The sequence below is a fragment of the Gopherus flavomarginatus genome, chromosome 5, assembly GCF_025201925.1.
Source record: "Gopherus flavomarginatus isolate rGopFla2 chromosome 5, rGopFla2.mat.asm, whole genome shotgun sequence".
Taxonomy (NCBI): Eukaryota; Metazoa; Chordata; order Testudines; family Testudinidae; genus Gopherus; species Gopherus flavomarginatus.
The window spans coordinates 97,513,091-97,657,269 of NC_066621.1; the positions used below are offsets into that span (position 1 = coordinate 97,513,091).

Genomic DNA, 144,179 nt, shown 5'->3' on the forward strand with positions numbered 1-144,179 from the left:
CCAGTTGAAGTCAATGGGTACAGATTTTGGTCCTAGAGGTCTGTCATAAACAGATAGCTAAGGGTTAATGTCTCTTTCACCTGGAAAGGAGTAACCTGAAACACCTGACCAGAGGACCAATCAGGAAACAAGACTTTTTCAAATCTGGGTGGAGGGAAGTTTTGGGTGTGAGTTCTTTGTCCTTTGTCTTGTGTCTGACCCTCTCGGCTATGAGAGTGATTTTTCTATCTCCAGTTTTCTAATCTTCTGTTTCCCAGTTCTAAGGACACAAAGATAAAGCAGTGGTTTATATGTGTTTTTTTTTTTTGTATTTACATGTGTGTAGTTGCTGGAGTGTTTTGAATTGTATTCTTTTTGAATAAGGCTGTTTATTCATTTTTTTCTTTTAAGCAATTGACCCTGTATTTGTCACCTTAATACAGAGAGACCATTTTTATGTATTTTTCTTTCTTTTATATAAAGCTTTCTTTTTAAGACCTGTTGGAGTTTTTCTTTAGAGGGGGACTCCAGGGAATTGAGTCTGTAGCTCACCAGGGAATTGGTGGGAGGAAGAAGTCAGGGGGAAAATTTACTAAGATTTACTAAGCCTGATTTTGCATACCCTCTGGGTGAAGAGGGAAGTACTTGTGTTTCCAGGACTGGAAATAGGGAGGGTGGAGTCCCTCTGTTCAGATTCACGAAGCTTGCTTCTGTGTATCTCTCCAGGAACCCAGGGAGGGAACACCTGGAAGGGAGAAGGGGGGGGAAATGGTTTATTCCCCTTTGTTGTAAGACTCAAGGAATTTGGGTCTTGGGGTCCCCAGGGAACGTTGTTGGGGGGACCAGAGTGCCCCAAAACACTCTAATTTTTTGGGTGGCGGCAGCTTTACCAGGTCCAAGCTGGTAACTAAGCTTGGAGGTTTTCATGCTAACACCCATATTTTGGACGCTAAGGTCCAAATCTGGGAATATGTTATGACAAGGTCCAATACCAAGAAACTTAAAAAATTATTTCAAACTCCATCTACACCCCTTCCCCCCCAAAAAAAAGCTGATTTATCTACTCCCCTATCCCCAAAACAGCAGAAACTGGGAACTACAAACTAAAGGTAAGAACCTGATTGTCCATTCAGTTTTACGCTGGTGTAACTAGGAAGGTTTCAGTGCAGTGCAGAATAAGGCCTTGTCTCCCAGGGTACAACTGGGAGCATGCCTCCCAGCCTGGGTGCACAGACATACACTAGCTCTGCTCAAGCTAGCACACTAAAACTAGCAGTGTGAACACCATGGCACAAGCAACAGCCCAACTCTCTGGGTTTGTACTCAGGTAGCGAGCCTGTGCTGCAATGTCCAGGCTTATAGAAGCAACATAGTTCTCTGTGAACAAGGATCATCTTTCACTCTCTTCCAGTTCCTTTAGCAAATGCAAAGCACAGCTCTGCCAGCAGAAGAGCTGCACTCTGATAGGGCAGCATCAGAGGAGCTCCAAAGATTCAGGGGTTTCCTTTCCTGGCAACCCACACAGGTAGTTAGTTAGGTGTTCCTAACATGATGGATAAATATAGCAGCTCCTAAGTACACTAGATGTAGTATTAACTGCTCAACATGCAAAGGCCAACAGCCATGTTGGCCTTAATCAGAATCAGGCAATGTTAGTTCCAGAAGCAGACTGTAGAAGGTTGTCAGATCATTAGGTCAGAATCAAAATTGTGCCTGTGAGCTCTCTGCCTAGCTGGTGGGTTGGACTGTGCATCTATAGGATATTTTCTGTGCTGGCCACTTTTATTTCAAAAAATACCCTCAAAGAATCACAATGGAGGGGTTCTTAACTTTGCCATTCTTAGAAGCAGCATGGCCTTTTGGAGGACTTTCAGTGGCTGAGGAAAAGAAAGTTCTCTGTTTAGTGTTTTTGGTACAGAACTGAATTTCTCCCCTTTTGACATTTTAAGTTTATCATGACCTTGGTTTTAGGCCAAGAAGTGTCCCAAATCTGCAACACTGACAGTCACGCTGGTTGCTTGCCAGGAGACTAGGGGCTGTTTGCGTATAGATTTACATGTTTTAGTAATTCATACACACCCAATATTGCTTTTACTTTTATCCTCCTTTATATGCTGAAAAGAATGTTAAAATCTTGCAGACAATCAACTTGGTTCAGACCCTGGAGGGACAGGGTGGCTATGAGGAGCAAATTAGAATTCTACAGCTTGCATTTGCCCCTCAGGCCACAGTATGAGCATCCCTTATCTAAATCCTTTGATTGGCATTTATAATCCCACCCCTACACAATACCTCTACAAAGTGGAAAACAAGGAAAGCTGAATAAGCCTCAGCTCTAATGGCAGTTACTCCTTTTCTGTAGGTAACAACAGCTTTTCTATTTTTTTTTTACTCTCATCAATAGAAGTTGGTCCAATAAAAGATATTACCTCACTCACCTACTCTAATATCCTTGGATCAACACAGCTACACCATCAGTTACACTCATATTGCTATAGACACCTTTTCTCCTTTAGTGTTTCCAGTCTCCCCATGTAACAACATAAAAAGCAAGATTGTAAATTTGCATAATTTTTAAAGGATTTACATAAATCCAGGTGCAAGTATTAAAACCCTGGGTCTTTAACATCTTGAATACCAAGAACCTGAATTGGGACAATCTACATCATAAGAAGATTCAGGGAAATATTTTAGTGCCACTGTCTCTCACTGAACTTGCAGGCCAGCACTAGCAGATTGAGTTTTTGCCAGTAGGCTAGTGTGCTAGGCCAAAAAGCAACAGTCTACTGGGAGAAGCAGGAGACTTGGCAGGACTTCAGGGGCGTACCCAGGAGATCAGCTTTAATTAACATTCCTTTAACCTGCCGCAAATCCGACACATTGCAAAGGGAAATTCAGTCCCCTTTACTGCTCCCTGGTTCGGCTCCAAATATTCACAGATTCATGCCCAGAGGAGCAGCCCGGCTGAACTCCCAGGCGCACGAAGTGAAGCACTTGCCCAGGGAGAGATTTGCAGGCTGGCTATGGCCACAGTTGGGTATCTCCTCCCTTCCGCTGCGAGCGGGGCTCTGGCTCCATGGGAGCGCGAGGCCTCCCCGCCCAGGGCGTTCTGCCAGCCAAGCACGCTCTGGGCAGTGGCAGGGAGTGACCGCGTTGGGCTCGCGCGGGGCAGTGGAAGGAGCCAGGCACGTGCTGCAGGGCCCAGGCGGCAGGAATACGCTGCGGGGCGGGGGCAGGACATAGCCACTTGCAAGTCTCACTCGCGGGCGCACGCGCCAGCTCCCCAGCGGGCTTTGACTGACAGCCCTACGTCAGGGAGGCGGACTCCCAGCGCCATACGCTGCTTGCGGCACATATTCGGACGGCACAGCTCCATCATCCCACGTGAGCCCGCCGCCCTGCCTCGGGCGATTCTTCTCGAACGGCTTCAATATGGCGGCGGTGGGCGGAGGCAGGAGTTTTGGAAACCTCTCTAGCCCGGGGTGAAAGGGCGCGGCTGAGGGGCGGAAGTGACGAGCTCTGCGGGGCGGAAGTGCTGCGCCTGGCGGGATGGCAGGGGCGGCCTACAAGAGCAGGTTAGTGTCAGCCGGTGACTAGGGCAGGGGCTCGTCTGGGGCTGTTTCCCTCGGGGCGGCGGGGAGCTGCGTTCGCCCAGGGGGCGAAGGATGGGGCTGAGTGGGGACAGGCAGCAGGAGCAGCTCTCTCGCTCCGCACGCGGAACGTGTCCGCTCCCGGCCTGGGTCACTGGTGCGTGGGCAGCAGTAAAACCCCTCGGGGGTGTATGTGTGTCCGTCCGTCCTGCGCCCGGGAAGCGTGTGTCAGACAGAGACAGAAAGTTTCGCTTCGTTCCTTGCTAGAAACCCCCGTCTCATTCTGGAGCGTAGTGCCCTAATGCTGCCCTTTTCCTTAATTCCCTGCCGCCCCCCCGCAGATCGCAGCCAGGGGCCAGTCCTCCCCGCTGCCCCTCGCAACCTGGAGACACACGTGTGCCTAGTAACCACCAGAAACACAGTGGTTCGCAGTAATGTTGTGGTGGGAGGGTGCTGGGGGAAAGCCAGCAAAAGTCTGAGATTTAGGGTTATCCTTTCAGAAATAAATTGGAGGTGACCCACCAAGGGAAGGAAAAATTCTAACCCTCTCTCCCCACCACCACCAGGGGACCCTTTAAGGGATATAAAAGTGCTGTTGGAAATTATATAGGCACTCTCTGCTATTACTGAGAAATTGAAGATGCTTTTAAAAACCCACAGCTGGTCCCCTGCCAACTGATTCAGGCTGGTGGAGGTTCTGGCTAAGGAGCTGTTTAATTATGGTGTAGACGTTTGGGCTCAGGCTGGAGCTCAACCTAGGCTACGTCTTCACTACCCGCCGTATCGGCTGGTAGCAATCGATTGCCCGGGGATTGATATATCGCGTCTCATCTAGACGCAATATATTGATCCCCGAACGTGCTTATATCGATTCCGGAACTAACCACTAACCCCAACGGAGTTGCGGAGTTGACATGGAGAGCTGTGGACATCGGTCCCGCGCCGTGAGGATGGTGAGTAATACGATCTTAGATACTTCAACTTCAGCTACATTATTCACGTAGCTGAAGTTGCGTATCTGAGATTGATTTTCCCCCGTAGTGCAGACCAGCCCCTATAGGACCCTGCCAGGGCTCAGGGTCCCAGAGTTTGGGCTTGAGCCCAGACCACAGTTGAACAGCACCTTAGGCTACGCCTGAGTCAGCTGGCATGGGCCAGCAGTGGGTGTCTAATTACAGTGTAGACCAGGGGTAGGCAACCTATGGCATGGGTGCTGAAGGCAGCACGCGAGCTGATTTTTCAGTGGCACTCACACTGCCTGGGTCCTGGCCACTGGTCCAGGGGGCTCTGAATTTTAATTTAATTTTAAATGAAGCTTCTTAAGCATTTTAAAAACCTTATTTACTTTACATACAACAATAGTTTAGTTATATATTATAGACTTATAGAAAGAGACCTTCTGAAAACATTAAAATGTATTACTGGCGTGCGAAACCTTAAATTAGAGTGAATAAATGATGATTCGGCACACCACTTCTGAAAGGTTGCCGACCACTGGTGTAGACATACCCTGCTACTATCTTGCATGCATGTTGACCTAAAAGGGACATGTAGTAACAGATGTGGGAAATAAAGCTTGCTAGGACATATCAGTTTTGCCCTGGCTTATGAATGTATGTTGGAATGTTATTTATGTTTAGATTGACAACAAATAGTTGAAAAATGTGCACTTATCCTAAATTTTTGGTGCCACGGACAATGGTTTGAAAGCACAACAAAACATTAACCACTCTCTTCCTCCAACCAGCAGCAACCTCCAGCACATACAGTAGCAATAAATTTCACCATATGGTGAATATCACTATATAATCATAACTAACCTGTGTGTGAGTTATTTTGACAAATTATTTTTCAGACCAAGAGCCATTTACTTCTACAGGTTCTAAACTAAGCCTATTTTTATACTCTGTCTCAAAATCCTCACATAGAATGACTTGTATACCAAAACCCTGTCAATGTTGCGTACTCTGAAATAACTGCTGAGTACTTTAGTTTATTCTACTGTAATCTATTAACAGCAGATCTCTTCCTTTATTTTAACAATTGGCCCTCTGCAGTAACTTTTGAGGCTTCTGTTACCCCAAAGACCCAATCGATAGTGTAGGGGCACTAATTTTTTCTAAGGCATTCACTGTTACCTGGTCCAAATGCAGGTATTAAATATTCTGTGAACAATATAAGCCTCGTTTTTTCTCCTGCAGGTGGCCCATTCAGCAGGCCCTCTTCTAGGGTTAGACTGGTTGTAGCCCAGGATATTTGGCTACCTATACTGTTGATTACAGACTACAGTTACCAACCTCCTCTCCATATCTCATGGGGTTTTTTTTTGGTGTCAGTTACCACAGTCTGTAGGATGAAAAAAGCTTTCATGAGGGGCAATACGACATAGCACACATTGGTTTAGTAGACAGATAAATAGCTCAGTGAGTCTTTCATTGACATTGATTTAGAGCACTAAGGCTGTGACCTTCCTTGGTCTCTGCACTGCCATGAGGGAGGCCTGCCTGAGTGCAGTTCTTTGCCTCGCTCCCTTCACTCCCCCACTTCAAGCCCAGCAGGACAGGGCTGGAGATGTTGTGGAGAGAGTGTGCTCAGCCTCTGGCTGGAGGAAGCACCTTATGTTGCCCTGTAGTGATCCCTTTGTCTGATTTAGGAGCTGTGAATGAGGGGCAGGTCTCTTATGGTCCACTTTGGTGACCAAGATGGTAATCTCCATTGAAAGGAGTTAACAATGTCATATTGGGGATGGGGAAAAAAAAGAAGAGACCTTGGGGTTCAGAGACTCCTCACAGTCAGAGAGGAATTTTCCTACACTTGGGTATGGGGTGCCCTTCCTCATTTATTAGCCACATCTAAGTCAGAGCTGCTGTCTTACCACTTACAGGCCGCTTATAGTTATCCTTCTGTTCATGCTCCCACAGTATAAGTACAGTTCATCTGGCACCCAATCAGAAATCACTATGATAGGGCTCCCATCAAATCAGCAAATATTTTCAGGCAAATGTCTTAAACTGAGTCAGTACCCATCACTATAAGCGGGAGGTGAATTTAGGAGTTGTTAGAAGAAATTTTCTAATAATGGGATGCTCCAGTAATGAAGTTGTATGCTACACAAAAACCCCTTAAATCAACAACTTCCAATTGTTTTGTATCCAGTGAGAGGAGGGACAGATTGACCCACTCACTTAACAGACTTCAATGCTGATTCTGGGAAGCTTTGCAACTCTTAGAAACATATCCATTTACCATTATAATGGTAAATATTGCCTCATCATTGGGGCCCTACCAAATTCACAATCCATTTTGATCAGTTTCATGGCCAGAGGATTCTAAAATTGATCAATTTCAGATGTTTACATCTGAAATTTCAGGGTGTTGTAAGGGGGGGTCGCTTTTCTGGCAGTGGGGATTCCCAGCTAGGACCCTCCCCAGCTGGGGTGCTTCCAGCAGCAGGGGGAAATTACAAGTCTTCTCCAGCTGCAGGAACCTCTGGGTCTGCTGCCCAGCCCCACAGCTTCCTGCAGCTGGTGGAGGCACATAGAGGTGGGTCTGGTCTCCCCCTGAGAATGGTTGTGGACAGGAAGGACAAGTCCTGTTCTCCACAGCCTGGTGGGGACTTGAAGCTAGGAGCCTTGCGGTTGGGGTGCTCCCAGCAGCAAGGGGAGGTCAGATTTCACTGGGAAGGTCTTATTTCATGGTCAGGGACACCTTTTTCAGGGCTGTGAAATTGGTACAGACGTACTCATCATCTACAGCAAAGATACATAGATCTACTTTTGGTGTTAGCTATGGCTCCTACTAGCCTTACTCTCCACTCACATGCTTGGCGACCCTAATGGAAGAGACCTGGTTGGCTGACTTCAGGACCTGTAACAAAACATGGTTAAACTAGGGAAATACAACATAGATGGAGCTACTATAAGGTGGGTGCATAAGTGGTTGGAAAATCCACTTTCCAGAGAGTAGTTATCAGGGGTTCACAGTCATGCTGGAAGGGCATAACGAGTGGATCCTGCAGGGGTCAGTCCTGGGTCCGGTTCTGTTCACTATCTCCATCAATGATTTAGATAATGGCATAGAGAATACACTTATAAAGTTTGCGGATGATACCAAGCTGGGAGGAGTTGCAAGTGCTTTGGAGGATAGGATTAAAATTCAAAATGATATGGACAAACTGGAGAAATGGTCTGAAGTAAATAGGGTGAAATTCAGTAAGGACAAATGCAAAGTACTCCATTTAGGAAGGAACAATCAGTTGCACACATACAGAATAGGAAATGACTGCCTAGGAAGGAGTGCTGTGGAAAGGGATCTGGGAGCCATAGTGGATCACAAGCTAAATATGAGTCAATGGTGTAACACTGTTGCAAAAAAAAGCAAACGTCATTCTCGGATGTATTAGCAGAAGTATTGTAAGGAAGACACGAGAAGTAATTCTTCTGCTCTACTCCATGCTGATTAGGCCTCAACTGGAGTATCGTGTTCAGTTCTGGGCACCACATTTCAGGAAAGATGTGGATGAATTGGAGAAGGTCCAGAGAAGAGCAACAAAAATGATTAAAGGTCTAGAAAACATGACCTGTGAGGGAAGATTGAAACAATTGGGTTTGTTTAATCTGCAGAAGAGAAGACAAAGGGGACATAAGTTTTCAAGTACATAAAAGGTTGTTACAAGGAGGGAGGTTGTTCTTCTTTACCTCTGAGGGTAGGACAAGAAGCAATGGGCTTAAATTGCATCAAGGGCGGTTTAGGTTGGACATTAGGAAAAACTGCCTGATTGTCAGAGTGGTTAAGCATTGGAATAAGCTGCCTAGGGAGGTTATAGAATCTCCATCATTGGGGATTTTTAAAAGCAGGTTGGACACACACCTGTCAGGGATGGTCTAGATAATACTTCATCCTGCCTTGAGTGCATGGTACTGGACTAGATGACCTCTCAAAGTCCCTTCCAGTTCTATGAATCTCCTACACCTCTTCCCATCCCCCTCTCTCATATCTAGTCTAAAACACTGGTCTCCAGAATGCTTATAGACCATTACTTTCTATCAACAGTGCTGGTAGGTGTTTTTCCAACAATAATTATAATAAAAAAATGTGTATACGGACATTCCTAAATGTGACAGATAACTGTATTAAGGTTCTTCTTGTAGTGCAGATGGAGGCCTGAGTTGCAAGGCAATTGGGACCAGTCTTTAAGTCCCTGCTGCACTGGGTTTAGAGCTCCGCTAGCAGCAACATGGTTGTTGCTGACCGTGTTCTAGCATGCTTTTTCTGCCAGCTCTGAGAAGGGCTTTCTTACTCTCTGACAGCTGTGCAAACCAAACTGTACTGCAGTCCTCCCGTAGGTAGTCTGGTGAATGGTCTAGATAGAATAAAAGTATTTGGAAAAAATAATCCTGTGCACGCTACTCCTTCCACCTGCTAGCATCAAATGTATTTAAACCATTTTTGGCTCATCCACACCAAACTGGGGAAGCTGTTTACAACATGTCAGTGTCTTGACTCAGTTACAACATGGATGGAATCAGGAATGTGGGTGTTCAAGGCTTAAGCCTGGTTCCAGAACAAGGTTAAATTCTCATCCACACTATATCTCTGATATTATATTGTTACTCAGCACTCCAAGGAGCGGTAGTTACACCCATGCTGAGAGGAGTGGCTTTGGCTTGTTTCAGAACCCCCTCTCTCTTTTTCGATGTCTTCTGTGGCTGGCTTTCACCCCCCAGTGTCTGATGTTTTCCTCTGGACTGTTCTAAAGTGACTATGTGACCCCATTATTTTCAGATGGTGAGAGTAATGCACAGAATAGGCAGGTAGGCATGTTTAAATCTGAGTGTTGAAGGTGGGGCAAGGATGGAGGAATTAGTGAGGGATTTATTTGAGGGGCATCTGCAACACATTTTGATTCTAACCAGTTTGTTTCTGATACTCCAGCGTCATCATAATTTGGGCATTGATGGTCTTTGAAGTCCATTATGGTAGAGCACGAAGTCCTGGGTTTCTGAAGTCATATGGTGCTGCTTATGCATATCATAGGGAGAACCAGTCAATCAAAATGAGATTATTGCAGCCCTTGCTGTGGCAGAGAGCTCCATAAATAAACTACAAGCATGTGTGCTTGTGTCATGAAGTGAAGAAGGAAGAAGTGTCTAAATAAGTCACAAGTGTTCTTTTGCCATTGGAAGGAAGCCAGACTGTAAGGCAGCATTCTGCCTTCTCCCTTTAAAGGCAATCCAGCACCAATACATGCTCTTTTGTGATATAAAATCATGCTCTCTTTTGTTTACAAAGAAAGCCAGCCTTATTGCCTAGTATACGGCAGCCTCATTCCAGGGCCCCCAAAAACCTGCCAGCAGCCACTCATGGGACCTTTGTTGGCAGTCTCAGAGGAGCAGCTAAGGAATTTCCCTCTTGCTTCTAGAGATGGTTCTGTTGGCAGGGTGCATAGGGAAGGTCACCCCGCTGTTGCCTATGCTGTACCTGGTCTTGGCAAAAATAAAGGACACCCTTCATGCTTGCTGAATTGGCAACAGTCACAAGCATTAGGCCATTGTGTTCAAACTTTGGTGTCTAAAATTTGGCACCAAAATCCTCCTTTAGGCATCAGACAAAGGGTTCTGACAGTCAGAGGTGCTGAGCACTCACAGGTACCATTGAAGTTAATGGGATCTGAGGGTCCTCAGCACCTCTGAAAATCTACTTTATTAGGTGCCTAAAGATAGCCACTTGAATCTAAACATTTTTGCCTTACTTCTTGTCTTTCTTTCAAAATAGAGAGGTTTTAGCCTCCCCTCCAACATAATGGCTGCATTTATATGGGTCTTTGGATAAAGAACAGTGAGAGAATGGGATGGATCCATCCCTAGTCTAATGCCATTGAAGTCAATGCTGTTCTACCGGGGTGAACTATGTCCCCTATTCCAGCTATTTCCTTCTAATAGATTCAATACAGGTGATCCAAATAGAGATTATTTAGATTGTAAATATAGAGTTGTTATTTCCAATAGCATCCTTCTCCCCAAACATTAAATCCCAGGCAGAAGGCCAGTGACAGAGGGAGGGCAAAATTAAGAGGGATAATCAAGAGAGAAATCACTCTTCAGGTGAGATGGAGAGTGAAAGAGGCAGGAAGACATAGGAAAGTTGTTCCAGTTTGCAGGAGCTGCAGAGTAAATGGCTCTTGCACCAAAGGTGGACAGAGAATGGTAAGATTCTGAGAGGAGGTCAGTGCTAGATGGGTGGAGAAAGGTGATTGATTCCAAAGAGGGGATTTTATGTTTGCATCTTCTGAGTGACCTTGCATTAATTTTGATGCTGGAAGGTAGGATAAATCCAACTACACCACCTGGGGTTAATGCCTGTTGGCTAGCTGCGTTTGTTGGACTAATGGTGTTTTGCTCCCAAATGTCTCGCAGAGCAGGTATCTGCTTGTCTGGTGGCGCATTGACTGGCAGTGAAGGCAGGGTCACAGTTCATTTGCGCCATTAATGGGAAGAATGGTGGTGAGGTGAATTCAAGAGGGTGGGGTACTGCACTAAGAGTGTAGGAGAGCTGTATGTGTCAGAAGGAAACATGGGGGGTTTCTCCCCAGAATCCAAGTCTCTAATTTGTTTCCTTTATGTGCACCAGGTACCCTAAGAGTGAGACACAGCTCTAAGGCAGGCAGCAAGAGTGAGGAAGCAGAATGTTGTCAAGGCCAAAGCCTGGAGAGTCTGAAGCAGATCTGCTGCGATTTCAGAATCAGTTCCTGGCAGCAAGGGCTTCCCCGGCAGTGAAGGTCGTGAAGAAAACAGACAAGAGGCGAGGAGCTGGTGGCAGTGGAGATGAGGAGAGACCCCCACTGCAGGACAGCAGGGATGTGGTGTTACTAGATGGTAACTTTCTTTGGAGTGTCTTTACTTTATGTTAATACGGACATCTTCCCCCTTTATCTTTGGGTAATCACCCCCACCTCAGCACTTGTATGCTTTATACCTCCTTGCCCTCAACATCCATCTGCTTTTCCCCTGCATTTGTATCCTGCTTGTGGTATTCTTCATCCTTATGCTTATATCTAGGGTAAAGTCCTCCTCTTATGATCTGATTATGCTTGCACCTGTCCTCCAACAGCGTCCATCAGAGTTATCCCTGCAATACATGTCTGCCTCGAGTGCAATCCTGGCATCATACATCCATTTTCCCTGCAATATTCCATTTGCATGGACTTATATTTGTAGTAGCTACCTCAGCTGTCTCATGTGCATAGCACCAGCTGTTTTACCCTGCATTTAAACTCTGTCCTCAGTGCCTCTGTTAAATTCTCCACACAGTCCTGCCAACATCCAGCTGTTTTAGTATGCTATGTATTCCTTCCTCTAACATCCGTCAGCCTGCCACTGCACTGATAACTATAAGCAGTTCTATAGAACCTTCGATTATCGAAGTTCCAGGTGCTTTTATAACATCAATGATTTAAACCTCTCAGCCATTGGTGGGTAGGGAAATATTGTTCCCACTTTTACAGATGGAGAGACTGAGGCATTGACTTGTTCAAGGTCCCACAGAGAGTCACTGGCAGAGTTGGGACTAGAAGCTTGGTCTCTGGAATCCTCAGCCTGTGTTCTAACTGCAGAACAGTGCTTCCTCTTCGTTTCAGTATGTTGTCTTAGCATTTCTGCTTATTGCCTTTGTACCTCTAGCTTTCCCTTGTGACCTGCAATTTTGAACTCGGTGCTCTTCCCTGTGCACACAGTTCTTTAAAGCCTTTCCCCAGGAGTGATGCCTGTAAATAAATCAGCAATAAAATCTTTGAATACGTAAGTTCAAACCCTCTGCTTCCCAGAGAAGTTGAGAATTCTCAACTTGCTGCTTCATCATGTTCAATTCTTGCCAAGGTAATAGGCACCTTAAACTACCAGAGCAAGATTTCCTAGTACATATCTAATCCTTAGAAGATATGAGTAACTCCCACGCATCATAAATAGCCTCATGGAATGTGCATTGGGGTTCTTTTGTTGTTGTTTTTGCCTCTTCAGACTTTCCTGATGTGCTCCCGGCCCTAATTCCAGCACCCCCAAAGAAGTCCAAGTTCAAAAATGCCTGTGTCCGCTTTGATGATGAGGATCCAGAGGAGCGATTGGAGTGTCATGATCGACACGTCACGGCAGTCTTCAGCAAAATCATTGTGCGTTATGTGATTGTGTGTTGTAATAGTGCGTCAGGTTGCTGTGAATAGAGCACTAGGGAGGGAGTGTTATCAGATGGGAGGAAGCCCTTGCTGTCCTAGAGAGTGGTGAATCCAGTAGCTATGACACTGCAGTATCCTGGAGCACCTTGAGAAGAGCGAACAGTTTGTGTGTGCACATGCAAGAAGTAGTTTGTTTAGTTCCTTCTGTTTTTCTTGTCTACAGGAACGAGACACAAGCATGGCAGCTGTGACCATGCCAGTGCCCACTGGAGACCCGTTTCCCAGAGCATTTCACCGGTATGAAGTAAAAAATGAGGTCAGAAATGCAGCTTCACCCGAGTCTTCCCTCACTTTCTTCTTTAACTACCAGAATTTCCCGCTGTAGAGCAGAATGCCTGCCAACAGTATTGGTGCTTCTCTATGCTATAAGCAGGCAGCTCAGCGTGCTGGAGATCAGGAGCTAACTCCCATATCTACTGAATTTCCTCCTCATCACAAAAAAGAGCTGTCCTGCCAAATCAGAGTCAGGGGTTGCCTTGTATCCTACAACTAAATGAGATTGAATTCCCCTAATCTAGAAAGAGAGAGGTCCCTTCAGAGCTGTTTGCTAAGGAAGCATGGGCGAATCCAGGTCTCATCATGTACGTGGCCTGTTTTGTTCTGTTTTGTTTTTTAACCAGCGAAAACACCATATTCTATTATTAAAGAATATAAGACTTTAATGATTGGATTTATACCAGTTCCCCAGGGGGTGGTGGTACTTCACAAACCCTCTTGTCAGTTCATTTGCATTCATATCTGTTGCAGCTTTCTGGGTTTTATTTAGTTTGGCCTGAAATCTGCTAGAGAAGCTAGAGTCAGGAGCAGCAGCTTCTGTCAACCTAGTTTTGCAGTAACAGGAGGCGCAGGCTAAGAAAACAAAACTGAGTGAGAGTGGGATCCAGTTTCTGGGGCAATGACACATGATGGATGTGCTAGTTCATCTGAAAAGATGGCTTTTTAGAGGGAAGACTCTTAAAATTGAGTAGCTTCTATTAAACCATCACCTTTTTTACTATAAATATGTAAGCATATGGAAGCAACTTCTTAGGGTTTTATTTTAATGGACTCTCATTTTTTTAGGCACTGCTCTCCCATCACTGGGCAAGAGAAGTGCAGGAGTCCTGTTTCCTTAGTGTGCATGGATTGCTTTCCATAGCACAAGCAGTGCATTAATTTAGCCAGGATTATTTTAGCATCACTCGCCCACTTATTACTCTGTAAATCTTCTCACCCCGCTGCAGTCCAATAATCTTGTAAGAAGCCTGTTCCAAGCATGTGGTGAGTACAGTACAACCCCCACTTATCCTCAGAAATGCAAAGCATTCAGATAAGCAGGGTTTCAGATTAACCGGACATCGTGAGCTGTTGTGCTCATTGATATTGAGGTGTATCTGCTTTCTGATTTGCCAGAGTTCACCTATAATTAAACCCAGGTGCCTGTAATCAGCAAACAATCAGGGCAATTTTTTGCTCCTTCTGTTGTACCTTCAAACAATACAGTAGAAAACCACCATGCATGTGCAGGAGAGAGAGAGCAGACACTGGTATTTATTTCCCTCATAAATGTCCTGTTCTAAACCCTCTGTTTTGGGAACACGTTTGTAGAGTGTATACAGGGTTGTCTGTGATATGAGGGTGGGGGCATCTGGAGATGAGGTAGTGTTGATCTGGGAATTTATCTTCCTACAGGTGAAGGTGGAATCTGGAAGAAAAAGTATCTTTGCACAGAAGATAGCTGCTAAGAGAGCAGCTGAAGAGGCTGTGACAGCTCCACCTGCTGTTGAGACTAGGCATACACACAGAAGATTAGCAGTTCCAGGTGCCATCTGTTCCCCTGGATCAGCAGAGGAGGAGCCACTCCACAGCACTAAGGATAGTGAGTCATGAAGCCTCTGTCTGTCTCAACTGTCATACTGAAATGGCCGCCACTAATATAGATTGGGTTGTTCTTCTGTGTGTCTAACGTTAAATGGCTGGTGACTCTCAGATGGTCAGCTGTAGTGGTGGGAAGCCTAGGGTTTCTTCTGATAGGCCATTCTGCCCATACTTATCTCCTCTCCATCTGCCTCCTCCCGCTCCCCCCGCTCCCAAATGCTCAATACACCAGGCTTTTAGCTGCTGTGGAGACAGTACAAAACATGATTGGTACTGTTACAGAGATATTACTTAAAACTGTTTGAAGAGCAGTCCAATGCCAGCAGGATTTCCAGCTTACAGTAAAAGGGATGCTTTGGTATTGTATAGAGCAGATAGAATGTGCTGTCCTTCCAGACAAAAATAATTGAATCCTTGAGACCATGTCCTTGTGGGGTGGACCATGGACCAGTTGAAGGATCTAATTCACTATTTGATAAAATGAGAATTTTATACCACTATTAGGCTCATTCCATTTAACCCTTTCTTTAAGAAGGGAGTTAGATTGGCAGATAAAGAGAGAGCTGGGGTTTGCTCAGAGCATGATCCTTGTGCATACTTAGAGCTCTGACAATATATTTTTTTAAATTTTGGTAGGCTCTAGTGCAGAGCGTGTGTGTGTGAATGCGCATGTGCACAAAATGTGCCTCAAAAAGCAATTCCTCCTAGCTCTTTGGTGCGCATGGGCATTTTTTCCACTGCTAAGGGATCCCATGGACTGATGCAGAGTGGGACATAGCCAAGGACTTGTCGTCTTTCTTTCTGTCCCTGCCTTGTGATTTGTGCCTCAAGAGAGAGTACGAGAAAGCATTTCCTGACCCTCAAACAGGAATGCAAGAGGGTATAAGGTTCTTGTAGCATTTCTTTCTATCTGCACAAGGGCCAGATACAATATCTGACATTCAAAAAACAGTAAACAGAAAATTGTATCCATTTGGCTCATCTCAGAAGTCTGCAAACGGTGTCAAATCAATAGCTTTTCCTCTCTAAATAACTTTAACCTAAGATAGCACCATAGCAGAAGAATGAAGTCAGTCGCACTTTGGTGTGAAAATGTTCCTTGTCTATGACAACATGCCCTATTTTGGGGATCAGTTTGTCTATTTCCAGTTTGTAGTAATAGCTCAGACCCAGTTGAAAACAGTATTTTATGTTTTCAATGGTATTTTATGTTTATCACAAGCTAAGTATGAGTCAACAGTGTAACACTGTTGCAAAAAAAAGTGAACATTATTCTGGGATGTATTAGCAGCTGTGGGGTAAGCAAGACACGAGAATTAATTCTTCTGCTCTACTCCATGCTGATTAGGCCTCAGCTGGAGTATTGTGTCCAGTTCCGGGTACCACCTTTCAGGAAAGATTTGGACAAATTGGCGAAAGTCCAGGGAAGAGCTACAGAAATGATTAAAGGTCTAGAAAACATGACCAATTGAAAAAATTGGGTTCGTTTAGTCTAGAGAAGAGAAGACTGAGAGGGGACATAACAGTTTTCAAGCACATAAAAGGTTGTTACAAGGAAGTGGGAGAAAAATTGTTGTTCTTAACCTCTGAGGATAGGACAAGAAGAAATGGGCTTAAATTGAAGCAAGAACAGTTTAGATTGGACATTAGGAAAAACTTCCTAACTGTCAGGGTGGTTATATACTGGAATACATTGCCTAAGGAGGTTATGGAATCTCTATCACTGGGGATTTTTAAGAGCAGGTTGGACAAACACCTGTCAGGGATGGTCTAGATAATACTTCTTCCTGCCCTGAGTGCAGGGGACTGGACTAGATGACCTCTCGAGGTCCATTCCAGTTCTATGCTTCTATAATCAAGGAGAAGAAAATCAGTAGATTAGCAGTCCCCAACCTTTCAAGGCAAATGTGTCTGTTTAGCAGACTTTCACCTGTTAATTCATGTGCTGTTTGTTTATGTGCGCTCTAACCTGCAGGGTGGTTTGGGTAGTGCTCTATCTTTTACAATCATGAGAACAGTGTGAGTATTGGAGATTGAAAACATGGACAGGCTGGGGGCAGTGGTCTTAGCAGAGAACTAACATTAAACCTGGAGCAGGAACTTAAACGGCAGGTAACAGTGGCTGGAAAAACTGGAATAGGTTATATTCACTGTTACCTTGGATAGTAATCCGTTGTTAAGCACTGGTTTTATCTGAAACAACTGGAGAGTAGTTGATTTCTGTGCAGTGACATGTTTTTTATTTTTTTTTTCAGATTTGGATGAATTAATAATGCTGCAGACATTTGACTCACTAATGACTTCTGTTGCTGGATTTTCTAGGCAAACGTGATGATGATGTGAGCTTTCTGCGACCTCATATCATAACTGGAGAGGGTCTTGGAAACTTGGAGAGTGAGCGAGAAGCTCTGGCTATCCATGAGGAGAACCTACAGAAGTTGCACTCCATGACCCAGGAGGAAATCCTACAGGAGCAGAGGAGGCTGCTGGTTCAGCTGGGTATGAACACCAGTATCCTGCACATGAACACCTTGCTGCCTATTCCAGGCTGGAGGAGGGTGAAGGAGATATAGAGTGTACTGGGTAGGCCACAAAGGGATGGAGTAAAGCAGTTGCAGCCAGAATCTTGAGGGCACCCTTAATTCAGAGAGCTGCACTGTCCAGACCTCTGAGATGAAATTGGTCTTTATTTCTATCACTTTTAACAAGACTGTATAAAAGGAAACCTTTTCTTTCTGCACTGTGGAACTCGCCCCCAGAAGTATTAGTGAGGCAGAAGACTTAATGTGTTTCAAAAAGCATTTATTTATGGAATACAAATACCTGTAGTATCTACGTTTACGCCAAGCAGGATAAAATTACCAGGACTTTCAGTCCTCTGGCTTCAGGGAATGAAACCAGTCAGATCTGTGGGTTGAATTTTATGCCCCCAAAATAGTGAATTGTCCATGAAGAATGGCTCACATGGATGCAAATCCTAAGCCCAGGCTCCAGCCTGAGTATGTGGCCTGATGCTGGTCCGTCACAAAGGAATGGAAGAAAAGAGTCCTCACCTCCACTGCATAGGGACACTGTGAGGCTAGTGCAGCCCAGTAGCTAGGTTAGCATCTGTGTCCTTGGTGTGGAGGAGATCATAAAGCTTCATGCCCAGCTGCACTATACCCTGTATAGCCCCTTCAGATTGTAGGGATCTTTGCAGATGGACTATATTGATTCTATCACCGGAGAGACTATGCTGAGGCAGAGCATGATTTTGACCGCTGTGTCTTTGTAATCAGTGTCTTTGAATAATATTTATACATATAATTCTAGAATGATTAAGAGAACCTCTTTTTCCTTATTCTGTGCAGTGGAGTACAGGAAAGCACAAGTCTATTTGCGTTAATAGAAATAATGAGTGTTTTAAGATGGTTGGACCTGACATACACTGTTTGATCCAGCGGGATCCCTCACTGAGGGAGGTTTAGATTGAATTGTGGGATGTGAGAGAGAGAGATGGACAGGCTATGGCGGACAGGGGCAAAGGGTAGCTTGTTGTGTCCCGATTTCTTCTGTTCCTTTCTATAAAATGATTTCAAAACGTGGAGTACATTTACCAGAGTGAAATCTCCACAAGCCAATGTTAATCTAACAGTGTAGCTCTCTGCAGGGTTACAGAGAATTTCCTAATACCTTATGCCTCCTCTCCCTGAGTAGTAATCAGTGTTATTGTTGTTCTCTAATAACATTTCACTTCTGTTACCTTCTATTGGAGGATCTCTCTGCACTTGATAAACACTTAATGAACTGAATCTCACTATGCCCCCACGAGGGATGTAATTATCACTGTCCCCACTTGACAGATGTGGAACCTCTCACATAGAGAGGTTATGTGCCTGGCACAAGATTATATGATGTCAGTGGCAGAGCTAGAGGTAAAACACAGGTCAGAGGTGATCTGAGTTTTAGTCTCAAGAATATTCTCTCCCCTCCAAACACCTTCCCCTTCTAAGCACCCTTTCCCCCCAAATCATGAAGAGAGCTGCCAGTGTTTATATGTGGTATATCTTGACACTAGTAAGGTTTTTGATACTGTCTTACATGATCTTCTCATAAACAAAGTAGGAAAATACAGCTTAGATCAGAGGTTCTCAAACTGGGGGTCGGGACTCCTCAGAGGGTCGTGAGGTCATTACTTGGGGGGTCACGAGCTGTCAGCCTCCACCCGAAGCCCCACTTGCCTTCAGCATTTATAATAGTGTTAAATATATTAAAAAGGGTGCTTAATTTATTGTGGGGGGTCGCACTCAGAGGCTTATGATTTAAAAAGGGTCGCCAGTAAAAAATAGTTTGAGACCCACTGGCCTAGATGGAGTTACTGTAAGGTGGTTGAATAAGTGTTTGGAAACCCATTCCCAGAGAGTAGTTATTAATAGTTCACAGTCAAGCTGGAAGGGCATATCGAGAAGGGTTCCGCAGGGATCAGTCCTAGGTCTGGTTCTGTTCAATATCTTCGTCAATGATTTAGATAATGGCTTAGAGATTACACTTATAAAGTTTGTGGATGATATAGGGTGACCAGACAGCAAATGTGAAAAATCGGGACGGGAGTGGGGGGTAATAGTAGCCTATATAAGAAAAAGACCCCAAAATCAGGGTCATCCTAGGATGATACCAAGCTGGGAGGGGTTGCAAGTGCTTTGGAGGATAGGATTAAAATTCAAAATGATCTGGAGAAATGATCTGAAATAAATAGGATGAAATGCAATAAGGACAAATGGAAAGTGTTCCTTCCTAAGTGGAGTAATCAGTTGCACGCATACAAAATGGGAAATGACTGCCTAGGAAGGAGTACTGCAGAAAGGGATTTGGGGGTCATAGTGGAACACAAGGTAAATATGTGTCAACTGTGTAACACTGTTGCCAAAAAAAAAAGGGCAAATATTATTCTGGGATCAAGTATCAGAGGGGTAGCCATGTTAGGAATGTATTAGCAGGGGTGTTGTAAGCAAGACATGAGAAGTAATTCAGCTCTACTCTGCATTTATTAGGCCTCAACTGGAGTTTTATGTCCCATTCTGGGTGCCAGGTTTCAGAAAAGATATGAACAAATTGGAGAAAGTCCAGAGAAGACCAACCAAAATGATTAAAGGTCTAGAAAACATGCTCTGTTAGGGAAGATTGTAAAAATTGGGTTTGTTTAGTCTGGAGAAGAGAAGACTGAGAGGGGACATAAGTTTTCAAGTACATGAAAGGTTGTTACAAGGAGGAAGGAGAAAAATTGTTCTTCTTAACCTCTGAGGGTAGGACAAGAAGCAATGGGCTTAAATTGCAGCAGGGCAGTTTAGGATGGACATTAGGAAAAAATTCTCAACTGGAGAATAAAGCACTAGAATAAATTGCCTAGGAAGTTTGTGGAATCTCCATTCATTGGAGATTTTTAAGAGCAGGTTAGACAAACACCTGTCAGGGCTGGTCTAGACAATACTTAGTCTTGCCATGAGTACAGGGGACTGGACTAGATGACCTCCCGAGGTCCCTTTTGTTCCTGTGATTCTCTGGATGTGAAGTCCATGGCTGATACTAGGAATGGTGATCCAGTTCAGATGAAGAGAACTCTTCTCAACTTGTACCCAGAACTTGAACTAAAATTTTGTCGTGGTTCAATAAAACATGAATAATTCTTCTTACTAGGTTCTGTGCTTCCTATTCATGTGGAACTCAGGTTGATGTCAGTTAGAAATCCATGTATAGGGAGAGCAGAATGTCAGAACTGAGATTACCAGGTGGATCTGAGAGCAGAGTTTTCTCTGTAATTAATAGTGTGACTTGTATGTGCCTTTTTTGTAATCCGGGGGCAAACTACCTTGTTTATATTTGCAAACTGGGAGAATTCATAGAATTTTGGGTCTTTTCCCTGCCTTGTAAGACATTTATCAGATTGGTTCTTCCTGTCATTTTGACAACCAGTTGTCCCCATCTTACATGATCAAGAGGTCCTGAAGCAGTAAGTGCCTTAGAGAGGATCACCAAGAGCATTTGGCACTGGAGTAAAAAAGACTAAAACATGAATAGTAGGAGTTGGACCAAGAAGCGTTTTGATGACTCAATTTTGCTTTTCTATTTGTCTGTGATTACTTTCAGATCCCAGCTTAGTTGCTTTCTTAAAGTCGCGACGTAGTGTTGATGAAGGCCAGGAGAGACGAGAGAAGCCTGGACATCCAGAACCTGGGACTGAATCTCAGCATTATGGAGAGGAGACTGTGAAGGATTTCGCTGTAGGGGGGTCAGGCATGGAGGAGTCTGTGCGGCCTGAAAAAGATACAAGAATGGAAATCACAGGTAACAAAAACTTGTACTTGGTGGCATGCTAGACCTAATTATGTGTCAAGATTATCTGTTTGTTTCTGAATCATTCCAGTGCTGAATTCTGCAGCAATTCGTTCAATATCCAGATTAGTCTTTGCTCAGAAATTTTTGAAGAAATCAAATTTTGGATCCAAGTGGAACAACACCACTTATTTTAATTTGAGCTCCATGCATTGTAAGGCTTTTTATTTTTTTAAATACAATGTGTCCGGTAAATGGGGAGAACCCATTAATCTTTCTAACTCATTCAAAGATGCATTGAGAGGAAATTCGTTTATAGGGTGAGCCTCCTTGATCTTCTGAGTAGGAAAAGGAAAGGACAGAGCGTGGCAAAAAGAAACAAAGAGGCAGCTGCTGCTGGAATAGCTTTCTTTAAATGGCACCGCTACTTCATGAAGAGCTGCTTTCTCTGGGAATGACTGATGCCCTTTGCTCCTGATTCATTTGTAGCATGGCCCAGGGATGTCAGCAACCACTGTTGAAGCACAGTGAATCTGCACAGCTACAGGGTGGGTATTTACAGCCTTTGGGGCTTGGCTTCTGCCTTCAAGAGTTCAGCTCTCGTGGAAGGTGCAGGCCCTACTTATAAGACAAGATATTAGTGGAAATTCTGCTGTAAATAGTCTTGGTCAGGTTGGGTGACCTAGTTGGTCTTTTCTTACCTTACTTCCCATTATCTTACTGTGTGGCTTGGAGCCGAGAACCAACTGACTGGATTTCCAGCAGATACCTGCCTGGTGCTTACGCAGGGGTGGTAGTTTTCGGTAGTTCTTTGGGTGACAGAATAGTACAAAGCAGCAAGGGAGCAACCGTGCTGTAGAATTGTCATTTACAGAGTGAAACTTTCAAAGAGAATCCTACTGACTTCTCTGTGGTGTTTCCTGTGTTTTGCTTTACCAGGGCTGGTCTTTGAAGTTCAGACAGAGAGGAGGCAAAGTGTGTATGGGAGAGGGTGTGGACATGCCAGTTTCTTGTCAATGAATATCTTGGTTCCTGGGTCAGCAACAATCCCCTCAGGTCCCGTGAGTTCCCACTCAGGTGTCTCCTACCCTGGCTCAGCAGATGTTTTGCTGTCAAGTAATCAAGTATTGTTTCTGGTTTCCCTCTGAGCAGTGCTTCAGGGGCACTCTATAGTGTTCCCTTGGGTCATATTCTCCCCAATGTGCATAAAAGGGGCTGTGGCCTTCCAGGCTGGGAGGAAGGTGAGATGTTGGAAGTTACAGTGCTGCCAGTGCAGAAATAAGTGCCCACTGAATCTGGTCTTAGTCTAGCCAGAGTCCTATTCCCAGGAGAGCCACAGTGCAGATCAGATGCATGGCTACTGGATTTGCTGAGATCAGCAATCTATGTGTCCTCTGCATACTTTAATGCCTATTCCTATTTCCCTTTTTTTTTAAAGTTAAATGAATTGATGGGTCTCAGCTGAGCTGCTAGTGGTCCTCACCAAAGTACCAATGCAACTGGTGGTAATTGTTCCCTTATTTCCAGTCTCAGCAGAAAGGCCAAGGAGAGAATGGGCAGGGAGACAGAAACACCCTCCGGCTGTAGGTCCTTGTTGGGGCACTATGGGAGGGCACTGTGGGGAAGCCAGCACTGCTACTGCACCTGCTGCTGTCCCTGTCCTCTTGACAACAAAAAGACCTCTGTCTCCAGGAGTCTCACATCAGCACTGTACTCTCTTTGAGAACAGGAGTAGTTCTGCCTTAAATTTCTGTTCCCAGTCCTGCTTTCCTCCCTTTTGTTTTGTTTGTGCCTTTTCCTTTTCTCCATCTTGTTGCCCATTTCTTTCCCAACACTGTGCCTTTGTTGTTTACATCTCTCCCGCACTGGTGTACCTCTCCCCAGTTTCACATTGTTCCTTTGCTGTCTCCATCTCCCGATCCTCTCTTCTGATGTTTTCTCTGGGTCACAGTGCAGCGTGCAGGCAGCCTAATGAGATCTTTGAAATGCTCTTGGATTTCAGCAGTGTGTTTTGGGAAGATAACGATGACGTTTACCATTTCCTTAGTGAGAGAGATGCTTGTGTGTGTGTGTGGAGGTGAAGGAAAGCTGGTTTAGCATCTATTGAAGAAAATACCTCGCCCAACAATCCTTCTGCTGTTTCTTCACAACAGTTTTCTTCCTCTCTGCTTCTTTATCTCCATCAGCCTTAATATAAAGGTTATTTTTAGCTCTTCAGTTCCAGAATGATGGAGTGCACAAGCTGCATCTTAATAAGTGACACTCGCTTGCCCTACTCCATACCAGGCACCAGCACAAATTAGCTGCTCAGGAGAAGTGGTCTTTAAAGGGTGGACAGAGTTGTACTGGATCTCTTGGGAAAAGTATGTTGGTTGGGGAGATTGCTTTGCTCCCCATAGAAGCCAGTTGGAATGGGAAAAGGGGATTTTTCTATGGGAAACTTCATATTTCAAGGAGGAGAGGAGCAAGAGAGCAATTTTACAGAAAGAAGCAATTCTAAAAATAAGTGAGGCATTTCCAACTGCATAAGGTTATGCATGCAATGCACTGTGCCTGGTAGGAGATGTAATATTAATTTTCCATTAGCACTTAACGTTGGGAAGCTGCCAGTGCTGATGTCAAGGAGTATATTCATCATGAGTAAACTCGCAGAAATGGTAACCTTGAATCCCACAGGAGAAAAAACAGCCTGGTTCAACAGCACTAGGGGAGGCATTCATTCAATAATGGAAACTTCCTTTTTAATGAGAATAAAAGGCTTCGATTTTTGGTAAACGAGGTTCCAAGTCCTTTCCCCAGAGGCTGTACTCTCATCTGAGGAAAAAAAAGTGCCTACAGGTTCTAGGAAGGAGAGTGGAGAGAAAGACGTTTGGGTTTGTAACCCTTAAAGCAATGGAAGCCCTGCAAAATTCAGTACATATGTTGCATTCGGGCTACCAGCTTGTGTTTCTGTAAAGGGATTTCTCAGTAATTGAACAATCTGCTGATGCCTTGGAATATGTATCTGTCTTTTCCTGTTGACAAGATTGTAATGCAAGGGCCATCAGTAATATTAATAATCCTGTTCATGGCATGATTAAGTTAGCCCTTTCCATTTAGTGATTAATAGAGAGGGGAAAAACAACTTGTTGAATTAGAAATGTCAATAGATTTCAGTTTTCTGATGATTTTACTTCCCCTTGTTTCACACCCACCACCCACAAACATGCCACCTTCTTTCATTTCATATGCTTTTTTTCTTTAATTAAAATGTGCGCTGGGCCTTTGGCTGCAGTTCTGTGGAACAATTTTCTGCTGGGGTAGATAACTCTGCACTTGGTTCCATGCCTTATTCAATACTACACTAATCATAAGTCTATGGCTGTGTCTCAGAAATTATGGGGGCCCTTTCTGAAGATTAAAGAGCAAACAGGAGACATGAGCCAGGAAAAGGTTAGGCTTCAGGCCGGGCCAGTTATCTGCGGGGAAAGGACTGATCAGGAAAAAGGATTTATGTGTATCCATTGTTCCTTGCAAGGGTGCTTCAGTGCTCAGGATTACAGCAATAATTTAAATGTCTCCATGTCCTGCTCTTGTTTTGTTCAATCAGAAACAGGGCTGCTACTCTTCAATGCCCTCTGGTCACAACAACCAGTCCTGGTCCAGACTACCTTGAGCTAATGTTTGTGTGGTTTCCTGGGTGGAATCTGGAGATGGAAAAGACTGGTAGCTCATCCATCCTCAAGCCAGTATGGGACAGATTTCTACTGTACCTTTGCTAGTGTTTAGTTGGCTCCAGTTACATGTCCCAATCACCCCTTCCCTTTGGAGAGCAACTTGCAGCTTAATTCATCTCTCTGACAAAAAGTTCTCCATGATGTTGAGCCTAAATTTCCCTTCTCTCAATTTCTTCTAGTTTAAAGCTCTGTTTATTATGCTAAATAATTGATCTTCCTCCCTGGTGTTTACATCTTTCAAATACTTGTCAGCTGTTGTCGTGCTTCTCCACTGAGTCATGGCTCAGCCAAGTTCTCTCTCTATATACGTATTTAGCTTTGTGAAGGGTGTTCGGTTGCCTTAGGATCACCTCTTCGTGGCCAGGTATGTGGCATACCAGTGGTTTTCCCCACATGGTGCCCTCTGCTGATGGTTGCTTCAGTGGCCTCTCTTCTTGTAACTCAGTCCTCTGGCCAGGTCATGATTTCATCCACCCCTTCCAGGGTAACAAAGTCTGACCTAGAATAGCTCAGTGCCTTCACCAGAAGATCTTTTGGCCCCAACTCTAGGCTCCTGCCACTTTCCCAGGGGCTGGGAGGGGAAACCAGGCCCTCCCACTACACTGGATTCCAGCCCAGGGACCCTGTAACCAGCAACCAAGATCTGTGCACTCCCATGCGCAAGAGATGCCTCCCCAGCTGCTTACCAGCCTTCTCTAGTCAGGGTAGGATCCCAGGGTTTATCCCACCCTACTCTGACACTCTCCCTGCACACCCCTTCTGCTACAGATTTCTGCTCTTTATTCTAACCAGCCTGCTCTTGCCCAACTGGCTTCATGATCAGTTAAGTTTGGCTGTCCCTCCAGGGGCAGCCAAGTAACATAACTGGCCTCTCATGCTTACTCAGGGCCTGTGTGGGATTTGCACGCCATCGCAAGTTTTTAATCTTTTCTCAGAAGTCAATCACTTCAGCTTCTGACTAGGTAGCCAGAACTGAATACAACATTGCAGGTGTGGGTGCATCAGATCTGTATAGTGAGGGACTGTTACCTCTCTGTCCTGTAACGTGATGTCTCTAGGCAGCTCAATATTGCACTGACATTTTGTACCATAATTTACTGCAGACTAATAATTTACTGTCCGTTCTCATCTGTTTCTTTCAGCATTACTGCTTCCTAGCTTTCTACCTCTTTGTTTCAGATTATTTCCCCTAAGATGTTGTTAGCTTGCAGTTCTTAAACTTGAATGTAATTTCTTTTTCTGTCCATGTTTCTAATCTTTGTTTGTATCCTGTCTGGTGTTCAGCTCCTCTCAAATTAGCATCGTCTATGAATTTCATTACAGTGCTGTTTACTTCCTCTTCTAGAGCTTATGAAAGATTAAAACAGCAGTAAATCTTTGATGTTTATGCACCAGCTATGAGTCAATTTGAAGATTTTTTTTTGTTACTTTACATGAAAACTACACATGAAATACTCTCAAAGCCAAATATTTGGCTGTCTCTCTCTATGCCCAGGAAAGATAATGCCTCTGATGCTTTCTCTCCCTCCTCAAAGAAGTTGACCTTCCCATCAAGCCCCAGAAGGAATGGATCCACATGAACAATGTGGAGTTTGAGAAGCTGGAGTGGATAAAGGATCTGCCCCACCCCCGGCAGAGAAGAACCAAAAAGGTTTGAAAAGTAGAAACTGATTTTCTTCCTTTTCGTTTGTTGGTGGGACATGTGGTTCATGCTGGTGAAATCTTTAGAGACTGACGTTGTTGGAAAATGAGACTTCTCTTCTTCAAACTATAAATGATGCTAACAATGGCATCTCTCCAGATCTGTCCCTGTTCTCTGAGTGTGATGAGAATCCAGTTACCATGTTCATCCAGTCCTAGTCTTTTCCATAATACTATGCAGGGTAGATCTGGAATTAGAGGGGACCAGGGATTGAGATGGAAATTTAGTGGCTGAGAGATCTGGGAATTTGAAGTTTGGAAACTGGAATATATGGGGATATAGCTTTGGAAGTTAAGAAATCAGGGCAATGGAGATAAGTTCTAGAGAACTTGGGACATCGTGAGCTAAGAGCTTGAAACTGTATTGAGGAAGTAAGATATAAAAGCTGGATGGAGTGGAGTGGAAGGCAGTAAAATAACTTTTTGTTTTTTTAAATAGGGAATGCAAGCACGATTTAGTTTGAAAGGAGAATTGATTCCTCCTGATTCAGATTTACCTACTCATCTTGGTCTACACCATCATGGAGAAGAAGCAGAAGTAAGAGAGATACTAGAATAAAGTGGAAATGGAAAGAGAATACACCTTATTCTGATTTTCATGTTTAATTCTCAGATTCTTTGTGTCTGGATATCCTAGTGATGTGTACCTTAGGAATGCGTTGATGATTTTGAGTTGAAATAGGACCCAGGAGAGAAATCGGAACATACCGAACCGCTATTCCCCCCCCATCCCATTTTAAAATGTATCTGCTTGCAAAAGAATACCCCCACACAACTGGCTTACCTGTCAAGGTGAAGCCTCCCTTTAGCCAGTCTCTCACTGAAGTAGAATTTCTTCAGTCATTTGCATAAAGCAGCACCCACAACTCTTTTGCAATGCAGTTTATCCCTCGTACTAGGTAGTATTTTGTAACTACTCTAAGGATCCTGTTTTATCTTTTTTTTTTTCTTTTTTCCCCTTTCCCCTACCCCTCTGTGTAGAGGGCTGGTTATTCCCTCCAAGAGCTCTTCCACTTGTGCCGCAGTCAGATCATTCAGCAGAGGACATTGGCATTACAGGTGCTAGGCCATGTTGTCCAGAAGGTGAGTGACCTTTGTAGGAAGTTCTTTCTCCTAGTGCACACTGCTGGCAATGTCAGGGCCCAGATTCTCAATGTGATGCGTTTGCTTTGCACTGCTCAGGCAGCACAAAGTGGATGGATTCCAGCCAGAATCACCAGCAGAAAATTCCCTTTATGAAGGAGAACCCCTCACAGATGTGGACCTGGCAGAGCCAACTCCTGTATCACCTGTCCCTGCCGCCTTGGCAAAGGGGTAGGGTGTGCGCATGCACATGTCAGGTGTAGGCCTGTGTGAATCCAAGTGAAATTGTGCTATGAGAGAACTGAGCCCCAGCTATCTCAAAAGTGCTGTTCATCAGTGTCACAGAGATTGCATATTTGCTCGTTCCATGGTTTCATCTGACTAGGTCTGTCAAGCGATTAAAAAAATTAATCGCGATTAATCGCGTGATTAAACAATAGAATACCATTTGTTTAAATATTTTTGGATGTTTTCTACATTTTCAAATATACATTTCCAACACAGAATACAAAGTGTACAGTGCTCACTTTATATTTATTTTTGATTACAAGTATTTGCTCTGTAAAAAACAGAAATAGTATTTTTCAGTTCACCTAATACAAGTACTATAGTGCAATCTCTTTATCATGCAAGATTAACTTAGAAATGTAGAATTATGTACAAAAAAACCTGCATTCCTCAATAAAACAGTGTAAAATTTTAGAGCCTGCAGGTACACTCAGTCCTATTTCTTGTTAAGCCAATCGCTCAGACAAACAAGTTTGTTTACATTTGCAGGAAATAATACTGCTCGGTTCTTGTTTACAATGTCACCTGACAGTGAGAACAGGCATTCTCATGGTGCTGTTGTAGGCGGAATCGCAAGATACTTATGTGCCAGATGCACCAAAAATTCATATGTCCCTTCATGCTTCAACCACCATTCCAGGGGACATGCGTCCATGCTGCTGATGGGTTCTGCTGGATAACCATCCAAAGCAGTGCGGATGGACGCATGCTCATTTTCAATATCTGAGTCAGATGCCACTAGCACAAGGTTAATTTTCTGTTTTGGTGATTCAGGGTCTGTAAGTTCCGCATCGGAGTGTTGCTCTTTTAAGACTTCTGACAGCATGCTCCACACCTCATCCCTCGCAGATTTTGGAAGGCATTTCAGATTCTTAAACCTCGGGTCGAGTGCTGTAGCTATCTTTAGAAGTCTCACGTTGGTACCTTCTTTGTGTTTTGTGAAATCTGCAGTGAAATTCCTTAAAATGAACAATGTGCTTTGTCATCATCCGAGACTGCTATCGCATGAAATATATAGCAGAATGTGGGTAAAATGGAGCAAGGGACATACAATTCTCCCCCAACGTGTTCAGTCACAAATTTACTTAACACATTTTTTTTTAACAAACATCATCAGCATGAAAGCATGTCCTCTGGAATGGTGGCTGAAGCATGAAGGGGCGTAGAAGGAGAAACCGCCGAGATCCCTATCCACAGCAGCGTGAAGCAGGGCTGCCCCCTCAGCCCGATCATCTTCAACCTCGCCATGGAGCCGTTCCTGCGGGCGATCTCAGACCGCGCTGACGGCTTCGACCTGCACGGCGAGAGGGTGAGCGTTTTGGCCTATGCGGATGACCTGGTCCTGATCGCGGACGACCCCGAGAGGCTCCAGCACATGCTCAATACCATCGGGAGAGCTACTGACTGGACGGGTCTCCGCTTTAACGCCAAGAAGTGTGCATCCCTCCACGTCGACGGGAGCAAGAGAGACTCGGTGCAGACGATGGAGTTCCAGATCCAGGGCGAGTCCGTCGTTCCCCTGGCAGAAGGGCAGGCGTACCAACACCTCGGCACGCCGACGGGCGTCCGCTTCCGGCAGACCCCTGAGGACACCATCCGGGAGATCCTACAGGATGCTGCCAAGATCGACGCATCCCTGCTGGCACCGTGGCAGAAGATCAACGCCCTCAACACTTTCCTGATCCCCTGCATCCACTTCGTCTTGAGAGGTTCCGCCGTGGCAAAGGTGCCCCTCAACAAGGCGGACAACACCATCCGGCAGCTGGTTAAGCAGTGGCTGTCCCTGCCCCAGAGAGCCAGCAACGAGCTTATATACATTGCCCACAGGCACGGTGGTGCCAACGTCCCCCGCATGGGTGACCTCTGCGACATCGCAGTCATCACGCACGCCTTCCGCCTCCTGACATGCCCGGACGCCACGGTAAAGAATGTCACAGCGGCCGCCCTACGCACCGTCATTGAGAAGCGAATTGGCAGGCCTCCGTCCGGCCCGGATGTAGCCACTTTCCTGAGTGGCTCCCTAGACGGCGAATTCGCCCGGGATGGGGGCAACATCGCCTCGCTGTGGTCCTGCTCCCGCAACGCCACACGCCGGCTGGGAAAACGACTGGGCTGCCGCTGGGTATGGAGCGAGGAATGGCAGGAGCTGGGAGTCCTGGTGCCGCGGATCGAGACGGAGGGCAACACCATCGTCAGCCCCGGAGCCAGAGGCGTGCTGGAGAAGTCACTGAAGGCCGCTGTCCACGCGCTCTACGTGGACACCCTGAGGAAAAAACCCGACCAGGGCAAGGCCTTTGAGGTGACCAGCAAGTGGAACTCCAGCAACCACTTTCTCCCTGCGGGCAGCTTCACCCGTTTCGCCGACTGGCGGTTCATACACCGCACCCGCCTGAACTGCATCCCGCTCAACGGAGCCATCCGCCACAGGAACCGAGACAAGCGCTGCAGGAAGTGTGGGTACGCCCTGGAGACCTTGCCCCACGTCCTGTGCAGCTGCAAGCCCCACGCCAGAGCCTGGCAGCTGCGCCACAACGCCGTCCAGGACCGGCTGGTGAAGGCCATTGCCCCACACCTGAGTGAGATCGCAGTCAACCACACCATCCCCGACACCGACAGCCTGCTGCGCCGGGACATCGTCATCATGGACAAGGAACGGAAAAAGATCATCCTCGTCGACGTGACGATCCCGTTTGAGAACAAGACCCCGGCCCTCCGCGAAGCACGAGCCCGCAAACTTGAAAAATATGCCCCCTTGGCTGACACCCTGCGGGCAAAGGGCTACGAGGTTTACACTGACGCCCTGATCGTCGGGGCGCTGGGGGCCTGGGACCCCTGTAATGAACGAGTACTTAGGGCCTGTGGGGTGGGCCGTTGCTATGCATGGCTCATGAGACGTTTGATGGTCTCGGACACTATCCGGTGGTCTAGGGACATTTACACAGAGCACATCACCGGCCACCGCCAATACCAGGAGTGAGCTGGCGTGATTTCGTGCACCCACGGAGGGGGGGGGAGGAGGAGGCCTATTAACCCACCCCTACTGAACCATATCCCCTGAGCCCTAAACCCACTGAACTGGATTCCACCATGTGAAGGTCATCCTGTCCCCATTACCCAGCCCGCTTACTTATACCCATGACTGCGTGTAACCCACTGTATGAGCGATGTACCCTCACTGCTTCCTGATCCCACCCACCGTACACCCCGCATTGGGGACCTTACAGATTGTATATGTTATGTGCTAACCAATTTCCAAATACCAGCGTCCCCCTATACTCTGTATGTTGCCCCCAATGACCAATAACTGACGCTTCAAACTCTTTGTATCATCTTTATTTAAATATTCTCTAATAAACTTTTATATCTGGCATGTAAATACTCTGCAATGCTGGCTACAAAAGTGCCGTGCAGATGCCTGTTCTCACTTTCTGGTGACATTGTGAATAAGAAGAGGGCAGCATTATGTCCAGTAAATGCAAACGAACTTGTTTGTCTTAGTGATTTGCTGAGCAAGAAGTAGGACTGAGTGGACTTGTAGGCTCTGAGGTTTTACGTTGTTTTGGTTTTGAGTGCAGTTATGTAACAAAAAAATCTACATTTCTCTCTTTCAGGACAAAGATTACGCTACAATACTTGTCTGAGGTGAACTGAAAAGTACTATTTCTTTTTATAATTTTTACAGTTCAAATATTTGTAATAAAAATAATACACACTTTGATTTCAATTACAACACAGAATACAACATATATGAAAATGTAGAAAAACATCCAAAATATTTAATAAATTTCAATTGGTATTCTGTTGTTTAACAGTGCAAATAAAACTGCAATTAATCACGATTAATTTTTTTGAGTTAATTGCGTGAGTTAACTGCAATTAATCGACAGCCTTACAGCTGATGTAAGCTATTTTATTGCACTTTCTCTCCCATTGGCTGAGCTAGATCTGTGACATGCTTGTTCTTATAGCAGGTGAGAATAAACCGTCCTACTCCTAAAGCAATACACCAGCACCAGTGGCAAAGTGAATTGTCTTCCTCAGTGGAAAGCAGCACAACTTCCTACCTGGCTCACAGGGAATGTACTGCAGGGGATGTCAGCAATGAATGATGCAGAGATGACTTTATGGGATGGGGTGAGGAGCAGGAGTTTGATCCAGAATTAAAAAGTATAATCTCTGAGGTGAGGGAAGGGGAGCCATTCACATACAGAAAACAAAGGAATAGAAACCAAAGAATTGAGTCTTCCTACTCCTGCTGTACTTGCTTTTCACTCTTCCTGCCCCACACATTGATAGGGTTAGTCCAGAGGGACTAGACCACAGTGGGAGAGCATTAGTTCAGTCATAGGGATACTTTCTCATCCTTAAATAGGAAAGGAGTTGTGATCCCTCAAACTAAGTGTGAAATGTCAGCAAATGGCGGACTGGCATGAGGAATGTGGGTCTACTCCCCTCTAAGGGAGGTACAAAAGGAGTATTTTGAGAGGACTGTGGCTCATGAAGCTGCAATCAGTCTGGTGTTCATGATGTGCCATGGCAGTACGGCCTTCCTCATGGATCTCCCTGTGTTTGCAGTGTAACTGATCATGTATATTTATCCACTCGGGGCATTTTTATGACCCTCCTATGTGGAGAGGGGAGTAGAGGGGAAGGTTCAAAAGAAGCCATGGCAGGTTAGTTGGAAACATTCCCAAAGTGCACAGCATTGTGGGTATCTGAACTGAATATGACCCTACTGAATTTCTCTGCATCTTGCATGTCCATTGGAGTCCAGGATGCCTGCTGGATTCCCTTTTTAATTGATTCTAAAGTCTCCTTGTGGACAACTGCTAGGGTCATTCTGGAGTTAATTAGCTTTGGATTAAATAGTGTGAAAATGTGTAGCCACTATGTAACATTCCAGCCTTACTGTGCAGCTCCCGCTGGACAGGGTGCTCCATCGCTGTCACTGACCAAACAGCCCTCTTAGCTGCTTTACATAGGCAACAGTAAGTGTGGTGCATGTTAATACACACCTAGCTTTAATGGGGTGACCCTGTTGTTGATGCTGAGGTAGTGGATGGCATTTCTTTCAGGCCAAGGCTGGGGAGTTTGCCTCCTCCCTGAAGGGTAGTGTCCTGCGCTTGCTGCTCGATGCTGGATTCCTCTTCTTGTTGCGCTTCTCCTTGGATGATACGGTGGATAATGTCATTGCAGCATCCCTCCGGGCTCTCCATGCGCTGCTGGTGTCCCCTGAAGATGAGGTGAGAGAGTGGTACTGGGTGTAATGCCGATTAGGGTGTGGGAATCAGAAGGAAGGTGCCTATTAAGTCATTCGGACCAAGCCGTATGGTGGTCAATGTCACATTATTCTCCACAGAGCACTGTTTTCATGATTTGTTCAATCGCACTGTAAGCAGTGGGGCTTCCACCACTCCTTTTCCTTGGCCTAATTACTCTAATAAATCTGACTATTCAGAATTTGTTCCTGCTGTTCAGACTAACCCTGGCTTGCCCTAAATTCATCTCAGGGCTGCTAAACTTCTCTCCTTTTCTGGTGTTCATGTACACTGTGTTATTTCACAGCCCCATTTTCAAGCTAAATGTATCTAGTTCTTTTAATCTGACCTCTTTCGTCAATGGTTTCCAGCCCTTTATTGTGATGCCTCCCTTCCAGCCAGTGGACTGGCTGCTGGATGCTCTCCTCCTCATGCCTTAACCCAGCACAGTTGCTCCTCTCACTCCATTCATCTGTTCATTTTCTCTGGCTCCCTCTCCTGGGCCCTTTTGCTCTGTTTTCTTGGTCTTATTCTTTCCTGCCTTTGTCCCCCTTTCACCAGAAGACTACAAGGCTTTTTTTTGTGGTGTAGATATAATTGATAATCCTCTGGGGCAAAGACCCACATGCCCTCCTGGCTGGGCTTACCCTGCAGAAGGAGTATGGGTGAGCCCTGCTGCCTGAATCTGCAGCCTTTTGACCAGGAGCTGCTGCAGGACTGCCATTGAAGTAGGCAAGGAAAGCAGGTAGCTTTCAAGCAGTCCCCTGCAACTTCCTCCAATCACAGGAGCATAGTCACAGTGGGGAAGGTGAGGTGAATGGAGGGTCATGTAGCTTTTCCTGTCATAGAATCACAGAATGTCAGGGTTGGAAGGGACCTCAGGAGGTCATCTAGTCCAACCCCCTTCTCGAAGCAGGACCAATCCCCAGACAGATTTTTTGCCCCAGATCCTTAAATGGCCCCCTGAAGGATTGAGCTCACAACCCTGGGTTTAGCAGGCCAATGCTCAAACCACTGAGCTGTCCCTCCCCTCTACTGTTTTTTTCCTCTGCTCTGCCATCCCTTGGTCTGATTATGCTCTCTAGGGTGGGCCCTGCCCCCTGCATTGGAAGCAGTGCTACAAACCAATCCAACCTCTCAATGATTTTTTTTCTCAGACTCTCTTTTGAATTGTCTGCATGTTTCTGGTAACTAGGTGCCCAGAGCAAAATGTAGTAGTATGGCTTTCTGCTGCAGCCATAAAAGAAGGAATGTTGCCGCCTTGACTTTTGGTATGATGTCTTTGCATATGCAAGGCTAGAAACTCTACCAACAATTGCACTATAAAGGCATCTGTCTGTGTTACGATTTCTCCTTTTGAATATCTTCAGTGTGTCACTCATGTTATCAGGCTTCGGAGGGTGGCTCCAGACCTACGAAGAAAGGATGGTCTTGTGTGTAGAGCTCTGGACTGGGCATCTGCCATCGTGTCCTTGGCTCTGCCGCAGACCTGTGGCGTGATCTTTGACAAGTCTCACAGCCTCAGTCTGCCTGTGTCAAATCGGGGTAAACAATACTGCCTTGTCTACCAGGGATGTTTGGAGGCCTCATTTATTAATAATAGTCAAGCACTCTGAGATCATTAGCTGGAAGATAATTCACATGTGCAAAGAACTTGTTATCCAAGAGGAATGCTCCACAAATATGTCATCATTAACTTGTCTCACCTTGAGGAGTACTCCAGCTTATCCAGGTGTGCCCAGTTTCTGCCTAGTTAAGGGTCTGTTAATACATCTGTTATCTCTGTTATAATTTCAGGTCTTTATCATTCTAGCTAAATCTTCCCTTCATCCATAAATTAGGTCTTGCCTAAGGGAGGTGACTTATTTCTTATTAATTATTTGAAGACTGAAATAATCTATCTAGAGCTTTTTGACTTCTAGGTTTACAAGAGTGGATCCCAATTTCAGGGTTTCCAGCTGGAATCCCAGCCTCTTCTCTGAGCCCTTGACATCACAGTTTACCCTTCATATTGTCAGCATTGCTTTTTGTGCCTAATTATAGTTCAAAAACTTCTATAGCACCTTTCATCCAAGATTGTTCAAAAACTTTACAAACATTAACTAATTCACACCACACTGTTGTTTTACTGATTGGCAGACCAAGAGATATGAGTTTAAAGGGACTCTGTCAAGTAGTTGAAGCCTCAAATTTAGTTTTCATTAAAAAAAAAAAATTTTTTTCTGCAGTTAAAAATATTCACTGGAGGACAAGTCTGGCTGGATGGAAACATTTCTCTGATGTGGTGGAAGCTCAAATATTTACAGTCTTGTTCTAGAGCAGAAGAACCTGAATGTGAAATGGGATAGAAACAAAAGTAAAGCTGTCTAGTCTATATGTTCATTGCCCAAGCTGAGAGAGGTGCAAAAAGTAAATGAAGTTTTAATGTAGAAGAAAATGGATAACACTTATTTTAGTATACGTTTTAACTTGAATGCCTCTCTAAGTGACCCATTTGAGGTCAACAGTGAGCTAGCAGTAGAAACCGGAATAGAACCCAAGAATCTCACCTTCCAGGTAACCACTAGATACACCATTACTACCCATCCTGCATATTTGTTTAGAATGCTTTTGTCTCAGTGGAATTTGGACCAGTCTGAGGTTGGCATTCTCCCCAGGTCCCTTTACCTTAGACTTAGGCGTTGTGAATACACCTTGGTTTCTTGTTCCCATTTTGGGCTGCACTGTCTTGTACTCAAAAGCATTTTTAAAATGCCTCCCTTTGCTATAATTTACATATGTGCTTTTCTTTTCCTTACAGGAGTATCTTGATCAGACTTTCTCATGGTACCAGGGGATGGCTGTGTTCCCCTTCACTCCCAGCAGGGAGGAGGAGGAGGAGGAGGAAGAGGAAGAGGAAGAATTGACTCTAATGGAAAAAACACAAGGGAAAAAATCAAAGGTTGAAAACAAGTCAGATCCAGATGTGGCCCGGTATGATGTCATAAAGGTAAACCCATAGCTATGTCTGGAATCTCACCAGCAAAACCATATCTGCATAAAGGCTGTATGTGCTGTTAAAGCTAGCTAGATGGACCTGTACATTGAAATTCCAGTGTGATTTCTGGAACATTGGTGACCTTGATGTCACCATCATTTATGGCATGTCACCTAAGTGAGGCCACCTAATTAATTCACCTCCCTCTTATACTTGTGTCTTGCAATTAAACCTTTATAACTTTAATGTGATTTCTCCATGCACTTCTTTTCATCCCTGTCCTACTGATATGAGACCTAGAAACAGTCATTTTTGTTATCTCAGAGCCAGCCTCCTAGGTAATGATAGTATGGCCACAAGATGTTAGCTATAACCTTAATCCAAAAATGAGCCCAAGAGAAACAGGCTGATGACATTAAAGGAAATGCTGTTTGCAATCCAACAGTTACAAAATAATAAAGTACCTGGTCTTAACAATATTTCATCAAAACTGCTCAAGAGTGGAGGTCCAGCTTTTAATTGTCTTAAAAGTTTGGGAAACCAGTCACATTCCAGATGATTGGAAAAGGGGCTGCTTCATCCTGTTTTTAAAAAAGGACAGCGATCAGTTTGTACAAAATGAGAGACAACCAGTGTGGTTTCCGTACAGGTCAATCCACGCTATATATGCTTTGTGGAATGTTATTGACAAACGACTAGAGTGACAAGAGGAAGTTCAGATTGTGTTTATAGACTCTGCGGCCTCTCTTGACTCAGTGCGTCGATCAGCAATGAGGTACTGCTATGCTAGTGTGGGATGCTGAAGGTTTTAGTGTGCCTAGTGGTGGAGTTGTATCACAGTATTTTTAGAGGTATGAGTGTCAACAGTTGTATTAGTTTGATTTTTCAGTAGAATCGGGTGTGCCAGGTGTGCGTTCGCTCCCCAGTGTTATTTACTGTTCTAATAGACTGTCTGATGACAAAGCTGGTTGAGTAGGAGGTCTGAAATTTTAAAGATTCATCTTTAGAAGATCTCATATGTGGGTGATGTTGCCTTACGTGGAGAGAGTACTGGCCAACTACAGTTAATGCTGAAAGAGCTGCGAATGGTGATAAAACCAAAGCTATGCATGCCTCCTATAAAACAGAAATGAATTACCTGCCGATACTGCAGGTAGATGGCAGTGACATTGAATGGTTGAACTGTTTTATCTATCTGAGTAGTTGATTGACAGCAGGAGGTTCTATAGCCAAAGAAGTCATACGTTTGATTGGTCTTATCAGTGACATTTTAGCATCTTCAGAGGTCTGTTTGGCTGGATGGATGTCTTTGTGACAACTAAGATAGGAGTGTTCAATATGATACTGATGACAACTCATGAGCAGAAATATGGCTGTTAAAGGAGGAAATTAACATGGCTGAGGAGAGGAAATTAAACTGTTTTTTCAGTGCCAAAAATTACGGCAGCTTCTTAACATCTGTTGATTTGATTTTGGTAACAAACTAGGAGATACTTAGACAATCCCAGCAAGTTGCAGACTTGCACTATTTGGGAACAAGACAACTGCAGTGGTAGGGTCATGTCCAATGTGCATAAGATGGTGGTATGTTTTTACAGAACATTTATAGAGCTGCGTTCACAAGAAGTAGAGCTTGAAGATGACCATGAATGAGACTGGAAGGTGCAATATTGAGAGATTTAAGAAGCCTGCATCCTCCCATACTGACTCTTACCAAAGGAAGATGATTTGCAAGGGACCTTTCAAGATACAAGTCCATTCTATGCACCTCCACGGCCATGTCATAGCCATATGAATCTGCTGCTTCTTTGAAATTCACTTCCCTCTATTTTTATTGCAAGTGCATTTTATATTAAATGCCAGAACAGATCGCCAAGATGTTACCATAAAATAGGAGTAGTAAATCCACGTGTTTTTAGAAATGCCTGCTTTCCAGGTCCAGAAATGAATAAATGTCACTTGAACTTCAGATTCTGTTCCTGCCTTTGACACTGACTCTGATCTCCCACTGTTTAACCCTAAAAAGGTCACCTAATCTTTCTGTGCCTCAGTTTTCCTACTTATAAAATGGGATTAACTGTCCATTCTCAGTTTCTGGTACTGGCCATTGCCAGAGACAGGATACTGGACTAGATGGGGATCAATGGCCAGTTTCAGCTGTGTCAAAAAAAGGTGGGAGAACCTGTACAGGCACATTATTTCATAATTGTTATGGTGGAAATGTCTTCCTACCGCCCGTCAGTCAGTAGTTGGCTTATGCGCTGAAGCATGTGGGTTTGGATCCCATATGGAAGTCCAGTTGCTCTTTCTCTTTCTCTCCCAACTTATACTTGTTTGTCTTCACACTGGCCGCTCTTAGCGGAGAGTTCTTCCTTTAAAACAAAGGATGGTTTTAAATCCTGTTCCAATAAATAGACGCCTATTTCACAGGACTTTCTCTCCAGCAGCTGTAGCATGAACATTGTGTGTAGAGTTAATGTTAGGATTGTGATGGGTTTGTTTTTGTTTTCTTTGTCTTGCAGGGGCTTCTGAAGACACAGTTTCTTCAACGGCTGAGGTACATCCTTGAGATGGTGCGACCAGTCCCTGCTGTAGTTCTGGACATCCTGGATATTCTTATCCGGGTAGCAAGGCACTCCTCTGAAGCATGCAGTCAGGTACCCACCTATGCAGAAAGTTAGAGAGAAGGGGGCGACTGGTGAGGAGGGGGAATGGTGAGGAAGAAGATGGAAAAATGGAGAGGGGATGGGGTGACTGTTGGTATTGTTGTGCTACTTGCTCCTGTTGACAATCAAACTGCCAGAGTTGCTTTCCTGCCCTGATAGTCAATGTCTCAGTTGTTTGTTTGCTTTTGTACAGCTCCTGGCCTGTCCTCGGCTGATTGAGACCATCGTTAGAGAGTTTCTCCCTGTTCAGTGGGATCCCCGGGTAGCTGAACCAGGCCACTTGCTCACCAGCCTCCATGGCGTTGCATGTGCCACCGCCATGAAGTTAATCAGAGTCCTGGCATCTGGGGGGAGGAATGCAACAGCCAGACTGGTAAGAAGTATGATTCAGCATGGCCTTTCTGCTCACAAGGGGCAGAAGTGGAAGCACTGGTTTAATATACCTTGTTTTCTAAATAAAAGGAGGGAGTTAACTAGGGATGGGTCTGAGCTGTAGAGTTGGACCCAGAGTTCATGTGGAGGGAAGGTTGGATCTGGGTTCTGATTTGGATCTATCTCTGGAATGAAGAAAAGCAGCTGGCTTCCAAACACTTAAATATTAGCAGTGTAACTCCCAGCCCCTCCATCTCTGTCTCTCAGTTGCATGCTGCAAAATGCTATGTTCTGCATAATTTGTTTGACTGTTAAGAGAGGTCTCTGAAGGTCAGACAATCCTCATAGGAGGCCAAGATTGTGTGTGTGGGCTTGTGTTGGGAGCATCTCTGTGTCCCACCCAAGAAGGTACCAGGTGCTTTCTCGAACTCCTCCTTGAGTCCATTACTTAATGAAATCACATAAAGAAGATGAAGGGGACTGGATACCCGGCAGGTAATCTGCCTTCAGAAATAGTCATTCTTCCCTTACGCTATCCCTGCCTATTAAACTGATGACCTCACTTCCAACAACCAGTCAGAAAACAAAGTCAGTTATGCAAGGCAGCATGTGAAATCAGCATGACTGGCAGGTACCCATCATAATACAGCAGGCACCTCTTGAAGTTTTCAATTCAGTATTTATAGAGGCTCCTAGTAGATTGAGATCCAAGAAACTAAATTAAAACCTGAACGTTTCCAAGAGAGCAAGAGCCCATTATCAAATAAAGCACCTGAACAGACATGTGAGACCCCATTTTGAAAGAGGAAAACCTACTGAACACCACCAAGTATCAAAAAGTAGGTCCCTCTTTTATATTAAGGTTTCATTTTAAATGGCTTGTAAAGGATTAGTAGACTTTTAATAAAAGGTTAATCGGTTGTTCTAGAATGTTAGAGTCCCACAGTGGGTTGCTTATGACATCTGTAACATGTTTGTAACATCTATTGATCATTTATTAACCCCTAATAAATGGAACCTTTAATGTAAACTAAACAGATAGCTTTGAATGTTACAGTGAGCTGTGTGATTATAAAGAGGAGTTTAGAATGGGTTGAATTAAAATTAGCATTGCACTCATTAAATGAATAAGAAACTGGCTAACTGATTGGTCTCAAAATGTAATTGTGAACGGGGAATCATCATAGAATGAGGTATTCCTAATGGGATTCCACAGGGGTTGGTTGTTGGCCCTATGCTATTTAACATTTTGATCAGTGACCTGGAAAAAAACACAAAATAATCACTGAGAATATTTGCAGATGACACACAAATTGAGGGAGTGGGAAATAATGAAGAGGACAGGCCACTGATACAGAGTGATCTACATCACTGTATGGTAACCTGGGCTCAAACAAACAATGTGTGTTTTAATATGGCTAAATGTAAATGTGTACATCCAGGAACCAAGATTGGGGGCCATCTTTACAGAATGGGGGACCTATCCCGAGAAGCAGTGACTCTGAAAAAGATTTTGAGATCATGGTGGATAATCAGCTGAATGTGAGCTCCCAGTGTGACACTGTGGCCAACAGGGACTAATGCAGTCCTTGGATATGTAAATGGGCAAATCGAGTAAGAGCAGAGAGGCTATTTTACCTTTGTATTTGACACTGGTGCATCTCCTCGAATACTGTGTCCAGTTCTGGTGCCCGCAATTCAAGGAGGATGTTGATAAATTGGAGAGGGTACAGGAGAGGCCTGAGAAAGATCAAAGGATTAGAAAACATACCTTATAGTGACAGACTCAAGGAAGTGGATCTATTTATCTTAAAGAGGAGATTAATGGGTAATTTGATTAGTCTATAAGTACGTAGGTGAGGAACAAATATTTGATGATGGGCTCTTCAGTCAAGCAGAGAAAGGTATAATGTGGTCCTGTGGCTGGAAGTTGAAGCTAGACAAATTCAGACTGGTAAGGAAGCATATATTTTTAATCATGAGAGTAATTAACCATTGGACCAGAGTGTCTTGGTAGATTCCCCATCACCAATAACTTTTAACTCAAGATTGCATGTTTTTGAAAAGGTTACTCTCATAATTATTTTGGGGAAGTTCTGTGGTTTGTGTTATATGGGACATCAGACTAGATGATCACAATAGTCCCTTATGCCCTTCGAATCTATGAATGGAGGCTGCAGCTGTCTCAGTGCATGAGGCTCTAGCGATAAGACCCAAAGACAAGACAAATCTTACTTCTTTATTTGTCTGCTTCTTCTTTCCAGCTGAATAAATTTGAGCTGAAGAGTCGACTGAGTCGGTTTATAGCTGAAGATCCCCAGGACCTGCCTCTGCGCAGGGAGGAAGCCATAAGGCTGAGCACTGAGGCTTTCCGGCTGTGGGCTGTGGCTGCTGGCTACGGTCAGTCCTGTGATCTCTACAGGTATGGCCTAAACCTGGAGAAATGGGGACTCAGTGTCTGTGTAATGAAGAAATGAGCTGCCTGTTTTAGGGCAGGTAATTGCAGGGATCTGTGGAGCCTCCCCAGGGTGCTGTAAAACCTAGCTTCCATTGATTTCTCTGTTGTGACCTCAACTTCTTCCGTCCTTTCATGGTCTCCCTCGTTTAAATGAGTATTAGCACCAGCATCGTGCTGCTCCTTCTCCACACGACAAGAAATTCCCATTCTCCCAGCAGTTTGCAACTGGATTCAGCTCTTTCGTGTAACATGGGTGGCCTGTGCATTCATTACCTCCAGGCTCAGTTGTTGCAACACACCTAGGAATGAACTCAACATCTGTAAGAAAGCTCTGAATGGTCCAACAAGCAGCAGCATGCTGCTAAATGACACGGGCCAATACAAATTGGTGCTCTACTGACTGCATTCTGCTCTCAGTCTACTAGAGGGTCAAATTGTCTGTCCTTGTACCTGACCTTCAAGGTCATTAGTGGGCTGGGTCCAGGCTACTTCAGGGATCAACTCTTCCTCATCATCTACAATCTTCTTCTGATAATTGTGCTATCCTGCAGCCCAGGGGAATGCAGTTCGTAGGAGTGGAAGACAGAGCTTTTTCAGTGGCAGGGCTTTGCTGGGGAGCTCCCTTTCAGAAGAGTTTAGGATAATAGGAAATTTCACGGTCTTCAGGCCCTGGTGGGAGACTTATTGCTTCATAATAATGCTTCCACAACATCCATCCCCCCATACTCCAAACCCACAGACTAAGATCAGGAGGTTTGGGATTATCTTAAAAAAAAAAAAACAAAAAAAAAACTTAATGCCAAGGCGGAGTGGGGAGAGAAACTGAAGAGGATTCCTTAAAGCTGCATGTCTCTACTTGTGTTACTTTGGGCAGGTGATTGAATGTTAGAGCAGTGAGTGTGGTATAAATACTTCATTATGCTAGGACACTGCCGTGTCTGTCAGGAAGAGCTTTGCATTAATTGAACATTCTCATTCTGCTGAGCTTGGAATGACATTCTCCTGGTTTTGTTCTTTTACTCATCCTCCCCATTACAAACTGCAGGGATCTCTACCCTGTGCTGGTGAAGATTCTCCAGTCCCTGCCCCACTTGCTTAGTGATTGCCAGGAAAACCCCACATTTCCACTTTCCATCCAGCGAGCTACATCTGTGATCACCCTGCTGACCCACGTGACTCAAACTGCAGGCTGCACGGCAGAGCTGCAGGCCCGGCTCGGCAGGTAGGCCTGTCATTTTCGGTCAGCTGTGGTTTTAAAAGGGACACTGTCCAGTTCTCTCCAGGGCATTGTGTGCAGTACCATCGCAGAAGCATGGATGTAGAATGGCCTACCCTCCCACTTTGTTTAACCTTCACTTTTAGATAGGTCATGTTTGGAGCCTAAACTATATGACAGTGTCCTCTTAACAGTCATGTTTTCCAGAGGTACCATCAGTGTGCAGTACACAGAAGAAAGCAGGATCCCTGTCGCAAAGATGTTACTGGGTTTTGCAGAAATTCTGCAAAAGGACACATGTTTTGAGAGTAGCTGAAGTAGGTTGTCTAATGCATTGGGTGTGACATAAGGAGGAACAGGACAGTAACTAGAGATGGGGATGTATGTGGAGATTAGAGACAGAGCTGATCTATCCTGTACCTGGTACTTCTGTGTAATGAAAGTTGTAGTCAACTGAAGTTAAAAAATGCATCATCGAAGCACTTTCCCAGGAACACTAGTTTCTCCCATTGAGGACCTGGTTATTGTCCTCCCATCACTCCACAGGTGAGAGTGCTGCTTACGCATACTGAAGGTCACCCGTGCAGGAGTAGTTAAAAGATAGGAAACAAAGGGTAGGAATAAATGGTCAGTTTTCAGAATGGGGAGAGGTAAATAGCAGTGTCCCCCCAGGGATCTGTACTGGGACCAGTCCTGTTGAACATATTCATAAATGATTTAGAAAAAAGGGGTAAAGAGTGAGGGGACAAAATTTGCAACTGATACAAAACTACTCAAGATAGTTAAATCCCAGGCAGACTGCAAAGAGCTACTAAAGGATCTCTCAAAGTGGGCAACAAAATGGCAGATGAAATTCAGTGTTGATAAATGCAAAGTAATGCATATTTGAAAACACAATCCCAACTATACATATAAAATGATAGGGTTTAAATTAGTTATTACCACTTAAGAAAGATCTTGGAGCCATTGTGGATAGTTTTCTGAAAACATCCACTCAATGTCTAGCAGCAGTCAAAAAAGCTAACAGAACGTTGAGAGTCATTTAGAAAGGGATAGATAACGAGACAGAAAATATCATATTGCCTCTATATAAATCCATTGTATGCCCACGTCTTGAATACTGTGTGCAGATGTGGTTGCCCCATCTCAAAAAAGATGTATTGGAATTGGAAAAGGTTTAGAAAAGGGTAACAAAAATGATTAGGGGTATGGAATGGCTTCCATATGAGGAGAGATTAATAAGATTGGGACTTTTCAACTTGGAAAAGAGATGACTAAGGGGGATATGATTGAGGTCTATAAAATCAAGATTGGTGTGGAGAAAGTAAATAAGGAAGTTTTATTTACTCCTTCTCATAACACAAGAACTAAAGGTCACCTAATGAAATTAATAGGCAGCAGGCTTAAAACAAACAAAAGGAAGTATTTCTTCGTACAATGCACAGTCAACCTTGAGAACTCTTTGCCAGAGGATGTTGTGAAGGCCAAGAGTATAACAGGGTTCAAGAAAGAACTAGATAAATTCCTGGAAGATAGGTGCACCAATGGCTATTAACCAGGATGGGCAAGGATGGTGTCCCCTAGCTTCTGTTTGCCAGAAGCTGGGAATGAGCGACAGGGAGTGGATCACTTGATGATGACCTGTTCATTCCCTCTGGGGCACCTGGCACTGGCCTGTCGGAAGACAGGATACTCGGCTAGATGGACCTTTTGGTCTGACCCAGTGTGGCTGTTCTTAATGTTCTTAAGTGAATTCCCATGATGGTGCTGGTCAGCTGTAGTTTTAAAAAGAAATACCAGAGGACTGGTGAGGGGAAATGGGCATCATTAATAAAGCATCGTTTGGTCCTCCATAAAATGCCACTCAAATAAACCTATTCCATGGTGGGTTTTATTTTTAATGAAAAGCAAGTTTTTTATGCCTCTTTTGGATTCCCTTTGATTTCTCCGTCTAAGGGTTGGAGATTCAGCTGCAACAGCTTGCATTAGTGTATGTGAGAACCAGGCACTTGATGAGCAGTAACAAAGTGAAACTCACCTGCCTCATTTTATTGTCCAGACCTGTGATTCTCAACTTATTTACCATTGTGGACTGCATTCACTACTATCTCTATGGCTCTGAGGATGTCACATGGGCTGCAGCTCTTTGCTGATTGGGCCACAAGGAGCCCGTGGGCCACAGGTTGAGAATCACTGGTCCAAACTGAGTGAGGTGCAGAAAGTGAATGGTGGAAAGCAAATTAAATTTTAGACATTCTTCCACCCTTCAGAATCTGAATGACAGGGATATGTGAGAAAAAGGCGTATGAATTTTAACTTGACAATGACATGAGTATTCTTGTTTGCAAATTCCATAGGGATAATAAAACACCTCATTTCAAGACCATATCAAAGTTCCTCAGGGGGAGCTAAACCTATTACTACATTCCTCACCACTGTTACTCATCTGCCTCCTGCCCATCTCAATTTTTTGCAATGAGTATTGTTCCATGAGCTGCCAATGCATTCTGCTATGTGTATTCTCCACAGCTTTCCCTTATTTGACTGAATACCAGACTATTACTGTCTATCTCCTTCCCCTTATTTCTATGAGGATGAGTGGGAGTAAATAGCTAAATTGCATAGCAGAAAAAAATTAATAATGGGTTCCCCTAGGGAATCAATATTGAGTCCAGTGTCTTATAGCAGAAGAGTAGACAGCGGAGTAGTAGAATTTCCTGAAGATGGTTGGTTGGAAGAGAGCCAGGAGCTCCAGAATGATCTATCCAAATTGAGTGATTGGGTCAGCACGGCAGATAAATTTAAAATAGATAAGTAAAAGGGAATGCTGGTAGGGGCAGTAGGATTGGGTGAAAATATTAGCACATACTGGTACGATCTGAATTAGCTGGAGCCCCTTGAGAGATCTGAAGTTGTTACTGATCATTCCACGAAGGCATCTGCTCAAGGCACACCAGCAGTTAAAAAGCTGCTAGTAAAGGGGCAGGCACACATGGCACTGTGTACATCCATGAAGCAGATTGGGCAGGTTTGTGGTGGCTCTGAGCTGGTATCTTTCCCTAGTGTCTGCCAGTCTAAGACTGCACATAACTGGAAAGTCTATTTTTAGCTGTGAGGGTTCAAGGATAAGATTCTTGCTGAGAAATTCCCCTTTGCCATCATCCTTCTGTTATGTTGCAGCAGTGGTCCAGGAGATGGAGAGCAGATTCCTCCTCCACCAGTCACCTGGAATCAGGTGTCAGGCCTGAGACCCTTCCTGGAGACCAATCTGAGGAGGTCTGTCCAGGAAATGTCCCAGCTGGAAACCTGGCAAGCTCTCCAGCCTCTTACAACAACATACATCATCTACTTGGGGGTTTACTACAGCGTTTGCAGCCAACAGGTAAGTCCTGTTAAAGAACCAGGATATCCTTCCATGTTACCTGCCTGTGTGTTTTCTTCCTAACTCCTTAATTCCAAGCGAGGCTTGAAATGAGAGCAAGTTAGAAGGAAATGTAGCTGACAGCATGTTGAGGACTATACACTAATCGCCAGTCCTCAAATCCAGGTTGGCCAGTCTTTAAACTGCAGGCAACCATTGGCTGAACTGCCATTGTCCTTCACATTCAGCAGTGCCCACAATCCTGTTTTCCCTGTGAGTGTCATCCCATCAGTATTTGGAGTATAGGTACAATGAAGATTAGTGTATTTGCTGCCCAAAGGGCATTTGAGGTAAAGTTCTGTAAAGACAGGGAGAGGAACCCAATAACTGACATGGTATATGACCATCTTTAGAGTGAATTTTCTGAAATGTGTCAAGCCTCAAAATACATCAGCCTGACATCTTACATTTATTCACAGAAAAAGTATCAGGCAACCACAGTGTAAGCATCCTCTGCAATGTCCTGCCAAAAGGCCTCAACTCTGACCTGGAAGAAATATCTCTTAAGGGTGTGGAATAATTTGGTATCTCTGGCCATTCAGTCTTTGCTGCCCCCTCCGAGAGTGCCCAAAACATGTGCACTGTAGTGCTAGTTCAAGTGGTGTGGAGACTTATCCACTAGGAAGTGGATGGAGACCTTGGAAGTTTACTTCAAATAGGCCACCAAATAGCCAAAAGATGCTAATGACTTTCAGTTGCTACAAACTTGGGGCTGGATTTGAACTGATGGCATTAGTGTTTGACATCTCCAGCACTCATTGTCAGACATTTATGCCATCCAGTCCTAGGATGTTTAAAAATCATTTTTTTTAGAATCTTGAATTCTAATTCTGGAATGCTTTTTCCTTTAGAAAGAAAGAAAATTGTGTGTAAGACCCTGCCAGTACAAAGATTACTTACCCCCAGTAATGTTCTGGTGGTTACATGAGATGAAAAAGTATGCTAAACAGTAGTTGGCTGGTACAAAAATCTGTCTGTTATTGTCACAGTTCACGGCAATTGCGCGTTTATTTTCCCCTTCTGTGGTGTAACAAGGACATCTCATCTAGCTCCCCAGACATTGCCTCTCTTGGAGGGAGACATGTCTCTTTCTCCCTTCTGACCGGGTGTTTCCAGGCTGCGCAGTCCCCTGACTATACTATGATATTCCCCCACAAAAGACAGGCTGCTTATGCAGACTTGTTTTGCCTTCTCTTTAGAGACAGTAGACCATGTAATTGCTAGTTATCAGTTACCACACAGGCTCTGTATAAGCAAGCACATTTTCTGTTAAAGTAAAAGCATTACAGAGAAAACATACAGAAAACAATAGAAGAACCTATACGCATGCTAATAAGCTTACCACAGATCACTCCAACAACAAGGCCTCTGACAGGTCAGCAGTGCTTCAAGCCCCCATGCAGGAGTTTTCCTGTAGCTTCAAGTTTGTAAGACCCTTTGCTCAGAATAAGAGCCCTCATGACTCTGAGAGTTACCCAGTTATCTGATTTGGGCCTCTGAAGACACCATGAATAGGTAATCAGCTAAACAATGGTTTTCTGCTCAAAGTGCAGCTTCACAAGGATGGATTTCAAGGTGGATCATTTGCATTCCCCGACCCCAAGTGTTTTCTAGGCAATCCACTTCACACGAATTGTCCCCAAAAGTCCTTTGAAGTCCCCAGTACTTCCCAGAAATTGCATGAATCCTGTGTTCCTCCTTAAGAAGTTCTATATAGTCCACAATAGTACAAAGATATTTGCATTTTTAATACAAAGGACTCTTCAAATACTTAATTCCGTAACGTTTGTCTGAGATATTGAAGGATATTGTCATACCTGTCTCAGTAGCAATCATACAGTGGTGACTCTCATGGCTTCCTTATGCCATGCCCACTAGAAGGCTCAGAACTGAGGTGTGCATCTCCACTTCACTGAATAATCAGCTGAGTCTCTTTCTTGAGAGGGATTTAGTTTGTTCTTTGTGGGGTGACTGCATTCTGGTGAGGTGAAGGAGAGGCAAAATTCTCTGCAATACTTCTTTAATCTCAAGTGTTCCTTACTGAGGGCAGGAGAAATGGAAAGGTCCCCTAAAGGCCCTGCGTTGGGAATGTAAAATGTTATCGTGCATTGCTCATCTAGGATGATGTTTGGCCACACTGGGAACTATTAAGCCTCTGTGGCTAAACTGATCTCCTTATATGCTGCTGATTCTCTTGAAGTCTTTGATAACACTGCACTAGAGCTACCCATCTTTTAAATAACAAGGCAGTTACATTAGCTCTTGTGTTGTAATTGCAGTCCTTCAGTCCTGAAACAGGCAACATAGTTTTGTATCGGTGTGTTTAATGGAAAGGTCAGCACATTGGGGTGTCTCATTGGTGTAGTGGGAGGCTTATCCACCTGTAGCAACTTACTGTAACTCATAGTATTATTGCTAAACAAAAATCTGTGTGTATAGGGCAAAGAGCTATTTTAAAGAAAAGGTGGGTGGTGGGGGGAGAAATCTAGCTGTCTCTTCCCCAAGAACAGTTTGTTCACTTCATTTGAATGTCTTCAGATATGCCTTTTTTTCAATGATTTCTGCAGCCATCACTCAATCCAATTGACTGCCTGGAGGAAGTGGAGCGTTTGACATCTGAGGTGCTGCTGCCTCTCTTCAGCCAGCCTGCCATGCACAGAATGTGGGATCTGCTCAGGTAAAACCACTCCAAGCCAGACTGCTGCTACAGCTTAAGAAGTTAGGTGCAGTCCCATTTCTGACCTGTTTGAGCAGCAGTGCAGGGAGAGGCGCAGTTGTGTGACTGAGAACATTTCTTATAAAAATAAAGAACCCCCCTAGCAGGTGCCTTGAATATGTGAAAACTGTAGTTTTAAGAGCGTTAAAAATTCCTACTCTGTTGAAAGTGCAGAGCTTAGCAATTCTGTGTCGTGAGTGTGCCCTTGTGATCCATTAGTTTGGAAGGTGGGTGATATGCAAACAGCCTTCTTAAACAAAATTCTACAGATGAAGATTTATTTTAAAGGGATGAGAGAATGCTGAAGCGCTCACTTCTCGCACGCCAGAGATGTGTGAGGAGGCACTCTGAAAAATCAATCATATTTTCCAATTCCTGTGTTCTAGGTAGGGCTGGCTTCCTCAGTCTTTGTGGGTAAGATTTTCTTTGGCAATCTGGGTCACGCTTACATATGGAAAAATGTTAGTCTGTTTGGGTACCTATGGCCAGTAGTTCTGAAGGCACAGCATAAGAGATGGGGTTTTGTGCTCCGTGTTTCTGGACTTTGTGAACAGTTCAGCAAAAGATTGGAATCCATTAGAACCAACATGTTACATTATTTGGTATTGCAGTACTGCCTAACAGCTCCAATTAATGCCCCATATTGCTGGGTATTGTACTTGCATGCAGTCGCTGGGATACTCCATTTGGCTCCAGTTTATTGTATGGGTGTTTCTGAGATGTGGGATTCTATCTGCAACTTACTATCAAAGCTGTCAGTGAAATGAGTACCCATGACTTGATCTCCCTGTCTCTCTTCACACAGGCCGTGCTCTGCCCTATGCAATCCCTTGTCCTGTTCCCCAGCACCAGAGTCTGTCCCCAGCATTGTGTCTTTGAGTTGCACTGGAGGGAAACCCCAGATGAGTTTAGTTGGCTCCAAGTCACCCTTCCCCTTCCTCACTGCCCTCCTCTTCCTCATCAACAACATCACCCATATCCATAAAGGGCTGGTCAGCAAGGTGAGTAGTGGCTTCTGGCTATGAATGCTGCATGAGTGATAGCCCAGCAAGGGGGTAGAAACTGTACACGTGATTCAAGGGTAATAGTATAAGGTAACTTATGCTGAACAATAGTTTCTTTTTGCTGAAGAGAAAACAAAGTAGTTAGTGGCAAGGAGTCCCCTGTCTGTTAAGATCCTGTGAGACAACACCTCAAATAGCATGTTCAGTCGTGGGATCCTCAGTACCCGAAGGACTTAGAGATGCTGGAAATAATTTAGCGAAAAAATGATCACAGCACTCAAAGGATTGATTTGTAGGAAAAGATCAGAACAGATAAACATTTGTAGTTCAGCTAAGTGATGGCTAAGGTGCAGGATATACCTGAATATTTGAATAATCTAAACACCGTGAAGTAGAGGTAGAGAATAATTGTTTAAGGTTGTCAAAGGAGATATAACTGGAGTAAGGGAAGAAATTAAAGAGACACTTAGGATGGGTATCAAGAAAACCTTTCTTCCAACTAAGCCACTACATTATGGAGTAATCTCCTTAACGAAGCAGAGGTTCATGGCCAGAGACATCTAAAAGTAACCTAAAGCACTGGAGAATATATTGTATTGAGATTTACTCTATATTAGCTCCCTGGGGATGAACTATGTGACCTAATAGGTTTCTTCTAACTCTAATTTCTGTGAATGAAAAGGTAGTGGCAGTGAGTAAATTCAGATGCATGTGAGCAGGCGATGACATCCCCCAAACCATACTCTGTACTTTGCTGGAGAGAAAATGATGATGGTACAGGCCAACCTCAAATCTACTTTCTGGTTTTCTGCTCAAGTGACTTTGCAGCTGCATCCTCCTCATATAACAACAGAAGCCATGTAAACCATTATGCTGATTTTTTTTCCCATGTGCCTTCTTTTGAAGCATTGTGGGATCTGGTACAGATGATTCTGGTGTTCATACAAGGAGGCCTAGTTGTGATTGGATGTATGCAAAGTAAAGAAGTCAAAAGACTGGGAATCTCTGAAGTAGAGCCTCTTACTGCAGTGGAGAGGAGGGAGGTTTCATCAGGACATCTGAGTGCATATGAATGCCCTTGTCTGAAGTAGCCTACAGCAGCTATTCTCTGTGGGGGACGAGGTGACAGATATGGGAGAGGATTCTCTCCGTGAACGGGGTGGTGTTGATGGTATTTCCCTCCGTTTCTGGTTCTACAGTACACCTCTGTGCTAGACTTGAAAGGTCTGAAGGACTATCTGCTCCAGAGCTGGCCCACCGGACCCCTCTCCATAACCCCTTCATCTGCCTGGATCCTGCGGCATGAATACCATCTGCAATACTTTGTGCTAGCCTTGGCTCAGAAAATGGTAACCCCCCCCCAGCACTTTAATCATTCTTACCCCGACAACTAACCTCACCCTTGGCTCCCTTACCAGCTAACATATCGGACAGGCAACTAATTATTGAATCAGCTGGTCTTTGTCTTGCCTCTGATGGCCCAACACACCTACTAGCCAAAACTATCATAATTTTACAGTTATTTATACAGAGCCTTAGATCCCAAATCACTTTGCAGACTGTAACTACAGGAATCCTTTCACCCACTGTTGAAAGACAGCTGCCTCTGGACTTGAACACAGAGGCTGTTTTATTAACGTACAGAAACACAACCTAAAGGTCTAGGACAGACCTGCACAACATACGGCCTGCGGGCAGCATGCGGCCCACGGATGCTCACTGTGCGGCCCACAGCCAGGATTCATAGGGCTCTGGGCTGCCCGCAGCCACAGGGAGCCCAGAGCCCTTTAAATCCCAGCCGCCAGGGCTGGCTTTAGGCCAATTCAACCAATTCCCCAGAATCGGGCCCCGCCCCTAAGAGGGCCCCATGCGCAAGCCCCAATACAGTGTACCAGCAAAAGCCAATGCGCTGTACAGGGGTGGCCCAGCTTCCTCAGGGGGCAATTTAAAAGGCCTGGAGCTCCCAGCAGGGGCTGGAGCCCCAGGCCCTTTAAATTGCCACCAGAGCACCACTGCTGGAGCCCTGGGGTAGGGCTGTGGAGCTCTGGAGGCTATTTAAAAAGTCCGGGGCTCCCGTCGCTTCTACCGCCCCGGCCCTTTAAATAGCCACCAGAGCCCCACTGCTTCCCCAGGGTTCCCGTGGCTACGTAAAGGGCTGGGGTGGTAGAAGAAGGGGAGCCCCGGGCCCTTTAAATACCCCCAGAGCCCTGGGGTAGCGGGGGTCTCCGGGGGCTTTTTAAAGGGCCGGGGCTCCAGCTGCCTCTGCTGCCCCGGTCCTTTAAATAGCTGCCAAAGCCACACCACTTCCCCAGGGCTCCCTCAGCTATTTAAAAGGCTGGGACGGTAGAAGCAGGGAAGCCCCGGGCTCTATAAATAGCCCCCAGAGCCCGGGGTAGCGGGGGTGGGAGGGCCTCCAGCTGTCTCTGCAGCCCTGGTCCTTTAAATAGCCCCCGGAGCCCCGCCACTTCCCCAGGGCTTCCGCAGCTATTTACAGGGCTGGGGCAGTGGAAGCAGGGGAGCCCCGAGCCCTTTTAATAGCCCCTGAGCCCCGGGCTGCTGCTGCTACCCTGGTGGGGGAGGGAGGAGGAGGGGGCACTCACCATACAGGATGGGCTGTACCCCCTGTACCTGCACCCGCTGCCCGCAGCCAACCCCTGCTGCATCCGCTGCCTGCAGCCAGCCTGTCTCCAGCCAGCCCTGCACCCCCTGCCCGGCCCGCACCAGCCCCTGTCTCCAGCCAGCCCCTCACCCCCTGCCTTGCCTCCAGCCCTGCACCAGCCCCTGTCTCCAGCCAGCCCTGCACCCCCTGCCCTGTCTCCAGCCAACCCCTGCCGCACCCCCCTGCCTGAAGCAAGCCAGTCCCGCACTCCTTTGTCTCCAGCCCTGCCAACCTATGCCGCACCCCTCCTCCCCCGTGGCCCTGCCTGAAGCCTGTCAGCCCACCCCACACCCGGTCCCCAGCCTGTCCCACACCCCTTGCCCAGCCTGCCACCAGACCCTACCTCCAGCCCCCTCCCACCTCCAGCCAGCCCCATGTCCACTTCCCAGGGAAGTAACCCTGCACACCTGCTTCAGGGAGCAGCTGGGACCGACACGTGCACCCTAGCACACCCTCAGGGAGTGGTGGAGCTCATTTCTAGTTCAGACACATCTTTTTAAAAAAGAACTTTAGGTAGGGTTAACATACATCTGTATTTTCCCAGACATGTCAGGCTTTTTGGTTCTTAAATCGCCATCCAGGAGGAAAATACAGATGTATGGTAACCCTATTGGTACAAAAAATACATACTGTGGCAGAACTTTTTATAGGGAACCGGTTGCTAAGAAATGAAAGGCTTTTTTTTACTTGTTTTTTTTTTTCAGTCCTCTCTGCCGGGGCCCCGCCGAAAATGTTCAAATTCGGCCCTGCACTTCCTAAAGCTGGCCCTGCCAGCCGTGGCCGGAATTCAAAGGCTCTAGGCTGCCCGCAGCCGCAGGGAGCCCAGAGCCCTTTAAATCTCAGCCGCGGCCGGGATTCAAAGGGCTCTGGGCTGCCCGCAGAGATTCCTGGCCGTGGCTGAGATTTAAAGGGCTCAGGGCTCCCCACGGCTGCAGGCAGCCCAGAGCCCTTTGAATCGCGGCCACGGCTCCAGCGGATGGGCTGGGGCTGGGATTTAAAGGGCTCGGGCTCCCCTCAGCGGCAGGAGCTCTGGTCCCTTTAAATCTCTGCCCCAGCCCCGCAAAGCTATGGGTTCCCCCAGCTACCGGAGCCCCGGGCCCTTTAATTTGCCCCTTAGGGCTCCCAGCCACCTCTTCAGCTGGGAGTCCCTGGTTGATTTAAAATCAAGTATCACCTCCCCACCCCCAACCTTCCTTTTTGGCCCACAGCTGTTTTGGTGGGGCGGCGCTGGGGAAGGAGGGTTTGTTTCTGCAGGGCTGGGTGGTGCTGGGGCGGGGTGTGGGGGATGTGTTTCCGCGGGGTCGGGGGGTTTCGGCCCTCAGCTGTTTTCTTTGGAGTAATGTGGCCCTTGCCGCTTTACGAGTTGTGCAGGCCTGGTCTAGGACAAAAAGGGAAGGAAAACTATCTCCATATGAAAACTGTCTGTTCCCGTGCTCTGACTCAACATCTAATTGATGTTTCACTGATGCCCCCAGGCCAGCTAACTGCCCCCTGACTCGTAACTGCCTCCTTGAGACAAGCTGCAGTGTTCTCATCTGTTGGGTTTTTGTTTCCTGTGCAGGCAGGTGTTTGTCCGGATTACACCCAGCATGCCTCGCTCCATCATTGTGTTGCCATGGCATTGTTAAGCCGTCTGTTGCCAGGGAGTGAGCATCTGGCTCATGAGCTCCTTTTGGGTCTTGCCTTTAATCCAGAATTCATTCCGTAAGCTTTGCATTTTTTTCCCTTAAGAACCTCATTCCTTGCCTGTAGTTGGGATGTGGGAAATCTCTTGGAAAAGAAGGGGGAAAAAATGGATTTTTATATTCGATCATAGTTATGATTTTCTGCCTTTATGGGTGTGACTACAGTGCAATTAAAAACCCACAGCCCATGCCAGCTGACTCTGGCTAAGGGGCTGTTGAATTGCAGTGTACACATTCAGGCTTGGGTTGGCACCCAGCCTCTAGGTGGGAAGGTCCCAGAGCTTGGGCTACAGCCCAAGCCCAAACAGCCTAAGGGCTTGTCTACATCACAAAGTTGCAGCGCTTGTGAGGGGGTTACAGCGCTGCAACTTAGGAGGTGTACACATCTGCAGGGCATCACCAGCGCTGCAACTCCCTGTTTGCAGCGCTGGCCGTACTCCCGTTTTGTCTCGGGTGTAGAGGATCCAGCGCTGGTGATCCAGCGCTGGTAATCAAGTGTAGACACTTACCAGCGCTTTTCTTGACCTCCGTGGAATAAGCAGGTATCCTAGCATACCTGAGGAAGCCTCTGGTAATCAAGCAGGTCTCCTTCCCCGGTTTGCTCTCGCGTTCCCTGAGCAAGCAGGTCTCCTTCCCTGCGGTTTGCAGGGTGGTTCGGGGAACGCGAGAGCAAACCGCGGCGAAGCTGGTCTCCTTCCCTGCGGTTTGCTCTCGCGTTCCCCGAACCCCGAGCAAGCAGGTCTCCTTCCCTGCGGTTTGCAGGGGGGTTCGGGGAACGCGAGAGCAAACCGCGGCGAAGCTGGTCTCCTTCCCCGGTTTGCTCTCGCGTTCCCAGAACCCCCGTGCAAGCAGGTCTCCTTCCCTGCGGTTTGCTCTCGCGTTCCCCGAACCCCGAGCAAGCAGGTCTCCTTCCCTGCGGTTTGCAGTGGGGTTCGGGGAACGCGAGAGCAAACCGTGGTGAAGCTGGTCTCCTTCCCCGGTTTGCTCTCGCGTTCCCCGAACCCCCCTTGAAGCCGCCCAACAGCGCTGCAGTGTGGCCACATCTAACACCACTTGCAGCGCTGGTTGCTGTAAGTGTGGCCACTCTGCAGCGCTGGCCCTATACAGCTGTACTAATACAGCTGTAACAACCAGCGCTGCAAAATTGTAGATGTAGACATACCCTTAGCCTGATCCCCACGAGCCCAGGTTGGCTGGCAGGGAGTAGCCCCGGATGTCTAATTGCAGTGTAGACATGTGTGGCCTGAGTGAAGACAGACACCGTAGTGCGTTCCTCTGCAATGGGATTTGTTGATGAAGGTTGGAGGCATTAACTTCAGGTTTCTCCCCAGCACACTGGTAATGAGAGAGACATGATGGTTTGCTTTCCCCCCTCCTCTTAGTGCCAGGTGTCCTTCTGTCCCCATCTAGTGGTCTCACCTTCCTTACAGCAGCAAGGCACCAATGCTGAGTCGAGATTTGGTAAGATCTGTGAAACAGATGGAAATCTTGCCCGCTACTGTTTTCTGCCCCCCATTGGAAGACATTTCTAAATCTCCCTTTCATCCTTAATGTTTAGCTGCCTGCACAGTTTGCTCCAGTATGGTAAAGCTGAAGGTTTAAGAGGTAACCACAGATATTTTCTACCTCAGACTAGTGAAGACTGAGCATCACAGATGTGAGGCTTTCAGTGTTTGGCAGTGGGGACACTTGGGCCTTGTATTGCTTCTGAGTGTCTCCATGTAGCTTGCCATGGAGCAATGGTACATCCCTGGAAAAGGCTGGATGAACCCACCTTAAAAATACTTCAGACTTCTCCAGTTCTTTTCATGTTCACAGTGCTTTACAAACACTATCTAATCCTCCACAACAGTCTTCCCAGTAGTCTCCAGCTAACAGTTAAGGAAGCTGTAGTTGGAATCAGTGACTGAGCTGAGATTAGACCTTGGGGGGGTTGATTTCTCTGTCCTGTAGTCTAAGCACTAGACCACATCTCTCCCTCTCAATCCCTTATCAAAGCCAGCTGCAAAACCAGCAGAGTGAGTATTGCCCTGTCAATGCAAACGGGGCTCCTGCGGTGTGTGTTTTCTCACATCAGTGCCCTGGCAGCACTGCGTAGCCAAGCATGTTATTATCTACCTAGACAGATAACACCTGCTGTCACGTCATCTGGCACTGCAGTTTCCAAAGATCATTGCTTCCCTTAAGAGTAGCAAGAACTCTACTGGTGTGTTTCTTTATGGCAATGGGCTGTGCTCTTGCCAGCTGCGAGCGCATGATCTTCCTCACAGCAGCGACCTGCCAGTGGCATCTGGGATGCCAGAAGTGTCATGTCATGCCAGCTGGGAGCCATAGATGGGTTCAGTGATGCTGGGTATTCCATTGTTCCTGACTTTGGAAAGGAAATATAGAAGCACACGGTCTGATTTTGTGTGTGCGCGGGCAGGGGTTAAGTACCAATATTTATGTTTGTCTTTTATTTTACAGAGAAGGGAAAACTGGAGGGCCAGAAGCAGCTGATTTCTCCGATATCCTACATCTGGGCACAAGCACAAAGCTGGCACAACCTGGCTCAGTGGCTGCAGGTTTCCCCAAACCCCACCGCGGTGTGTTGCTGGGAGAATCATACCAGCATCTTCCTTTCATTCGTGCCTGTTACCTCTCTCAGTTTGTTCACTTGGAGCCTGCTCTTGCCCGTTCCCAGGTAGCCTACCAAGGGCAAACTTACCTCGTCCAATCGTTGCTGCTTCCTGAAGTCAAAGGGCCCATCCTACCTTCTGACTGGCCATTCCTTCCTCTTATCAGCCTCTACAACAAAGTGACCGGTGCAGAGACGGGAGGGGCTGTACTGAACACTCTTCCTCCTGATCTAGTGAACACTGTGACCCGGAATCTGCAGTGGATCCTGCTCCTGGAAACGTGGCGTGCCGGAGTACTTCAGAACATCCCAGCTGCTGCCAAACTGGCACGGCTTATGTGTGTGTTCCTCACAGGCGGTGACCTGTTCCTGGAAGGACCTGTTCATTGCTACACAGCTGCCCTTCTCGCTCTGTATTGCCAACCCAAGGTCCTGGACTCCTTGGAATTGGATGCTCCTCTCCCTGGCTTGGCATCATTCCATGACCTCTATATAAGTGTCCTGGAGCAGTTTGAAGGAGTCTCCTTCGGTGACCCACTTTTTGGAGCCTTTGTTCTCCTCCCTTTGCAGAGGCGGTTCAACGTTCAGCTGCGGCTGGCAGTTTTCGGGGAGCATGTGAGCACCTTGAGAGCCCTGGGAGTGCCACTCAAACAGGTAACCTCTGGGCACACTACTTGGCAGTCACTTTATTCCCCAAACTGGGATATCGTCACTATCATTATTCTTCCCTTTCTGCATTGGGCAGTCTAGCTGTCTCTTTCCTGTGTGGCAGTTATACTTTTAGTTGGTAAGTTTTGTTCTTGCTGAAGAAATCCAATATGTAGAACATTAAATGTCACGTGGGCTGAAGGTGATATTCCTTCAGTTCAGGGCTATTGTAGGAGTTGTTGATGGTGCCTGCTGTAGTCAAGGTCCTCGGTACTCTCTGCCAAACTGAACCTAACCTCAAGGTGAGTGGAGGGCTGGTTCCTGGATTCTGTGGCACTCTGTTGCTGGAGTGCTGGAAATTCTGCAGTAGTCTTCAGTTAAATAACCAAATCAGAGGTTTTTATTGAATTCAGTGGGAAATTGAATAATACAACCTGCATAGAAGGTTGCATTAATTAATATAATGTAACCCGTATTAACTTCAGTGTATTTTACACTCTCTGTATATCTTCAGTATATTACGTGCCAAAGATTTTTCTATTGACAACTCCACTTCTATATTAAGTTTATTGAGGGCTACTGGAGGTTTTAGCCACTAGAGAGGGATTGTTTGGGGCTTACAGCAATGGGGAGGAGCTGGAAAGGTGTTAAGATTGTGGCCTGAGTGCACACACTGGTTCTTTTAATAAAATGATTAGGAGTGCAATAGCAATATGTTGGCATTTAAGTTGTCATCCATTTTAAATGGAGGTTTTAATTTTGGAGCACAATGCTATGGTCTGGCATGGATTCCACAGCCACAAAACTATGGAATACAGGGGCTTCTGACTAGCAAAGGTTACAGAAAAATTTCAGTTCTGATCCCTTGTTTTCACATGCTCATACATTTATGGAGTATTAAATATTTAGGTTGATATTTTCCATGCTTTGTCACTGCTTGAAAATTAATTTTGTTTTGGAAAGTTTGAACAAAATCCCTCCTTTTTTTAAGTTATAGGAGAATGATGGAAAAAATGCTTTAAACAAGGGGAAAAATTCCAGTGACACTGTTGCCACAACAAAGACTGAAGTTTGAAACTTGGCATGGACACCCTTTTGTCAGTGAGGACTGTTGCCTTTACTTGATTTAAAAAGTAATTGGAATTAATGTAACAGCGATGATCCTCCTAACCCTGCATACTTGAGGAAAATCAGCTGAAAATTATATTTTCAAAGACCCTAGGAAGTTAGGTCAAGAAGCTTTGTTAATGCTTTTTTAAGGTGGACAGTTAAGTCAGGAAATGCAAAGGTGAAGCTTCCAACAGTAGTGTAGACTCTTCCCCATTGTCTGCTTGCCCCTTTCTGCTTAGATGCATATATCAATGTATTAAACTCACTGGCTCGTTAGCGGGATACAGTGATGCTAGCGTGACTCTCCTTCATAACTTGAATGTGCTTCACCTGCCAGCTCCTCACTGTTTCAGTCACTACACCCGAGCGTAAAGGCAACCAAAATTTTGCGTCCAATAGCATATTCTTCAGTCTAGCAGGCAAAGGTATAACATGATCCAGTAGCTAGAACTTGAAGCTAATGAATTCAGGCTGGATATAAAGGATACATTTTTAACAGTGAAGGTAATTAACCACTGAAACAACTGGAATTGTGCTGGATTCTCCATCCCTGGCAATTTTTAAATCAAGACTGGATGTTTTTCTAAAAGATCTGCTCTAGGAATTATTTTGGGGAAATTCTATGGCCCGTCTTAGACACAAGGTCAGACTAAATGATCACAGTGGCCCTTTCTCTTGGAATCTGACTATTTTGGCTGTAAGCAGAGGAGGTATTTGAGGATGCTCTGCAGAGGAGCTTGTCCTGTTGGTCAGTGACACACACCCTTCGGGAAGGGTGATGGTGCTTTTTTGGCTTTATTGCAGTTTCCTGTGCCGCTGGAGCGGTACACCTTGCCTCCTGAGGACAACCTGAACCTCTTGAGACAGTATTTCCGAACACTGGTCACTGGTGCGCTGCGTCATGCCTGGTGCCCCGTTCTTTATGCTGTGGCTGTGGCTCATGTGAATAGCTTCATTTTCTCTCAGAATAGCACAACAGAGGTATGTCACGGATAATCTTGGGGTTCAGCTACAGGGTTCGGAGCTGGGCAGTCCATGCTCCTGATCCCTTGCTCTACGCACTAGATTGCTCCTCTCCATTATATAATGCATGAGGCCTGAGAGCTGAAGTACCAAGAGGCAAGAGTAGAGTTTCAGCTGTGGAAATTTGAGAGCGACCCTATTGACCCCACTGCCTCCAAAATCTTTCTCGCTTGGGGAAGAAGAGAAGGGATGGGGTGGGACCGGGTCACGGCTACTGCATATTCAGCTGTTCTGCTCTAGAACAAATTGTTGTCTGATGCAGCATAACAATAGGCAGAACTCCCTCAGGAGTGCTGCACTGTCTGAAGTGCTGCATTGAGCTGAGCATCTCTCTTTTGCTCCCAGGAGGCTGACGCTGCTCGGAAAAGCATGCTGCGGAAGACCTGGCGGTTGGTGGATGAGGTAGGCTCCTCGGCACTAGGCTCCTCGGCACCCAGCTCTTGTACTCGGAGCAGAATTATACTGGTGTTGAATCATCATAGATTCAGCTTTAGCTCTTGGACTCCCCATTTATCCACCCTTGGCAGATTAAACATGAGTCACTGCTGTCTTGAGCAAGTGAAAATTTAGTGACAGGATTTTGGCTTCTAATGCCTAAACCTGAGCTCTGACAGCACTATACTGACCCCGCTACAAATGAATGAATGGCAGAGATGCCTTTTGGGAGTGAGATGGATTTCCTGTTCTCTCATTCCATGAAACTGGCTTGAGCGCTATTCTATCTGGATACCTCGAGGTCTGGGGGGAGGTTCCATTCTAGCCCAGCCATGAGCAGGAGGCCAGCACAGGTTTTCATGGCCCACTCTCCTCTGCTTACCTTCTAAACTAGACTTATAAAATAAGTTCACATGTTCTTCCCCCTTACCAGAAGTCATCTTTTCAAAGAAACAAAACTTCTTCCTTCTCAGCCCGAATTGTCATGAAGCGCCATGCCAGTTTGTGGTGCTATATTTTGTATTACACAGATGATAAATATATACATTGTTAGTACCCATTGTCTAAGGTGGGCTCCCTGCGACTCAGTCAGACCCCATCTCTGAGTGCTGACAAGAGCAAGGACGTGGGGTGGGCATGGTGGTTGTATACAAATGGGGTAACCTCAGGCAAATAGAGCACAGAGGAAGGAAGTGAATCTTCCTCAGAGAGAGCTAACACTCCACAGATTTTTCTCTTGTGTTGGGTGTGAGGTAATAGTTAAATCTGGGCTTCTAGCTGTGGTGAGTGGGTAGAATTTTAGAATCTCACTTGCTCCCACCATACTTAATGGCTGCTTCTTTCTTCAGGTATTGAAAAAGCATCTTCTCTACTACAAAGTGCACAACCCAGAGAGTCCGATGGGCGTCGACCTTTATGAGCAGCTCCCTCCCATTCGACTGAAGTACCTGCAAATGGTGACCAAGAAAGAGCCCAAGGAGAACATGCAGATGTCAGATCCAGAGTGAAGCATCTCAGCAACAGGAGGACTGAGGGCTGGGAAAGGTCATTTTAGACAAGCTGATGAAAAAATTAAGTGAACTCCATGGGGTACAATGTTGCCTGGGCATCCTTGCCATATTGGCAAAGGGAAAGGCAAATAAACCCTCTCAACACTGTGGCACATCACATGGCTTCTAAGGATGTGGATGACCTGTACGTAGCCTAGGTATGTCTAGTGCTGGAACATCCTTTTGAATTCTGTTTGACTTGCTGCTGCTTGGGGCTGGAGATTGCGAAAGAAACATGCCTGTGTAGTGGAATGTGAGTGCAGACTGATTTAATAAAACTAAATTAAGTGAAATAAAGTTCAGTCCTTTTTGATAGAAGTCTGATTTTCTTAATGTGATTTCTATGGCCATCCCCACTTTCTGAATGCTAGCCTCTCCCTCGCTTTTCTGGATCCTGAGCTTTGCAGAGTTTTGTCTGTACGCTGGCAATATGAGGGAAGGAAGAAGCTGGTTCTGTGGAAGTGTCCTTTTCTCCAGCAGAGTCTCTCAGAAAGTGCTGCATGCACTCAGTAAGCCACACAGCTGTACTGTGTCAAACCTCTAAGGAAGCTATGCCAGAAACCTGGGCTCTGCGCAGATCCTCCTGTGGCCCTCTCTTGAATGGGCTGAGAGAAGCGTTTTCTCCCCTTACTTTTTAATCTTACTAGATTTTACAAAATTATCTCTCTGCAGGACAGGATGTTTAGCAGCTTCTACCACTCCCCATAAGAAAAAATAAGTATCTGATTGTTTGACTAGAAAGTGCATAAATCGTCTTTTGAGGAAAGAAATCTAAGGCTTAAAGTGGAAGTTACTAGGCTAAGGGATCAGTATGTTTAATAATAAAACTCCCAACCCTTGACTAGCCTCCCGGTCCTAATCCTATATTTTAACCTTAGCTACCAGGGCTAGCAGTGTCATGACAAAAATAACTGAGCCCATTGCCAGGCACAGCACTTGCTGCCATGAGCAGTCACACTGGTGTCCGTGCTTACTGCTCTGAACAAACCTCTCCCTTGCAGGCAACTAACTCATTTCATGTAGGCCACTGAGCTGCTGTGAGATGGTAAGGACTTTGTAACTTGCTGCCAGCCTGGACTGAATTTGAACTACTGACCTATACATATGCCTCTCTTCCCAGTCCCAAGTCCCCAGAAAGATAAAAATCTCAGATACTCCTGCAGCAGTTTCCCCCTCTTTTATTTCAAGCAGGATCTGGGCAGTGCTAGTGTTTCTTTTTTAATCCTTTTTCTATTCTTATCCTTTTTCGGTTTCAGTTTCTGATCTGAGGTCTTTCACAGCTGAAAATCAATAGCTCATAAAGCCAGACCTGCAAGAAGTAGCCATATTGATTTTTTTCTTTTAAAGGTGCTAGCTATGATAAAACTTTTACTGAAATCTTTTCCACTTTAAAAAAAACAACAACAAGTAGTCCTTGTGGCACCTCTAGAGACTAACACATTTGGGCATAAACTTTCCTGGGCTATAACCCACTTCATCAGATGCATAGAGTTGAAAATACAGTATGCAGGTTTAAATATACAGCACGTGAAAAGATGGGAGTTGCCTTACCAAGTGAGGGGTCAGTGCTAATGAGGTCGCTTCAACCATGGTGGATGTGGCCCATTCCCAACAGTTGACAAGAAGGTGTGAGTATCAACAGGAAAAACAATTTTTTGTAGTGACCCAGCCACTCCCAGTCTTTATTCAGGCCTAATTTGATGGTGTCAAGTTTGCAAATTAATTCCAGTTCTGCAGTTTCTCTTAGAAATCTGTTTTTGAAGGTTTTTTTTTTTTGTTGAAGAATGGCCACTTTTCAGTCTGTTATGGAGTATCCAGGGAGATGGAAGTGCTCTCCTACTGGTTTTTGAATGTTACAATTCTTGATGTTTGACTTGTGTCCACTTATTCTTTTGTGTAGAATCATAGAATATCAGGGCTGGAAGAGACCTCAGGAGGTCGAGTCCAACCCCCTGATCAAAGCAGGACCAATCCCCAGACAGATTTTTGCTCCAGGTCCCTAAATGGCCCCCTCAAGGATTGAACTCACAACCGTGGGTTTAGCAGGCCAATGCTCAAACCACTGAGCTATCTCTCCCCACATCTGGCCAATGTACATGGTAGAGGGGCATTGCTGGCACATGATGGCATATATCACATTGGTAGATGTGCAGGTGAACAAGCCCCTGATGATGTGGCTGATGTGGTTAGTCTTATGATGGTGTCCCTTGAATAGATATGCAGACAGAGTTGGCACTTTCCACTTTCTGTGTCTCACCATGACAAGAGTCCCAGCCGTACTCTTCCAGGAAAAATACGAAGAAAGATTTAAGGGCTGCTGTTGCCCATTAGATAATTGAGTTAGCTAATCACATAACTTGATGGCACAACCTCCTTTGCCAAAACCCTTCTAGTCCATTGTTCTATGCAAAGTTGAGTTTTGGAATGTACACAAATTATAAATAAACATTTATAGTTCTGTAGCTTTTTTGGAACTAAGGGGATGCTCATTCCCTCTCTTTATTTAACCTCTTACCTGGGGTTGGGTGGCCTTGTCACAGGCAGATGGTTAATTAATACATTGGGAATACCATATAATATGGGAAATGATGGTGGCCATGGAGCAACACTCTGTGGGTTCCCCTTCAAGTCAGAGGTTTGGAGTCCCCTGTGCTAGTATATGGGGCTCGCCTTGCCTACAGGTGGGAGTTTGAATCCTGGTACTCAGAAACCTGGATACTGAACCTTGGGTGCACATACAGTGGAGGGTTGTGTACATATGACTCACTGGAAGACCATGACTTATTTCTGGGAAGCACTGCTTGTTCTAACAACCTTCTCTCGCCATTCCAAGAGCCAGTAATAGTGATGTTTGTGAGAGAATAGCTGCTGGAATGTGTCATCTGTAGGTATGTCTACACTGGAGTTTGAAGGTGTAATTTCCAGCTCAAGCAGACATACCTACACTAGCTCTGATCTAGTTAGCATACTAAAAATAGAAGTGTAGCCACCATGATGGAAGCCATAGGAGGGGCTAGCCACTCTGAGTACAATCCTGTCAGAAACCATAGGAATATAATCAGTGTTGCTAGCCCAGTCTGTTGCTCACACTGTAGCTGCTACACTTCTGTTTTTAGTGCACTAGCTTGACTTTCATGCCTTTAACAACAGGCGTTTAGGTATTGAATCCAAATCACAATGTTTGCCCCACTGGAAGAGTTTTCCTCATTCACAGTGTGCAGTGAAATGATACACTGAGGTGACATGTGAATGATAGTGGAAGAGGTTGGGTGGCATATATTGGTGGCATGTATTAGTGCACTCACAAACACGCCTGAAGTCTTCCAGTGGTCCTTGTTGCAAAAAGTGGATCAGCCTATCTTTTGGCTTCCTCTGCCTCCAATGGTTCCTTAAATCACCAGTGATTGGTGCCTCTCTCCCTCCTGCCCTGCCCATCTTCATCTTTTTATGGGGATCTGGATTGCAAGTAGCAACCATGAAGTAGGAAACAGTAGATGGCTTCAGAGGCCACATTGTGTTACAGAATATGCTGACAATCTACATCTCTCCCGTAACTGTAAAAAGTTTGACCATGCCTTGGCATTGGCCATGGCACAAATGTAACAAAACTTCACAGCTTCCATTTTATAAGGCTTTGGGTAGCTGTATTCCCTCTGCAAAGCACCAGAGGGCACTGCTTAACCTACTTCAAATCCAGTCTTTCTGGGCAGCTGCATATTCTGGGTTTGGGGAAGGTGGTTTAAAATTATTTCTGCTTCTTGGGTTGCTGCAAACTTTCACTAAGTTTTCTTTAAAAGTCTTTGAAAGCTTTTGTGTTTGGTTTTAGTTTCTGAGTGGTTGCTAAGGATCAATCAATGTTTTGCCAGCAGAGAGGGAAAGAACACTTCTGAAATACCCGTTGGTACAGTAAATGGAAATTGAAATGTAAATTGACATTTTAAGCAGGGACGAAATGTGCTAGTTATGGTAATCCAGTTTAATCCTCATCAAAATAACATGTTAGAGGGGTTTGGTTATTGTGTTGGCGTCTTTCATTGGGTCAATATACAAAGTAAAAACAAACAAGTCAACCACTGGGCAAGGCTTGATATTTTAACTCCTTCTACACACACTGTTACCAGAGGTTTAAAGGTGCTCCAAAAAGAGGGTCATCTTGATGCTTCTGCTTATACATCTAAAACAAGGCTTTAATTTCAGATCACGTTTTTGGGCTTGAAGTCATTCTAACCCAAGCACTGTGTGTTGCTTGGTAATTCTGATCAGAGGACAAAGGGAAAAACTAGTGCTATCTTCTACTTTCAGGGGAGGATAAAAATACCTTCTGGCCGAGGCTGGCTGGAAGTTACTTGGGGTTGTCCCCGTGCTTATGTCTCATAAGAGCAGAAGAGCCAATCCTGGGAGTGGTGAGGTGTGGATCTTGATGTAGACAGTAACAAAGATGGTTAAAATACCTTAAATGAAGGTTGGGGGGGGGGGGGAAATGAGGCTAATGCTTATTTTTGCTTCTATATGAGATTCTAGAAAGAAGGCCGGACATTTTAAAAACTTTGTTTCCTATTAGGAAATCCTGGTTCTGGTGAGGCCAGAAGACTCATTACTGGAGAGCTAGTGAAGTGATGTCAGCAGAGGAGGTAGAAAAGACAAAGTTGAGGAGTAGGGATTTTCGTTAAACATGTAAAACTGGGGGCTTGGTTTTTATTGTTACCACCTATTTAGTTAAATTCTAAGCTTTTGAATAAAGGAAGAGCTTCTTAAAGATTCAGCACTTTTGCTCCTCCAGTTAAGATGTTAAAAAAGTTCCTAATAAACATTCCTGAGACTTTCAGTAAGTCCTGAAAAAACACAAACTGGAGAAGACCAGATTTGCTGACATTGCTAAGGTAAGACGCATGCAAAGGGTGAAGAGAAAAACAAATTTTTCAGGCTTTAATTTTTCAGCATAAAAAATGGGGAAAAATCCAGTTTTTCCAAAATTCTTTGCAGGTGACCTTTAAGAGTTTGCTTTGTAACTGACCAGCTCAGCTGACTGGGGGTAAGAGACCCTCTATAACAGGTATACAGCTGTATATCTTAAAACCCATAGGGCTGGTTGTGCAACCTTAGGGACTCAGGAGGAGTTTCTGGATAGTGAATGTTGATGTTAGCATTTCTGTAAGGGTGAAAATAACCTCTCATGCATTGGGAAAAGTCTGCTTCTCTCCTCCTTTTTTTTGTCATTACTCATCTCCTACCTCAGCAGCATGTGTGGCAGATGCTGACCTTCTCCACAGAGCACCCATTTCAGTTCCCCTGTAATTCCCCAGGGTAGAATCTACCTCAGTGAATCACAATCCTTCATTTGCATGGGTGGCAGTTCCCAGTGAGGGCAGAAGTGCCCATCTGAGCTGGTGGCAGGTCTATGCCACACGCCTGGAATTAGCATGGCAGAAAGTCATGGAGGGTTCAAAATGTGAAAAGTCTAAAAATCAGAATTTCATTGCAAGAATTTACATATTGGGCATTTTCAATGCTTATATGATGTATCTAGTGACCCATATACTGGATTGCAGCAGTTAGTTGAGAGATGCATACTGATTCTCTACAGTCACGTCATTCCAGCTTGATATATTTAATATGAAAATAGTCCAAAACACACGTTGTTTGTGAAGTGATGAAAATAACACAGGCCATGCAAGTTGGGGAAATAATTACCCTGCATATTCCTCTCCACTGTCAGATATGAAACATTTCTAGAAATAGAGCAGAGGGTCCCTTCCCCCAGTTTTTGAGAGCCCTATCCACAAATCTATCATAAAGGAAGTGCTCCAACCTCATCAATTTTTAGGGCAAAACCTGTTTCTCTTCAGCCCCACAGAAGCTCACATAAACTCTCCATTCACAGAGCTGGTCCTCCGGTACTCCTCGTGCAAATAGTGCTATGGAAATTTCTCAGCCTTTGCCCTGGTTCTCAAAAGTTGCTTTTCTTTTCCTGCACGGGACCGTGAGTTTGAACATGAGCAGCCAGTCTGCTCTGCCCCTCATGCTGCCTCTTTGCTGCTACTGTTATTTTATCTCGCTAAGTCAAAGCTAGCACATGTAGATGTACCTGAGCTACAGTTACACTTCTGACTGCAGTATAGACATATATGGTGTTTTCTCAGGGTATCTCCCCTCTAACTTGCTCTGTCAACTCTGTCTTTAAAAAATGGAGGCTACCCTTGCACCAGGAACACACCAAAGGGGGCAGCTCTAGTTTTTATCATCTTTGCTGGTCCTCTTCCACTAGCATGGATGTCAATAGTCCCCCACAGTTTCATCATGCTCAGGTCACTGGAGCCATTTGGAGAAGAGCTGACATTGTTTCCTTGCCTTCTGTTTGCTCTTAAAAGCAGTGCAGGAAAAGGGGAAGATGTGAGGGAGTGTGAAGATTGAATAGTGTGTTTGTTTAATATCTCATATATATTTAAAATATTTATACAGGGAAGCTTGGCTTGCTGACCATGCTGGCTTGCAATGAAATCTTATCAGCAACTCACGTGCTTTCAAATGGTATGTGAAGCTCAGCAAAAAAAGTTCTGAAGTAAAAGTAGGGCACCTGAGGTTGGATATTTGGCCTTGTTTGTGGTCCTAAAATAATGGGAAGGGCCCTGTCATGGGGTGGGACTCACCGATGCGGCACCTCCTACTGGTTGTCCAGGGAATTAGTTTCCAGCCTCTGGAGTGCCCTCTGCAGGCTGGTGTCCTGCTTGCCACTGGGCCTGAGTCCCTCCTGGACCCCAGTGCCCCTTTCAGGCTTGGGTGCTCCCCCTGGCAGTACCCCCCACAAATCTGGGTCTCCCCTCCCTGGGGAACCCCCATGCTCTATCCCCACCTTGCCTCAGTCTATGGTCACTGCCAGTTATCAAGTAGCCCCTGTTCCCTGGGACAGACTGCAGTGTAAGTGCCACTCATCACCAGCAAGAGGGATTTGGACCTGCTGCCTCTGCCTACCCTTGGGCTGCCCTCTACAACCCCAGTACCTTTCTCTGGCCTTTAACAAGGCCTGCAGCCTGGGGGGAAGGTTTCTAGGCTGGAGCTCCCTAGCTTTTCTGGCTTTCCCCCAGCCCTGCTTAGCTCCTAGCAGCCAGGCCCATCCCTCTCCACGTCTAGAGAGAGAGAGTGTTGCAGCCTCATCCCTCTCCCAGGGCTGATTTAAGCCTTTTAAGGCAGGAACAGGTGACCACCCCCCTACAGGCCCCCACAAGGGGGATCAGGGATGGAGAGTTTCATGCAGGGAGCACCCTTGATACCACAAGCTCCCAGAATAATAGAAATGTAGGCCTGGAAGGGACCTCAAGCGATCATCTAGTTCAGGCCCCGGCACTGAGGCAGAACCAAATATAAACCTAGACCATCCCCAAGAGATGTTTGTCCAACCTGTTCTTAAAAATGTCCAGTGCTAGGGATTCCACAACCTCCCAGTGCTTAACCATCCTTAGATTTAGATTTTCCTAATCTCTAACCCAAATCTCCCTTTCTGGAGATTAAGCCCATTGCTTCTTATCCTACCTTCAGTGACTGGAGAACAATTGATCACTGCCCTCTTTATTACAGCTCTTAACATAGTTGAATACTATTACCAGGTCCCTCCTCAGTCTTCTTTTCTCAAGACTAAACATGCCCAATTTTTTAAGTCTTTCTTCCCAGGTCAGATTTTCTAAACTTTTCATTGTTTTTATTGTTCTCCCCTGGACTCTCTCCATTCCCAAAGTGTGGTGCCCAGAATTGTACACATTATTCGAGCTGAGGCCTCCCCATGTTTGCCATGTAGACTGGGACCATTACCTCCCATGTCTTACATACGACACTCCTGTTAATACACGCCGGAAAGATATTTGCCTTTTTGCAACTGTATCACAATATTGCTCATATTCAATTTGTGATCCACTGTAAACCCAGATGCTTTTCAGCAATACTGTTGCCTAGCCAGTTATACCTCATTTTGTAGCTGTGCTTTTGAGTTTTCCTTCCAAAGTATATTACTTTGCACTTCTCTTACTGAATTTTTTTTGTCAATTTCAGACCAATTGTCCAATTTGTCAAAGTTGTTTTGAATTCTAATCCTGTCCTCCAAAGTGCTTGAGACCCCTCCCAGCTTGGTGTCATCTTCAGATTTTATAAGCACACTCTCCACACCATTATCCAAGTCATTAATGAAAATATTGAATAATGCCTGACCCAGGACTGACTCCTGTGGGAGCCCACTAGATACACCCTCCCAGTTTGACAGTGAACCACTGATAACTACTTTTTGAGTATGATCTTTCAACCAGTTGTGCACCAACCTTATAGTAATTTAAGCTAGACCACATTTCCCTAGTTTGCTTATGGGAATGTCATGTGGGACAGTGTCAGAAGCCTTACTAAAATCAAGATATATCGCATCTCCTGCTTTCCCCCCTATCCACAGGCCCGTAATTCTGTCAAAAAAGACAATTTGGTTAGTTTGGCATGATTTGTTTTCAATAAATCCATTCTGACTAGTATCCTTTAGGTACTTACATCTTAGGTGACAGGGCCTGAAGAGACCACTTGGTGGGTCATCCACTCTGATCATATGTTAGGCTCCTTGGGACTAAAACTCAGGTCAGCAGTGCCTGGGACAGCTGACATTATACAGGAGGCTATGCAGAGGCCCAGCTAAGAAGCACTGTGGAGATTAGGCACCACTAGAAGTACTACCCAAAGGGTCCAAAGTGACAGCACCCTGTGGCCCTCTGATTGGCCTATGCTCAGTCTTTAGCTAGGTAGGGTGGCTCAGGAAGTTGTTTAAGCAATGACACAGACTTTGGGTCTGCTGCGACTCCAAACTTCACCTCACCTTGCTCTCTGATCTCCAGCCTCCCACCCCAGCCGGACTCTGATCTCAACTCTTGCCTCCCTGATTCCAGCCCGGTACCACCTCTGATCTCTAGTCTCCGACCCCTGCCTGAATCTGATCCTGGCTCTTGCTTATGGAACCTAGCTCTAGCAACTACTCTGATCCTTGCTTGCTGTATACTGCTACATGGCCATCGCTGATCTGTGGACATCAGCCCAGCTGTGACCTCTAGGCCAGAATTCCTATGCCACAGTCCCTCACACCATGTGCAGTTTGCGGGGACTCCTCTGCAATCAGCACATTATTCTCACTAGTGTCTTATGAATGGTGCCTCCACCACCTCCCTTGGAGGTTGCTTTCACTGTCAAGTTGCTCTGACTGTGAAGGAACAGTTATTAATGTGGAAGCTTAATTTTTTCTTTCCTTAACTTCAAGCCATTGCGCCTTATCCTAGGGTCTTCTACAGCTGCTTGCTTTGACTGCTCCTAAGGCTGGCTGCAGATGGAAGGCATATTCAATAGGCCGTTCGAGCCAACTGCACCAAATCAGTAGCTCAATGCTCGTGCAGACACTTTCTTACTGGTTGCTGTAAGTCAGACTTTCCTGGGTGTTTTTTTGGCACATTTTCTTTGCCAGTCTTTTTAGGACCCTGTCAATTTCATTTCACTCCTTGCATGAAATCATCCTACCTGGGTTGGGTTCCCCTAGCCTGCAAAAGGAGGATGGAATTTCTATCAAAGAGTCCCATAGGAAAAAATAAATGTCCTGGTGAAGTCCAAATGTTCTAGTCCTACATACACTTTACTGAACAAGTTTCAAATTGGTAAACAGCATCTTTTTTGAATCCCTCTTGCTAAGCTACTCTTAGCTCTCCTGGCTTTCCTCTAGCCCATGTCAGATATGGCTCTATAATTTTGACAGTAAATGGACAAGAATCTGTCCTAATATTATTCTCTGTGTGGCTTGATCTTGCTCCCAGGGAAGTCAATGATAAAACTCCCATAGGCTATACCTGGAATTAGGGTGACCAGATGTTAAGGGGAAAATATTGGGACCGCTGTGGGGGGGTGTTTTTTACACTCACCCGTCTGGGAGTTTGGTGGCAATTCGACAGAGATCCCTTCAGTCGTGGACGGTCTTCAGTGGTATTTCAGCGGCGGGTAATAAACCTTGCCACCAAAGACAGAAGCACCCACCGCTGAAATACCGCTGAAGACCATCCGCGACTGAAGGACTCTCTGCTGAATTGCTGCCAAAGACCAGGAAACAAAATATTGGGACAAATAGTGTCCCGACCGTACTCTGGTTGGGACGTGGGACAAACTCCTTAAAATCGTGACAGTCCCAATTTTATTGGGATGTCTGGTCACCCTAACTGGAATGGAATTAGGTTCTCAGTATAGTGAGAGTTTAAATGGCCACGTAAGAAAGGCACATTTGAGCATTTCTCCAGTAATGAACTCCTCTCTTCATCTGACTCTCAAATAGTAAATTAAGAGAATGTATTTGTTTCTGCGGATTGTGACAGGAAAGTTTAATTTAGAATACCTGTCTCTTACTCAACTGTTAGCCAAATGAATGCTTAGGACCAGGAAAATGTGAGTAGATGGATATCCAATCTCTGCAAAGGGTTAATACTTTCAGTGATGGATGCGGATACTCTTTTGCACTTTGATTGGAGTAAAAAACTCTCTGCTTTATTTCATTGGTATTTCATGTCTTCTGTAAACCAGGCTGTGACTCTCTAGGAGATTTTATTGCTGCTTAATATCATGAGGTTCTGCACTCTCCTGCGGGTGGATTATTCCACATGCTGGGGTCTCACTTCTTCCTAGGTAGTCCAGCTAAATGATTATTCAGTCTGTCTTAAGTTATTTAGTTTTCTTCTCCCTTCCTCTTTGAATATTCTCAGGTGGGATTATTCAGTGGAAATGGCATAAACATTTTACCTTTTGAGGTTGCAGTTTCTCATTAACTGATGAGGGAAGATTGCAGTGTGGGTAAGGGTTTGTTTAGTCTGGAGAAGAGAAGACTGAGAGGGGACATAACAGTTTTCAAGTACATAAAAGGTTGTTACAAGGAGGAGGGAGAAAAATTGTTCTTCTTAACCTCTGAGGATAGGACAAGAAGTAATGGGCTTAAATTGCAGCAAGAACAGTTTAGGTTGGACAATGGGAAAAACTTCCTGTCAGGGTGGTTAAACACTGGAATAAATTGCCTAGGGAGGTTGTGGAATCTCCATCATTGGAGATTTTTAACAACAGGCTGGACAAACACCTGTCAGGGATGATCTAGATAATACTTAGTCCTGCCATGAGTGTAGGGGATGGGACTAGATGAACTCTCAAGGTCCCTTCCAGTCCTACAATTCTATGATTGTTCAGCACTCTAAATTTCAGAAATCCCAATTACTGACCCCAGTGTGGAGAAGGTTCACACAGATGTAACCATGTTGAAGTCTGTAATTCTCTTCTCCTCTATAGCACCTCAAAGCCCTTTACACATATTAAGCCTCCTAACACACCAGTGAGGAAAGCAGAGGATGTACCTATAGAGATCACTTCATCTAGTACTGAAATAGAGAGGGGTAATGTACCAGTCTACAGAAATACCATACAATACTTTAGTTCTGAAAGTAGAATATCATAGTCAGTTGATGATTTAAGTGGCTACCTAAATTGGAATGTTTCCAGGCCACTGAGGTTAACAACCCTATTTTTGCAAAAAGTGCCATGAGCTCCTTAATGATCACCAGAGGTCAGGACCTCAGTTTTATGTCTCATCTGAAAGACTTTGAATTTATAGCTGCTAACACTGTCACCACCTGATCTGGCCATCCATTTCAGAGACTGCTTTATTTGTGATGCCAGGAATATAAATGACCAGCAGGGTTCCCCCCACCCAGTACTCCTTATCTGAAGCAATTTCCCTCTGCTTCTTTTTATCCTTTCCATGGTAGGCTTGTCTGAAATACTGAGGCATATTTCCCAGTTTGTAGTAATATGTCAGTGTCATTAGCTGCTACATCCCACATAATTCTCTTATCTAGGGCTGAAAATAAATGAATTTCTGGGTTAGGTGCAGTGATTTTACAGAAGCACAAGGATTGTTGGCAACCACTGGCATATGCATCCAAATCACTCCTGGAGGCAGAAACCAAATATGCACAGATTGAGAAGGCGCTTTTAGGAATATTGTTTGCCTGTGAGAGATTCAATCAGTATATTTATAGCCAGACAGTGGAAGTTGAAATGGACCACAAGTTCCTGTTAGTGTTGTTTAGCAAAGCGCTAAATGATTGTACCTTAAGGATTCAAAGAATGGTGAGAAAGTGACAAAAGTATGATTTGGTTGTGACTTACACACCCAGTAACCTCACGTTCACCGCTGATGCACTTTCCAGAGCAGTGGGGCCCATGAAACCAGAGAAGACTTTAGAGACAGAGGCGCAAGCCTTTGTAGATCTGACTGTAAAGTCAATTCCCATAGCTAACAAGAAAGTGAAACAAATAAGAGCAGAAAAGGGGAAAGATGAATCATTGAGAATCCTTAAAGAAGTGATAATTAAAGGGCGGCCTGAAGAAATAAGCAGTTGCTGTCCAAGTATAAGAGACTATTGGAACTGCAGCCATGAACTTACTGTGACGGGGTGATTTTCAAGGGTAGTAAGGTTATAATTCCAATGCGCCTATGAAAAGAAATGCTACTGAAGATCCATGAGGGTTATTTAGGAACTGAGAAGTGCAAACAATGAGCATGAGAGGTGCTGTATTAGCCACAGATCAACCATGACATTACTAATGTAGTAGGAAACTTCTTTTCATGCTTGAAATACAAGCCATGCCAACAGGCAGAGCCACTGAGACTTCATCCAGTTCCACAAAGGCATTATGAGCAGGTCAGCACTGACTTACCTGTCAATCAAAGGTTTGTTTAATAGTCACAGATTATTACTCTCTGTATCCAGAAATTTGCACACTGACCAGTACTAATAGTAAGTCAGTGATTGCCAGCTTGAAGGGAATCTTCTCCAGACATGGAATTCCAGGTGAAGTCTTCAGTGATAATGGATTGCCATTTTCCAAAGCAGATATTAGGCAATTTGCCATAGATTGGGACTTTCATCACAAAACATCAAGTCCAAATGATCCCCACTGAAATGGATTTGTGGAAAAGTCTATATAGATGGGTAAAGAACATTATGAAAAATACTTTTATTTTTGATGGGGGTGATTTGTATACAGCATTACTAGTTCACTGAAGTACACCCCTGGAAAATGGCTCTTCTCCACCTTAGCTGTTAATGGGAAGAAGGATCGGATCTAATTTACCAATTACTGATGACTTGCTGAAATCTCATAACAAAGAAACTATACGGAAGATGAAAGAAACTCAGAAATGGAAGCAGAAATATCATTTTGACAAAAGGGCCCATGAGCTCCCGTCTCTTAACCTAGTTGATAGTGTGCCTGAGGAATCACACCTTTAATACTTGGGGCCAAAGGGGTACCATTAAAGAACAGCTGCATCCAAGGTTTTATGTAGTCCAGACAGGCCAGAGGGACACATTTTGATGTAATCGAAGGGATCTACAAGTAATTCCAGAAAGTTCCAACACATTGACAGTAGATGTGGACACTGGCATTTCCCATGTGACTAATCCTTTATCATGAACACACAAAGGAGAAACTGTTAAGGAACAAGAGACCAACTCAGACCATAATGAAAGGTTGATACTGAGAAGATCAGAGCAGGAGATTAAACATCCTGAAAGACTCATAGAGACTTGCTAACCTGCCTGGAGAAGGGGTATTTGAGGAAAGTGAGTGGTACAAACTTACTAGAGAGTGATGTGCTGGTAACTTCTCCTCTCTAGATGGCTGACACATTGGGTTTATGGAAATGTACTACATGGATTGAAAATGTAATGCATGTGTTATTAGATTGTTGTTAGCTGTTTATATATACACCTCTACCTTGATATAACCTGGTCTGCGGGAGACAAAAATCTCACCCCGTTATAGGTAAGACAGTGTTATATCAAACTTGCTTTGGCCCCCTCCTGTTCCTTGTTCCCTGGCTGCCCCCTCCATAGACCACCATCCCCAACCTCCCTGCACTCACCGGTGGCGGGAAGTGGAATAGCCCAGCCCCAGCCAGCTCCACCCTGCCAGCTCCCAGTGAGTGCGGAGGGCGTCCTTTTCCCAACCTCCCCACACTCACCGGTGGTGGGAAGCGGAGTAGCCCAGCCCCAGCCAGCTCCACTCCACCAGCTCCCAGCCGTGGCACTCCACTTCCTGCAGCGACACGGCTGGGGCCAAGGCAAGGAAAGCAGAGCAGACTGGGGCCATGTCGCTCCGCTTCCCACCGCAAGTGAATGTGGAGAGGTTGGGGAAAGGACGCCTCCCATACTCACCTGCAGCGGGAAGTGGAGCACTGCAGCTGGGAACTGGCGGAGTGGAGCGGGCTGGGGCCGGGCTGCTCCGCTTCCACCGCTGCTGGTGAGTGCGGGGGGGGATCACTTCCCTCAAACCCCCTTTTCTGAGCGACTCAGGTGGGGCCAGAGTGAGGGAAGCAGAGTGGGCTGCTCCCGGCCCCCCGCTAATCCCCTGTGCCACTCTGGGACTGTGGGGCCCCCAAAAGTGCCCTCCCACAGCTCCTGCCCCCCAGACCCTGGGGGGAGCCTCTGACTGCCCCCGAGACCCTCTGCCCCTTATCGAACCCCTTGGACCCGGATTGGCCTGGCACCCTTAACACGCTGCTCAGAGCAGCATGTCAGAGCTTTACTGCCTTGTATGAGAACCTGCCTTATATCGGGTCAAGTTATATTGGGGTAGAGATGTATATATAAGAGTTAATTTGTTTTTCTTTCAGAGAGAAGATGTCGAGATATGTTTGTAGAATATTATAATTTAGTGACATTCAGTCATAAGAGACAGTATTATGAACAAAGGAATTTGAAGATGTGCCCTGGAGGCGGGGTTGAGAACCCTGCATGGCTGTGTGCAACAGTTCACCAGAGAGTATAGTGGCCAGGAGTCTGGTTTTCTAATAGAAAGTCCAGTTGGAAAGGGGACCTGACAGTCTCTGGTCAGTACTACTGACCAGACACCAAAAGTCCAGTTACCTCAGTAACCATCTGCAGTTGGTTTCCGTTCTGCCACCTGAAGAGCAGGAAGAGCAGCTGCTGCTGGAGCTGGAGGAGCTCTCAGGAACTGCCTGGCTCCAGCAGAGAGAGGTACCAGCAGCCAGCACCCGGGGGAAGGATCCTGAAGCGCTTGGTGTTTGACTCCAGGACAGTCCTGAAGGGTTGGCAATCCTACCCAGAGCCTGGTTCTCCCTCCCTCATCCTGCCCCAGTCATCCCCCTGCCACTCCCAGAGTGTAGCTCTCCCTTCCTCGTCCTGCCCCAGTCACCCCTCCCAGTCAAATTATGCTAGTGCCCTTGCTCAGCTGATGCGGGGAGGGAGGTCGAGAGAGCAGCGATCAATAGGAAAGGGGAAAAAGAGGAGCAGGAGTCGGGGCCTTGAGGGAATAGGCGGAGCATGGAGTGGGGCCTTTGGGGAAGAGGCAGCACAAGGGGTGGGGGAGGTTCTAGTGTTCAGTGTCTGGTTTTCACAAATTAGAAAGTTAGCCACCCTATCAGAGAGGCTATCCAGTTTATTTTATTCCTTTCTCATTCACTGGTTTATTTAATGAACCCCAAGATCATTACAGTTCTAATGTCTAATCTTTTTTTCTGTAGTGCACGGAGCCAGGCATCTGCTTGACCGTTACTTAGGAAGCTCTCCCGCCAGTGCTGCGTTGTCCACACCTGCACTCACCTCGGTGTAACTTATGTCACTCTGGGGGGTAGTTTATTCACACCCCTCAGCAACGTAAATTATGCCCACATAAGCTGTAGTGTAGACATAGCCTCACACTTTTTCTGTGTTGCTTTCCTCTCTTGAATCCCTTACTCAATCACTTATGTGCTCATCTCCCCACCTGGGTCTCCTCTCACATAAGCCTCCACCCTTTTTCTTTCTCCTCTTCTCTGCCACTATCTTCACAATACTTTTCATTTGGTTTTTAATGCTGTTGTTTTTTTTCATCTTTATGATCAATCCAAATATTCACCAGAATGTAAACATTTAACCGGCAGAGCTATGGGGTCCAGAGGCTGGAGACAATAGAGGAAGGAAAATATTCTCCCTTTTCGGAGTACATAAGGAATTGGAAATGTGCCAGCTCACTCAATCAACTGATTACGATGCTTCGCTTCATCCCAAATAGGTTACTGCCGCACATCATCTGCATTTTGAACTACTTGATTCAGCAGCAACGGAAGTGAAATTGAAACCAGAAGGTCTTAATTTCAGAGATATGAAGGGCTTTTCTCTCTCAAGTCATCAAAATATTATTATTCTTAATTAGATTTCAAAGCTATTTAAGATTATCTAGTCACATGGTCAACTAGAGGCCTGTATAACGTCATCATTGACGTCCACGTGAATGGTGAATTTTAAGGTGGACATACTACTCTGTCTAAATCAAGACTGTGAAAGTCAGATGTTCTGGAAGTCCAGTCTATAGATCTAGGAACCAGGCTTTTGTTGGGTTTTGTATGACCAGTTAGTATGTTAGTGTTGAGTGGCAGATCTGGTACAGCATGAAGAATTCCTGTGCCCTGGTAGTAAAAGAGATCAAGAGATCTACCAGCTGTAATTCTAGCAATAGCCAAGTTCTAATCAGCAAAACTAAGGCCTGGTCTACACTGGGGGAGGGGGAGCAGGGGGGAATCAATCTAAGATACGCAACTTCAGCTACAAGAATAGCGTAGCTGACGTCGATGTATCTTAGATTGAATTAAAATTATTTACTTCACGTCCTCGCGGCACGCCGTGGCTCCCCCATCAGCTTTGCTTCTGCCTCTCCCCGAGCTGGAGTTCAGCAGTCGATGGTAGAGCGATCGGGGATTGATTTATCACGTCTACACTACATGCGATAAATCGATCCCCGATAGATCAATTGCTACCCGCCAATCCAGCGGGTAGTGTAGACATACCCTAAATGGTCAAGGACTTTTCAAAAAAACTGAACTGATGTGGCAAAGAATGTGAAGAGAAGACATTTTCAACTGCTTGTATATCAAGGCTAGGAGTCTTGGTAACAAGCAAAAGGAATTGGAAATTCTCATTGATGAGAAGAAATTTGACATAATTGGCATGAGTGAGACTTGGTGACGGTAACAGCAGGTTTGTTAGGCTGACATCAGTCCCAGGCAAAATAATGGAAAAGCTGATACGGGACTCAATTAATAAAGAATTAAAGGAGAGGAATATAATTGACATTGAACATGTTTTTATGGAAAATAAGTCTTATAAATCAAATCTGATTTCTTTGAGGAGATTACAACTTTGGTTGAGGAAGGTAACTGTGCAGATTTAATATATTTAGACTCTCGTAAAGTGTTTGTCATAGTACTGCATGATCTTCTGATTTAAAAAAATTAGCACTATCCAAAATTACAAAGCACACATTAAATGGATTCAAAACAGGCTAAGTGATGGTTTTCAAAAACTAATTGTCCATGTGGCATCATCATTGAATGGAAGTGTTTCTAAATATGATGCACATTTTCAACAGTGAGGGTGACTGACCATTGCAACAAACTTCCAAGGCAAGTACTGGATTTTCCGTCTCTTGTTGCCTTAAAATCAAGACCGGCTGCATGGCTGGAAGATATGCTTTAGACCAGGGATTGTCAAAATTTAGCAAACCAAAGACCCTCATTTTGATTTAAAATTTCTCATGGATCCCCAAACTGCCTGCTTAGCCCCAGACCCTTCCCCCTCTCCACCCCTTCCCCCAAGGCCCCATCCCTGCCCCAGCTCTCCCCTGTTCCTCCCCCTCCCTCACAGCACCTCCTGCATGTTGCTAAACAGCTGTTCCCTGACATGCAGGAGGCTCTGGGAGAGAGGGGGAGGAGTTGATCAGCGGGGCCCGCGGACCCCCTGGAGTCTCCTCATGGACTCCCAGGGGTCCACGAACCTCAGCTTGAGAAATGCTGCTTTAGCCAAACACAAGTTATTGGGCTCATTACAGGGGTAACTGGGTGAAATTTAATGGCCTGTGATATACAGGAGGTTAGACTAGATGATCTAACGTTCCCTTCTGGCCTTAAACACTATGAAAACTAACATTTTTATACTAGCCTTTATTAAAGCATAACAGCTGCCTGACAGCCTAATTTAAACTGGTATTCCCTGATCTTGCATGGTGCTCCAGCAACATGGACAGTTCCTCCTATGTGGCATCCCATTTAAGCCTCTGCACAGGCATGTCCCTTTGTGGGTTTGCGGACTAAGGTTGTTTTATATTTGTTTTAACTGTTGTGATGGCCTCCTGATGCCATGGCAGCAGCTCTGCATAAAAATACGTAAATATCAAGGAAGACATGGTTGCTTAATTTGGCTATAATTTATTGGATGAAAGGAATGCAGTAGACAGGGCCAGCTCCAGGCACCAGTTTATCAAGCAGGTGCTTGGGGCAGCAACTCTGGAGAGAGGCGGCACTTTCACATATTCAGCAGCAATTCAGTGGAGGGTCCCTCACTCTCGCTTGGAGCGAAGGACCTCCCGCTGAATTGCCTTTCAGCCACAAATAGAGATCGTGGCTATTTTGTTTTTTTGGCTGCTTGGGGTGGCCAAACCCCTAGAGCCAGCCCTGACAGTATATGCCATGTATTTGGATTCTATTAAAGAATTTGATACCCAATGCAAAGGGATCTTACTAAACTAGGTGATGGGGCAACTAAATGGCAGATGAAATTCAATGTTGATAAGTGCAAAGCAATGCACACTGGAAAAAATAATCCAAACTATACATACAAAATGCTGGGGTATAAATTACCTCTTACCACTCAAGAACGACATCTTGGAGTCATCATGGATAGTTCTTGGAAAACATCCTCTCAATGTACAGCAGCAGTAAAAAAAAAAAGCAAACAGAATATTAGGAACCATTAGGAAAGGGATGGATAATAAAACAGAAAATATCATAATGCCACTATACAAATCCATTGAATGCTCACACCTTGAATACTGCAGGCAGTTCTGTCACCTCATCTCAAAAAAGATATAATAGAATTGGAGACAGTACAGAGAAGGACAATAAAAATGATTGGGTATATGGAACAACTTACAGATGTGAACGAAGGCCAAGAATATGAGTTGGTTAAAAAAAGAATGAGATAAATTTCTGGAGGATGGGTCCATTAATGGCAAACTGCCGTAAGCTGGGAATGGGTGATAGGGGCTGGATCATTTGATGATTGCCCTGTTCTGTTCATTCCCTTTGAAGCATCTGGCATGGGCCACTGTCAGAGAGAGGATATCTGCTAGATGGACCATTGGTCTGATTTATTATGGCCATTCTTAATGGCCTATAAAATCATTCAAATTAGCATGGATGATAGCACGGTCACATGGACTAGAAACTGGCTGAAGGATCATGGACACAAGGAAATGATAAACAGCAATGTGCCAAGCTGAGGGGAGGCATTGTTTGGAGGAGTACAAGGCTCAATTGTGGGTCTATTTTGTTTAAGAATTTAGCTAATTATTTGGAAGAAAGCACGTGAATTAAGGTCACTGATGCTACTAGTAGGAGAGGCATTGTAGACATCAGATAAATACAAGGGGGACCAAAGGAGTCTTGAAATGAACAGAGCAGAATTCCACCTGGAACAATAACATGGGAGGAATCAATGAAATGCAGGTGCAACTGGAAAAACAATCTTGGAAAACAGTAATGATGACAAATGCACAGCTTGGAACTCACAACAGGTTGGAAGCCCGCGTAACAATTGGTACAACTGGATGGATCTTATTTTGCCTGAACGAGGGCGAGAGAGCCCCATCTCCTATCACCCCTTCATAATCGCACTTGAATTTTTTTAGCCTCTTCTTAACAGCCAGGAACAATACCTGCCTCAGCTCCAGTTTCAATTTTTGATGAGGCATCCATCACACACAGCCACAGGTGTCCCCAGCTGCCACCAAGGGAATAGCTTGCAATCCCAGATCATGTAACCCAGTGCGGTTCTTCAGTCCTAACGGGATGGCGAATACAACCTGGTGCTGCTGGCAGTGGGATTTTCAAGGGAGTGTTCTGCATACATCCCTTTGTCTTCACAGGCTTAATAAGGATACTCACCACTAAGGCTATGGCTACACTACAGACCTTACAGCGGCACAGCTGTACCACTGCAGCTGCACTGCTCTCCCGTCAGCATCATTAAACCATCACCAATGAACATCTGAGAGCCTCTCCTGCCAACATAGCACTGTCTATACTAGCGCTTTTGTCAGTGAAACTTAGCTCGGTCAGGGGGGTGTATTTTTCACACTCTGACTGACAAAAGTTTTACCGACAAAAGTGCTAGTGTAGACGAAGCCTTAGTATCTTCCAAGATCTGAACCAATAGTGGCTTTTTAATAAATAGTTTTCTCTTTGTTTGATGGGAAACAACATATTTTTTACTGAATGTCTCTGGGCCTGTTTCTTGTGATCCGATTTCCAGACACTGTCCTACACATTAGTCACACAGTCTTCCTTGGGGTTTACTGTCATCTGTGATCTGTTCTTTGAACAAGGCCCACACACATCTTTCATCTGTCAGGAGGAACCCCTCTCCCCATAATTGTTGCCATTGTTTTGTTTGACGGCATCATTGTGAGTACACTTTGTATGCTTAAGCGAGAAAAAAAATCAGTCTTCTATTTAATGAAAAGTACTACAAACAAAACTAGTTGCCCATGGCTTTAATGCCCCCTTTTCCCAGCTCGACTGCTGCTAATGAATGAGCAGCTTGTTTAGGGCTTTTAATGAGGATTAAACGGCCGGGCCCACAGCAAGGGCTGCCACTGAGGGAGGGAGGAGATAAAGAGGAGGAGGAGGGTGGTGGGGAGAAGAGCAATGCACAGTCACATTGGGGACATTATCTAGGGCTAGGCGACCAGTTTTACTTTATGTCCTCAAGCAGCCCCTCCATCATCAGCAAGGTCAGGATCCTCTGGCTCGATCAGAGAGGATGCTCTTTGACCAATGAGGCGCGAAATAACATTTGGGAAATGGCTTTATAAATATTGATTCAGAAATTGCTCTGGCCGCTGACTCCATGATTGGCCTGTTTATCCAGGAAGGGGTAGAGAAATGGAAAAAAACTGTCCATTTCCCAGATAAGGTGGCTCATGCATTTTTCATCAGTGTCCTATTTTCCCCATGCTGACTCGCTTGCACCCCCTAAGCACCCCCCGTTCTCCAAATGAACATAGCAGCTCGCTGTAGGAAGTGGGAGGCGGAGAAGAAAGTATGGAGCTCAACACAGAATGGCATTAGCTCAGCACAAAGAGCGTTTCAATACAAATTCATTTTAATGGGGTAGACTGTGGAACTCTTGATCTCATTGTGGACCCTTACTCCCACAAGTAGTCCCACTGAACCCTCAAGGAAGGGTCACCCAATCTCTGTAAGAGGAGAAATGTCTTCTAAGCACGCAGGCTTGACATCTCCCTATTAGAGAGAGATCTGAACCAAACCCTGTAATACAAATACCCCAGAATGCTGTGGGAGTTCAAACCCACACTTCAGAGCTGGTCCCTATTTTACCCACAGCACTGTTAACATGACCGCCTTGCACATAGATGGCACTTTCTGTTCCTGCTTTTCTTGTTAAATGTAAAGTTTAACACATTTTTTGTTTTTTAAAAATTATACAATATAAATCAGGCAAGATTGGCAAATGTCATAGAGTTAACATTGCTGTTGGAACTTCAATTTTAAAATGTCCTGATTGGCTGTTATTTCAAACAGTGCAACCATAATGTTGCATTGACAGGTTCTGGTTTATTTTCATTTAATATTCCTGGCTTAAAAAAATTATTTGTATTACAGTAATACCTAGAGACTCCTATTGAAATCAGGGCCCCTTCATGCCAAACAGAATAAGAGACAGTTCCTGCTCTGAAAAGCTTACAATCTAAATAGACAAGACAGAAAAGGAAATATTTTCTCTCCATTTTACGGATGAATAACAGAGGCACCCAGAGATTAAGTGACTCATCCAGGATCAATCAGGAAATCTGTGTCAGAAGGCTACCCCTTAAATTAATCTGGTGTAATTAGGCAGGCAAAAAAAAAAAAAAAGAATTTGAAGAGCAACCAAGCAAAAGGCACGAAAACTAACAGCAAAAATTGTTTTAAGTACATCAGAAGCAGGAAACCTATGCCTCCATCCTGGCCTGCAAGGAACAATTGCTACAGCGGCAGTAAGTAATTCACAGTCCATATAAACTCATGCTGTGCCATGTCCTGAACAAAGTCTGCTTAAAAACACGATGTGGTTCTCTTGTGATACAGATTGCACTCTTTTGGGGACAGAATTGAGATAACAATCTCATTTCCCCTTAAGATGTCTCGATAGATTTGAGATCTAGCCCCAGAGGTGGCATTAGTTAACCACTTTGTCACACTTCTTACTACTGCTATGGCACGTCTTCTTCTTAGCTGTTAGCATTGACAAGTTCTGTGTCCTGACCCCTGACCTTCCATTTCCTATGAAACTTGTATCTCGGCAGCATTTGCTGTGTGGCCTTTATAAGCTGCGCACACAAAATGGCAGCCCCTTCCAGTTTGCTTAGGTGGAAATAAAAATCAAGGTACATACCTGCTCTGAAAATCTGATGTTAATCCCAAACAGGCAGATGTTTATATCCAGACACTGAGTGTCCTCTCACATATAAATCTCCCTTCTTGGAGCACAACCTTCACAGACCATTGTGCAGAAATATACTGCCTTGTCTGATAACCTCCTTCAACTAGCTTGGTAATGAGTTGCTTCTGGAGAGGGAAGCCAGTTTATTATATCTGATTAGCGGGAAAGGAGGCTTCAGTGGAGAGAGATAGAGCTGTGGGAAGGAGAAAGGCACATAGAACACACACACAGATTCAAGTCTGATGGTCTGAGTTGCAAAAATGCCGGGCAAACACACGCGCCCTGAAATAACTGGGGGCTGTGTGTGTGATTTTTTTTTTGGGGGGGGGAGGTGTCAATATATTGGGAAAATCAGGCCATTAACAACAGAAAATTTGTGATACTGCACTACGTGCTAACCTATTTGAAAGAATTGTCATTGTTTTCATTGCCTTATTGCCCAGAGTTCTGTACATCAAGACTACCCTATCTGTTCTATCATTTATAGCTGGGCTTGCTGATGTAATTCATATTTAAAGAGATGCAGCCCTTTCTGATGTTAGCAGTATCCTGGTGCGTAGCAGTCCAAGTTGCAGAATTCTCAGCTGGCGCTGTTTGTGAATGCCATGCTCTGATACAGTGTGTTATGCTGGTCTCTCAGCCTGGGACATTCCTGGTACTGCTGTGCAGTGATAAACCAGAGGGGATGCAGTTGTGTTTTCAGTGCTGGAGATTCCCAAATTCTTTGTACAACGAAAGTAATGCACTCATGTCTCAGTGCCAGTGGTTCTTGGGTACCGTACAGAAGGAGTCATTTAAATAACAGTGTCTCTATACTGAAGGTTTCTGGAAGAGTGCCATGATCAGGGCCAGCTCCAGGCCACAGGGCGCCTAGCGCGTGCTCGGGGCGGCACTCCGCGGGGGGCGCTCTGCCGGCTGCTGGGAGGGTGGTAGGCGGCTCCGGTGGACCTGCCGCAGGCGTGGCTGCGGACGGTCCTCTGGTCCCACGGCTCTGGTGGACCTCCCGCAGACACGCCTGTGGCAGCTCCATCGGAGCCGCGGGACCAGCTGACCGTCCGCAGAACTGTCCACCGGAGCCGTGGGACCGGCGAGCAGCAGAGCTCCCTCCGCGGCGTGCCGCCGTGCTTGGGGTGGCGAAATTGCTAGAGCCGGCCCTGACCATGATATAGTGGTGGTGATGTTTTCAGATGTCTTTTAAGCTCTGTCTGTTGACAAGCTATTATAGTAGCAAAAAAGCACTCCTAGCCCAGGTAGAGATAATCTGCTAAGGGCTTGTCTACAACTGAAAAGTGACAGCAGCAGTTGCAGCACTAAACTGCACCGCTGTAGTGCTTCGGGGTAGACACTACTTAGGCTGACGGGAAGGGTTCTCTTGTCACTGTAGTTAATCAACCTCCCCAAGAGGCAGTACCCTGGTCAACGAAAGAATTCTTCTGTCAATCTAGTGCTGCCTACACCATGGATTAGGTTAGCTTAACTAGGTGGCTCAGGGGTCTGGATTTTTTGCACTCCTGAGCAACGTAGCTGGGTCAACTTAGCTTTTGAGCGTAGACTTGGCCTAAGAAGAGATCATTTGCTATAAAATTAGAATTAACCAAGCAGTGAATCAAGCAACTGGCTGTATGCCTATGAAGTAGGATAACCAGGCAAACGCACCCTCTCCAGATGGATTCCTCTCCTGGGGTCTTGCCCTGCTATCTCGTTATGGCTTTGCTCTCTCACCCCAGAGTAATCTCTGTGGTGAAGAACAAATGTTTGTAGCCTGGGTAAAACATGTGTGGCGTGTCCCCCACTAGCATTCATGAACATGCAAAGTCTCTTGAATTATTTGGCAATCAATTAACATGAGGTCAGAGTCTAGTGAAGGCAAAGCCAGAGGTTCTTCTCTCACATCTGACCGTGAGGATGATTTTTTCCTGGAGACTGCAGAAGTGCAGCTGGCTGGGCCACACACTAGATATTTGCAGCTGCAAAGACAGTGGTGTTTCCTATGTTTATGAACTTGAGGAGGTGGGAAGAGGAAGCCTGTGCTAAGTTCTTAATGACTTCTTGTGTTCCTAAATGTTTGTTCAGAGCTCACCAGACCATAAGCTGTTCGTGAACTTGCCACAATAGATAAACCACTGGCCTTCATACCAGGGAATTGGGCCTTTAATCAAACTTTGTTCCCAGAATCCAGCCTCCATCCTACCTCCTTTACCCAAACTTTCTCAAAGGAGGCCCATTGCATTAGGTCTAGAAGTGCATCTTGGGCAGTTTGTCATCATCTTGTTTGTAATGACCTAGGAGTTGCAATGGAAGGGAAATGAGGTGGTGGCAAGGAGTTTATGGTCTCAGTTGATCTGTACCATAAAGGATGGGATCATGTTGGAGATCAGAAAATTATCAGGGTTGTGTTGGGTCAACTTGGAGTGGAAGACCTCTCAAGAAAACACTGGTGTTTCAGAAAAGGTCATTATTGCTCTTCACTGACAGCAATGAACCAATCTCCTTCATGACAATAGGGTGCACCACATTTAGTAGGACACTTAAAACTAATCTTTTGAGCACTTGAGATGCCTAGCAGCATGTTGGTTTAGTCCACTCTGAAATTTCTGACCTCCCAAAAATTAGCCCTGCACTTGTGTACTGTGTGTGCCAACTCTGCATCCATAGTACTCATTCTTGAAATGACCTCAGCAACCCAAGTAGATTCTCCTTTGAAGTAGTTACAATGAATGGCCTGTAGCTGCTGAGATTATTCTGTTCTTAATGAACAGAAACATGAGGTTATTAGGACAGTGGGTTGGAGGTTCTGCCAAGGGATTGCTATAATAATACCTAGCACTTTTAATCATTGGCTATCATTAACCCTATTTTACAGCTAGAGAAATGAGGGGAAATGACTGGCCCAAGGTCACCCAGCAGCAAAGCCAGGATTGGAACCCACTTTTCCTATGTTCTCATCCAGGGCTTAGTCCACACTGCTATAACTTATTTCTATGGCACAATATATTGCTGAATCTTGACCATCTGGATTATGATGTGAGATGTAAACCCTCTGCCTCAGTAACAGGAAACCCGTATTATTATTAATAATTTTCAATTACAGCTGCTTTTCACCCATGAATCTCAAAAAGCTAATGACTAAACCCTCACGAGTACCTGTACAGTATTATCCTCTTCACTCTTATAGACTGGGAAACTGAGGCAGAGATGTGACATGACTTGCCAAGGTGACACGGCAAGTCAGTACCAGAGTTGAGCACATTAAGCTGTGCTCCCTCAAGCCTTGCATATATTGGTTAGAATTTAAAAGCTCATTGCTACTGAAAAACCAGGACTCAGGAATTGCTAGCAGAGAACTGCAAATGTTGTCATGATACACATGCACTCACACAATTCTGCTGGCATTTCCCCATTGCTCCCAGTGGCAGGCATTGAATGGAAGAGGTGTAGGATAGGTGGGAGAAGGCAGAAAGGAAAGGCTGAAATAGAATGAGAGAGCTAAAATATTAGCTTTAAAACATGTTTTCAATAAGGAAGAAGAGATGGGGAAGGGGAGATGGAAACAGAGGCAGAAGAACCTGACTGATCCTGATTATCTGTATCCTCTCTCTGGCAGGGGTTTTGCGCTTGCCAATAAGTGCAGCAGCTGGTTCAATCTGGACCTTTTCCTGCCTAGGGCTTTGGAGCCACTGAAGCATGTGGATGTTTGCATGCAGCCTAATTAGTACCATTAGAATTGTCATTAACTGCTTTTAATGAAGAACGGATGGTTCATTAAGGTCTCACGCGGTGAAGACCATTGACCCGTTGGTGCTAAAAGGAGGGAGGAGCCCTTCAATCTGAATCAAAGAAGTATTGCCTGTAGGTTGGAAGCATTAGATTCCGCTGTGCAACTGGTTACACAGACACTGACAGATGACTCTGTCTCTTCCAGTAAGGAGATGCAGGGAATTGTAGTATTTGTGTGTTCTCATGATGCACTGCTGTATCTGTTATCTTAGTCATGCCTGGGCCAAGATTTCCATAATAGAGAAGACAAGAAGAGGACTGGGAGGAGGCAGGGACTAATGTGATAGGACCTGTGACAGACCCAGGCCAGTGGGGTACAGGAGTCTGGTCCTATTGGCATCCAGTGGAGGTGGGCGGGCGAAACCCGCCCACTTCTAAAGGACCTCCCCCCAGCTTAAGGGGAGGACCCACAGGTCTGGGACACCAAGTAATTATGGGGGGCAATTAATGAAAAAACAGGATCGGGAGTGAGGTCATAGGGCTAAACGAAAGGAACCTGATGGGGACACTGAGCAGAGAACCCCAGAGAACGCCCACTACTCCTCAAAGGCGTCAAGGGAGCCAGTGGACACCGCCCAGAGGAACTCTGCCCGGATGCGTGAACAGATGGAGGAACTGAAATAGGCCCTACAGTCGCAGGAAATCCTGTCGGCCAACCTCCTCTCCCTGGTGTTGTAGATGGCCAGTTTGGCCAGGGTCAAGAGGAGGTTGAGAAGGAGATCCCGCGACTTTGTGGGGCCACGGATGGGGAGCCTGTAGATAAAAAGGTGAGGGGAAAAGTGCAACCAAAAACGCAAGAAAATATTTAAGAGGAGCCGGAACAGGGGCTGCAACCTGGTGCACTCCAAATAAATGTGCACCAAGGTCTCCTTCTCGCCACAGAAAAGGCAGGTGCTAGGGACAGAGGTGAACCGCGCCAAGTACACGCCTGTGCTCAAGGCCCCGTGAAGGAGACGCCAACTAATATCCCCAGCGGGCCTCAGGACAAGGGCAGAGTACAAGCTGGCCCACCGGGGCTGCTCACCCTCGAGAGGTGGCAGGAGGTCCCGCCATTTGGTATCAGGGTGGGACCCGAGGGTGAGATAGTGAAAGGTGTGGAGCACGAGCGTGTACAGATGTTTCCGTGGCGCAGTCTGCTGGCAGTGAAAGGGTGAGGGGGCCGATTGGGTCCACGGGGCAGGGGCTCGATAAAAATGTCCACGGGGCCTGGGGTGGAGGGTGGGTGGGGCGTGCCCTCTCGCAGGACCCGGTCGAGGTAAGCCTGAGCAGCAGGCAGTAAAGCGGCCTTCATCTCCTGAAGTATGAGCCGGGGAGTACAAGGTCTGGAGAGCCCCATGCGCTGAGCGAGCATCAGGGGATCCAGCCAGTCTCCCCGGTAGTAGTCCAGGAGGTCTCCGACCCTGGTGACTCCCGCCGAGACCAGCCTCTGGCGCACTGTGGGGGACTCCGCCACCTGCACATGAAGCTGGGGATTGTGTAGCAGGGGCTCCGCAAGGAGGTTGGCCCCCACGGTGGCCGCCACGGACCTGGTCGTTGAAAAGAGCTTCCAGGTCCGGAGGAGGTCTTGGTAGAAGACCGGCAGCCCGGAGAGGTCCCGCGGAAGACCTCTCGGATGGAGGTAAAAGAGCTGCCGGTCGTATCGAAGCCTTCGGAAGCGGCGGAGGAAGGCGTGTGCCAATACGCTCCACGCCGGACTATCCGCACCAAAGAGGAGCCTCTGCAGGGCCTGGAGGCGGAAGACATGGACCTGAGTGCGTAAGCACTTCAGGCCCTGTCCCCCCTCCTCCAGGGGCAGGTGGAGGACCCCCGCAGAGACCCAGTGCGTCCCTGGCCAAGAGAACTCCAGAATCGCCGTCCGGAGGTTGGCCAGGAAAAACGGGGCCGGGACCAGGGTGTTGAGCCGGTACCAGAGCATAGACAGGACCAGTTGATTAAGCACCAGTGCCCTCCCCCGAAGGGAGAGACATCGGAGTAGTCCTGTCCATTTCCGGAGCCGCTCCGTCACCCTGCCCTGCAAATCTTGGCAGTTCTCCGGCGGAGACGGATGCGTGGCAGAAAGGTAAAGGCCGAGATAGAGCAGCGGACCCGCGCTCCACCAGATGGCCTGAAGCACAAGTGGGAGGGAGTTCGCCTGCCACCCGTCCCCGACCACCAGGCCAGAGCTCTTGACCCAGTTAACCCGGGTGGAGGAGGCCACCGAGTACACAGCCTGGCAAGCCTCCACCTGCGCCAAGTCGCCTGGGTCCTGGACCACGAGGAGCACATCGTCAGCGTATGCTGACAGGACCAGCCGCAGCCCCAGCTCCCGAAGCACCAACCCCGTCAACCTCTTGTGGAGGAGACAGAGGAAGGGCTCGATCGCCAGAGCGTACAGCTGGCCCGAGAGGGGGCACCCCTGCCGCACTCCCTGCCCGAAGCTGACCGGCTCGGTCAGGGTCCAGTTGAGCCTGACCAGACACGCCGCAGAAGCGTACAGCACCTGGAGAAAACCCACAAACAGGGGTCCGAAGCCGAACGCTCGCAGAGTGCCCAGGAGATACCCGTGATCCATCCGGTCGAACGCCTTCTCCTGATCCAGGGACAAGAGGGCGAACGACAGACCATCACTACACCCTAATTCCAGAAGGTCCTGGACCAGATACAAGTTATCAAAGATGGTGCGGCCCGGGACGGTGTAGGTCTGGTCTGGATGGACCACGTCTGCCAGCACGGACCCTAGCTGCATCGAGATGGCCTTCACAATGATTTTGTAGTCCATGCTGCGGAGCGAGACGGGACGCCAATTCCGTAAGTCGCGGAGGTTCCCCCTCTTCGGCAATAAGGCCAGCACGGCTCGCCTGCACGAGAGAGGGAGGACCCCGCCCTGCAAAGACTCGGCCCAGACAGTGACCAGGTCTGGGCCGAGGACATCCCAGAACACGCAGTAGAACTCCACGGTCAGCCCGTCCAAGCCCGGGGATTTATTGGTGGGCATGTGACGGAGGGCTTCCGAGAACTCGGCCAGAGTGAGAGGCAGCTCTAGCCGGTCCCAGTCGCCCGTGCTGATCATCGGGAGACCGTCCCAGAGCACTCTACAAGCGCAAGGATCGGTCGGATCCGGCGAGAAAAGAGTGGCGTAGAAGGCCCTGGCCCTCTCGCACATCTCCGCCGGATCCGTGAGGGGGGTGCCATCCTCTGCCAGGAGGCAGGTGACGTGCTTCTTGGCCCTCCTCCTTTTCTCCAGGGCGTAGAAGAAGTGGGAGTTGTGATCCATCTCCCGAAGGAGGTGGGTGCGGGATTGAACAAAGCACCCCGGGCCCGATGGTCTTTGAGGGCCCGGAGCTCCTCCCGCTTCTCCTGGCACGCTCCGCAGAGGGATGGATTCTCAGGACTGGCGGCCAGACGCCTCTCCAGCTCCAAGACCTCCCGCTCCAACTGCCCTATCGCCGCATCCCTCCGTCGGCTGGCGCCTCGGGTGTAGTCACGGCAGAAGAGCCAGGCGCGCACCTTCCCCAGATCCCACCACCGCCGCGCCAAGGAAAAGGCGCGCCTCTGCCCTCGCCAGGCCAGCCAAAACTCCCAGAAGGACTCCACGAAGCCCGCATCCTCCAGCAAGCTATTATTAAAGTGCCAATAGGCCGGCCCCGGCCTCTCCAAGCAGAGAGAGGCCGTCACGGTGGCAAGGTGGTGATCCGAAAAGGGGGCCGGCCGAACGCTGGAGGAGTGAGCCTGTGAAAGGTGGAAACGTGACAAGTAAATATGGTCTGGCTGGGAGTGGCGCAACCGATGGGCCTCCACCCGGATGAAGGGGAACGTCAAGACACCGTCCGGGTGGTGGTCGCGCCAGACGTCCACCAGGGAGTGGCATTCGACCATCTCCCAGAGGACGTCCGCGGCGGCCGGGCACTGCTTGGTCCCCGAGTGGTCCCGTTCCTCGAGGGTGGTGTTAAAGTCCCCTCCCAGGACCAGGCACTGACGAGGATCCAGGGAGCCGAGGAAGGCGGACGCCTGCTGATAAAAACGCAACCTCTCCGGGCCTGATGTCGGGGCATAAACGTTGACGAGATTAACCACAAGCCCCTCCATGCGGACCCGGAGGTGCAGCAGGTGACCCCCAGCACCATGGGCCATAGGTCGGGGGAGAACAGGGTCGCCACTCCAGCCACGCAGACCAAGAAGTGGCTAAAGTAGGCCCCGTCCCCCTACGCCAGCCGCCAGCTAGCTTCAGCGGCCGGATCCGTATGGGTCTCCTGCTGGAAAACCACAGAGTACCTGCCCTTCCAGAGGAAAGAGAGCACCTGGCTCCTGCGGAGACCCATCGTACAGCCCCGGATATTTAAAATGGCAAAGATGATCAGTGCCATGAGGAGGGCTGGGGGGGATCCTCATCGGCAGACAAGCCCATGGCCTCTGGCAGGCCGCGCAGCAATCCGTGACCTACCCCGTAGGTGAGTAAAGAGTCACAGAAGACACGGACCCGCCTGTAGGCCTCGGCGGCCTGCTTCCCGGTCCTCTTACCCTCCCCCATGAGGGCCCTCGCGGCCCAGAGGATCAGATGGAAATCCCCCCACCGCCGGAGCGCAAGCTGGACTTTGTTACGGGAGCCACGGACATCCTCAAGGAACTCCCGCAGCTCCTCCTTCAGCGCATGGGGGGGCGGGGTCACGGATCGATGACCATCCCCCAGTGGGGCCCCCGTCACAGCCCCGTGGCCCACCGAGGCGGGCAGGCAGGGGGCAGACCCCCGACGTGGCGTCCGATGGGCCGACGCCACGGGACCCGCCCCGCTCCCCGGTGCAACAAGGGGTGGCGGAAGGAGAACAGCAGCCCCTGATGGGTCGGGACAAGGAAAAACCACTGTAGCCACTCCCTGGAGGGTATTCCCAGAGGCGGCACTGGCATCACAGGAGGTGGGGGAGACAAGGACAGAGCTAACAGGAGTAGGGCAGGGATCAGGGAGAGAATCCGGGAAGGAGGTAAAGGCAGGATCCCGAGCCTCTATAGTTGAGCCGCTGGATGGTGGCTCCTCCTGGCCAGGCTCAGGGATCTGGGAAGTGGGAAGGGGACCCGTAATGATGCCGGGCTCAGCCACTGTGGCACGGGCGGCTGCCCCAGCATCCAGAGATAAATGTTCGTCAACGGGATCCCTGCCTAGGAAGGAGGACGCCGTGCTTCCTGGTCAAGGTGGGAAAGAGGCCCCGGCCGCTGTAGATGGTAGCGGAAGCGGTGGTCGGAGGAGCAGCGGCAGGCGGGGGGCCGCCGCCACCTGGGCGTACGCACTGGGAGCTGGGGGAGGGACACCTGCAGAGCTGGTGGAGGGAATAGCAGGGAGGGATGCCGCAGCCAGTAGTGGGGCCGCGGCAGCGGGGGCAGTCTTCGCCATGGAGGGCCTGGCCTTTCTAGCGGGGCCCTTACCCTTCTTCCCACCCCGACCCTTCCCACTGGCTGGGGTGGCTCCTCCCGAATTGGAAGGGGTGAGAGACGTGGCAGCAGCGGAGGTCTCCCCAGTACTCGCCGCTGCCAGTGCCCCAGCAGGGGCGGTGGTAGATGGATCGGCAGTGGCGGTCGAGGTAGAGGCTTGGGCAGTGGACATGGGGGCAGGTGGAGGAGGGGCAGTGGGAGCATCGCGAGGGGTCTCCCTCGCCGCGTCCCCCACCATAACGAGAGCGGGAAGGGGGACAAACAGCGAGGGGAAGGGAAGGAGAGGAGGCAACCACCCCTCCCTGCTAGGCTGCAGGCAGGGGAGGAGGGTGCCAGAAAGGGAAGGCTAAAGGGGCGTTGGGAGCAACCAAGGACCTAGAAGTGAGAGGGGTTCAGGGCATCGACGCAGAGGGGAGTTCCGGCTCCTCTAGTTGCACTAGGGGATCAGGGGGGACAACGGCAGAGGGGGGTGCAGTGAACAAGGGGAAACCAAATGGGGAAGGGCACAAGCGCCTGGGAGGGGGTGTGGGTGCACGAGGGGAGGAACCAATCAGGGCTGGGGGAGCACAGGGTGTGGGGAAAGGGCGAGCTGGGAATGCGGTAGAGGGACCACAGGGACAGCTGCAGGGCTGGGGCAGGACTATCAGGGCTGCAGAAGGAAATGGGTGGGGCGGACAAATGCGGCAAAGGGCAGGGGGTCAATCCAGGAGGAGGGGGGAGGTGGTGCACCCACAGGCACTTGTGCCAAAAAGTCAGTGGTCGGCTGCTGCTGCTGCAGGCCCAAATGGTGGAAGTGGGCGTGGTGAGCCAGGCGAGCAGCTCAGACCCAGAGGCAGGAGTCCAAAGCAGAAGGAAAACAGCCAGTGGGGGTGGTGGAGGGGGCAACGATTGTGGTGGGGGCAAAGGGGGACACAGATGGACCGGGGGAAGGCTCCACGCCACACCCCCCGGTGCCCCAGCAGACACAGTCCAAACCCCCACCACAAGAGCACAGTTCGAAAAAGACTCAGTCCTGAAAAGCCCCCTCCACAGTGGTCTTCACACAGTCTCCAGCAGCAGGCGGTCCTCTTCTACTCCTCCTCCTCCTCCAGGCACCAACAGCTCCCCAGCAACAGCCACAGCAGACCCAGCAGCTCCAGGTGGTGGTGGTGGTCTGGTGTCCAGGCAGGAGGGACCCCGCTCAGAGGGTGGTGTCCTCAGCAACAAGAGCTGGGGTCCATCACTCCCTTCCTCTCTGGGAAGCAAGCCAGCAGCCCCCCCCCTCAAGGGCTGTAGGTGGAGTAACAGCAGCAACTGAGGGGGGAAGGGGATCTACCACCCAGCCAGCAACAGACAGCAGAGAAAGGGGTGGGTGGTGGTTTCTGGCTCAGCCAAAGGAGCAGCAGGAGCAGGAACAGCAGCAGAAACAGCAGCAGTGAGGGCCCAGTGCCCAGCAGGAACAGCAGCAGCAGCCCTCTCCCTCCTTCCTCTACAGCAGAGCGGTCGAAGGGAGATCTGCTACTGGCCCCTGGAGAAGCAGTTCCCTGAGGGACCAGAGCAGGGGCTGCACTAGAGTAATCCGGAACCTGCTAGAACCAATTAAGGCAGACAGGCTGATTAGAACACCTGCAGCCAATCAAGGCAGGCTAATCAAGGCACCTGGGTTTAAAAAGGAGCTCACTCCAGTCAGGCTAGGGGGAGTCAGAGGAGAGGAAGTGTGTGTGAGGAGCTGGGAGCAAGAGGGCTGGGGCTGGGGCTGGGGCTGGGGCTGGGGCTGTGGCTGTGGCTGTGCTGCTGGAAGACTAAGGAGTACAAGTGTTATCAGACACCAGGAGGAAGGTCCTGTGGTGAGGATAAAGAAGGTGTTTGGAGGAGGCCATGGGGAAGTAGCCCAGGGAGTTGTAGCTGTCATGTAGCTGTTACAAGAGGCACTATAGACAGCTTCAATCCGCAAGGCCCTGGACTGGAGCCTGGAGTAGAAGGTAGGCCTGGGTTCCCCCCAAACCTCCCAACTCTTGATCCAACATAGGAGGAGTTGATCCAGACTGTGGAGAAGATCACTGAGGTGAGCAAATCTGCCAATAAGTGCAGGACCTACCGAGGTAGAGGAGGAACTTGGTCACAGACCATATCTAAGGAAGGGGTGGTACTAGCATGCTGAGTTAAAGCTGGGGAATGAAGAGAGAGACTGAGAATAAAAACACACAGGGAGGGATTTTCAATAGTGTCTAAGGGTGGAATTCACAAGGGGGACTTAGGTATGTAATTGCCACGTTAGGCACAGTAATCCAACATCTAGATCTTCAAAACTCCTGCTCAGATGCCACAAAACCCTGTAGGCACCTAAAATTCCTAGGTGCCTAAGTTTCCACTGGTGTCATCCCCTGCTTTTCTTTGGGTGGGCTTGTGCACTGTCGCCTCAGCCCTGAGGCCCCAAACCGCTTGGTACCTATTGCATGCCTCAGCCCCAGCAGGACTCACAAAGGAGGCACTCCCTCATTAGTACAGGACCTCATGTCCATTATGTCAATCTGTTCTGTCAAGTGCTTTTTAGACTTTCAGATGTAAGAAGATACATTCTGGATCTGATCTGGGCTGATATTGGCCCAATCACAACCATCTTTATGTTGAAATTGGTACCTTTCCATTTTCTCAATAAGACAAAATAGACTTACTGTGGTGATACACCATAGGAGACTAATGGATCCCATCAGAATTATAGGAGGTAATATTGCCCAGCTGCTATAGCAGAATACTGTGAGGCCTGTAAGGACACTAAAGAATACAACTTGTACAATGGCTCATAACCGCCCCTTCTTCCCACACCACCTTCACAAGACACCCTGGTTTCCAACCAGAACCAGAGACAGCAAGAGTGGAGAGATTAGATTGTCACTGGCAAGGATCCACTGCTGAATCTACTCAGCTGCAGCACAGGACATTTTTGCAATCCTGTGCCAAATTATGACTGTGGTTAATGGTTCTTTCTATCCTCTACCCCAGCATATTTTAAGTCCCAACGAGATGCCTGATAAACCTAGATTTCCTTTACCAGCCTGCAGAGTCAAATATTTCTCATTGTGAGACCTTTTCAATTTACCTCACGATAAGACTTCCATCAGCTTCCCAGCAGTCTCTCTGGCACTGTGAAAGCAAGGGGAGAGCAGTAGGGAGCAAATGCACTCCTGTTCTGGTAGAGTTCCATCCAGCCTCACAATTGGAGGGCCTCAGAGCTCAGCTACCTGCATGCTGGATCCATGCCTCTTAAGCCCAGAAAGAACAATGGGATAGCCTGAGGCCTTTATTGGTGAAGATTATTAATACCTCTCTAGGGGAGGGTGAGTTGGTGACAACCTTTAAACATGCTGTCGGGGCATGCGCAAGGAGGGGGAAGCAGCAGCATGGGCCCTCCCAATAAGTAGGGGCACAGAACTCCTCTGGGTCAGGGTGGAGAGAATGAGCTCCTCCAGCCCTGGGCTGGGGCTTGAGATGACAGCTTCTCTGGCCCTGGGACTGCACGGGGAGGGTGGGAGAGGCAGCTCTGCTGGTGCTGTGGCTGGGAGAGACAGCCCTTCTGGTTGCTGGGAGCAGGAGAAGGCAGCTTCTCTGGCTGCAGAGGGCACAGAAAGTACCCCTCCAAAAGTGGCCAAATTTGTATTCCTGTGCATACCTCCTGGGTCCAGCCCTTGCTGAGAAAAGTCTCTTGACTGTAACAACCTCACCAGTTATCACTCTTGGCTGTCCTTTTCTGGGAAAGTTCATTTGATGAGCCAACTGTAGCAAAACACCTGGTAAAAATCATCAATACAATTACAAATAGCAATACGGGGTGGTTATTCATGTTGCTGTGGAACATGTCTGCGCAGAGCCAACTAACAGGAATACACTTGCATGCCGACAGCTGTTATTCTCACACACAAATATGTCTTCATACACTCTGAGACAAAGATGTGCACACTCACAATTGTCTCTGTCGCTCACAGTCTCCTGCGCAAATGCCCATTGTCTCATTACTGAGCAAAGTCTCTATAGTAGGGAAGCAATAGAAGATGGGGAAAACCCCAGCATTCTGTGATTGGTTAGTTTGAGCGAAAACACTTTCATAGAGATATAAGAATATAGGAACTGTCATACTGGATCAGACCAATAACACATTTAGGTTCTACCAGTTACTTTACAATAAAACCCAGCATGGGGGAAGCTTCTTCATCACCCCAGGCATTTATCATTGGGTAGTCTTGGATTAGAAAAGCCAAGGAACACTGGACCATGGAGTTGTGAGAGAACATTGGTGGATTTTCAGTCTGGAGACCTGGCCCGAGCTGTGTCCACACTGCAAAATGATAGAGTTTGGACCCATATCCCGGGTGGACTAGTGCTAGGGCCCACCCCCGTGGTGGGTTGTAGGGCCCGGGTCCTGAAGGCTTACATTCCACAGTCAGACAGATTCATGTGTGTACCGAAGGTGGGTTTGGATTCAAGCCTGAGTCTTAGCTTGGGCTTACATTGCAGTGTAGACAACCCATAGTGGCTGACTATGAAGCATGAGGGGTTTTTTTTAGGAGTCACTTAGTCTTTTCATCCTATCTAATGTAACAATTGATTTTCTTGTTAGTCACATAAATATCTAATTTTTTTTAAATCTTGCTAAACTTTAGACCCAGTGGTATCTTTTGGTGCTACTATGTGTCCTTAACGCTCATTCTAAATGTTTTAATTTCTCAGCTTTTGTCCTTTAGGTTCTCTCTAACTAAGGTCCTCATTTTTTTTTTTTTAGAAGTATTTTAAGTCCCCTGTCCTACAATTTAGAGTCAGTGCTCATTTTTTTTTGGTAATGATCCTCCCATAAGGCTATTGGCAATAGTATAAGTTCTGTATTGCAAAGTGGCTTCCCTGTAGTATTGAAGATTTCAAAATGCAGCTCATTCTGTTAAAAAGCTCAGAATTGTGGGCATCAAAGTTTGGAGATTTGTGGAGTGCACTTGAAGCTACCAAGAGAGATCATGGGGCCTCTGTTCTGACCTGCTGGACGCAGGGGCAGCTCTATGTATTTTGCCGCCCCAAGCATGGCAGTGAGGTGGCTTTCGGCGGCGCGCCTGTGGGAGGTCCTCTGGTAACATGGATTTGGTGGCATGCTCATGGTGACAGGCAGGCCGCCCCCCATGGCTTGCCGCCCCAGGCACGCGCTTGGTGCACTGGTGCCTGAAGCTGCCCCTACCTGGACGTCCCTGCCCGTGAAATTTAACTGTTTGAAGAAAATTGCATTTGCAATGCTTTCAACAGTTGGATCCACAGACCTGTGTGAACAGGTGTTTTCACACATGAAATCTGTCCTCTGTCCCTCTCAGAGCCAGTTAACAACTGATCACTCAGAAGCCTGTGTGCAGCTTAGAGTATCCAAATATGTGCCAGACGCTGGAAAACTCAGCAAGGAAAAGCAAGGGCAAGGATCACACTAAACTGACAAGATCTGCTTTTTAATTTAATTTTAAATGAAGCTTCTTAAACATTTTAAAACTTTTATTTACTTTACATACAGTAGTTTAGTTATATATTATAGACCTATAGAAAGAGACTTTCTAAAAATGTTAAAATGTATTATTGGCACGTGAAACCTTAAATTACAGTGAATAAATGAAGACGCGGCTCACCAATTCTGAAAGGTTGCCGACCCCTGTTTTAGAGCTTCTATCACACTAATCAAAGCAGCACTAGTAACTGGCTGCTTGAAATTAGCAGTCAGCCTCCCCGCTCACTTTCCCAACCAGGCAGAAGCATTTCTCCATGTGTTTCACAAATAGTATGCAGTGCACAGAGGTAGGTATGACAGATGGGATATTTTCCTTACTGAGATCAAGTTATGTCACGAAATTCTTCCACCTGCCCTTCAGCCTTCCAAAAGCACCCTCCACATTCATTCTGCCCTGCTTGGGTTATAGCTAAATAGTTCCTTCCTTTTGTCCAGCCTACAGATATATGGCTTCATCCAACAGGAAAACAAAGGGTAGGCAGTTTCACTCAAAATCACAACTGGCACAGAAACCCTACCATCTGGTAGCAATTCGGGAGTGCAAGCTTCCATGCTGCAATCACCACTAACTTCTCAAGGGAAGAAGCTAGTTTGACACACAACTCTAGGAATGGGGCCTTTTGTATTCTGAAGTTCTGGAGCCACTGCTGCTCATCCCAGATCTGCATAGCGATCGCCTCTCACCATTCAGTGCTTGTTGGATGAGCCTGAAAGTGTTACTATACCAAGTGCAGCCATCCCCCAAATAGATCAAGCAGGAGCCTTCACGTGCGAGTCAGCTTGTAAAAAGCCCACTTGCCCATGTTGTCCTTCTCAATATAATAGGATCATGTGTCCTAACAATGAAGAAGAGCACGGAGTTCCTCTGTGCATCATTCATGCTGGCAGCGAGTAATTTGGAAATGGTGCAGATGAGTGGTGAATTATTATTTTTAATTATCTGGGAATTTGTTCAAGCTAAACTTCACTAAGCCACTCTTTAATTGAAATAACAGGGGCTTGCACCAGTTTAATTTCAACTGTCATGTAGAGAAGTCCTTCCAGAGGTGAGCTTAAATCCACGTAGGCCAGTTTTAAACTGCCATGAGAGTGTCCACACACAAAGCTGCTCTGGTTTAGCATCACACCTGTAGGCCATGTCTACATTACAAAATTATGTCGACCTAACTTACATTAGTATATAGCCACCACAGTTGTTATATTGCTTGTGTGTGTTCACGCTTGGCTCCTTGTGTCAACGGTGCACATCCTCACCAGGAGTGCTTCTATTGATTGTAATGTCAGTGGGGGGCATTGTGGGATGGTTTCTGAAAACCAGTGACAGACGCTGTGAGCAATGCAGTGTCAGCACTGACACTGTGTTGGCCTAATTACATGGACCGTGACTCTACGCTGCCTGGTGAGGTGGTGTTACTAAATCAGCAGAGAGAGGCACGTATGTCGGCAGGAGCCAAATTTAAATGAAGACACTTCTACAGCTAAGTTGATGCAAGGCAGCTTACATTGACCTAACTGTGTAGCTTACAGCAGGCCTTAGTAAAACCAGTGCAGTGTGTGTGTGTGTGTGTGTGTGTGTGTGGATAAGGCATAATCCTCAACCCTCTCTTGTTGTTGTACCATTAGGGCGTGTGTGTGTGCGCGGGGGGTGGCCCTCCCAGGTCATGGGATATGCAATTATCTGCCTTACTTGATCTTTCCTGCACCATTCCCATTGGTAGCTGTAACACTGATTGCATTCATATGGTAAAATTGCTAACACTCAATAATAAACAAGACATGACCCATCCATATGAGAATATGCCAAGCCAAAAAGTTTCTAAAGGGGTTGGATTGGAACTGCCCTAAAATCTGCTGCTTGTCTGTCAACAACAACATAAGCCATCCAAAAGCAATTATATGGGTGCAAGACTGAAAAACAAAATGTAACAGGAAAAAACAATCGAGAGTGGAGTATGTTGTAATTTTCCACTAGGGGGAGCTAGAGGGTAGTCAGGCAGATTACGGGAAAAGGATCAAGCTGAATAATTGAGAGGATTGGGGAGCTCTGCACTGGAACTTTCTTTTTAAGAACTCCTAACTGGAAGCTAGAAGAAGTTGTTTCTGCTTTAATATCAGGGCCCTGTTTGTCTTCTCACACATTCTCAGTTGTTTGTGTCCATATTTTGTATATTTCAGACAAACACATACAAAGACAAGAGCTGAGTAGAGAGAGAGGTTGATCTGGTAGTTACTGGACTAGGAATGTGGCGATCTGGTTTCAATGTCTGGCTTTGTCATACACTGTCCGTGCAATCCTGGGCAAGTCACTTATCATCTTTGTGCCTCAGTTCCCCATCTGTAAAACAGGGCTAAGACATCCTTTCTCCCACCCTGTGTGTCCTGTCTCTTTACACTGCACATTCTTCAGGGCAGGCATGGTCTCTTATTGTCTGTTTTGTACAGTACTTAGCACAAAGGGGCCCTGATCTTGGCTGGAATCACTAGGCACTATTATAATGCGAGTAATAAAAGTTTCATGCATATGATGTGCCCATTGCTCTCCCCTCACCCCCAGAGCTCCTCATCAAACTCTGGACTGAACCACAATGTTATAGACAGAGTAAACTGTTTGGCTGCACACATTTAGGCAGATTGTTGTTGAGATGGTGCACTTTTGTGTCCCCAGCTCCCTCCCGGCTCCCTGTTCCACTGTCAGCCAATGAACATCCAGCCACGTCCCCATTCTGCATGTGCACATATACAACATCCCAGCTGACAACAACTCAAACTAGTGATGGACAAACCTTAAAAGCTTCCTTTTGGATAACCACCTAGAAATGAGGATGGTTATCCAGCACGTTTAGGTGTATTAATCAATGTGAAATCTCTCAGGAGCTAGGCTTTCCACCAATGGTTCAGTGCTGTAGCTTCCAGACGATGCTAGGAAGCAGAGAGGCATGAAAATAATAAAAACCAAGCCAAGTGGTAATGAGAGCTGGGCTCAATCCAGAACAGTGGATTCCAACCCGACTGAACTTTGGGAGCTTCAGTTCTGAATCTGAACAACTTCGCGACTCAGCCACAAGAAGCTAAACTTTGCCAAGTGCTTCCAGAGGTTGGGTTTGAATATCAGACAAAGGTTCAGATCAATTCTCATTTTACCCAATCAGACTCGCCCATCCCTTGTTTAAGCCCCAATTTTCAGCAGCCAAAGCTACTCCTGCAGTGGTCTGGGTTACCTATAGCTGCCCAGTATCAACCAGTTCACTCACTCTGTCACTTTTCTCTATTAGTCTTATTTCTCCTTCACCTCTCCGCTCTCCTTGTGCAGTTACCAGAAATCCAATTCCAAAAGCATTTCACACCTCTTGCCAAGCTAAACTTCCTATCAACATTCTAACTGGATTTCATTTGAGTGAGTGACTGTCAGCTCTGGGGCAGTCCCTCTGGGTCTTGCTTTGGCTGCTTGGATCATTTCCAGAGGAATGGCATCAAACTCTCTTCTTTATTCACCACAGCTCTCTCTCCAGCCAGCGTCTGTTTGCATAGCCAGCAGATGCCAGCTTGTCGTTTGTATGCGCCTATCCGATAGCTAATTGTGCAGTGCCCCTGCTGGCCCAGTATCATTGCCCTTGCTTATTTTCAGTGGTAGTGGGCAGGAGACAGAGGCAGCAGAGAAATAATTGAAATAAATGAAGCTGGATGATGCCTCATTTTGGCACATTGCTTATACGTTAAGATGTAACATTCAGCCTGGAATTTAAATCTGTTTCACAAACTATGATAGTCTCCATTTCTGGGGGAGAGAGAAGTGAGAGCAAAGAACATGAACAAGGGAATATTCTTTCTTCCTTGCTGGGTTATTGCCATTCCTGACTTTCAGAAGTTTTAACCCTCTATTGGATCTTCCTAGTTTTGGTTTTGCCATTGCCAAGTATTACCTGGAAACAATCCACTGAGAGAGACTGACCAGAGTGGCTCTGCCTATGGGTTTAAAACCTTCCAAAATGCACATGGTGGAAGGGAAAAAGTTATTCCCCGCTGTCGGCAATAGCAGAACTAGATAGGTTCAACAGATTCTACAGCTTGAGCAGACATACCTGGGCTAGCTCTGATCCAGCAAGCACGCTAAAAATGAAGTGTAGGTGCCGCAGTGTGAATGCCAGGACAGGCTAGCCATGCCAGTACAATCCCATTTGAAACCCTACATACATACTTAAGTAGCTTGCTTGCACCAAAGTGGCTACATTGCTATTTTTAGCACACTAGCTCAATCAGAGCTAGTGCAGGTGTGTCTACTCTAGCTGGAAATTACACCTCTATAGTACACATGCCCACAGGCCATGCATTTGTCCTCCCAAAGGATCTCAGTCAAACAGCTCAGTATGTGAGTTTGTTTTTACAGGCTTCTTCTCAACCCTGCTTTTCATGAGACTACTTATGGAGCCAAAACCAATACTTTGTATTTCTGTAACACCCCTAAGATGGAGGCAGGTGTTATAATGTCCATTTTACAGATAGGAAACTAAAACCCAGGGAGGGAAAGCGACTTGCCCAAGGCTGCATGCAACTAAGAATAGAATCCAAATCTTATGACTAGAAGACAAATGAAAAGACCCCCAAATTTATTATTTTAAAAAAGTTCATTAAATTTAAGCCAAACTCATGATGTGGGGAGCCTGACTTCTTTGAAGAATAAGGGTCAGTGCTTAAAACGCCAGACCAAGAACTGGGAGATTTGAGTCCCGCTTTTGGCTTTGACTCTAATTTGGCTGGTAAAACTGTAACTTTAATTTTAAAATATAACCATGTACAAGTGTGCATTCAAAAAGGCATGCTCAGCAGCATGTCTAATTTGAATTGGCCTTACAACCACAAGTGCAAAATGAGTAATTGTATGTGTGAATGACCAGTTGCACATCTGTAGTGAGGTGGAGTGGTCTCCCACTAAGCCATAGGGGGAGGATTCTCTCTGAGATACCTGGTGGTCAGAGCCAGGCTGGGCCCGCCCCTCCCACCAGAAGCTAAGGAGTGGAATGGGAAGTATAAAAGGCAGGGCTGTTAGCTCAGTTGAGCCTGATCCAGGGAAGGAAGCAGATGTCTCCAGCCTGCTGCAGAACTGAACCTGTACTGTGCTATATCCTGCCCCTAGAAGAGACTGACCCAGCTGAAGAACTTCTGGGACTGCTGCTTGCTGTATACCCCAAGGAGGCAGAGGACCCTTGGACTATGGAACCCCTCATCCAGACCATGGTAGGAAGTAGTCCAGGGAAACCAGACATTGGTCTGGTTTTGCTGTGAGAACCTGAGGCAGTGTGTTGCAGTAGGATCTCCACTGACCCAGTGGTTAGAACCCTCTGCCACTCTTATGGCCCTGGGCTGGGAATCCGTGGAATAGGGTGGGCCCAGGTCCCCCTGCTGCCAACCCAACCCCTGGGGTGGTAGCCTCCCCTACCTTAGGCAAGAGGCCTGTGTTTGTCTGCCATCTGCCTGAGCTAAGGTGACAGGTGATAGACTGCTTGGTTGCTTGCCCCGGCTGACGGCCTGCACCCCTTAAGTGACTCGTTAAGTTACCCATTAAGTGTTTGTTTGCCCTGCCCTGCCTGAGGGCCTGAACCCCCTAACACTGTTTGTTTGTTCTGCCCTGGCCTAAGGCCGGAGGGGCCCAGACCATATTCTTACTCGGCCCTGCCATGCCACCCGGGCTGCAGACCCTTCTGCTCAATTCGCTATTTCTCTGCTAGTGGGCAGCACCTCAGTGACTGTGTGAGGCACAGTAGCTTGCCACTGAGCCAGAGGGGGAGGGACAACTGCTAACCCATTACAATATCTAACTGATAACTTGCACACACAGTTACCCAGTTTGTGCGCAAAATTATGATAACTGTATGTACATTAGGAGTGTAATTGTACAACATAAGATTCTGCATACCTAATTTGGAAAATCAGTCTCTTAATCAGTCCATGCTTCATTGTTCCAATCTATAAAATAGGTATAATAATACTTGGGTGTGGTACCTTGTAGAAGTGTTGTGAGATCAGGTTTGTAAAGCACTTTGGCATTCGCAGATAGAAGGTGCTCTAGAAAGGCAAGTACTGTTATTTTCAAAAAGGTGGGTCTTTGTTTCCTCACTGCTTCATACTTACGATGACTGGTCCCAGTTTCCTTTGGGGCTTAGTTAATGGCAGTCCAGCTGGATCAGTCTTGACATCTCCAGGATCTGAATGAGTTGCTTCCAGCCTTTTACAGTTCGGGGAGTGAGTTACCAGGTTCAGGCACCAAACTGGGTTTGTTTGATTACTTGTTGGTTGTACAGGAGGTCACTGAAGCCATTCAAGCAATATCAGAACAGGAATTCTATCCACTGCAAATTTTACTCGTAGAAAAATACTGTAATGTGTGCCTCCATGCCATTAATACGTGACTGACCACTTCATGGGGGCAGAATAAGCAAAGCATGGGCCCTCGCTTAGACATGAACCACAGACTTGGTGTCAGTAACCGAGGCAGGTACTGTAGTGGACCCTGCTGCAGGGAACTGCTGTGAATGTCACAGTACGCCAGGCCCTTCTGGATGCCTGGTAGCACACTCTGAGTACCACAGACTTGGAGGCAAGCGCTGTCGGCGCTCTGAGCACTAGGGCCTAGATCCACAAAGTTACTTAGGTACCTTGCTCCCAATAAAATCAATGGGAGTTAGGTGTTTAAATGCCTTTGAGGATCAGGACATAGGATCGTCAGGCTCCAGGCCTTTGCGGGTTCCCATAAACTCTCTCCTGCTGTGCGGAACTAAAGATTTCTTTAGCAGAGCTGCCAGAAACCAAAAGGTGCAAATCCCTTAGGCTTGATGACTTTACTACTTTGATTTTCATTGTTACTGTAACAGCTCCTAATCCAGCCCTTACAGGCAGTATAATACAGCCAGGGTCTAAGGATAAGAGTCTCTTAACCCTTCCATAGTGGCTGGCCTGCCTGTGGCTGCCATCCTGTGGGTCCCCAGCAACCAAGCAATAGGGTGTGTCTGCCAAGCTCTCAGCCTTCCAGCCCCAGCACTCAGGCTATTTGCTGCCCACAACCAGCTCTCAAGCTGCTGAGTTGGGCTACTGCTCTTACTCCCATGTGGCCATCAGCTGCCTCCAGACAAGGTGCCCTCTTACCTCAGGATATTAGTTTATGTTCCTGTGCTCTGAGGATTATGGAGTCCTGTATTGGTTGGATGTTGAACTGGGTGACACAGTCCCCTCCACTGGTTAGAGCTTTTCCCTCCAGCTCAGCCAGGGCGGAGGGAACGTGCCCCGTAATGAGCCAGCAAACTCACTACAGAATTATCCATTACCGAGACAGAGTGAAAAGCCATATGTTTTCCTATGGTGTGTGAGCTTTCGGGCAGTGCCCGCAGCCAGCCTATGTTGGGAACTGTGCCAGGTTCTGTCTAATGCCAATACTGGGCTGACATTTTAGCATCCACCCTAATGGAAACCACAGCGGATCCATCTAACTCCCAAAGCCATTAATTAGAGCTTAATGACCTCTCTCCAAGCAAAGGCCTCGGAAATGAGCTTCAGAAAATTTCCTACTAGCAATGTGCACTGTGCACCAGTCTGTCCTGCTTTGGCTCAGACTTTAACTGCGTATTCTAAAGCCTGTCTGTCTGTTTACAAAGTCTGCCAGGGATGTGTCCTCTTCTTATTGCAACCTAAAGCCACACAATCTGCCCTCTGTAAAAAGATAACATCTTATACCAATAAAGGCATCTCCCATTCAGGAAGTGAAGGATTTAAACCTTGTTAACAGTCCCTGGGCTCTTGAGGAATAAAACTCCATTTACATCCAAAACTCCTCTGGGTATTAAACCTATTTACAGTGCCAGTCCCCTGCTGCATTGAACTGGGGGCAATTTCTGCCATAGCCGAGCTTTGCAGAAAAGTTGGTTGAAAAAGGGACCCATTTTTAGTGAAACATAGTTAATAAAATGTTCCTTTGTTGGTTTAAAATGTTGAATTTTGACATTTTTCAGCCAGCTCAGCTTTTGCACTTTTCACACTTCCTGTGCTCACAACAGACATAGATTGAGAGGCTTCCAATAGGCATCATGGGCAGCTGCCAGCTTTCCCTCATCTTTGATTGTCTATTTTCCCTTTTGGTTACAGTTGAAGGGTTGGGGAAAGCCTTTCCAGAAAAGTGCCTCTTAAGTGTCTGAGGCTTTAACTTTGAACAGTGCAGTTCTTACATGTATTTGTGTGCGTCTTTGGAGTATCTATCATACATGTTTGTCAATCACAAAGTGTGTGAGATGGCATTTGTGTGATGAAAGAGAGGGTAGATATATGATGATGAATGACTCTATAAGCCTATATATTTATTTAGAGTGTCTTAGCAAGTGACTGAGTGTATGCAATACCTGGGGACCTTAAACGGCTGTGTAAGGACTACCATCTCCATAATCCTTGAGGAGAGATGCCATATGTACAAACCCTGAGTCAAACAAGTGGTGTCCATAGCCGAGCAGTTCGCCGTGTGTGATACTAAAAGTTCTCCTTGCTTTTGGACATAGACTCACAAGTGAGTGTCTCAGTGGAGCTGTCATCTTTGCCCCTCTCACTCATTTCTTTTTCTTTTAAATTAATTAACCTCCCACTTTTGAGTCTCAGACCCCATAAATTTACCAGTGTGACTCACAGAATTAAATTCCCTCAGCACTTTAAGAAAAAGAAAATAGCATCCACAGCTCCAAGGCAAAAGGCTAATCGGACATGACTTCATGGTGAGTTTGACAGTACATTCTGATCATCTTTCTTCAGTGACAGTCTATCACATGGCTGACCCAGGAAGGAATTTTTAACAGCACTGATTCAATAAAGGCCTTCAATTTCAGGCTTAGAAGCGGACAAAGAGAAGAGAAATATTTACAGAACATGCAACATCCGGAGGGGAGTAGGAAAGTGAGTGCTATAGATGCTTAATATTCCTCACATGAGCATTACGAATTTACATTAAACCATTTTGGTAGCTGTGTCTTTTCTTTACAGAAGAACCACTATTTCTTAATTACTTAGGATAGTAGAACTCAAAAGGGTAAATTCTGGAATTAGAACAAAACTGATCTTTTGACATTTGAGTTGTATTTGCTTCTGGCAATGCATGAATTCTGATTTGAGATGTGTGATATGCAATATAGTATTGTATTCCCCTGGCAGTAGAAGTGTGTCCTGATCACTGGGAAAGGTCTGACTGGAATTTTCTGGCTTGCTCCCAACTTTATGTGGTACCTTCGAAGCAGGGGATGCTTTGCTTGCACAGCACAGGCTTCAATTTACCTAGAAAGACAATTTTTAAAATTCTATTTCTCTTGGGGGAGGGTTAAATTTTGTTTAAATTAAGCACAGGAGAGGCAGTTTTGTGAAACACAAAGCTTTAAATTAAATATATTGAAAGTTCTTTAGGTTTTACACAACACTGGGCCCCTCTGTCCCCTGATTTCCCCACACCCAAAAAAATGACATGTGCCATTTTGGAGGCTCCTGCATACAGCCCGCTTGATTTTGTGAAGCCCTTTAAAAATGTTTGACTCTTTAACAAAGCCTCAGGTACCTGATATTCTTCCTTCAACTGCTTGATTGCTGAATCCTGATACCTGAGATATAGGGCAAATCACCCATAAGGCAATGACCTCTGGACTCGGTGAATCACTTTGAAGTTCTAATATTACAATGGAAGACCTACAGAACTTTAGGTATTGCCAGGATGCCCACCACGACTGCAATAGTACCTAGGCTCTAATCTTGAGGTTCGCACTTCAAAGGAATGTGGCTTGCAAAGGGGTTAAAAAAAGCCTAATTCCTGGCTACCGTGGAAATGAGGAGAAGGATTTTAGGTTGCAAGCATCAAAACCCTTGTCTGTTTTCTCACTTGCCATCTTCCTTGTTATGCCCCCAAATATAAATTAGAGATCACAGATAAATTATCACAGATAAATTAGAGATCACAAATAATGTCCACCTGCCACAATTGCTAGAAATGGACCCATGCTAAGCCACCAGATCAGATTACGCTCAAACTTTGTGGAAATACGGATGCAGATCTGAACATTGTGCGCCCTGCCTTGCCTCCCTCACCACACTTCTTTTTTACAATGGGCCAAATGAAAGTAATGGATCCAAATTCCCCTGGACTGTGTGAAAGTTCTGACATGACAAATAGTTCAGATCCTTGGGCCATCTCCACTCTTCCCCCTATTCTGGGGCAGGTCTGTTAATCTTTTAGTATATTCCTCTGTGATGGGGTGTAAACCATACATTGGCACTGAAATGGTTAAGGGGAGCTGTAGAGCTTCATTCTGGCACATGGTTACTGGTGAGTCAGGCCCAATTAAAGATGAGTCCCAGCTGAGTGGTTACTATAAAGCGAGGAAGCTTGGCTGAAAGAGTTGAGTGGGGAGATTATCTGAGCCCAAGTGAGATCATGCAGGAGTCTAACAAAAGCCTATTACAGAAGGAGAATGGATATAAAGAATCAGGGGAGGTAGAGGAAAGTAGAATCAGATGATGGTGATATTGGCCAAAAAAGCAAAGCTGAGGAAGCAAATAAACCAAAACTGCTATAATAAGATTCCCTAGCCAAAGAAATAAGATTAGGTGATGTTAATGCTGTGAAAGGAGCAGATTTTTTTTTTAAAGCATAGCGATATAGTAGGAGCCAGGAAGTTGAGATGGAGATCTTTTAGTTGAATGTAAAAACAAAGAGTAGGCTGATAAACAGCTGAAAATTAAAATGCTAGGGAAAGTTAAAATAAGTTACCAGCTTCCAAAGCATTTGACTGAAATGGGGCATAATACATGGGGTGCTATTAAAACTGAGCAATTATAGAGACAACAAAAAGCATAGGAGAAGATAGTGTTAGTAATTAAGTGACTAATCAATGGAGAGGAGAAAGCAGGCCACCAACAGCAGTGCAGATTATATTTAAGGGATGATCACTATCTAACAAAAAAAGTAACACTAGGGTTTCAGATCTCTAGAACCAAGCCATATATCCCGCCTCCCCTAAGGTGCTGTAAGTGCTAATGGTAGAAGAGAAATCTTTCTTTAAGGATTTATAATCTCTCTAACCCATGTAGGAAATTAGAAAGCTTGGCATTAAAAGAAATACTGAGGAATGCTAAAATATATAGATATGTATGGTGACCTAAATAGTCATCATAAATTGTGGTGCAGTAAGACAACTGATAACAGTGGCATATACTTAGGAAAGTTCTTTGATGAAAACAGTCTAATGGTTTTAAATAATGGCACCCCAGCTAGATGTAGTGAGGCAGATGGTAGTTTTTCTTGCTTAAACCTGGGAATTATAGCAACAGATACTGCAAGTAAATGCAACTGGGAAATATATAAGGAAGAAGGAATGGGGAGTGACAATTTTGCTATGCTTATTACTTTTCAAGAGCAAGGGAAGGTTGAAGGTAATGGAAAATTGTCCACATGGAATTTTCAGAAAGCTAACTGGGAGCTCTTTACACGTAAGTGTACTGAATTTGTGACTGCTCATTGGGTGAGTGATGACAGAGAATTTCAGTGACTGTGTAATAAAGGGTTTACAGTAGCCATTTCTAAGTATTGAAATGCCACAGAACTAAAAACTCATTTCCATGGTGGAATGAGCCATGCAAAATGACAACTAAAGAAAGGAACAAAGCCTATAAAAAGGCAAAAAATAAAATACAACGAATAGTAAAGATCTAATGAAGTATAAAACAAGTAAGGCAATAGTACATGGAATTATTAAAAAAACAAAGGCAATCAGAGGAAAAACTGCACACTGATAAATGAAGATTCCAAGACATCAGAAATATACAGGCAAATTAGAAGAATGAATGGAATTCAGACTGAGGCCTGGTCTACACTACGAGTTTATACCGATTTTAGCAGTGTTAAACCGATTTAATGCTGCACCCGTCCACACAACGAGGCCCTTTATATCGATATAAAGGGCTCTTTAAACCGGTTTCTGTACTCCTCCCCGACGACAGGAGTAGCGCTGAAATCGGTATTACCATATCGTATTAGGGTTACTGTGGCTGCAAATCGATGGTATTGGCCTCCGGGCGGTATCCCACTGTGACTGCTCTGGAAAGCAATCTGAACTTGGATGCACTGGCCAGGTATACAGGAAAAGCCCCGCGAACTTTTGAATTGCATTTCCTGTTTGTCCAGCGTGAGCTCACCAGCACAGGTGACCACGCAGAGCTCACCAGCACAGGTAACAATGCAGTCTCCTGAGAATTGAAAAAGAGCTCCAGCATGGACCGCACGGGAGGTACTGGATCTGATCACTATATGGGGAGAGGATTCAGTGCTAACAGAACTCCGTTCCAAAAGATGAAATGAAAAAACATTTGAAAAAATTTCCAAGGCTATGATGGAGAGTGGCCACACCAGGGACTCAGTGCAGTGCAGAGTGAAAGTTAAGGAGCTCAGACAAGCCTACCAGAAAACCAAAGAAGCAAACGGAAGGTCCAGGGCAGGGCCGAAAACATGCCACTTCTACGCTGAGCTGCATGCAATTCTAGGGGGTTCCGCCACCACTACCCCACCCCTGTCCGTGGATTCCGAGGTGGGGGTGGTAATTTCAGCCATGGCTGAGGATTCTGCGGGCGGGGAAGATGAGGAGGAGGACGAGCTTGCAGAGAGCACACAGCACTCCGTTGTCCCCAACAACCAGGAGCTTTTTCTCACCCAGACGGAATTACCCTCCCAGCCCTCCGAAGCCAGTAGCCCAGACAATGAAGCCATGGAAGTGACCTCTGGTGAGTGTACCTTTTTGTAAATATAAAACTTGGTTTAAAAGCAAGCGTTTTTTTAATGATTGATTTGCCCTGAGGACTTGGGATGCACTTGCGGCCAGTACAGTTATTGGAAAAGTTTGTTAACATGTCTGGGGATGGAGCTGCAATCCTCCAGGGACATCTCCATGAAGCGCTCCTGGAGGTACTCCAAAAGCCTTTGCAGAAGGTTTCTGGGCAAGGCAGCTTTATTCCATCCACCATGGTAGGACACTTGACCACGCCATGCATGTAGCAAGTAATCTGGTATCATTGCATGACAAAGCCTAGCTGCGTATGGTCCTGGTGATTGCTGGCATTCAAGCAACATCAGTTCTTTATCTCGCTGTGTTATCCTCAGGAGAGTGATATCGTTCATGGTAACCTGGTTGAAATTCAGGAATTTAATTAAGGGGACAGAGATGGCCATTCCTACCGGCCTGTCTGCCTTTTGCTTAAAAGAAATCCTTCCTTGCAGGTAGCCAAGCAGGGGGAGGGAAGGGGGGCTAATGGCACTGAGCTTTTTCGCGTTTGGCTAGCAGGGATCTTCCCTGCTACCAGCCACGCGATGGGGGGGGAAAGGGGGGTGACTAGCAATGATCTTCCATGATACCAGCCACGCGGTGGGGGGAGGGGTAAAGCGATCATCCCATAGAATTGGATGAAGGGGGATGGTTGCTGCTGCTGCATGTTAACAAGAAAGAAGCAGCACTGAACAGGCTTTGCTTGGTATTTGGGAAAGGAGGGCACTGTGTATATGAAGGCTGCAGAAGCCGAAAGACAATGGCTTACCATGGCCGCATGAAAGCTGAATTCTGCTGCCTGGACCTGCGCCTGTGAGATCTCTAACACCAGAACTGCAGGCACTCAATATTAAGATGCAAAATGCAACCTTGTAGAGAAATCACATGTACTATGTAAGATGAATAGTGTTGCTCACTGTGAAAGAGTATAACCATTGTTCTGTAAAATGTATCTTTTTAAATATTTCTCTCCCTTTTTTACCTCCCTCATGCAGCTGCAAATTTTTCAAGCCTCCCTACTCCATCCCAAAGGCTATCTCAGATAAGGCGGCGGAAAAAAAAGACGCGAGACGAAATGTTCTCGGAAATCATGGAAGTAACCCACAATGAAAGAGCTCATCTGAATGAGTGGAAGGACGTGGTATCAAATTACTGGAAAGATGCCAGTGAACGTGAGGACAGGAGGGACGAACCTAATGAGAGGTGGCGGCAGGAAGATCAGAGGAGGCATGATGCAATGCTGGGGCTGCTGCGTGATCAAACTGACATCCTCCGACGTCTGGTGGAGCTTCAGGAACAGCAGCAGGGTCACAGAGTGCCGCTGCAGCCCCTGTGTAACCACCCTCACCAATCACCATATTCCATATCTTCCTCACCCAGACGTGTAAGAAAGCGTGGGGGAAGGCTTCGTGCACCCACCCACTCCACCCCTGTGGACAGCCCAACCAAAAGGCTGTCATTACTTTGAAATATTTTTAGTGGCCTTTTCCTTCCCTCCTATCCTCCTCCCAAACCACACCCGGGATACCTTGTCAGTTCTCTCCCTCTTTTTATAAAGACTTTTTAATAAAGAATACATGATTTTTAAACGATAGTGACTTTTTATTTCCTTAAGCAAGCTGTAATTGAAGAGGGAGGGTGGGTTGCTTACAGGGAATGAGTCAATCAAGGAGGGGATTCATCAAGAGGAAACAAACACAACAGTCACACCATACCCTGGCCCGTGATGAAACTCGTTTTCAAAGCTTCTCTGATGCGCACCGCTTCCTGGTGTGCTCTTCTAATCGCCCTGGTGTCTGGCTGCGCGTAATCAGCGGCCAGGTGATTTGCCTCAGCCTCCCACCCCGCCATAAAGGTCTCCCCCTTACTCTCACAGAGATTGTGGAGCACACAGCAAGCAGCAATAACAATGGGGACATTGGTTTGGCTGAGGTCTGAGCGAGTCAGTAATGTGTGCCAGAGCTCCATTAAATGGCCAAATGCACATTCTACCACCATTCTGCACTTGCTCAGCCTGTAGTTGAACAGCTCCTGACTACTGTCCAGGCTGCCTATGTATGGCTTCATGAGCCATGGCATCAAGGGGTAGGCTGGGTCCCCCAGGATAACTACAGGCATTTCAACATCCCCAACTGTTATTTTCTGGTCTGGGAAGTAATTCCCTTGCTGCAGCCATTTAGACAGAGTAGTGTTCCTGAAGACGCGAGTGTCATGAACCCTTCCTGGCCATCCCATGTGGATGTTGGTGAAACGTCCCTTGTGATCCACCAGAGCTTGCAGCACCATTGAAAAGTACCCCTTGCGGTTTACGTACTGGGTGCCCTGGTGCTCCGGTGCCAAGATAGGGATATGGGTTCCATCTATCGCCCCCCCACAGTTAGGGAATTCCATTTCAGCAAAGCCATCCACTATGACCTGCACGTTTCCCAGAGTCACAACCTTTCGTCACAGCAGCTTAATGATTGCTTTGGCTACTTGCATCACAGCAGCCCCCACAGTAGATTTTCCCAGTCCAAATTGATTCCCGACTGACCGGTAGCTGTCTGGCATTGCAAGCTTCCAGAGGGCTATTTCCACTCGCTTCTCAACTGTGAGGGCTGCTCTCATCTTGGTATTCTGGCGTTTCAGGGCAGGGGAAAGCAAGTCACAAAATTCCAAGAAAGTGCCCGTACGCATGCGAAAGTTTCGCAGCCACTGCGAATCGCCCCGCACCCGCAAAACTATGCGGTCCCACCAGTCTGTGCTTGTCTCCTGGGCCCAAAATTGGCGTCCACTGTCTAGAACCTGCCCCATTACCAGCAGGATCTCCAAAGCGCAGGGGCCCGCGGTTTGAGAGAATTCTGTGTCCATGTCCTCATCACTCTCGTCGCCACGCTGCCGTAGCCACCTCCTCCTCGCCTGGCTTTGCAGGTCCTGGTTCAGCATAGACTGCACGAGGTGTTTACAACGTCCACGATTGCGGTCTTGATCTGAGCAGGGTCCATGCTTGCTGTGCTATGGCGTTTGCACAGTTCACCCAGGAAAAAAGGCGCGAAACGGTTGTCTGCTGCTTTCACGGAGGGAGGGGTGAGGCTGTACCCAGAACCATCCGAGACAATGTTTTTTGCCCCATCAGGCACTGGGATCTCCACCCAGAATTCCAAGGGGCAAGGGACACTGCGGGAACTATAGGATAGCTACGGGTAGCTACCCACAGTGCAACACTCTGGAAATCGACGGTAGCCTCGGTACATGGATGTACACCACTGAATTAATGTGCTATGTGTGGCCACATGCACTTGACTTTATACAATCTGTTTTACAAAACCTGTTTATGTAAAATTGGAATAATCCGGTAGTGTAGACATACCCTGAGTAGTTACATGCCCAGGTCTTAATGGGACTGACAAAATAGTTAGAAGTTCTGATCATGCGAAAGCAAATATTGTAGAAGGAACGTTCTGATATGAAACTTTAATGAAAATGAAAGTGCAGTTTTCCACCAGGTTAAAAGGAAATTCATTGAAGAGAATCCTGAACTATTGTGTAGGTGGGGTAAACATGAAGATACCGTACTGAATGAATGGTCTGGTATATGAGAACTTTAGAAAGCTATTTATCTCAGCAAGAATACATCCCTAGTTAAAGGTAATATATGCCTCTCTTAAAGCAGGTTGAGGGTTCTCTTGGAATTATATAATACTACATGGGAAAAAGGAATGATACTAGTAGAGTCGAAATATGCCATAATAATTCCAATATGAAAACCAGGCAAACGATTCACAAAAGTGGATGCCTACAGACCTATAGCCCTTATGTCCTATGTAGATAAAATTATGGAGAGAATGGTGAATGAAAGATTGATTGCCTACTTGAAAGACAATGGCATTGTAGATAAAGCGCAAAGTGGTTTTAGGAGAGGAAGATGTACCATTCATCACACACTTTTACATTTCAAAGTGAAATACAAAAAAGTCTGAGGGACAAGGGTTTTATGATAACTGTCTTTCTAGATATTGAAAAGGTATATGAAGTGCTATGGAGGCAAGGCTTGTACAAAGTAAGTGCACTAGGGATAAGGGGAAGAATGTATAGGTGGACTAGAGATTTTTTTGAATAACAGGACCATGCATATCAGAATTGGGAAAGTTATGTTGACTATACCGGCTACCCCTCTGATATATATTTTAACACTTCCTTGTGGTGTACCATTTTTATCAGCCTGACCTTATTTAATATTATGATAATTGATCTCCTAAAACAAGTGTCAGGGTAGATGCCACTCTAGATGCAGATGATTTTGCTCTGTGGGTTAGGAGCAGAAATACTGAGGTGGCGGAAAAGAAAATAGCAGCATTATGGTAGAACTCTGATTGGGGAAATGCATGGGGTTTGAAGTTCCCCATTGCCAAAGCCGAAGGACTGATTTTTACAAAAAGATTTTTAGAAAAGTACAAGGGACTGTAAACTGTATGTGCATGGAGAGCAAATAAGTATAGTTAGAAGGTTTAAATTCCCAGGAGTCATATTTGATACTAAATTACTTGGAAAGATCATATAGACTATGTTAAAGATAAATCTACAGGAAGCATTAACCTGCTTAAAAGTCTTGCTGGGATTAATTGGGAGGTGGGTAAGAAAATGCTGCTAATGGTCTATAGAGGGGATGCTAGCTCTGTTGTCAGAGAAGGGATGGAGGAGATGGTTAGGAGAAGGGCATAGACCCAAGCCTGATTTTCCATTGCCCTGTGTAGTTGCTTCACACCAGGGCAAAATGAGTGTAAAATGCTGCTGCATCAGAATGGAAACATTTGCACTTTGGATTGGTGTAAATGAGTACACAAGGGGCAGGGCAACAGAACTGAGCACAATGTCTCCTTTGGTGATCCAAGGTCATTCTTCTGTCTTCTCCACTCATGGGGACACCCTAGCCCATCCTTCAAATGCCTGGGAGGCTGCCTTCCCGTCCTGCTCCAAGACATCCCATGTGAGGCAGCTGGGTACATAGAACGACTCAAGAAAGTCACATGAAACTGCTGGATGTAAGAGGAGATCTCCGTCCATGTGTCTGTGAACAAGACAGCTTTGAATTGTCTGTATGTTAAAATACCCAAGACCCTCTTTAAAGATGGGCTCAAACCAAACAGTGATGGTGAACCTCCTCACTCAGATCTGACTTTTGCAAACAGCCTCTGTCTCTGTAATGGATTGAACCCAAAACCTTGGATTCAAACTTCCTTGAATCTATGACTGCTCCTGAAGGGGGAACTTTTGCAGTTTGGACACACCTCTGGTCCTTTCCATTTGTAACAGAAGCGTTAGGACTTGGTTAATGTTTGTAACAGAGTGGTTAGTATCTCAGTTGTAGAGCAATGGCCAAGGGTGCTCTGCATTACAGACACAGGAACTGATCTGGAGGGGTGCTGAGCATTCAGCACTTCCATCAGGCTAAATTCCAAGGTCTGCACTCATTACGTCCCCCCATACCTGACCTCTCACTCAAGCAAATTCCCACCAAATTTGACCCATCAACTAGAAGGATTTTGGTACCAAGTTGTTATGAACCCAATCTTGAGTCCTTTACTCAGGTTTTACTGAGTCCTAACCACTGACTTCAGTTGGAGGAGGGGGTTGACTGAGTGAGACTCTCAGGAGTTGGTCTAAAATAATTGTGCTATTTCAGTCTTGTGTGAAGAAACACCTGTCTAGTCAGGGGAATGTTTTGTTTTGCTGTTGACTATCCTGAGCCCAGTACAGGGAGAAGACAAATTCTTCTCTATGGAGACCAGGGCATGGGGTACCCAGCTGCTTTCATAGACCGCCTAGAATAGGGGAATGTTGGCCCTTTCTTATGGCTTCACCCTTGCAGAGTCTGAACTAGGAGGATGGTCGATTTTTTTCAATGGGGGTGAGAATGGGAGAAGGGGCTTACCTCTTCCTAGCAAGTCCAGGTGATGGTGGGAGGAAGGGGGAAATGCTGACCTTATTCCAAAGTGCACAGGGGCAGGACTCTAACTCTCAGCCTTTCCAATCCCTAGAGCTGAAGGGAGTATTAGCCATTCATAGGAACACTCCCTAGGGAGCCATCTGTGAAAAATGAAGCAGGTTGTTAATGCCCATTTTATTTGAGGGGAGAGGAGAAAAAAGTGCCTAGGGCAGGGGGATGGCATCAGAACGAGCTGAAAGATTCATCCAGTCAGCACTTCTCCATCTCCAGGGACTGCTTTATGCACATCCATCTGATGCAGCTGCAACTTCACTTCGAGAAGAAAGAACAAGCCAAGTGGTAAAGAGCAGATAGGATCTGACAGCTCTCGTGTCTCAGTCTTCCCTTTGCACTGGGCCACAAGTAGGACAAAACTCTCCTCCATGTCTGTTACATTTCACACTGAACAGCACTGTTGGAGCAAATGCAAAATGTGGGAGCGAAAGAGAAGCTGATGGAACTGTGACCCTCCCAGCTGCCAGAGCAAGTTAGGCTTTCAGCCTTACTCCTAGGCACATGTGCTGATGTCAAACCTGCTCCTGAATGGGGCTGGAAGTTCTCCAGAATGGCAGATAAACGGGAGACTGGACCAGCCACTCCTTAGAGCCTAGAAAAATAAATGACAATTGTGAATCTGCTGACATTTAGGTTCCAGTGAATCTGCCATTAGCAGCCAGGCTTGTGGACTTCATGTGAGCAAAACCCTTTCAGCTGATGCACAATCCCAACAGCGCTGTCTCTTTTTCCTCAGCCCCATTCCCAGCTGTATCATGTCTTTGTATAAAACGCTAACATTAAGTAGAAGCAATTTCTCCTCACTGCAGGTGACCCGGAGGGAAAAATAAAACCCTCATTATACCCAAAGATTGGCATATTCCTAGATCTGCTTTTATCCCTCTCTTGATTGCCCTTACTGAACATATCACCAAGCTGATGTGCAGCACATCTTGGAAAGATTGAAAAAGCTAAGTCACAGGCATGGAAGTGCCTTTTTCAGAGATTGCTTTTTGCCAAGTCCTTGGGTGAGCATGGCCACCCATAGGCAGCTATGTGGTCTTTTTGCTTTCAGAACTTTCACTGGCCATCGCAGGATGTTGGCAGAGGAATACTGCACTTTCAGTAACTCCGCAGGCAAAAGTGGGCACCTGTAGGCAAATGGAATTTGTTTCTTATACTCTCAGTGGGTCTGCAGACCACAGTGGGCACCTGTCCCCTGTGGTTCCATGTGATCTAGCTAAAGTTTTTATACAGCACTTTTTTGTGGTGTTTGACACTGGTGACTCATCTGTTCTCCCTCTGAGTGGCTTCATGGACAATAGTGCCAGATGGCATCTTTTCCTTGTATTTGCAGCGGGTTCATGGGTGATAATGGGTGACAGAGGACACTCAGTGACAGCGGATGCTTGTGTTTTCAGTGAGTTTATGGGCAATACTGGACATCTGGCATCTTCCCTCTGTGTTTTCACCGGATCCAAAGTTGATAGTGTTTTGATTCAAAGCAACCGAGAAGTGTTAATCATGCTTCCGGCTGGTCCACTGATGATAGTGGACATCCATGGACAGCTGGTATCTAGTGCCAGTGCTATTTTAACACTCTGCCATGTAAACAGCCCTGAGATGACACAACAGTTTTGACAGCAGCAGGAAATACTTGGCCCTTTCAAATTTTTCTCTTCTGATTACTCAAGGTGACATTGCCCTCTGCTAAGTTGGATGTTCCATGACATGAGACAGCATAGCTCAAGCCCTGGTTAGCACAATGCATTAGAAGGCCTGACATAAGCACATATGTCCTTTTCCCCCCATAGCTCCTTTCTGACCTCTCACTCTTTTTTTAGATTAATGCTATCAACAGCATTGAAGTTTCTCTGGGGAAGGGAAGGGCTGTCACTCCAAGTACTTTGTATTCATTGAGTTGTACAGCACAAAAATGGAGTAACTTGCCCCTGGAAGTCAGGTCTTTGCTTTGCTTTGATTGTTCCAAAGTCTTCCTCAGAAATCTTGAGGGGGATGTCCCTGGGGTAACATGAGCACCTCAATTCCAGCCCACTTTTATGTGTTTCTGAGCACTGCGTGGGTTTTGAGTGTACAAGTGGACAGTCAGGGTCAGGATACGGTAGCTGTGAATTCTCCCCCATTGTGTATCTCAAATGGACACTAGCGCTCACCAGGCCATGTAATGGTTAGGGGCTCCAACTAAGGTTGAAATCCCCTTGTGCTAGGCACTGTACAAACAATGAGAAACAGTTCCTGCCACAATGAGAAAAGGGGAGCGTGGCATAGGAAGGCTGACAGACTGAGAGAAAGGGGATGGGACAGAATGGGAGCAAGCAGAGAAGGAAGAAATATCCAGAGGAAAAGCTCTAAAAACCATTGGAAGCTGGTGAGATATGAGGCTGCAGGTCCCTGCTTCAGCGGCTTTCTTCCACTGCTACTGGCTCAGTTTCTGGCTGGCTCCTCTAAGCCATTCCTTGTATTCTTGAGCTTTCTTAACTGGGGGACAGTTGGGAGTCACATGACTCCTGGTGCCCCAGACTGGGGCTGTTTCTCCTGTGCACTTCTGGATCAGAGGGGTGTTGGTGAGAGTGGTAACCCTATCTGGAGCTGTTGTATTAATCTAGATTAAATATTTGAGCCCAGAGATTTTAACATGACTCTGTCATTCTCCAACATTAAAGCATGTTAAACAAGTGCCAATGTTTGATACACAGAGACTTCAGCCTGCTTAGCACCTGTCAAATACACCATTAAACAGCCTTTCAATGTTTGTTTGTTTGTTTTAAAGATACAGAAACAAAGGAAAAGCATCTAAAATGTAAAGGATTGAACGAGGCTTTCATTTTAATATCTCTTTCTCCCATTAGCTGGAGAGAATTTTTGCAAGGAAAACCCACCTTGTTTGATAGTCTTAGAGTTGGTCTTAAAGATGGGAATAGCCCTCTCTTTTGAGGAAAAGAGAAGTTAAGATGTGCTGGAGTTGTTGTTGCTAACGTTCAATCCTGTTTTCTACAAACAAGACAAATGTGCAAATGGGGAGAGCAAAGAATTTAAAAACTATAAAATGAAGCTTAAAATAAAAAATAGATATAGCTCCATATGTTTTATATATTTATCTCATAGAGCTGGAAGGGACCTCAGCCCCCTGCCTTCACTAGCAGGATCAAGTACTGATTTTGCCCCAGATCTTTAAGTTGCCCCCTCAAGGATTGAACGCCTAACCCTGAGTTTAGGAGGCCAATGTTCAAACCACTGAACTATCCCTTCACCTGCTGGGTGTTAACTATAATTTCTTATGGTCTTATCAGGAACTCTGAGACCTGGCAAACTTGTACCAGCATCAGGGCATTTAGAGTCTTGCTTTTAGTGACCTCTTAGCAGTCTTGGCCAGTTGAGCTGGACTCTTAACAGAGAGAAGGAATAAGAGGAGAGAGCTAGGAAAGACAAGAACACATTGAGTGAGGAAAGGGTGGCAGACAGTCTCACATCCCAGGTTGTGTCTCGGATTTAGCCAGAGCTGATGGAGGTGACAGTGTAATCTGGGTCTCTCTTTTTGGCCTGGTCTTGTCAGGACATCTCTCAGGATTAGAACAAAGAAGGTCTGGGGTCCCAGGAGGAGATGGATGTGGCAGCCATGTAGTCAAATTTTCTCCCCAAAGTCTTTCTTTAAGGACACTGAAAGGGAGTGATGGGTGGAATAGCCCATCTCCTCACTATTTTGTCCACCAATTAGGCCATATATCCAACGTACCAATTTTGGTTTATGAATTTTCATTCCTCAACGCCTCTTGTTTACCAGGCAGGATCTGACCACAGCACTTGAGTTATATCATTACACCTTTTTGTTTTGGAGTAATCCAGCTGGTTTCCCTTTTGCAGGGCCGGCTCTAGGTTTTTTGCTAACCCAAGCAAAAAAACTTTTGGCTGCCCCTTTCCCAGCCCTGGGCTCTCACCCCTCCCACCAGTGGCCCCCCCTGCACCCCTGCCACCCAGCTCTGGGCTCCCCCACACCAGTGCTGACTCCACCCGCTCCACCCTTGCCTCCAGCCAAGCAGGGTCGGAGTAAGCAGTGGGGCTCCCAGGCCGCACCTAAGCCCAGGGTCCCTCCAGCCAGGGCTCCTGCCTCCAGGAACAGCCAAGACCCAGAAGGGCAGAGACAGAGGACCGCCCCGGCAGGGGGCTGAGGAGCTGGGGTAGGATAGCCCCAGAGGGATCAGAGCCCAGGAGAGCAGGATGCAGGCCGTGCATGGCAGTGCCCTGCCCTCCATGGCCCTGCTGCTGCTGCTTCTGGCTGCCCTGCCACAGTCCCCGGGCAGCTCAGGCCAATTCGCTCAGCCCCAGCTGTGGTGCTGGGGGGTGGTCACCCTGCGGCACCTGCAGGTGGCTCCGTGTGCCCCATGGGGCAGCCCCCAGCCTGAGTGTACCCCACTCGGAGCCTGCCCGGCCCAGCCACAAGGTGTGACATTGGGGAATTTTACTGCCAGGCAAAAAACATTGTGCACTGTGGGCAGTTATATGGTGGCTGATCCTCACAGGACAACACCACAGCAACTGATACATCTTAATAATAAATTTAATTTTTCAGTGACCACTCTCCATGGTCATGCTACTAAGTCCCACCCTGCAGTATCTGTATCTCTAGGCCTTTCCTGCATTCTCTAACAACCACAGATGGACTGTGGAGCCAGGGCCGTAGCAACAAAGAATGTGGCCCTCTCCGAACATATGTCCGGGGCCCCTTACAATGCAGAAACTGGAATGTGGTATTTATTTTATGCAATATACAGGGTTCATATTATGTATACATAGGCCTACAGTGTACATGTATTCCGTATTTACGCAAAGCGCTTCTTTCGAGCCTTGTTCTCCGCAAATTGGTTAATCAATGCGTCATAGTCCAGAGATCTGGCAATCTTGTTTTCGATTGAGATAACTGCAAGCGCAGAAAGCCTGTCATCTGTCATGGTTGAGCGCAGGATATTCTTGATCAGTTTCATTCTGCTGAAGCTCCTTTCAGCACCAGCGACAGTAACTGGTGTGGTCAGAAGAATTCTGATGCAAATGCAAAGATTCGGATATATCTCCTGAAGGCTGTTCTTGTATATGTACGTTAAAAAATTGTTTGCCGTGACAAGTCCTCTCTCTTTCTCGATGACATAAATAAAACGATTCAATTCCATTATGAGTTTGTTGGCATCAATGTCTCCCATTTTTCTTTCAAAATTTTTGCTGTGATTCTCCAGTTCATTTTCTCTGTGACACTGCTTCAGCCTGTTAACGTTGTACAGAAATCCAAACAACTTATACCACTCCACGAGTTGGTCAAATCGCGACGAAACAGCAGATATGGCCTGATCAGTGAGAACAAGAAAGAACTGCGATTTGAATTTTTCTTCGGCAGAAAGACGACTCAAATCATCAGCATATTCGTAATCAAACATTCTCTTCTTATGTCGCACTTTGGTTTCTGGAAACACCTGCTCAATACCCATATGCTCTGCTATTTCATGTGCATTTGTGACCATAGAGTTATATCCTGTATTTCGATAGTCTTCCAAAAACTTCATTGTAGCACCGACTTCTGCCTGCAGTACGACAATTGACACATCTGGTGACTGAATTAATTTGCTGGTTTTTTTGACATGAAATAGTATATCGTACCACGTGTACACAGTCAGAACAAAAGGCCACGTAGTAACATGGTCTAAAAGTGCACCGGCTTCTGTTGCTGTATTGCCATCTTTCTTTTCGAGTGCATATTCTCGCAAAGATGACAAAGCATTGCACAATTCTTCAAGATGATAATGCAATGGCTTCACAGCATCAATTCTCAACTCCCAACGAGTGTCCGATAACCCTTTAACAGATATTGGCATATGTTCTTGAAGTATATCCCAACGTGAAGGTGAAGAAGAAAAGATAACGTATATTCTGTTAATCAGACCGAAAAAGTCAACGGCATATTTCGATGACTTTGCCACGTCTGAGATCACAAGATTCCAAGTGTGAGCTCCACATGGTACATACAAGGCACGGTCATTTATTTCTAGCATGCGGGCTTGAACTCCTTTATTCTTTCATCTCATATTTGCGCCGTTATCATAAGCTTGGCCTCTCATGTCAGCAATGTCTATTCCTAAGTTGTTTGCCTTTTCAAGAAACGCTTCCAATAAGCCCTCGCCAGTTGTGTCGTGAACATTAAGAAAACCAACAAACGCTTCACGAATATTGACACCATCTTCACCGTTGCATTCAACAAAGCGTAACACCACAGACATCTGTTCTTCATGTGACACGTCGGGAGTACAGTCCAAAATAACTGAATAATATTTTGCTTTTTTAAGCTGCGCTATGTTGGCCTCTTGAATGTTACTGGCAACAAGTTGAATCAGCTCGTTTTGGATCTGTGGACTGAGGTACTGAACATGTGTGTCTGCCTTCTTAATCCTCTGTAAAAGTTCGCTGAGGACAGTATTATACTTTGCAAGCAATTCAAACAGTCCCAAAAAGTTGCCATTCGAAGGATCGCCTAGCTTTTCATTACTTCCTCAAAATGCCAAGTTTCTTTCGGACAAGAAAATAATGACATCAACCATGCGTTTGACAACATTTCTCCAGAAATCTCTTTCTTTCAGAAAAGCCTGCAATTCGAGTTGGTCAATAGATGTATGGTTTACTATGCCTGACCGAAGGTCAAACCATTTCACCATACAGTCTTGATGACCTTTGCCTGTTTCATGCTGCTGAAGTCTTTTTGACTGTGCTTTCCAAGCAGATGTTCCACGATGTAGCGGTATGTCGCCAGTGCCAAATAATTTACAACAAAAACAAAAAATGGCATCTTTCTGAACTGAGTACATTAACCATGAACGTCTTATTTTCTCGCCATTTGCCATGGTTTGATAGAAATGAGTACTTGTGAACCTCCGTCTTTCCTCGTTAAATGGAAATTCGTAACTTTCATTCTGCTGTGGTGGGCCACGTGCAACAATGTCACACACTTGCCTGTCCGATATTATAGACGGCCAATCTCCTGGATCATCAGTCAGTGGTTCAGATTCAGATACTTCTTTCCCGGCAGCAACCGGAATATCTGTCACAGTTTGTTTGGTAGAACAATTGGCTTCACCTTCGACCTCACTTGACGCACTTCTGGATACTTCTGGATACGATTCATCGCTGCTAGCGCTGTCCGTTTCATATGCCTGTACCTGTACGTTGGATTGCAGCATCTTTTGCTGCCTTTCGTTTACTAGCTCCGCTCTTATACATTCTCTTAGACATCACAAAGCATGCTTCTGCGTTGGAAACGACAAAAAACTAAACAACTAAATTAATAACATTTATCCGCCTACCGCCATTGTGAACGCAAATACACATTCTTTGAATGGGGCCAACTAAAATTTGAAACTGAGCGACAGACAACTGATGTAGCCAATAGCATTATGATGTATCATAATGACTTCACGGTTTTGTCAGTAAAACCGACATGGATTGTGCAATAGCGTCAATAAATGTCACTTACCTAGTTATACCTTACATTTTTTTGCCACTTTTAGGGGCCCCCTTCCTTGCGGGGCCCCCTCCGGTCGGAGGGTACGGAGGGCACTCGCTACGCCTCTGCCTCCAAGAATGCATTTGCAGTCTGTGTGTGACTCTGTGTGTGGTGTTTTCATAGCTTGATTCATGTATGTGTGTGGTGGGTATGGGTGTGCGTTTCTGTGGCTAATGTATGTTTGTGCAGGTGGGTTTTTGTGCCCATTGGACCGAAGTCCAGTCTTGGTCCATGGGTGTGTTAGAGCTAGTCAAAAACCAGAATTTTCTTTCCACAATAAATTTTGAAATTTCCTTTCATCCTGAATTGGAACAAAAAGTTGAAATCTTGCTGTTTCCTGCAAAACAAATTCCATAGCAAAATTGTTTTGGAATTGTCAAAACAGCCTTACCAAAACATTGTTCCAATAAAGGTCAAAACACTTAAGTTTGACTTTAATATAAATGTTGACATGGAAGTTGAAACAAAGCAATATGACATTGTTGAAAAGAAGAGCTTTCATCACTGAAAACTTCAATGAAATTGATATATTCTTTCAAAACAGTTCGTTTGTCAAATTAGCATTTTCCAGTTAAAAGCTCTTCCCTCGGAAAACTTTCAATAACCTCTAGTGTTTCTAAACGCACATAGCTATCATTAATGATTTTCTGTGTGCCTCACTCTGTGTATCTGTTTCTCTGTATGTGCGAGGATCTGTGTATGCACATGAGTTTTATTTAGTACATGTCTGTGTGGGCGACACAGACACTTCTTATGAAGAGCTCAGTCTCTTCTTCCTTTTTCACTGCTATTGGTACTCCATACTGCACTACTGTAGTCCACTTTCCGTCCAGACCCCACTGATGCTGTGGTTGCACAGCAGATGTACGTACAGCCATTTTTTTTAGATTAGATAGAATCATAGATTATTAGGGTTGGAAGGGACCTTAAGAGATCATCTAGTCCAACCTCCTGCTCAAAGCAGGACCAATCCCCAAATTGCCCTGTCAAGGATTGAACTCACAACCCTGGGTTTAGAAGGCCAATGCTCAAACCACTGAGCTATCCCTCCCCCCTGGTGATATCTCTGTTCTAGCTTCATTGCAACCTGCTCTTCCAACAATTCCATTTTTTTTGGGTTTTTTTTTTAAAAGATCCTTCCATATTGGCATGGTCCTCCATGTGCTTCCCAGATACTGTGGGGTTCTCCTTTTCATGGCAGACATTACAGGTGACTTATATTCTGTAACAAAATGGCTTCAGCTATTAGATGGCATGCTGCTCGCATGACCTGCACCACTCCAGCTGCTGCCATCTCCTCTTATTTCATACTCCTAAACTCTCTCTCTCTCACATCTATTGTCTTTACTGTTTCCTTCATCTGTCTCTCTCACTCACTGTTATACTATGCCCTACTCTGGTAAGACTATTCCTTTTCCTGTCTACCATCTGCCCCCTTGTTCTCCTCCTTGTGATCCCTCCTTTAAAACCTACTTCCAGAAATGTCTTTCACCTTGTTATCCTCATTGATAATCTCTCCACACCCTCACTTCCCTGGATTGTTTTCAGTTTTGTCTTGGGTTTGCTCTCATTATCTGTCTTGGAGTAACAAGCTAGTTAGGGCAGGGACCGTGTCTGTCTCTGTAAATTGATGGCACTATATACAAGATTTTAATCATCATAATTCAAAGATGTGCAAGGGAGGCTAAGTTGACATGATTTACATGCTGAGCAGCTCTGGAGGCTTCTGTAATATGTATTTTGTTACATCTTCTAGTTTATCATGTAGCTGACTCTTTATGTATCTATAGAGGGCGGGTTAAGTAAGTTTAGGGGGAATCTAACTGTAGTGTAAGGGACTATAACTTTTATTCCACCTTTCACATCACCTCTGAATTTGGTTCCTCATATCAAAGCTGTGGAGTGCTTTGGATAAGAGGCTCGCATGGGCGTTTATGTCCAAAAGCCATTTGTTAGCACAAACTCATCTAACTATAGAACCAGGACTAGCATTCTGGGTACCAGAGTTGTGTGAGTATGGGGGGGGAAGGTTTCATGCTGTCCTGCCAATAAGCCTTAGCTTTATTTTGGAGGGACCATTTCTATGGATGAAAGGCTCATTCAGGCTCTATCCCATTCACCTTTGGCTGCTGCTGTCACCTCCCAGTTTTTGTGATGTGGACACTTGTGTACTAAGAACTGGGTTGAGATGCCCAAACTTATTTCACATAGGTCACAGAATAGCTGCAGATGGAAATGACTTTTGGCTGTTACTGGTCTGTGCTGGATTGAAATCAATAACAGGGAAGTGAGAGGGTTTGTATCCCTTGAGCAGTCCCCAAGCCATCCATTTGTCTAATGTGGTATAGTCTGGTCCCTGTGCTCTGTGAGCATCATGGAGCGAGAAGTACTGAACGTGACACTGGAACTGATAGGAGGTGCAACATGAGAGGATCTGGAAAGTACTGTGGCATTTGCAGACCTGTTATTGTGACCTAATCCCATGGCATCATGAGTCACTTTAAAGGACACATCAGTTGGAATTAAGCCCCCACCATATGGTCTGCCCTATCATTACACCTGCCAAATAAAGGAGCATGACTCAAAATGGTACCATGGAAATTCCATATACAGCAAATGACTGAAATGCCATTGTTGATTTGTCCTTCCAAGCACAGTGTGTTCACCTCCTGTACAGACATTCGTGGAGGCAGGAGAGACACTGTTATGAATGCCCTGATCAAGTGACTTTCTTTCCTGACAAAATAATAATTCCCTTTCTGAGTCTTTTGATGCCACTGGGGGGAGAGAAACTGAACCGCATGGGGCTTCAAAGTGTTAAAACCATGCTGAATGACTTGAGATTCCAAGAGCCACAGCTTCTCTTCAATGAATCAGAGTCTTTTCTGCTTCATTAAATCTCTCACCTCGACGGCTGCTGCAGCAGCAAACCTGAAGCAAAACTGATTAATTATGCATCATTGCTGTATTTAGGGACTTTAAAATTGGAGTTAATATAACTGGGTGCTCAAGCAGGTTAGAGTAGTTAACGCTGCGCTGACGGACATGGGGTTCAGGAGGTGAGGGTGGAGCCAGGCTGGGGGATTTGAGCAGGGAAAGAAATGGAAAATTAACCAGCAGAATTCTACAGAGCTTTTGGATGGTGGCTCTCTTTATACTGATGAGCCTTTTTTTAAAAGAAGCTACCTCCTGCATTAGAAGCGGGAGCAGGAGCTTTGATCATGGGAAGAGGTGGAGGAGAACCGTGCACTGTTAATGCATCTCAACTCACTTTATCTCAAATAACCAGGGCTCTCGCTGTGAAAAAGACTTGTGGGGCTCAGTCTGGTTTGTAGTTGACAGGTGTCTAGACAGCCATTATCCTAAACTGCTTCTAATTGATACTCAAATTGCTAATCTCACCACACAGGCCAAGGACTGAATGGGCCTCCAAAACCAAACTTCTCTCTTGCCCTCAGAAGCATTTTCTCTATATGGGGACTGAGGCCCTTGGCAGGACAGTGAGGGGGAAGCTTGCACTGCTGCTTTCCATTGCTGTGCATGCGTAGCTGCTAAAGAGAGGCCTTCATTCCTCAGGGCTGTCAAGCTGGCACTTAGAGCACTAAGCTCATGTATAATATGAAAGTGTTTATAGGCAAGAGTTGTTGGGGGTGAGAATGGGGACCTTTAAGATAGGAATTGCATAACCAGATCTCCTCTAAGAGGTGTTACTCAGGGTGGTAACTTGGTTAAAAAGAATGTAGTTTGCTCAAGAAAGTAAAAATCCACTGCTTCTGTCAGTTCTAAAGATTCTAAGAAGATTCAGGAGAGAGAGCTTCTTCAGGTAGATGCTGCAAAATGAATCCAGCTACTCTCAAAATTCAGCATGTTCATCTCACCAATGACTTGACTGCTGAGTCCCAGGTTACTGGAAGCAGCATTTAATACTCAATCATAAGGTAAAGAATTAGAAGCTTTTGCTTACATCTAGCTTAGCCTGTGGGCTACATGGAACTAACTAGAACTCCTGTCCCACCTTGCATGGGATCTGTCTGAAGTTAGTTTCCTCGGAGGAAGTCTCTATGCCTGTTTTTTTCAGTGGTCAGGAACAATGCAAGGATCTTTTCAAGACATTGCAACTTGGAAGCCAATGTTCCCAGTTTTGAAGACTCTCCTCCTTAAACTGGGCTAAATACAAGTAGCACCAACCAGGAACTAGATGGATGTTGGGTAGGGCTTTTTTATCTATTCAGTACTAAAAATTGCCCATCCAAGAGATTCATGCGTTGCATTTTGCCGGACCCTTTGGCTTCACCTAATTTTCCTAAAATGGAAGAGATTTCATGCACCTTCTTAAAAAGAATTTCAGGCTGTGAAAAGTACAAGTCCCAGAGTGCAGTTCTCTAGGGGATCCAAGAGCCAGGTTGAGCATGCATACCGGGATGCATACTTGGAGCGTCTGTGGCTACTCTTTTGTATTTGAGAGAAATGTGGTGGCAGGCTGGGTTATAGAATTCCCTGGCTGACATGATGCTCACAGACATCACTTTGGCCTCCCTAACTTAATGTAACCTAGATTCCCCAATGTATTGTAAATGGTTGTGTGTCCTAGGGAAAATCTTCTTCAGAATTACTGACTGGTCTAAACTAAGCAATAGTTTCTCTAAATCAGGTTTTTTTACTTACTGGCCTCATGTGCTAAATGACTGAACTGTGAGAAACTTCAAGAAATATAGAGATGATCATGAAATGCAGCGTTTAAAGAAGTATATGTAAGAACCAAATTATATTTCCCTTCTCCCTCAGGACAGATTTGGGATTATATAACATACTAGACAAAGTACTTTCAAGGTCATTCAACTATCTTTGTTTTTTCTTTTACTGTAGTGTATGTTTGTACTTGGTATTTATCAAAAGGCAAGAGAAAAATACTGAAGTTTGCGAGAGTATTAGCATACAGTGGCATGGAATTTTGGAGCTAAATTCTGCAATTTTGGGATCCAATCCCACAATTTTTTACTCCCTTAAGTAATTCTTACACAAGTAGTATAATTATCTTCAGTGGAACAATTCACATTAGTAAAGATTGCAGGAGTGGGCATTTACTTTGTAGCATCTTTACTATCAGCTCACCCCTAAATACATAGTAATATCATATGGTTAGTGTTAGATAATAACAATAATAAAAAGGAGAGACCAACTGAGCATAGGAAAGGGGAGAGAAGAGGTTGTCATCTGTGACTTGCAGTGAGATGGAGAAGCAGTGAAGCAGAAATGTACAGGAATTCTATTCCATGTGAGTAGCGCTGCAGAGGAGAAGGCTCTTGTATCAGCAATGGCAAGGGAGTGAGAGAATGTTGGTGCTAAACAGAGTGAAAGGAGCAAGGAGGAAAGGTGAGAGTCTTTTTGTATCATATATGTAGCATATTACCAAGACCCAAAATAAAATGTTTAAGGGGTGGAGGGGAACTTATGGATTGGCAATGAGGTGGGGAAGAACTGCAAGCTGTCTAGCTGAAGATGGGGGTGGAGGGAGAGGAGGATGTGTATGCCCTGCTGCACAGTTCTTTGCTGGCTGTACTTTTCATGACAGTGGCAGACTTATCAGTTCTTAAAAGACACTCATATCTCTTGAGCATTGGTGTTCTCTGGGGCAGTAATGTGAGAAGTATGTGGCTGCATTAGATCACTAGGGGCTGTTTTAAATTCTAACATGATCGAGACTCATGTAGCAGGATTCTTTTTCTCTTGCACTTTAAGCCTTTAGTGGGAAGCTTAATGGACATTTTAAAGATTAATGTGAATCTTGGAATATGCTAGTAAGTGATATTTTTAAGGAGATGCCCTATATACAACAATTTGTTGGGGGCATTTTTTTGGTGCATGAGGCTGAGACATTAATAAAGGAGGAACCTCTATGTTTATCCTTCTTTAACCACTTCTTGTATTGTCAGCCCGTCCTGGAGGTCAGCATCTGCCATCCTTGATGCAGAGGCCGTTCTTTCATAGGATAAGAGGGGAAATCAGTCTTGAGGAGAACAGAGAAAGAGTTCTGTTAGATGAAAACAAGACTCCTATTCTTCATCAGCCTAATCCATTATGCTGGCTAATATCCGAGAACTTTAATACATCTCTCTTCAATGCAGTAATCTCTGCAGCATATGGATTTCATATCCTATCAAGAGGAGATGGGGAGAGGAGGCTTGGACTCAGCTCAGTACAGGTGCTATTCCAGGTTGGTTGCACTCATCCTCTCCCAGCCGGGGGTGCAAGCAGCTCTCAGCTCCTTACTAACTTAACAACCTTCTATTCACCGAGGGAGCCCCCCACAATATTCAAAATGAACAGCCTTCCCCCATCTTCCTTCTTACACAGCAGAAAACACAGCTAGCCTGTATCCTGACCTGTTCCTGGAACATGAGGCACTAGCCCACCTCAGAGCAGTCATGGTACCAAATTCTGCTCTCCCTTATGCTCGTGAAACTCATTCAAGCCAATGGGGTTGCCCAGTTGTAGCTGAGGGTAGGATTTGGCCATACTGATACTACAACAAGGACTTCAGGTTTGTCAGTAGGCTACACAACTTGGCCACTGAATTTCCTGTTGACAATAGGGATAAAATCCAGACCTTCCTGCTTCAAAACCACAGAGCTCTATCACTTGAGCTGAGGAGTTTCCTTTAACAATTAGCAATGTTCAGCCTATGACAGAGTTGAGCAGTTCTAGTTCCATCCAGTAGAGGGCACTGATAAACACCAGCCAGTTGACTCAAGTACACTGGAACAAAGGCTTATTGGTTTTGTATGGCTCTGTTTTGATATGAGGATGAATTAAAGGACATATGAGTTCTCTTCCCCTAGGCAATAATGTGTGTACTTGATTAGGTTAGGAGGGCTCTGTCCACAAAGCCCAACAATGGACCTGATCCAGTGCCCATATATGTCAATGGCAAATCTTCCATTGATTTCCATGGTACATGATCAGAACCATGGTGAACAGCCTGAACTGGGGAGGAGGCAATATCTGATCAGAAGTTTGAAGGAAAACTGCTACCGAGTAGGATGATGTATACTATGGTGAATAGACCTGATGACACTTTCTAAACATGTTCATTGTAAACAAGGAATTGAAAATTAAAATATTCCCCTGCAAGCATGGGAAACCCAAACAAAACATGGACTTCTAGATTGCCACATGTCAGAGCCACCCATAACCAACCCAGGGATATGCAGAAATAGAGGTAAGGAGAGAGAGAAGAACAGCGCTACTGCTCTTCCTTTTCTTTTCTTGGGCTCAATCATACTTGTCTGGGCAAGAAAGTGCTAGGGTGATTAACTGCCCCAAAATCTGTACAGAGAATGGCACAGTAGATCCTTGATGGTTTAAGTTCGGCCATGTGTGGGGCAGGGATGGATGGGGTAGAAGTGAGTGCTGACTTATCCTGGAGTCAGGTCTATTTGTGCTTTGAAGGAGGAGTGCACAGGCATGTGCTGTTCCTCAGGCTAGGTCTACACTTGGGCTGGGGGAGTCGACCTAAGATACGCAACTTCAGCTACGTGAATAATGTAGCTGAAGTCAGTGTATCTTAGATCAATTTACCTGGCCATGAGGACGGCGGTGAGTCGACCGCTGCCGCTCCCCCGTTGACTCCACTTCCGCCTTTCACTGCGGTGGAGTTCCGAGTCGATGGCAAAGCGATTGGGGATCAATTTTATCGCATCTACACTAGATGCGATAAATCGCAATAAACCTCCAATAAACCAGATTGGCAGGTAGTGTAGACATACCCTTAGACACACAGGAGGGAATTGATCCTTGTACCAGCACTGAGGCCAGTGCAGCAACTGAGGAGAGCTTGTGCCCCTCTGATTCTGGAGTTGCCACAGGCTAGCTCAACTCCCAGTGCAGCTCAGAGCTATCCTAACTTGCACCTGCTGCATATTGCCCCTGTGGGGCTTGTGGCAGGGAACAGGCAGGCATAGGCGCACGCTGCCCACACCTCATCCTGCCCTGAGCCCTCCTGCAAATGCACCAGGGGCTCCTGGAGAGGGCTATGGAACCAACATCTGGCCAGATCTGTGGCTCACACATAGGCCCCTACACAGGGATTATTGTTCTAGAGGGGAGCTGGGCAGGGCCATATAAGTGCCCTGTGGTCATTTTTCACCAGCCAACTGGCCCACAGTAACCACAGAACAGCACTGAATCGGGGGCAGGGGAGCAGGACAAAGTACCTGTTTTTGGTTATTTGCATTTCTATTCTGTGCAAAGGGCCAGGATAATCTGGCTTTTTGGCCTCCTGAGGGATAATGACAACAACATAGAGTAATAAACATTTCCTGCCATCTAGATACTACCCAATTTTGCCTTTGTAGCATTAAAAATTACTCTTGGGTGAACTGATTATATTTAAATTCTAAGTTTTAAGTATTATCATAATCAAATACTATATTTACATGTCCAAAATATCAGCTTTGAAAGAAATTTCTGATTTTAAAGTGATTGGAAAATGTCCCATGATTTCGTTTTTAAAAGGGAATTCCTTCATAACATTTTTCACTGTTGTAATGTTTAATCCAGGTTGCTTGAGTTCAGTTTTTCTTTAATTCAATTTGATTTTTTAAAAAACTTTTAGATTCTCTCCATTCTGGCCTCATACTTTTTGCTAGATGCAATTGTTTTCTTCTATTTCAAAATCTTTTTTCCTCTTTTTCCCCCTAGGATCTTATACCTATTTCTGTGTGCTTTCAAACTGAGCCCCAGCATGTCCCCAGACATTCCTCCCACCCCTAAAAAATCATTAGGCTCGGGTCTGCTGGCAGGGAGGAGCCCTATGCAGCTTCAGTTCCTTACCCTTCCTCCTTAAGGTTTCGTAAAGCTGGCATCAATTTGTCAGCTGCTAGGAAAATAAAGAAACCTTGATTGAATCTAGCTGAAAAGAGCTGTTTGTTAGTTTATGTTGTGGTCTGGACTCTTACTTATTGAGTTAAGGATCTCCGTGAAGGATCTGACAGTTTATAAAGCTGTTCTAGGCAGGCAACATTAAGTAAAACCCATGATTAAGAAAAATTACATTTCCTATAATTGAATAAAATCCAGCAGGAATGTCTCTAATCATCCACATTAGCCACTAACATATGTCTAAGGAGTTGGAGTACGAGGAGAAAGCTTCGAAACTATTGGAAGGTCTAAGTACCTATCAGGGCATGTAGCCCTGAGCATAGAATGGCCTACAGTATCTGGTTAATTTTGAAACATGCTGAAGAGCACGTTTCAAAGGAGCATCTGACACAATATTTTAAATATTTTCGAGAAATCATTGACATTTCAAACCCACAGGAGACAGGCTTTTACTGTAATGGCCTAAACAACATCATGCATAATCTTTCAAGAAACAAACTAATTGAACACAGAAGCATCTTAGAAATACCATTTAAGGGAGAACCAGTCTTCTAAAATTAGTTTTTGCTTTTTTATATGCAGCTGCACTTCAAGCCACAAGTGATAATCATAGCATAAGATGATATAGCATTCCCAGGCAGAGTATAAGGAGAACCCAGAGAGATAATTGACTCAGACTTCAAATGACAAATATGCCAAGATAGGCAGGTCCTTTCTTTCCTTAAAAATGAAGGGGAAAATTCTTCTCTTAAAACTACACTTGGAATCTGTTACCCACCGTGCAAATCACTATTGCATTCACTAGACTCCTTCCAACCACTGAACTCCCTTTGAGGTCCACAGAAATTTCATGCATGGGGGATGTGTGCAGGACATCCACCAGCAATAATTGGAGAGGATCAAGATTGCTCATAGTGACGTTTGATTGAAAGTATATACTTTGGATGTATAAGCAACTGTCCCTTGATTTCCCCCCACCCCCGCCCAATGAATTATTTGCATTTAGGAGAGAGGTAGTGCAGTGGATAGAGCACAAGCTTGGGAGACAAGAGACCAAGTTCTCCTCCTGCTTCTTACTCTGGTTTACTATGTACCATTGAGGAAAACTCTAAGGCAGTGAAAAACACTAGTGCTAAGCATTATTAGTTGAAAACAGACAAGCTGAAAACTTGTTTAAATATTCCAAACAAACATCTTAAACTTTTTCATACAGAACGTATACTCCAGATATACTCTTGTTGCATTTTTAGGAGTATTTGACTTCTATACTGAGTGTGCAGTGTACAGCACAAAAAGGGAGTTTAGAGGGTGGCTCATGGCATTTGTATCTGGAGTGTACAATTATAAGCTCAGGAGAGACATAACTGGAAAGATACCTAAAAAGATGCTGGACCAAATTATTAAATGATCAATTCATAAGCACCTAGAGGTAATAGTATCAGAGGGGTAGCCATGTTAATCTGGATCTCTAAAAAGCGACAAAAAGTCCTGTGCACCTTATAGGCTAAGAGATGTATTGGAGCATAAGCTGTCATGGGTGAATACCCACTTCATCAGACGCATCTGATGAAGTGGGTATTCACCCACCAAAGCTTATGTTCCAATACGTCTGTTAGTCTATGAGGTGCCACAGGACTCTTTGTCGCTTTTTAGAGGTAATAGGGTTATAAAGATATTCCACATGAATTTGTCAAGAGCAAATCATGCCAAACCACTTTCCGTCTTTGACATAATTTCTGGCCTAGAGGATTGGGGGAAGCAGGGGATGTGATATATCTTGATTTTAGTAAGGCTTGTAATACAGTCCCTCTTGGCATTCTCATAGGCAAACTAGGGAAACGTGGTCTAGATGAAATTACTATAAGGTAAGTGCACAGCTAGTTGAAAGACCATACTCAAAGAGTAGTTATCAATGGCTCACTGTCAAACTGGGAGAGTGTATCTAGTGGTGTCTCACAGGAATCAGTCTTGGGTCTGTTACTAGTCAATATTTTCATTAATGACCAGAATAAGGGAATGAAGAAGAGTAAGCTTACAGAATTTGTGGATGACACAAAACTGGGAAGGGTTGCAAGCATTTTGAAGGACAGGATTGGAATTCAAGACAACCTTGACAAATTGGAGACTTGGTCTGAAATCAACAAGATGAAATTAAGTAAAGACAAGTGCAAAGTACTACTCTTAAAAAGGAAAAGTCAAAAGCACAGCTAAAAATGGGGAATAACTGGCTAGGTGGTGGTTCTGCTGAAAAGGATCTGGGAGTTACAATGGATCACAAATTGAACATGAGTCAACAATGTGATACAGCTGGAAAAAAGGCTATTATCTTTCTGGGGTGTATTAACAGGAGTTTTATATTTAAGACACAGGACATAATTGTTCTGTTTTACTCAGCACTGGTGAGGCCTCAGCTTAATTGCCCAGTTTTGGGTGCCACACTTTAGGAAAGATGTGGGAAAATTAGAGAGTCCAGAAGAGAGCAACAAAAATGATAAAAGGTTTAGAAAACCTGACCTGTGAGGAAAGGTTTTAAAAAAACTGGGTGTGGGCTTAATCTTGAAAAAAGAAGACTGAAGAGGGGCCCAGTATGTCTTCAGGGCTGTTACAAAGAATGAGGATCAATAGTTCTGTGTCCACTGAAGGAAGGACCAGAAGTAACGGGCTTTATCTACAGCAAAGGAAATTTAGATTAGATATTAGGAAAAACTTTCTAACTGTAAGAGTAGTTAAGCTCTTGAATAGGCTTCCAAAGAAGGATGTGGAATCCTTGTCACTAGAGGCTTTTAAGAACAAAACATTCGTCAGGGATGGTCTAGGTTTACTTGATCCAGTCTCAGCTCGGTGGGCTGGACTTGATGACCACTCTAGGTCCCTTCCAGCCCTGTGATTCTATGACTGTCTACTAGAAATTTGCAAAAATCAGTTGAAACGTGGCCAAAAATGTCTGATCTTTTGAATGTTGCTGTTTTTTTTTGTCTGCACATAATTTGTACATGAGCAATACAGTTAGCCAGTACTAGTTAGCCACAATCACTTTCTAGGGAATTCTTGCACTAAACCAGAGGTTAAGCAGCATCAGCAGTCTATTCTCTTGCTGTTTCTGAGGCTGCTTGGGGCTGGATTTCTAATCACATACTGACATATGTTTCTCATAGGAAGGTTCCCATTTTATTTTCACATCAATTTGCATAATTCTATAACTCCACAGATTTCAGTCATGTATAGTTTTGCTGCTAGGCAGCTTTGCACAACAGATCCCTGACTCAGTGTCCAGGGACGTGTCCATACCGTGGAGATTGGGAACTTTTCTCTTGCTGCCACAAGATACTGAGAGCAGCCAGCAGCGCAAAAGCCTAGGATGAAGGAATCCTGTGTTAAAAGTTATTAATATTTGAGATAAAGCTGATCTATCCACTAAGTTTTGATTCTGAATTCCTTAGCTTTGGTGGGTAGGAAGAAGGTCTTCTACCCCTGCTGGTAACACTTTCAGATATAGACATCTAAAGCCTGATCCTCCAAATTCTTACTGACACAAGTAGTCCCCCTGAAATCACTATTTGCATGAATACAAGCTCGTAGAGTTGGGACTTAGATTTTAAGTTCATTTATGTTTATCTTTGTTGCAGATTTCTTTAGCACACTTGTTAATATTGGGCAAGATACTCAATGGACCTATGCCAATTGACACTAGCTGAGGATCTGGCCAATTGTATTTAATCAATACAGAATGATGCCTTCACCTATAGGTTGATCAAGCAAGGGAATCCCAGCCTCAGCCAAAAGGAAATCAAAGGAGAAACACAAAACTACTGCCACATCCAGTTCCTTAAAAAAAAAATCTTTACATATGTCCACATTTGGAATCAAATGTTTGTGAAAGATGATAAAAGATTCAGTGACAGTTCTCAGGGTACCCAGGAATGTGAGTTATCTTGTTATCCCCCTGCCTGCAGAAAGAGGATGACATGATTATGCTTAACCGGCTGTCAGCTCCCTGACATCATCAGCCTGGTAGCCATCCAAGCACTCTCCTCTGAGCTATGCCAGCCTTTTTTCTTTCCCTTGGAGGTTAATAGGTGCACCCCAGTCCCTGAGCCCCTTTGAAGCATTCTCTTGTGGTGTTCAGTCCCTTATCCACTGATCAGTCACGAAAATACCAGGTCTGCTGTCCCCAAGGGAACAATGTACACACCAGCCTCCATGAGTCAAGTCAGGATCAGCGTCTTGCTGAGTATTGCAGCACTGAGATATATTAATAGTGAAAATAACAAGTTTATTATCAAAGACTCAAGAGATAATGAGTGAGGATATGAAAATGAAAGGTTACTTATAAAAAAACACATGTTTTCAAGACACTTAACAGGCTAAAAGTCCTTTGCAGTGTTTCAACCAATGCTGGCTGTGATTCCGTTTTCATGAATGTAATCATGCCGCCCAATTATTTCCTAGGCACAGGATAAAGTGGCATCTTCCTTTTCTTTTCCTATCCCTCAAAGTTCATTTTCTGTACCTGGAGGCAAGATGACGCCTCACATGACTTATTCTCTGGTGTGCTGCCTCCCTGTTGATTTTATATCCCCTTGTTAATTTCACATGTAAAAGACTCTCCACTTTGTTAACTTACAATGCTTAATTTCCATATTGACAGGGAGACAGGTAAATAAAGATTTTTTTATAAAGAAGTTTTGTCAACTCTGCCTTGATACAGACTTTAGGAATATATTTTCAGCGTACATACATAGCTTCTTACGTAGTATCTGTACATACATTTCACAGTGATATTAATGACCCATGTGACCCTGGCTTTCATTTAAGACCTCACGTGACATTCTTTGGTAAACAAGAATGTAGAGATCAGAATCAGGATATTCTTATAACCCCCTTGACGGTTGGCATTGAAGGGTTTTTGCATCACAGATGTGTTAAAATGATATCTGAGCCACAAGTAAAAATTATACGTCTAAGCTCTTATTGTCTAATAATATTAATACTTTCCCCTTCTATCCAAAGATCTCAAAACTCTTTAAAAACATGAATGAATGAAGTGTCACATCACCTCCTGGCTGCAGGGAAGTCAGAGAGCTTTGGGAATCTTGCAAGATATTTTGCAGGTGAGTTTAATAATGAATTTGGGTTTGCTATGATTCCTTTTAGTGAATGTGCCAGTGATAGAGTTTTGCTTGCAGAAAGCTAATTTTAAGCACAGACACTTGTACATTCAGAAATGACAAACTTTAAACAGAAAGTGGTTTGCTTTATATGGTCCAGAATACAGCTTGATTCAGCAGTGTGGTGTGATTCCCAGACCCCTGGCACAGAAACAATTAAATGACTGCACCCTTCACAATGAGAATCCTGAGAACACAATTATTTGCATAACAGTAACAGGAGCAATTTACAATGAAAGTCTGCCCCTGGCCGTTAAATCTTACATTAGCTTCATATTTTAGTAATGATGCTTACTGGCCTGTCTGAGCCAGAAAAGAAAGGTTTAAAAATGTGTAAAAGTTCTAGGTATGCAGTATTGTTGCCATGTTGATCCCAGGATACTGGCAAGGCAAGGTGGGTGAGATGATATCCTTCATTAGACCATACTCTCATTAGAGAAAATACGTGCCAACTCAAGTCTGGGCACAATGACCTTTTTAAACCACCAGCTACATGTTTGCCGTCATGTCGCCCATTATGGTCTCATCTGCCATGCCAGGATGTTAAGGTGGAAACACTCTGGTGAGAGGAATGGATATCTCCAACCAGTCCCTCATCGCCAGTCCCACAATCTGCCTGCCTGGTTTTGACCTGCCCCGTTGCCAGTGGTCCCTATTGAACAGGTCCCGGACCGGGCAAGGTCTCTGTGCAGCCAACCAGTATTGCTGGGGCCTTCGTGACAGCCCTTTGTGCAGCTGCAGTGCAACACAGACGATGAGACACACTGCCGAGGAATGCTGGCTGACTAGGTTCAGCGGTAGCCTAAAAAAACTGCATCATGCCACTGAAGATACCATCACTTGGCTAGACGACTGTGCACACACTAAATAAATAAAATAACTTAGACCGACTTTTGATGGTGAGAGAGACAAGCTTTCAAGCTACACAGAGCTCTTCTTCCGGTCTGGGAAAGGTACTCAGAGTGTCACATCTAAATACAAGACCAAACAGCTTGTTTGGCATAAATTGTTCACCTTAGAATATATGCTAAGTGGTCCCTGTAGTCATAAGACAAAAAGGGGGATTGGTGGGTTAGACTGTTGTAATAGACCATCAATCCACTGTCTTTATTAAGAGCATGATTTTTAGTGTCTAGCAAAGTCAAAAGATGAGCTTGGGAGCTTAAATTCATGAAAGTGTTGCACAGATTTCCTTTGAGGATGGGGAGTCATAGGTGAGATAGGCAGTGATCGCTTTGTGAAAACTGTCCACCCACAGGTGATGTGGTGTTTGTCTTATCATTTTCCTGTGTGAGTTTATTTGAGAGCATAGTGATTGTCTGGTTTTACCCACATAGTTGTTGTTATGGCATTTAATGCAGTGGGTGAGGTACACTACATATTGTGATAGGTATGTGTCCGACACATGCATCTTGAAAAGTGTGTTGTGGGTGGTGTTAATCATTGTAGCAGTAGAGATACGTCTGCAGGTTTGCACCAGTTCTGGCAGGGTCTGGTGCTGCTTTGAGTTGCTGGGTCTTGATCTGTGTGGAGCTTGCTTCTGACAACGAGGTTGGGGGGCGGATTTGCTTGAAGGCCAGAAGAAGGGGTTCATGAAAGATTTCTTTCAGGATGGGGTCACCCTACAAGTATGGATTGTAGTTGTTTGATATCCTCTATGGGTTTCAGTGTAGGGTGGCAAGTGACAACTAGGGGTGTGCAGTTGGAGGGGGTTTCATTTCTGTACTGAAGCAGGTTATCTTAGGTAATTGAGTGGCCCATTTCATGATGTGATCTATTTCTCTGGAGCGTCCTTGTTTGGTGAACGTGGGTTTGAGTGTATTAAGGGGTATATCCCAGACTTTCTCCTTGGAGCATATTCCGTGGTATCTGAGTGCCTCGCTGTAGATAATAGATTTCTTGGTGTGTTTGGGATGGTTACTGGTGTGACGGGTAGTCCCACTTTAAGGTGTCACCCTATGTACTGGGATACCACTGAGTCCACCTGTTAAGCCTCCTCCAGCACACACAGGCAGGGCCACACCCAGCTGTAGAAAGACAATGACACTGAGGTCAGCTCTGGAAAGACTTAGCTTAAAGGACTTTCCCCAGCACTCAGGTGCTCACCTTCCTTGGAGTGCAGACCCAGAGGTATATTGCCTTGCACTGTATAGAAAGATTTGCACAGCCCAAGCTCATAAACATTCACCCTCGCCCTCAATGTGAAGACAGATATGCATAGCTTCTTGCCCCTCCCCCTCCAGATATGGATTGTTTATGTTATAAACAAGAAATGAGTTTATTAACTACAAAAGACAGATTTTAAGTGATTATAAGGGATAGCAAACAGAACAAAGCAGATTATGAAGCAAATAAAACAAAACAGGCATACATGCATCTGATGAAGTGGGTATTCACCCACGAAAGCTTATGCTCCAATACATCTGTTAGTCTATAAGGTGCCACAGGACTCTTTGTTGCTTTTTACAGATCCAGACTAACACGGCTACCCTTCTAATACTAATCTTAAGATATTAAAGAGACTGGTTTCAAGAAATACTTTCTCACCTAAATATTTTAGGCAAGTTGCTGAGTTTCTGTAACTTAGAGTTCCTCTGGACCCCTGTCTCAGTCTGGACTCACCCCCGCCTTTTGCCTTAGCTTAGTGTGGAGATTAATGGAAGGAGGAGACACACATCAGAGCCCTAAGGGGGCTCCTGTTAGGGCCTTAGTGGGGCTCTGGGTGATCGCTACTTCCCACCACCCAACACAGATGTAATGAGGTTGAGCACTGTCCACAAAAGAGAAACTAACAATTAATTATTCCTCAAGAAAGGTTTTTAATGACTTGTGACTATAAAGGCAACACAGACAGAATGTGCCTAATGACTTTATGTGTACTGTAACCATCTCCAACCAATACAATTTCATATGCAATACTGTCACATTAATTAACTATAGTTTACTAATTTTAACCTATCTATAAACTTATTTAATCAATTTACAAACTCTGATTGATCTTTATGGTAACTTATACTGAAGACAGGCACAGCGACTTGCAAAACTACTATGATTTATAACCTACAAACTTTAGCAATGGTGTACCCATTTCCAGCAAGGCACAAAACATATACAGTTACTATATATTGATTAACTATTGACTACTACTATTTTTAAACAACTTAGACTTAACCTATAGTATTAATACAGACTTAAGATTAACCAGCTCGAGCATAACCAGACTTTTTTAGTTCATATCTCACCCTGCATTCGTCCAAAGATACGTTACCTTTCAGTTGACCATTTCCTGTGCTGGCCAAGCACAGATGGCCAGTGAAGCACAAGTCCTTTGGTTCAGAGGGTGTATGTGAGCCTGACAAACAGTGATTTCTTTTAGGTCAACACACATACACACACACACACTTGAGCATCTGCATCTTATTTATACAGTATTTGCTGGCCATGCTTCAAAACAAGTCAACCAATCAAGGTCGCCAAATATTCCAGGGTGGAATTTACGGTTGTTTTGAACTTACGAACTGTGCACCTGTGCCCAGCTCATCTCTTCTCTATGCAGCTAGTTGTGGTCAACTTGCTAGACTCAAAAAAGCTTGCATCAGCTTTAAGAGGTGTCTGGTTGCAGAGCATAGTAACCACAAGCCTGTATCAACCTTTACAGAGTTTCCTTCTTAGTCTATAAAGCTTCCTAGATTATGCTTATGCTTGCAGGATTCTACTGTACTCGTTTCTTACAACTTCCGGAAGTTTGAGGCCTAACAGTACTTAGCCTGACGCTACTTGACAAGGCTTATGCACATTAATCACAGTTAGTTCCTTTGTCTCTTCAGCTATTTTCAGCAGTCCTTCTTCTTGGGTAGTCAACGGAAGAGAGACCGGTTTTCCTTACTGCCCAGCCTTAAATAAAATCTACATAAGGCAGGAATCTTTTGTTTCCCAGTCTTGATCTCCCCCTCCTTTTAGTGGAAAATTACTAGAAGTCCAAGATAGTTTTTCAATACCAGGTGACAGGACCACCTGACCTAGTAATGTCACAGCTAGGTCCCAGGACGCCTCTCAGGAAGATGAGAGATTTATTGTAAATAAAGTCTTATTGTTTCTTCTTAATGGCCCATTGACACTGATGGCCTGTTGTCTGGTGGGTGTCTCCCAAATACATACCCAGTTGTAATTGTTACATAGTCCATATTCCTAACTTTGGATACAGAAATGATACATGCATACAAACTGGGTAATCACATTCAGTAGCTTATAACCTTTCCAATGATACCTTACAAGACCCATTTTGCATAAAATATATCTCACTTATGCCATTCATATCATACACCCCATATTCTTACAGAAATATGCTTAACGTTACACGTCCCCCCTTAGATCACTGTCAGAGGGCTGGTCACTGACTAATGCAGAGGCACTGTGCCCAACTTCCTCTTTTGGCTTTGGTTATACAACCTCCAAGTGCTATCAAACATTGTAATGTTATCCATAGGCGTTTTTGTAAAGTTCTGGGTTTCTGTTCCCAGGTTGCCTGAAAATATTCTGGTGTGTAACATTGTCATTATAATGCAGATATCAATATCTTTTAAAGTGTAGGTGTTTTGATATTTAGCCACCAATGCCAGCTAAAACCTCTCCAACGCATCATCAGGGATCTACAACCCATCCTGGACAATGATCCCACACTTTCACAAGCCTTGGGTGGCAGGCCAGTCCTCGCCCACAGGCAACCTGCCAACCTGAAACATATTCTCACCAGTAACTGCACACCGCACCATAGGAACTCTAGCTCAGGAACCAATCCATGCAGCAAACCTCGATGCCAACTCTGCCCACATATCTACACCAGCGACACCATCACAGGACCTAACCAGATCAGCCACACCATCACCGGTTCATTCATCTGCACGTCCACCAATGTAATATACTCCATCATATGCCAGCAATGCCCCTCTGCTATGTACATCGGCCAAACTGGACAGTCGCTACGGAAAAGGATAAACGGACACAAATCAGATATTAGGAATGGCAATATACAAAAACCTGTAGGAGAACACTTCAACCTCCCTGGCCACACTATAGCAGACCTTAAGGTGGCCATCCTGCAGCAAAAAAACTTCAGGATCAGACTTCAAAGAGAAACTGCTGAGCTTCAGTTCATCTGCAAATTTTACACCATCAGCTCAGGATTAAACAAAGACTGTGAATGGCTTGCCAATTACAAAACCAGTTTCTCCTCCCTTGGTTTTCACACCTCAACTGCTAGAACAGGGCCTCATCCTCCCTGATTGAATGACTTCATTATCTCTAGCTTGCCTGCATATATATACCTGCCCCTGGAAATTTCCACTACATGCATCTGACGAAGTGGGTATTCACCCACGAAAGCTCATGCTCCAAAACGTCTGTTTGTCTGTAAGGTGCCACAGGATTCTTTGCTGCTTTTACCGAT

The 144,179-nt window shown here is 45.6% G+C and overlaps 2 protein-coding genes across 9 annotated transcripts; both read left to right on the plus strand.

Annotated features, from left to right (window-relative positions):
- Positions 1-3,463: 3,463 nt before the first annotated feature.
- On the plus strand, positions 3,464-61,381 carry RPAP1 (RNA polymerase II associated protein 1). 8 transcript variants are annotated; one of them, XM_050954790.1, is made up of 26 exons: positions 3,498-3,554; positions 4,405-4,522; positions 11,199-11,443; positions 12,584-12,732; positions 12,959-13,051; positions 14,467-14,653; positions 16,975-17,151; positions 20,776-20,973; positions 26,213-26,328; positions 26,818-26,916; positions 27,360-27,461; positions 32,825-32,992; positions 35,808-35,996; positions 38,507-38,641; positions 38,844-39,023; positions 41,287-41,444; positions 42,526-42,702; positions 45,877-46,078; positions 48,685-48,794; positions 49,639-49,834; positions 51,037-51,186; positions 54,058-54,200; positions 56,648-57,452; positions 59,361-59,537; positions 59,925-59,981; positions 60,863-61,381. In XM_050954790.1, the coding sequence occupies exons 3-26, from the start codon at positions 11,254-11,256 to the stop codon at positions 61,019-61,021; spliced, it is 4,317 nt and encodes a 1,438-aa protein (XP_050810747.1). In that variant the 5' UTR covers positions 3,498-3,554; positions 4,405-4,522; positions 11,199-11,253; the 3' UTR covers positions 61,022-61,381. The 8 variants fall into 8 exon arrangements, 6 of the variants coding, with proteins under 6 accessions (XP_050810749.1, XP_050810746.1, XP_050810750.1 ...); XM_050954792.1 differs by lacking the exon at positions 4,405-4,522 and having other exon boundaries at positions 3,464-3,554; positions 45,880-46,078; XM_050954789.1 differs by lacking the exon at positions 4,405-4,522 and having other exon boundaries at positions 3,465-3,554.
- Positions 61,382-110,594: 49,213 nt separating this feature from the next.
- Positions 110,595-112,757, plus strand: LOC127051902 (uncharacterized). Its single transcript, XM_050954872.1, has 2 exons — positions 110,595-111,130; positions 112,164-112,757. The coding sequence occupies exons 1-2, from the start codon at positions 110,740-110,742 to the stop codon at positions 112,634-112,636; spliced, it is 864 nt and encodes a 287-aa protein (XP_050810829.1). The 5' UTR covers positions 110,595-110,739; the 3' UTR covers positions 112,637-112,757.
- Positions 112,758-144,179: the final 31,422 nt, after the last annotated feature.

Excerpts from the sequence above, each read along its gene's own strand:
- RPAP1 (XM_050954789.1), top strand. The coding sequence starts at position 11,254 with ATGTTGTCAAGGCCAAAGCCTGGAGAGTCTGAAGCAGATCTGCTGCGA. Across the intron at positions 12,733-12,958 it reads CAGTCTTCAGCAAAATCATT|GAACGAGACACAAGCATGGC; the intron begins GTGCGTTATGTG and ends TCTTGTCTACAG. Across the intron at positions 35,997-38,506 it reads CCCGGTATGATGTCATAAAG|GGGCTTCTGAAGACACAGTT; the intron begins GTAAACCCATAG and ends TTTGTCTTGCAG.
- LOC127051902 (XM_050954872.1), top strand. The coding sequence starts at position 110,740 with ATGATGGAGAGTGGCCACACCAGGGACTCAGTGCAGTGCAGAGTGAAA. Across the intron at positions 111,131-112,163 it reads AGCCATGGAAGTGACCTCTG|CTGCAAATTTTTCAAGCCTC; the intron begins GTGAGTGTACCT and ends TCCCTCATGCAG.